Source organism: Pezoporus wallicus, unplaced genomic scaffold (assembly GCF_028554395.1).
Source record: "Pezoporus wallicus isolate ANWC-B61680 ecotype Strahan unplaced genomic scaffold, APGP_CSIRO_Pwel_v1 contig_7835, whole genome shotgun sequence".
In the NCBI taxonomy this organism is placed as follows: Eukaryota; Metazoa; Chordata; class Aves; order Psittaciformes; family Psittacidae; genus Pezoporus; species Pezoporus wallicus.
The window spans coordinates 412,299-556,477 of NW_026636866.1; positions in this window are offsets into that span (position 1 = coordinate 412,299).

The window sequence follows — 144,179 nt, forward strand, 5'->3', positions numbered from 1 at the left end:
TTGAGAAAAATTAGTGGGTAAGCCAATTTTCCCAGAAATCTCCAGAGACTAGTTTTAGGAATGATTCCATTCTACTTAACAGTCCATGGCACATTTTCACAAAGCTTTCCAGCCATTTCAACGTCCAGCTTTAATGGGTGGCATTTCTTATTTTGACTGGTACAAAGCTCATCTATATATCTGTTAATGTGTGCAAAAGGTCTTTTGCCAAAACCTTCTTTTCTCTCTTCAGGAGGTTTAAAGGTTAGAAGGAATGTCCTTGCTCCCATGTCATGATCCATATGCCACCTTTGCATATGCCATTTTTTCAGTGCTTTGTGTGTTTCTTTTGTAAAGCTGCATCCCGACTAAATTAAAGCAAGGCAGTGAACCACTGGCATTTCAGTTTGTGGTTCAAACACCTGAGTTCTTAGCAGAAAAAAAGAAGCCCAGTCCCTAAGGAACAGGATTGGTCTTAATGTAGCTGAGTTCCAAGAAAAACTTGAAGTGTGGTCTTTCTGTAGAGAAACCTTCTAAAATTATTGCCTCTGAGTCTGGTTAGGGGGAAATTTAGAGCTGCCATAAAATACGCCTGTGCTGGTTGGAATATTTTGTTCTTCCAGCATGTCTTGCAGATGGGACAAGTCCAGAGATGTCCCTTATGTTTATCAAAATCAGCCTTTCTTAAAGAAGAAGAATCTTTTTCTTGGTTGGACAATTGGGTGACGTTGTCTAGTGTGAGGCATCCCTGCTCATGGCAGGGGGGTTGGAATTAGGTGATCTTAAGGTCCTTTCCAACCCTAACTATACTATGACTCCCTGATCTTGGTGAGTTTTTGGCTGTGTAGAGTTTCTTTAAACTCTCCCTCCTGTTTGCTGTGGTGTGGGATGCTTGCGAGCTGCAGCTGTTTGTGCCTTTTGTGGCCCTCTGACACTTTCTTATCCGAGAAGATGGACTATCCTAAGCAGATGCACACTGTCAAGAAGAATGACAACTCTGTGGCAGAAGACCAACAGCCCTGGGCTGAGAAGCAATGGCCTCGCTGTTTATTTGATTCTGGCATGTCAATGAAGACGTATCAGATTTTGCTCCTACCCATTGTTTTCTCCCTGGCCTTGGGAGTGAGAGCTTGCATGTATTGTATATGATGGCCCAAGCTAGGAGGTTTCAGGGAAGTTCACCGCATGCCTCCTCAACTCACAGAGATCCTCAGTTGCTTCTGAAGTCCTTGTGAAGTTGTGATGTTAACCTCAATGTCCTGGCCAAATTCCAATGTAAGTAATTACAAGCTGCCTATCTTATTTCAGCCTCCTATGTCAACTACATGGAGTGTACTTTGGCTCTGACATTTTTCTCCATTTTTCTCTCCAAAACAGTTGCACAGCACTGCTTTGTGGAATTACTCTTCTTCCTCCTATGATGGCTGTCCAGTTTGTGATGTAAACTTTGCCCTACAAAGAAACAAAGAACAACTAAGTCTCCCCAAATTCTCACCATATGTAATGCTCTTTAGACAGTGGAAACATGACTTCTTCACTAGTGCCTTGTAACAGAGGATGGATGGGACGGGAAGTTAGCTGCCCTGTTCCAACTATTTTCAGTTGATGGATGGCTCTGCAACACTGTTAGCAAAAGCCATCGTTCAGAGCCCTCCCAAAAGTACATTAGAGCACATAGCTGGGGACCTGCAACCAGCCTTCTGCCACCAGATAACTTGCGCAAGATAAAATCTCTTCCCTACTCAGTGGTGAATCACGGTGTTTGTGATGACCATCACAAATAGGCTATGTGTTTTATTTCCAGCTGGTGCTTTTTGCTGTACACAGCAATGCACTGCAACGTGGCAAAGAGGTAAGCTGTCTTCCAAAAATTTAAATAAACATTGCTTCTTGCTAACAAAGAAACTTTCTGCAACTTTTTCTGCTCTGCCAAGCTAACCTTGTCTTCCCTGCCACAAACCAGACCATCAATCTGCCTTATCACAACCTGATCATGCAGTGCTCTCAACTCCAGATTTCCCCCAGGTCTTAACATCTCTGACCCTTGGCCAGACAGTACAGGAAACACATAATAAAAAGTTACTAGACCCACTCAGCACAGTAAATGCAGGGACATTTGGGCACCCTGAGAAAAACCACAGGCACAGCTGCCTAAAGCCAAGACATTTACTCTCTTTCTGATATTTATTATTCCTTTCTTCCAACCTGCTTCCTAGCTGCCATCTGTCTCCGAAGCAGGAGGAGTGCATTCCAGATTATCCCTGATGCTTAAAATGTGGAAAGACAGTGACACAAATGGCAAACTGTGTGCTCAGAGGTCATGGACTTTTCTGTTCCTCTCTGGTGGTGGCCTAACTGTCCCCCACCCACTCCTGATTTTGCAGCATTTCCTAAGGTTTCTTTAAAAATAAGGAGATGCTTCTACAGTCCCATCTCTAGTAAAAAAAAACCACCATCTTTATGTTATTATGTCAGGAGAACTGAAAGTGGGTGATGTGGCAGGATTCAGTGCTGCTTGGGGATTTGGTGCCTCTGTCCTGTTGTGACAACCTATATCCAAGTACATTGAAGTCCTCAAGGGGTTTCTGTGATCATAGATCTTGTTTCTACTTCATCCACTTCTTCCCAACCCTTTTTTTCTGATTGATGTGAATTAGATCACTTGATACAGTGTTAGTGGGTCATGAGAGTTGGTTGCAGAAGGGATAAATTTCCACTTCCAGTTTGGTCTCATTCAGAAAACCCAGCTTGAGCAATTGCAGTTGCACAGTTGAACATACCTAATTCGGGTGTGAAATAAGGTAGACACACATGAACAAATAAATGAATGAATAAATAGCTTTCCTGCTAGGGCAGTCAGCTGTAGCTTTTTGTGGAATAGAAGTTTTCCTCTGCTTCATTTTGACTCAGAGTACCTTGGAAGTGTGGCATTGGTGGGAGATACCATAGGCAGAGCTGGCTAACGTGTTAAATGTCTCTAAAGCTTCAGTGTTGGAAATACAAATTTTCCAAGCATGGCCTTTAATGTGATTGTATATTATTGCCATGTAAGGCAGTGCTCGGACTAGTAAGTGACTGTGTTTTGTTACAGAGGAAATAAGGAGTCTGAATCTTTCCTCTCCCACATCCAGGCACCCCCACCCCATCTCCCCATTACGCTGGAGAGGCACTAAAGGCCATACACATGAAATCTTACACTGAACCTGCTTCCTTTTTCCACCACCATGTAATTTGCCACATCAATGCAGCTCCCACCCTAGGATCTGGAAATTCTGTATCCCTTTTCAGAGATGGCCCTTTGATTTTTCTTGGACCCGGCTGTGTTTTTAAGCCTTTCTAAGATAGCTGCACAGGAGCAGGAAATTCTGTAGACCCCACTCTGTCTCAGGAAGAGGAGATGGAGCCAAACTCCTATTAGCTCTTCCTTTTCACTTGCAGCCGTTTGGAAGAAAGAAAGGAATAATTAGACACAAAAGAATGTCAGCAACAGGCATTTTCATTTAACTTCTTTACTCCTTTTCCATGTTCAGCACAAAATGTTTCCACACATGATCCTTGCCCAGGCTGACAGCCGCTGGTAGGAAGGCGGAGGGTATCTCTCTGCAGAGCAGTGTGTGGGAAAGCAGAGTGATTGTTAGTTCTAGATAAGTTTTCAGCTTCAGTGCATGAATCAAATACCTGAATCAAATTATTATATGCAGCTGTGAAAATTGTGATCTTGAAATCTGATTACAATTCTCCCTCCCCGCCTCCCTCCGAAGGTCAGTGACAATAAACAAAAGACCTTCGCTTCTCCAATGTAAATATTTCATGAAACAAAGATTACTTTCTCCATAGGCTCCGTGTTTCTCAGGGAAGGAGGCTGGACAGTGCCAGCAGAGATCAGAGCTCACGGGAGGTCAGGACAGAGACGTGCTGTTCTCTTGGCGATTGGTCATTGATTTTTGGAGGCGTTTCTTTCCCTTGACTGCTTGTCTCTCTCACCTCACTAACCACCGCAAGACAACGGGTGCTAATCCGTAAAGGACTGTGTTTTGTTTTGTTTTGTAGCAAATAAACTTTTAATTTGACCATGACCCTCTCTGTATCCATTTACAGTGCAGTGAAAGTCACGTAACTTTCTACCGTCAGAGTTTCATTTGTGTGTAAACAAGCACCATCCTTTCCCTAGACAAGGTGTGTTTTAGTGACCTATATACAAAACACAGAGACCTCCTGCTCATTGTTGAACAACCGTGCATACTTCAGCAGCATAGCGCAGGTTAAATTTTAGTACTCCAGCCAACAACCCATTACAGAGGATGCAATCTGAAACAGATGGGCCCAGGTCATAATACTTAAGGTCCCTCACAGTGAGATCCAACCTTAGTTTGCATCTGAAGTCTTACTTATCCATTTACTGGAGTGAATGGATCTACTTGTTGGAGTAGAAGTGATTCACACAAGTAAAGTATTACAGAATTAGCCTTTAAAACATGTGCAGAGCTATAAACTGCCCTAGATGCAAATGCTTTCCGTATGCAGAACATCTGCTACCGCTGGGCTTTCCAGGCGGTCTCTGCTGACAAAATGTCAGCTTGGTCTTCTGGTCCTGCTGCTCTACCGGGAAGCTGGAGACCTGAGTTCAACCCTTTGCATGGCACAGAGTTCTTGGGTGCTTTGGGGAGCAGTAGTCAGTAAAGACATGTTTGGAAGATGGAAATTATGGTAGGGCGTGACTTGCTGAGGAATACACAGGGATGTGTTGTCCTTGATCAGAGGGAGCACAGCCTTCCTTTGTCACATCTGCCCAGTGGCTGCCACCAGATGTGGGAGTGGTGGGACACAATGGGAATGTAGAGAAAGCCAGCACAACATAGCTTAGATGGGCATCTGCAGGACCTTAATCTGTAAACTCTGATGGCACACAGAGACCAGCCATGGAATACATAGGTAGTAAAACAGCCTGATTTAACAGGGAGGAGAGGTACCACCTCCACTGCCCTCAGGGTTTTCTTGTTACAGGATGAAAGCCTCAAAGCTGCTTGTGAACTTGGGCCTTTGGATTGGCAATTTGCTGGGCTCTCTGCCAAGCCACGAGGCCAGATGTTCCTGACGTCGTTTGAAAACCACTGTCTCAGTCAGTAAACATCACATCAGTCCAAGCTCAAACCTGATTAAAGGAAACTTTGGATTTTCCACTTAATGAAGAAGGGGTGAAAGGTAGGAATGTACGAGAGATTGCTCTTAGCCAAGAACGAATCAAGAAAGTCAGTGTCTTTATTTGCCTGAGTACAACTACTGTATAAGTTCAGACTTGGTGCAACTTCAGTGTAATGTGGTCACCAGCAAGTCTAAGAAATGCTGGGTTTCAGAGGATCCTCCTGGAGTTCATCTGGTTCCTGAGGCTTATAAAAACTCACATTTCTTAAGTTAAGAAACCTGGGCTGGAAAATTGCATCAGAATAAGCTGCCTGTGGGAAATTCCTGCTCCTTATAGCTTCCATTCCTGATGCTACAAAGATAACTGCTTTCTTCACTGTTGTGTGACGTCTACTTGAGTCTTAAAGCATGCCGAAGAAAGATGTCCAAGCATTTTAGAATGACAGAAGGATTAAGTGCTGCTTCTCTTTTGAAAACCTAAATAAACCTATAGGTAGCTTTGCTCAGTTTTTCCTTCCTGGAACTCTTCATCCTCTGCCTGTATCAGAATGGCAGGGGCTGGAAATCCATTTGTGACAGCATTGTTTTAAAATGATGTTGTTGAGGAAGGCTTCAATTGTGTCTTTTCTCCTATTATGACACAAAGTCTTCTGAAGATGCTGCCTGTGAGGACATACATGTATGCATATTCATGTAACAGTCCCAGCAGCAGTAAATGAGAGTGTTTGCAAATAGTATAGGTTCAGGCTAATCTGAGACATTTTCTGCAATGTTATTGCAACCGTTCAGTTCCTAAAAGGCATTTTTTGGTGTTGTTTTAAAGTGTATTTACAAATATATCCTAAACCTAGCAATTCAGAAATAAAAGTCTATTTCTGAAAGACCATTGAAAGACCATTGAGAAAGCTTTCCAGCTTGTTACTGGGATGACAGCAAGTGGAGGGGAAGTGGACTGTTAATACCACACTGACGGTCTGGATGGATTTACTGTGTTGTAAGATGTAGGGCTTGGATGCAGATTTATGATATCTGATCCCAGAGCTTGAACTGGGTCCAGTATGCCCAGCAAATCTCATACATGTCACACCCAGAGATCTACAAAAGTAGCTAAGAGTAGGGAAGCTTACATGTCAGCCCAGTATCGTTGCACTTCCTACCCTCCTAGCAGCACTTTGCCTTTTGATTTTGTTGGAGGTTAAACTTAGAAGCCTGAAAAGTTTTTATCCAGTACAAAGTGCCCAGAATATAATGTAAAAACAGAGTTATCTGAATTTTCATTTGTGCTCAGCCCAGCTTGCACACTCAGGTGAGATTTCAGTGCAGGCTTGGTTACAACAGCTGTTTGATGACAGGAAGATATGTTTTACTATGAGAAATATGAAGAAACTAAGAAGAAATTCTTTCCTGTGAGGGTGCTGAGGCACTGGCACAGGATGCCCAGAGAAGCTGTGGCTGCCCCATCCCTGGCAGTGTTCAAGGCCAGGTTGGACAGGGGCTGGAATAACCTGCTCTAGTGGAAGGTGTCCCTGCTCATGGCAGGGGGTTGGAACTGGATGAGCTTTAAGGTCCTTTCCAACCCAAATCATTACAGATTCTATGATTCTATGACAGCTTAGACCATATCAAAAGAATTTCAGTATCTGATGGGCAAAGTCTTCAAGAAGCAAATAGCTGGGAAGGGCATTGTTTCCATTTACTGTGCACTCAGCTGAACTACTCTTTCCTGATTTTCCCTTATCCATGAGCAATGAGACATAACATGGTGATTAACTGGCTTTTAATGCATGCCTCAGGTGCAAAGGAGAATGATTGCCACCACCCCAGAAGTGTGTTAATGCCTGGTAATAAACTGATAGAGAACCTCTCCCACAGGAGGTCCGAGAGAGATTGAGAAAGGGGGAAGTATCATTGCTAAGTGATGCAGGGGCTCAGGGTCCTGCCTGGAGCTGAGGAGCCCTATGCAAAGCACTCATTTTCGACCAAGCTGCTATGGGTCAGAGAGGCTGCTGGGGCACAAAAGGAAGGCAGACCATGGGGTCCTTCCCACCTCACTGTACAAAATCAAAGGGGGTATGAAGCTCAGAAGCCCCTGGTGCGAAGCCCCAGTTTCAAGTTGTGACAGCCAAGGATGTGGCTCTCAGCTGAAAGGGCATATGGTTGTATACGTGTGCTAGAAATAGGTCTTCGAAGAGTTGACTTGGCAGAAAGGCAAGGAATAGGAGCAGAGGGAGGGATGACTTGGCAAGGGCTTGGGAAGAGCAAGCAAAAAGACTCGTCCTTACCACAGGGGAAATCCAACATCTGACAACAGGTTGTGTGTGAAAAAGCAGCTAATATCACATCTGAATATGGACTTAAAGAGCTAAAAAATGCAAGCAATTTTCAACCATTTTCAAGGCTGGTGAGATGGTCATGCACATGTGGCTCTGTCTGCACAGCCATGCAGGCTGAGTTAGTTATTGTTATGGGGAAAAATGCAGTATCTTATTATTTTTACTTTTGTTTTTTTTTTTTTTTAGATTTTCTTGCAATGGAGTACAACTCCTCCAATACAAGAAATCCATAAATGGAGATATTAGGTAAACTACTGAGTGTAAAAGTGAGCTTTTATGTTTTATACTTTAACAAATCTCATGGAAACTGTAGGCAATTCCAAGGTGAGAATTTACATACCTAATGTCAGCTAGACCAGTAAGATATGTGAGCCTGTGCTGATATGTATTAACTACTTTAACAGTAGAGCAGGGACATAATTTATCTCACTTTCATTTTACTGTATGTGATGTGAAAAATTTGGGTCCTAAATGAAGTAGTAAAGCAGATGAAATCAGAGCAACTACTTGGTGAGAGTTAAAAATGACTGTAGGAACACTCAGAGGCATTCAATAAACCATTATATGCTTTTGTTCCTGGCAGTCCGTAATGGCCAACCCGATAGTAGAGGAGTAATTTATTGAACTACTCTGTCCTCCACATGCATATGTGTGATATAAACAGAGAGATAATAAACAGCAGCTGGGAATCCCTTTTTCATGCAAAAGAGGACTTGTTTGAAATTTTTCTTGCTCCCAACTGTAAAAATGTTTACTTTTTTTCCGGACGGGACAATAGCCTTCGTATCGCAAAACAACGTTAATCATCCTGAGTGACGGCACTGAGACAGAGAGATGAAAAAAGGGTGGAAGCTTGAGCCATTTGAGATGGTTTAAACCAATCACTTGAAATCAGACAATGTCAGTTCAGTTTACTACACATTTTTATGTAAGTAGTCAACACTGCTATTAACAGCTGGACTTCAAAGTTCAGATGGAGCAGGAGTCTTGAGGTCTGCGCAGTGTTACTCTTTTCCCCCTCCCATCCATGTAGTCATTAACAAGAGTTGGTTTACATGAACATCAAGTGCTGATAAGGATGTCTGAGTATTGACACAGAAATTGCTCAGTAAAGAGAGCAATTTATAGGAAAGCCAAGTGTAAGACATTAGTCATGCACTATTAGGGGACAGCTAAGTTTTACAGAAGGATCTTTTGAACTCACTTGGACTTGAACTTAATAAAAGCAAATTCCAAAGAGAGGTTTGCTTTATGTTGGCCAAACATAGCAAACCAACATTGGTCTGAAGGTAATAATAGCAATTCAATTAGCCTAATTCTACCTTCACTGGAAATAAAATTATTCTGAACGATCAAAATTTAATTGCAAGATTATAACTATTAAAGAATGTTGAAGGCTGAAAAAGTGTTACTCTCTAATAATTTATCTGATGATAAATGAAAAATTGCAAAAAGATTGCTGCTATTGCAGTGAAATAAGTGTAATAGTATTTATAATGATAAAAAAAGTAAAAAAGTAATAGTATTTATAATATGACAGAATTTAATAAAAATAATAATATAGAAATAGAACTCATGTAATAATAAAAGTATATTTAATTGGCATCTTAAGGCAGAGGAGCCAATCCTAAGAACTCTGACTGTCTGACACTATCTATCTGATTTCTCTGGTGTTGGAAATCCTGTGGAAAATTTATTTAAAAATTATTTTCTACTGAGAAAAAAAGCAAAACACAATTAAGGTCACATTTAGTATTGAGATTTAAACCAAGCTGGAGTACTTTTCACAGAACACGCTATCAGCTTGTAGAACTCATTGCCACAGGATTTTATGGACACCAGAAGTAAAAATTAATTTAAAACTAAGAAAAAACGTGCATCAATGACTATTAAAGTCCAGATACAGATTCCAGAGCAGGAAACCCCATACCTGCTGGCTGCCAGAAGTTGAGAAAGTCCAGAAGGGAAAAATCATTTAATATATCCTGCCCATTGCCATTTTTTTTCTGAAGGTATCTGCTGGTCGTCCCTGGTAGAACTGGGTCCCTAACAAACACATTTATTCTGCCTCAGAAAGACAAGTTACAATTTTCTACCAATGGATGAGCATTAGATTTGCTTCTTCCAAGCTGTGAATAACAAATGTGGAGTTTGTACGTTAAATAAGTGCAAGGAGGCTTCCCAGCATCCTGTACTGCAGGCTGGACCCGTTTCTGTGATGACATTTATTCATGCAAACACCAAAATCATCAGTGAAGGGTTAAAAGGAAAAAAACCTCCTTGGGTCCAAGCATGGATTTGGGAGCAAGGGTGAGTTTTGGAATACAAGGGACCTCATGTTGGGTACCACAGCGCTGGGATGCTTCTCTCTCGATGCTGCTCTGTGCGGATGCTACCCAGGGATTGCTTCATATCCTAAAGGTACACCCTCACATGCTGACTTGGATTTTCAGTGTGACAGCACCTGTTAATTGTCCAGTTAGGTATTACCTATTAAACATTTACTGCCTATTTCCTGTACATGTCTGGTGAGGCTAGCAGGAAATTTAGAACAAATTAAGCAGCAGCGTAATCCCTCACACTTCCAATGGCCACCGATATTATAAAATATCAGGAATGGATGTCACAAGCAGCAGACACTTTTAAAGCAGTAAAACTCCACTGTGTCCCCAGCCTGGTCGGTACAAGAGGTTAAATTACTCAGCTGGTATCTCTCCGCTTACGCTCCCTGTCTCTCCACCCACACTTTTTGGTATGTTTGATGGGGCTCTTTCATCCCCCCCACTGTTCCCACACAATTTCACATGTGGTCTGAGTGGGGCACTTCCTGCCGTTAAAAAAAGCAAAACCAAGACCCCTGCAGAAACAGCCTGCATGCAGAACACCCAAGTTGACAGAGTGTGAGAGAGAAGGACTAATCCATACCAGATGAGCAACAGCAATAGCCCTACTGAGCCAGGCCAAACACAGAGCAGAAGACAGAACAATCCTTTTCTTCCCCCTCTCTCCCTGCTCCCTCTTCAAGTGGACACTTCAAAACACTAGGAAAATATTCCAAGGAGCATGCCCCTAACTTTAAACCGATATTGTTTGGGTTAAGTTGCCTACCATGCAATGTTCTTTCTTCACTTTCAAAATAAACCGTAGGAAGCATTAATGCAAATACTATATAAACACATTCATTCCTACATTTTAAAATCTGCCCCAGCGCTCAGGCTTTAGTTGCTGTTTAATTTGATGCGAGAACCAGATGTATCTTGAAATTGCAGATCTTCACAACCTTCTTACATGTAAACAGGAGGAAATCTGATCCGTATCTGAGACAGCCTCCAGAAAGCAGGCTATCGAACCCAGCTCTTTTGCATGTGCTTTTGGATATGCTTATCATCACTTTTATTTCATTCTAATTTTGAATTATTAAACTGAAGAAAGGAAGTGCACAGCAGTCACATTGTTTTGGACAAAGCTCAGTAACAGCTTTCAGATTGTTTTTCCTGATAGTAGGTAATTAGTTGGAACCTGTTAAGTATTTTTTTTCATATCAGAAAATGAGAATTATACAGTTAACCCATGTGCTCAGTAAAAGACGATAAAAAGAGCAACCTGAAATTTAAAACAAGTGATATGTTCTTTAAATAATATTAAACGTTTTGAATAAATAAAAATGAACAAAATTAATACATTTATTGACAGATATAATTATTCTAATATCAAGTTAATCTTTCAAGTGTCTTTCTAAAGAACATTGTTCAACCCAAAGTAATTTTTAATTCACTGAAAACAGATATTCTGCCTTTGTCAAAACATTCTGGTTTTTAAAAATTTAACTTTTTTATCTAATATCTTCAAAACTGGACTATTTTTTGCAGCCCCAAACTGTCACGTTTTTAGTATAAGCCTTTATGACAAAAAATTCACAAATGCAGTAGAAAGTGATCAACGGAATTTTTTTGGGAAAGTCATTTTTTAATTGAACTAAACCTCTTGAAACAAAACCCACCACGTTCCCACAATATGTTATAAATTAGGTGCTTAGTTGGGGATTTGAAAATTTTTTTGCTTGCAGATTGAGGTGTAGTTTCAAAGCAAGTTTTCCTTGTTCCTCCCCACAGGCACAATGGATGAGCTCTAGCATCCCTCCTGGGTGCTGGTGCCTTGGCCTTTGGCCACCTGGGGCTCCCCAGAACCTCAGAGGAGCATCTCAGTGGCTCACCTGGGCCCTGTTGTGGATATGAAGGAGCTGCTAAGTAGCAACGTGGACCTCCACCAACGTGGAACACCACCCTGTGTAAAGAAAATTCAGGTCTCTGCATCCTAACCCACAATGTAGAGAGTGTTGTGAAGGATGCACCATCCCATTATTTTGCTACGTTGAGAACTGAATCAAAATCCTGACCTGCTTTGAAGAAAATGAGTCCCCAGTTTCTGTAGTAGCTCAGGATTTCACCTCCCCTTTGGGCAAAACCCTAGCCTCCAGATGAGGCACTTATCTCTTCATCCCTCATAGGTTTTTACTTTTAGGAGGTTGAATCTATTCTGATTACTCTTGGCTATGCCAAAAGTAATGCCTTCTCACAGTCACCAAAAAGCGCTAAATAAAGCCTACTGGGTCACATATCCACTTCTATAAGAAGTGTCTGAATATATATTTACACAATACTACACCCGATGACAGCTCCAGAGCTATTACACTCTAACAAGCAAACACTTCACATTAGAGCTCAGCTTCACTGTATGTTCACCACAACAGACACAGTAATGATCAAAAATCCGCTTTCCCTTTCACATTCCTTTTGTACTTATGGCCAAAAGGAGTATGAAAATTCCCTAAAGGAAGATCAGAAGTAGAAGGAAACCATGTGTAACAATGCCTGGGAGACGATGTCAGCATGCTCTCTCTTCCTTGCTCCCTACCATCTGATGAGGATGAGGATGGGGATACAAATCAATCTCTTTGCTGCCTGTAGTAGCAATGCTCATGGCAGAGTAGCCATGAGCTATTCTTGCTGTCTCATTGCTGGCATCTTGTGACTTTGCAGAGCAACATTATGTCATCTCTCCTTTTCTTTGGACCTCTCTTCTCTCCTTTGGACCCCCCTTTGGATGTAGGTTTTCACGCCTGACTGTGGGAATGGCAGCTACAGGAATGTACTCGCTGAACCTGCTTAAAGGCCCATCGAAGTCATGCCTATTGAACAGCAGAGGTTAACAACCTCTGTCCAAAACAAGTGGCCTGTTTGGGTGACTTGCTCATCCAATTGTGCCTCATCTAGGGTCTGGAAGTAAGAGCAACAGCTGGCGTGGGGAGATTAAACAGAACAATTGGAGAAGATGAGACTGGTCCGTGCATGAAGGGAAACAATACATGTTCACTGATATCAATTTTATACCCACAAATGAACATTTTGATTTATTTATTTATTTCCCCGTCACCATGATGCAATAGGAACCATGCTCTTAACGCTGAAGCACTGCTTAAAAAAATGCTGGATTAAAAAGTATAGGTATGCAGACATTAGCCTAATATTACTTCCCTGTGTAAACGTTGCCCCAAGGAAAGTGCCTTGGTCTGGGAGAAAGAGGAGACGGTCCTGTACATATGCTCCTTACAGGACTGGTCTACATGGGGGAAAACCTGTAAAATCTGGGTGTTTCTTGGTTGAGTGAATAATGTCCCACAAGTAACAATAGCCAGAAGGCTGAAATCTCCAGGCAGGCATCATCACTGAAATTTTTCCACTTGTTAATGAAGACAGCTTTTTTTCTGTATCTTCTCTTTCTCATCTCATTTCCCCAAATGCAAGCATTCTCTTTTTCCTGAAAGCCCTGAAGACACCACTGTGATTACCGTTGTGCTTCAGTATATGACTCACCAATACAGGAGGCATACTTACGGTCGGATCTTTCATTATAGATTTTGATGTACGAAGGTTTAATCTCCAAGTTTTGAGATTATTTGAGTATATAAATCACTCGCATAAATGAGAGCAGATTTGTACCTCAAAACCAAGGCACTAAAACCCTAGCCAGCTAAATGTTACATATGTGCATACATACCTTGGGTCCCACTTCTCTTACCATTGTTTATTGTGCTATCCTACTTTTATGTAAAGAAGGAAAAAGTTCACTGGCAGTTGCTCTCCCCTATGAACAAAACCCCTATTCTACATTTTTAAAGCCTGCAGCTGAATAAACGAGAGAACCTGGCCTTTCTTTACAGGCAGGGGCTGTCAATATTATATGATGTTGGAGAAACACAGGGAGAAGTGAGGCAAGGAATGAAACACCAAGATTTTCTGTTTCAAATACCAAATGTCTGAAGCCAGTGTTAGGCTGTGCCAACACACTGAGGAATGAGTGAAATGTGAAACATGATCTCCCTAAGATGCTGGAAGACATAGAGGCTGGATTCTCAGAGTGTTGCTATTAAAAGCCCATTTGAAACGCAGTGTTCTCCTTTGGGAGGCTAACAAGCAAAAAGAGTTTGCTGGTAAAGATTACATTTAATTCCATGTTTAGGATGCCTGGGCAGAATATCAGAAGCAACAATATATTCTTGGTGTTTCTGCCTCATTGGGCTTGCTGCAAGATACTGTTGTTGTTATTGGTTCTTGGGGCAGGGGGTTGCCTTTCTCCCTTGGGTGCATGAATGGCTGAAACGTCATTAGTTGCAATAATTAATCTTTGCTTCTGTGCAGTTTCGAGAAGCAGTGGCTTTATTGAATAGCCTTCTATTTAAATGTAAGCCAGATGCCGTTCTCGTAGCCATCACAAACACAAACTATTAGTTTTAGTTCAGGTCACGGCCAGTTTAGTTATTTGAACTTCTCTAAATGGTTGTGCCTCCCAGCCCTCTTGCTCAGCGAGGCTGAGGCACCGAGCCTAAATAAGGCAGAAGATGATTGTTTTTTAAACCAAACTTTTTAAAACCTGAAGAGAGCCACATTATTAAGACCAAGCAAAAGAGATGAATTTTTCAACCAAATTGTACCAAGATACTAACCTTCTTTTCTGTCTTCTCATGTTTTCTCTCAGCACCAGTATTTGCAGTACATTTGCACAGGTGGAACTTGTCTTTTTGTTACACATATTCCCTCTGAAGACAGAGCAGCATTTTTTGGTGAGCCGGCTTACCCTACATGAGCAAAGCCCACTCAGCTGAGGACCATACAGATACTTTACTGTATTTACACTCACATATTACATAGACACTGCTTGAATCCTTCTTATGGCTCTGTATCTGACATGCACATACCTGATGCTAGTCAATAAAAACACTTCTGTTGGTCAGTGATGTGCTCCAGCAGCTCTGGATAGAGCTTGGTTGGTGGGGTGAAGACACCCAGGCTCTGCCATTCCTCTGAGACCTTCAGTGAGAGGCAAACTTGGTCTGCAAAGAGCATCAGCTCCAGCCAGATCCAGACAAGTGGTGGACGATATGTGCAGGACAACTGCTGTGCAGTTGAGATGTGCTCTGTGATGGTGGTATCCACAAAAAGGTCAGGGTCTGCTGGGCAGCGGACTAGTGCAGCAACTCAGATTTAATGAAGCAGAGGCCTTGTGTCACTCTATCCACAAGCTTTTCTTCATGTATCTGGATATTGTCATCTAAGGAATGACATAAAGGAGCTCCTTCCTTGCATTTTGCCAATACAGGCTTGCAGTGAAGCAGCATGCACAGAGGATCTGGCTCTGGAATCGGCAGAGCTCTAAGCATGTACAATATGTTCTAATTTCCTGATGGGCTCCATGTACAGCAAAGAGAGTTTAACTTTTTAACTAGATCATTAAAAGTGTTGGCAAGACGGTGTTGGTTATGTCACAGAGCTGGTTGCTGCATCACTGTAATTGCTATTAATCAATAGCATCTTGGAGCTGTTTTGCTCAGCTAACAGGTTCCAAGTGGCTTGCTGCTGAAGTGAAAACAAAGAGACTTTTTTTTCTGTGCATCTTCTTTTCACTCTTTGTACTGCATATTAAAAATCTACTTTCTGGATCCTGATATCAGATAATCTGGGTATAATTAATGCCTGAGAACATTTGTTCCCTGCCTTACTTTTACAAGAAGGAAATGTGATATTCAGGTTTTCTTTCATTAGAATAAAAAGAGAAAATATATTAGATTTTAATGTCAATAATTGGTGGAGTAGTAGCTACATGGGTGTCTAACTCTGCGAAGAATGGAAAGAAAAAGAAGCCTGGGGACTTTATCCCAAAAGCAGATCAAAATCCAAGTGTTCAAACAGTAACTTAATTGCTGTAACCCATTATTGAGATGAAGTGATTTCATTTTTGCTGTCCCATGAAACAAGACTCCCAGCTACTGCATGGGGAAGAACAGATGGAGGGGTGTCAAGAATGATAAAAAGCTCCCAAGTAACAAATAGGTTAACAGAAAAGAATGGCGCCATGCATATCATAAAAACCCTGCTAGGCTTCTCATGTTCAGATAAATCTTAATTTTGTAATAGGATAACATCGGAGCCCCCTGCTTTGGGTTTCACAAGTGATTAAATCACTGATGTATGGGGCAGCGAATGTGAGAAGTGGTGATGGGACATCACTGGAAGGCCTTAAATGACCTCTTCTACCATCTTTTTGATATAGTGAGAAAAACCTAGCTAGATGGTGCGGGATTGTTATTATTTTACTGTTAATTTAGTGGTGGCCTTGTTCCAAGATGAGTTTAACTGAAAACAAACTTGCTGAAGTCTATGCAAGGAGACCTGATGGAAGGCCTGGAGGGATGAGCAGCCCATCAGGATTCTGGAGCAGCAGCTCTTGTTTGATGTTTCCCCAAAACTGTGCTGTCCACCTCCAGGCATGGCAGGGTGAGGGAAGGACTTTGGCAGACCCAACTTGGGAGAGATGTTAAAAGTTAAAAAGACCAACTAGTGTGGCTGAACCCCAGAATGATTTCCCCATCATTCCTGAGCAGGAAAAACAGCATCTTCCTGCTTCTATCGGAGGGAGTATTATGCTGATTTCAGCATTTGCAGTACCTTTCATTAATTTTTACATCCCACTTTCATCCCATTGCAAGAGCAAAGCCTTTTCTCAAACGAAAAATCCTCTCAAGATGGTGATATATAAACAAGGGAGGCCTCCCTTTAACAAGTGACAAAAACATTGGGCTTCATTTTGGGCAAGGCACCCACCTATTCATCTTTCTTCGTGCTGTTCCTTTTAACACTGAAAATACCCCCAAGCTCTTGAAATCCTCAAGGTATATTGGCAACGCAGAGGTCAGTAACTTGATCTTAGCGCTAAAAAGACACTAACAGATCTTGAGGGTAAAGGAAAGCTCGTTAATGATTTTAGCAGATGAACCAGAGGAGGGGGGAAGGGTCAGCTGGTAAATCCCATACTACCCTACAAAAGATAACCTTTGACTTCTCCTGACTCTCTGAACTGCACTGCCAGCAAACCCCTGCATCCTTGTGGGACCAATAAATCCTTGGGTGTTCATATCAGAGATCCTATATCCCGGCTGTAAAACATGAGAATCCCAAAACAGCCCAGTAGTTAAAAGTCATTGCTGATAAACCCAGTGGGCTTCATTTTCCAGCAGGCTGAGATGTGACACTGAATTCCTTTTATTCAGAGAGGAAAAAATCCATTTTTGAACTGGAATTGCAAAATAACCAAAACAACACATCTGTAGGCCAAGAGCTGCCCTCAGATATGTGCCGGCAGCTTGTGAAGTCAATGAGCATCGGGAGTGTTTATCTGAGGGCAGGGTTTGGCAGTGAGCCCCCTCCCTCCATTTATTCAGGCACAGAGCACACTTCTGAAGGCAACTGGCCCCATCCATGCCTGAGCGTCCCTCAGAAAATGAATTCTATTTAAAAGAAAATAAAGACTTGAAGCAAGTGGTGTTTGGGTTAGGAAAATCTAAAGATACTGCTATTTTTACTTTGAGGAGCAGGCAGCATCCGTAGGGAGCATGGGATGTTGCTGTGTGGAAATCTGTTTAAAATGTGTTTCCCTTCCCAGAATGAAGCTGTGATGTGATGAAACTGTTCCGACCGGGAATGCTTTCACGCCAACAGCACAATCTTTCTTTTACAGGATGGTGAAAGTCCTTCTTCAGCCTCTGGATGGCTTTTGCCAGGAGCTGAAAAGTGAGTCTGAGACAGGGACCTTCCTCTTAGTCCTGGTTGCTCTCCTCCCAGTCTGCCCATGACTTCGAGGGGTGAACTGCTCTGCCTTAGCTGACCTCTCCTTAAAACAAACCTCATAATCCCCTCTCTTTCTGAACTGCAAGCATCCATTCTCTGGGGTTTGGTGGACAATATGTAAAAAAATGCATGGGCATTTCCACATTCATGTCTGTGGTGAATGTTCGGTTCATGACCGCTGACCAGATGTGCCCAGAGGAGCAGGGAATGTGGATTCAAACCCTAAGTGGTTTCTAGATGGAGCTCGACAAGACTGATGTGGGAAGCTTTGATAGCAGGCGGTTAGACTTAGCAGTCAGAAGGTCTCTTCAGCCTTGAGTCCTCTACTTCCATTTGGGTTTTTACACTCATTTAGTTGGATTGAAAACACACACACACAAACCCAGGTATGTACATGGAAGAAAGAGAGTGGGATGTGTCTTGCAGTTAATGTTGCATGATTATGAGGTAATATTTCTCTCTTTCCTTATATAAATACATGAACATAACAGTGAAATCATCACTGCTGTGGAGAGCAATCCTATTCACTAGGTAGCTCTTTTATGTCACCTTTGCCAATGTATATACCTACTTCAGTCAACTGACTTTCTTTTTGTTTTTTTTTTCCAATTAGAAATTTTAGAGTACAAAAAAAAAGTTTGACAGAGGAAAATAAGAGGTAATAACTGGTAATTTCAAATGTCTTAGTTGGTTTCTACCATGTCTTTTCTTACAGCTATTTCTGGCTTGGAAGATCATCTCAGTTTCACCAAATTAGCCTTACCAGATCACCAGTGGTACTGCTTGTGGAACAGGGAAAACAAAAATTTTATTCAGCATGACACTGTTCAGTAATGATGGTCATGAAGAATCATGCTTTATATCATATAAACATACCAGATTCTTGTCCATCTAATACTTTCCAATCATTTTTCTTTCCGTTTTCCTGATGATGATCAATGTATGAACTAAAATGAAATGAAGACATTACAGGAAAGAATAAGTATGAAGTTCAAGGGTCATGAGTATTTGCTCTTGGACTGAACCTGAAAGGAAATCTTCCATAAAGAAGTTTTTCCTGAAAGGCCAGTAGGAAGCTAACAGAAGCATTAAGATGGAAGATAGGATACCTATAAAAGTTATGTTTCAAAAGAAGGATGTGGGAAGAAGGGGAAGTAGGGAAGGAAATGGTATTTTAAACCATATTAAAGTGAGAAGCAAGTTTCCTAATTCTGAAAGCCTTAATTAGTCCCCTTTTAAAAGCTAAGCAAAATAGATTAATCCCAAAACATTGCATTAAATTTGCCACAGTTTTTGCCCTACTATTTGTGTGGGTAGGAGTTTCACAAAAGACCTCAGTAATAATAATCGTTAAACAAGGACAGCAGCCCTATGCAGTGAAAAACCCATCAGTAATAAACTGGAGTGTGTAGCTTAGAGCAACACTCCAATAACAAATTAGTTAGTGTGCATGGCCCAGCGCCGAAGGACAACCCAACAATAACAAACCAGTGTGTGCAACCCAAAGCACTCAAGAGCAACCCAACAATAACAAACCAGTTTGCATGCCTGATGGGAGAAAAGAAATTCAGCAAGGAAACAGATTTCAGTCTGAATTTTCCAAGGGGTTATTATTATTAACAACAGAGACTTCAGCCATTAATGTTTAAATTAAGAATAATACCTTCTGGAGCACAATCCTGCTCCCATTGACTTTAATGGGACTAGGAATGGACCCAAAGTACCCTTAAGGGGTTTAAGGCAGTGAGGAGAGCAAAATTTCACCTGTAACTAATGAGCCCACCATGGCAAATGGAATTTTTGTTCATCTCCGCTGGATAATGTGAACTGGTCTTTGTGGGGAAATGGAAACTGTAAGTCCTGGCACCATGACTGTGCTTGTGGTAACCTGCTCTCAGATGCTACTGGGCTGGACCAGGGTTAGATCACCTAAAGCAAGGATGCCTTTTCACCTCACTGTTTTTCTACCATGATGAAATTCCCAGACGGGTAGAAGGCTACATCCTCTACTCAGACAACATAAATCATGCCTTATTACACGAACCCCCTTCCAGCATTCCTTCGCAAACACACACACATCCCATTATATACATTATGGTGTAAATATGTTATGGTTACTTTTTCAAGTCCAAATCCATCATCTGGGCCTCCTTGTGCAGAAACGTTCTGTGTCAAAGCTAGCTCCCCCACACTCCGCTGAGCAGTATCTGCCTCCTGAGGTCCTGAGCACAGCCCCAAAAGCTCAGACCCAGCCAGACTCTTCGAACATCACAGCTTGAGTTCATCTCTGACACAGTTTATACCTCCCAGATGCAAGCTTATGGAAACAGAAGACATTTATCAGAACTGTTCTTTAGCAGAAGGCACGGTTACTTGGAGACAGGGTGAAATCCAGCCTGAAATATGTTCTTTAATAAGTGAAGATATTATTTATTCCCTTGCTGTCTTTCTTTTTTTTTTGGTGAGAATAAGACTAGCTCCATCTTTTTCCCTAGGAGCATGTCTCAAAAATAGCTCCTATTGTCAGTCTGGGGTCCATGGGTAACAGGCTGGACAGAGTCACTTAGAGAGACAGGAGCAGATCCAGGATCCCGTGGCTGTGCTCCATCAAACACAGCTATTTTCCTGTCTTGGTGTCTTCTATCCAAGGGAGCTGGGAAAGCACCTTCATAAAGAAGATGTTCTGCTGATGAGAAAGACAGGAAGAGATATTAGTAAGGCAAGGCAAATGCTATAGAGATTATCTGAGAGCTTTCTTTTTCCCCTTGAAAGACATAATCCTTAATGTTATAAACTGTGGTTTGGCTCCCACGTCAATTTTGCCCACTGATTACTGCAGAGTGAGTCTTGATTCGAACCAGTTTAACTTAAATCAGAATGCAGCTGAAGGTGCTTGGAAATGACTTTCAATCATCAGCACTCCAGAGACCTGGCTGGGAATGTAGCAAATAGATCAAGGAAATTAAAAGGAACATTGGGGTCACTACTAGAGGTCAGGAGAGAAAAAGAAGAGTTGACCCTGATTAATCAGAAACACGATGCTGTTGAGAAGAGAAAATATTTTGGGGGTTAGACTGCTGGCAAACAACAGCAAAATACCAACAAATGCCATTGGCTGGATTTTTCCCTTCCAACCAAACCAGAGGAAATTCCTGAACTGACAATGAACACGAACAATGAGTGAGTCAGTACCCTCAATGCCAGAAATTCTCTGGATTTCCTAGCCAGACTGATGTCTTTGGAAGGTCATAGTGATACAGAGATACATTTCTGTAAAACTTAGGGGTTGAAGATAAGCCAAGCCAAGGCACAGATAACGAACACAGAAATATTCCAACTACTCATAAAACCTCACATCTTTGGTGAGAGGAAAGACACATTTTCTCCCTCATTCTTTCCTAAATTGATTGCTCATGTATAGTAATTACCTTGCTATTAGTTTTATATAAAAGGTGCTCAGATCCTGTCTCTGGTGGTGAACCTGTAAACCACCTAAAAAGAGTAGTGGGAGGATAATGTAAATAAATCCCGACTGTTAATGCTTTTAACCTATCTACTCTGATTCCAAGATTTTTTTTTTATTTTGTAAAATAGGGTCCTGGCAATCCTTGACACCAAAAATGTGCTTTTTGTCAAGAATGCATATGCCCTGCTGTGCTATGTCCTGGGTTCATTCACTCTTACCTCTAATAATCATCAACATGATTGTAGATAGCGTGTCGGAGCATAGAGCTATTCTCAAAAGCAAACCAAGTACAATCACGTATAAAAATAAGTCTAATCTGTACAACTGGCATAAGGGCACAAAATTCAGTTGCTTCTGTTGAGTTTGGGCAGACCAGTTTACCTTCTGGACCTGAGAATGGCATGGGTAGGTGTTGAAATACTGTCACCAGCTCACTGAGTGCTCTGTAAGTGATGTAAGCCCAGGAAGTGAGGCAGAAGCAGGCAACCAGAGGAGAATGTGATCTTTAAATCCTAATGGGAGTCTGTCCTCAGGGCAAAACATTACTTTTTTATCATATGTTACTCATCAGTTTACTTGCTATTAATTTAAATAGAAAACTTTTAATGCTATCCATGGGACATTTTTTTTTCCCCTGGTAGCCATAAGTCCCTAAAATCCAAGCTCCCAGTTCTGATCTCACACTGTTAATACCATTAGTAAACACACATGGTAGGTAAAGGCTTTGGAGATATCCAGACACAAAAAGCATGTACAAAATGTGACATTATTGCTACAAATCTCACTGCTTTCATCAAGTATCAATGGAGAAATGACCTCCTTGCAATGCAAACACAGCCAGAAACCACAGTCTCAAGGCCCTCTTTCAAACTGAAATTTCCTAATCTCACACTACTGTACCAAACACACAAATATGCAACAATGGATGGAAAGAAAATGAAGCTTCTCTGTATGACCATTGGATTAGAAAGGAATGGTCGGAAAACCTAAATTATAGTAGAAGAACATTCCAGCTTAGGGAGTTGATGACACTGGAGCTGGGCTTTGCTCCTGCGGTTTACAGTACCACCAGACTGGATAACCTTGCACTGAAACAGCTTCATCCGCATTATCTGCCTGTTATTTTCCTCCACCATAATCAGAGCAGCTACTGTTGTTGTTAGATAAAGATGAAAAGTTAACCTGGGAAAAACAAGGTAGTTTTATTTTTATTGTTTGTTTATATCTAAAATTTCAAAGGGTACAGTGGGAGCAGAAGATATCCTCTGGAACATGCTGTCAGGAACTGAGAGTTGATACAGATGTATTGATTTAATCAGCCTGTATGACACCATTTATTTATGCAAAACATCTGTGACAAAAATGTGGTACTTTGAAGGCACAGTGACATGCGCCTGGTCTCGTCTTGCACGTGAAAATGTGTGATAAGAGCGTCCATGTAGCTTGGAATGGTCAATTTTAGGGTGTTTTTGCTTTACATACCACCTAATTCATGTTATGCAGGGTAGCTCAATGCCCAGAGAGACTATAAAACCTTTTTCAAGGACTACAATAAATTTTAGATGTTAATTTGAAGTTGCAATCCAGCGCACCAGATTGCAATGGGCAAAGAAACAGGAAAGCACAAATGTTAACAGAAAATGAAAAAAAACAAAGAATGTATTTTTTTTTCTGGTATGTATTAGATACAAATTAAAGAGTTTTTTAATCCATGGGAAGGCAAAGCTTGTCTGCAAATTTAAGAGATTGCATGATTGAAAAGAATACGGATTTGTCATCTCTTAAACACAGCATGAGAAAATATTTGGAGTTCATATGTTCACTAGCAAAAGTTTACATGATAAATCAGTAGCTTGAGTGCTTCCAGAATACTAGTACATATGAATGTGTTGAAACTATTGTTTCTGTTGTCTTTTTAATGCTACTGGGAAGCTTTTTGTGGTAAAGCAATAGCTATTGCCAGCTACATTATTACAGTCTCAGTCTAACATCTGCAATTACTATGGAGTAAACGGTTCGCATCCCATATGAAATATAAAAAAAATGAGGAACAGATTTCACTATTATTCTCTCTCTCTGCGAATTCTGTGACATTTTTTACTGTTTAATCGTGCCTGGGCAGTTTAAAGGTCTGGGAGAAAAAGAAGCCAAAGTGCTCATTTGCAATTAGTGATGGCTAAACATCAAAAAAAAAAAGAGAAGAATTTGGTGGTTCAGAAAAATGTCAGAAGGGTGCAGACGATTATCAGAAATCCACGGAAACTCTCTCTAGAAATCAGATTTTATTGGATTCCCCTTCTCTATCCTGTTCAGTCCAAGGTGCTGATTCTCCCTTTCCATGCACTTCACAGCCTGGCACTCTTGTGTTTCAATATCCCATGACCATGCCACTACAGCCACCCACCCTTAACAGCATCATCCATCACCACACTACTTACATTTTCTTTCTCACACCCTGTTCCTCAGAGCTGGGAGGACATCCTACCATAAATACCCGTCCAGCTAACTTATTTCCTTGCTTCAAAGCTCTCCTTTAAGATTTTTTTCTGCCACAGTGCCTAGAAAGAACAATAAAATCCATAAAAAATTGGGCTTCCTGGAGGGAGGAAATAATTTTGCCAATATTTCTGACTAATACTGACTTGCCTCTTAGTCTGTGCAGGCTGTCTTAGAAGGAAGGCCTTCAGTGTGGCTGCTCAGACAGCAAAAGGCATTAAGTACACTAAAAATTAATCTTTCATTGTATTTTAAGTGTCTTTAGGATTGGCTCTGTTGCAGAAGGTGGACCTTGTGATGAAGACCTGATCCTGAGTGGGTTGGCTTGGGCCATCCAGTGAGAGTCATGGTGCTTGCACTCACTTCTTCTGGCACAGCGTGGCTTTGAGGCAAGGCTTAATTTGTGGGAAAGCCCAAGCCAGGGGTGGATTCCAGCCTTTAAAAACATATATGAAAAGCCTGCTTTTATGGAGGTGCCAGTTTGTGTGTTTCTTCTGCATTGCCATCACAACCCTGGATAGACATTAGACAGCAAGCCCTCGATGTGATGCAGTAAACCCCAATTCCATACTGGATATTTCTAATGCCAAAAACTACTCTAGAAGTAGCCAGTGCAGGCCTTAAAAGGCACAGTATTTCCAAAATGCTTTCACATCTTCAAAGCACTATGCAAACAGGAGCTAATTAAACTTTAATTAATGTCTTGACAGGTAAAAGGTTTTCATTTTGCTTTTAGCTAATGCTCGTTCATCGCCAATGGAAATCACCTAAGACCCCAACCAAAACACTCTCAGGGTAAACAGGTTCTGCTTTTCTGCTTATATTTAGCTAAAAGCCGAGTGAACACATTTTTTGCAAATGTATTTACTTATCGTTTTTTTTTTAAATATTATTTCCTTTTTCTTTCACTGCACAGAGATAAATAAATAGCAAGCTGGAATGAAATGACAGAATATATGTAAAACAGAGGGGAAAGGTTAAACACCAAAGTGAAACTGGGCACTAAAACAAAAGTGCATTCTCAGGGTGTAAACAAAGTGTCCAATCCTTTCATCAAAAGTGTTTACAGCTTATTTTTGTAACATGAGACTAAGTGGATAATGCAGCACACAGCATGGGTCGATGCATAAATACGTTCCTGTTTGTGATTTTAAAAATCATAACATTCTTTGAAATATGAAAATCCTGAGTCTTGATACAATCCATATTATTGAACTGATGCCAGCTACCTATATGTATTTGATTAGCTTACAGCAATCTAAGGATGTGATAAAGACCTGTCTTAAGAACACTGTAAGGTGATAATGAAATGACACAAACTGTGCAGTGATTCAAAAAGGTGCTGAGTGTTTCCTCATTCCGCCCTCAAACTTCAGTAGAAATGCTCAGTCTTCAGGTTTTTTAGAAAATTAGGCTATTTAAGAGCAAGGAGGAGATGATTTTCAGAAGCAAACAGTGACTTAGAAACTTAAGGATCTTGAAATAAGATCTTGATCATGCTGACAATCGCTAGGAAAAGTCCTGGTGCTTGGAGGAGCTCCAAAGCCTCATCTGCCAATCTGCTTTTTTTATCCAGCATTTCAGCGCTGAGAACCTTCTATCAGTTGTTTACAGCCAAAATCAAATAGTAGCACAACAGGTTTGCTGATGGCCTCTTCTTAAACCTGCTGCACAGCTTCTGTTGGAATAGAAACCCCCAAGGACACCTCAATTAAATGGTCTTATGCCCTGCAAGAAACACAGCACACTGTGGCCTGTGCTGTAGAAGTACTTGCTCTCTGATTCCTGCAATGGAAGCGGTTTTGTGGCAGAAACATGGGCACAAATGCCAGGTAGAAAGTCCATGTTACATTGCCTCCTGCCAGCTTGAAACAGCTTCCAATAAGAGAGTAAGGCCACGTGGTCGTGTGGACATACCCCAGTACATATAGATTCCACCTGTGGTTTGGGTGTACCACAAAGACAACATGGGAATTGGTGCCTACATTTGAGCACCTTGCTGGGATTTCTGGTCAGCAACCACTTCAAGAAGACTGGAGCTGGACCAGCTTGTCCTATATCACCTTATGTTTGTGCTGGCTATGTAAATGATGCTTCTTCCGTCTTTTGTTGCACTTGTGTTCTCCCAAGTACAGCACATCGGTGCTGTGTTCTGGCAGGGATTCCTGAGAAGTATTCTGAAATCCTTCAAGGAGGGAGGGTGCAGCCTTAAGCTCTCAGAAACCCACATTCATTTGTGGCTGAGAGCTTTCTGGATACACTCTCTACATTTTTAATAGCAGGACTATTGGCAGAGCCTTCTGAAATTGCTGGTCTCCTGCACTAGAAAACAAAGAAAGCCAAACCCTTTCCACTGATTTTGCTGTCGATTGTTCTTCCTTCACTTTGCCACAGGAAGCATTAGAAGCCAATGTCTTTAACAGCTGGGATCCAAGCAGCTTTCTCACATCTCCTCGATGTTTTCTTCAGACCAATTTATACAGAAAGTTTTGCAAATTCTGATCAAGTTTACCATTAGGAACAATTCCTGGGTTTTATTCAACATTTTCCATTCTTTAATTTAATCTGATGTCTCCTAAATTTCTTGTTATGCAAATCAGAAAATGTCTTTCTTTTCCTAGTGGTTTACAGCCCTCGTATACATGCAGACAGTTATCATAACCTCTTTTAGTCATAATTTGGCCAACTTACACATATTTAGACCTTCTAATCTTTTCTCATAAGCCAGTCCCCTTTGGCTCTCCATCATTTTTATTAGGTTTTTTTGTGTTTTCTTTCTCCATTTCCCCTTCTCCAAGCTCTCTCTGTATTGTTGATGTCTTGCTGACATTTCCTGAATCGAATAGCATTCAAGAAACTAGACAATCACTGTTTCTACATTTTGGAATACTTTTATCTCTTATGCTGATTAAGCTTCATCTGTCTCTTTATGGAGCCCCCGTAGCTGACAAGTTTTTCATTGCCATTTCATGGCAGAGATCAAATGTGTTGCCCACTTGGTAGTCACATACAGGTACCCCTACATGCATGTAGTCTCTTTCTGGTGGACATGACTTAGCCTGAGTTACTGGGGAATTAATTCAGCTCCAGTGTCATTCACAAGTGTTCCTTATCTATCTGCATTGCTGTGTCTTCCAGTTTATTAATGAAGAAATTATTTAAGTTATTTTCCTCTCCAGCCATAACATCATTCATGTCCTCAAACCCAACATGTTGAAATTTATCTTAGTTTCTAGTATTTCAGCCAATGCAGAGACCACAGGCAAGTACTTACATCCAGGCAAGACTGAGTCAATCTTTCAATTAAGATTTTATGAGACTATCAAATGCTTCACTAAAATACATCTTTATTTTCCCAGAACCCAAAATAACTATTTTAAAATTCCTGGCGAGGCAATTGGAAGTTGGAGTAGCTGGTCACAAGAGTGTCAATACCTCTTACGGAGGTCTTCTGCTAGTTTAGAGCCAAAAGTAATGCTTTTAAGCTAGCTTTCCTCCCTGCTAAAACACTCTGAGCTCCAACTGCTGTGTTAGCACATCAAAGTTTAGTCATAGAAGAAAATCTGGGCATATCTCCTTGACAGGACAGATGCACCATTGCTCCTGTGATACACAGATGTAAAGCCAAAGTGAGCCTAGACGCCACACTAATCTTGTTTGCCTCCTGCTGTGCATTATCTAAGTCAGCTTGTCTCTTGGCTGCTCTGCTACAGGTACCTGCTTTCAAGACACAGAAGGAGTTGATGTCCACCCGTGTGGATATGCCCCTAAAGCACCTGTGGGTTGCTTGGGGTCATCTTAGCCCAGTACGAAGGAAAATAGGAACTGGAAAAGGAGAACTCCAAGACCTGAAGCTACTACACACTGACTTGTCATCACCTGACTTAATAGTTAACATTATTGTTGGATTTAAGAGAGAACATAAGGAATGTATTTGTCTGGAATTACTTATCACTTTGAAGCTGAGGCTCACAAGAAGATATGAACAACTTTAACAGGTCTGACTAGAAGTTGATGCCAAATAACCTCCTATCTGCAACAGTAGCGAGAGCTCAGGAAAGAGTACAAATGTAGGTCAGCTCTACAGTGATGCTTCCCTAAAATGCTTGCCCAACCTACAGTGGTTTCTGGCTCAGGCACTTTCTGAACCAGACATGGAGCCTTTCTGTTTAATACAAAACCCAGATGGATTTTAAAAACCTCCAATGAGTTTTTCTTTCATGAATGTATCCAGTAAACTTTTAGCACTCCCTGTATCCTGTGGCAAGGAGTTCCACAAGATGACTAAGCATGGTGTCAAGAAGGATTGCTCCTTTTTGGTTTAAACTGCCAGCTACCAGCTTCATTTCATGCTTCTGAGTTTTGTATTAGAAGGAAAAAACAGTGAACAGCTGCTTGCTATTCTATCCTTGTCATTCATAATTCCTGAGAACTCCATCATATCCTCTCAGTCATCATCTTTTCTGGCTGAAGAAACCTAGTCTATTTAATTGTTCTCACACTGAAGCCTTAGTCTTTAATTATCCTTGATGCCATCCTCTAAGACTCTTCCAGTTTGACTAGTTCCTTCAGGAGCTGGAAGATTTCAGGCATTTCAGGTGGAGATGCACCGAAGATTTATCAAATAACACCACTTTTTTTTTTGTTTTTTAATACTCTTAATTTTTTCATTGTAATTTCTAACATTTACTTTGCTTTATGAGAGCTACAACTTGAATCTATTTCACAGTACAAAAACTTTTGTGCGTTTCTCTGTTATAGCTTTAAATCTCCTCTACGATTAGAGTTAGTTTAGACTATAACAGAGTTAAAGTTTCGTTTAGACGATTTCCAGGACCCTCCTCCCACATGTACATCCCTTGACATTTATCTACCCTGAATTTTACCTGATGTTTTATCACTCAACCATGTACTTGCAGATGGATTTTTGGCATCTCATCACAGCCAGCCTTCATCTTCAGCTCCTGAATAATTTGGTATTACCAGCAGTGTGTTCTCACCAGTCTGGCTCCATTCTCATATTATGACTTCTTTTCTATTTTTTCTAGGATTGATAATAGATCCCAATCTATCTGTCAAGTGGAGTGACCCATACAGATCTATAGAATTACTGACTGCTGAAATGCCTTGGAAAGGATCTTTCCCTGCTAGGATGAATGATGTGGGAAGACCAGCAGAAAGAAATTTCCTCTTATTCCTGGAAATAAATGACAATTGTTCTTAAAGTCTGCAGACGTCTGGCTATTACATCATCTGAGCCTCTGGTGTTTCTAGCTAACAATCACTAACAAAGGAGATGCATTTCCTTCAAGGAATTTCACCAATTACACATCTGATTTTAATTCTTGTTGGGTCAAACAAGAATAGGAATAAGTGACATTTTCGGTTTATGTTTACTTTTTCCCAGACCACAAAACCTCCATTGACTATGAAACTTAAATTTACTGCATAACAAATGCCTACTTTCGTCATAAGTTAATAAAGTTGTTTCATAAATAACAGCACGAGAAGCTACAGATGCCAGCTTAAGAAAAAGAAAATACAAGCAGCATCCAGTTTTAATCTGATTCTTTATTAAATATTTACCACAGTATCTGAGAACTGAAGAAATTTGCTTCTCCCCAGTTGATCATTCTGAGATGTTGAAGGTGGCAGAGATGTCAAGAGGGATATCTTGTGCCGCCTGGGAGTCGTAAATTCCATGTTGAGACTGCAATTTGGTTCTTTGCTCCTATTTCCCAATCCCCAAGACAGGGAGGATGTTTCTTTGCTCACTTACATGGGAGAAAGTGTTAATTTAGAAAGTGTAGTGGGAAACACAGAAACCCAGCTCAACCGTAGCTTTATCCCGGCTTGGTGGCTATAAATAAAATGAGCCAGGAGAAAATCCTTGGCCCTGGGTGGCCGGCTGCAGCCCCACAGCATCTGAGCCACTGGGGTGGTTCCTGAAATCCAGGCACTGCTCAGACTCATGTTTCCACTCACCCCACCCTGCGCATCAATCACGGTAGGTTTTCTTGACGGGCAGAAACCGTGGCTGAGCAAATACGCACGTTGGGCCAGGAAAGGGAATAAAATGCAATGTTGATTACTATCTAAATATTACCCCCTTTGAAGTGAGCAGGTCTGTGTTTGGGGAGGATTGAATACTCTTTTCTCACAGTTTGAGGCACATCATGAGTTATTTTGTGTTCTTGCTGCTGTGAACATTATTTCATTGCAGCCTATCGCAAAGGGCTAAATAAGGTGAAGGGCAGGGGAAGGTGTTAGGATACAGACGCCCTATGGTCAGCAGCTTGCTGTCCAGTTGAAACATGCCTATGCTAGAGTACAACACGGCCATCAGCTGTCTTCCAGTACAGCTGCTTGGTGTGGAGGGCAGGAAGGGCAGGCTGCCTCACTGTCCCATTCTGCACTGCCCCTGTCCAGGCAGCACCAAGGGGGTCATAGAATCATAGACTAGGGTGGGATAACTGTTCAGAGAAAATCTGTCTGCAGGCACCATGCTCCCTTGCTCCTTTATTGAGTTTGAGGAGCTGAGATCTGAGCTTTATTCCAGACTGAGAAGGCTTTATTCCTTCCCTTTCTCCTTACTCTCCATTGGACACAGAGTAAAGTAATAAAGGACCACACAACGAATCTGGCCAATGTTGTATTCAGTCTCTGTTGCACAATGCACTGTGTCCTGTATTTAAAGGGTGCATTTTGGAGATAAACTGCCCCTTTTTGACCGTTTACCCGAATTGTCTTCCTTTTGCCTAAGCATCTGTTAGAGGGTAAAGTCAGTGGGTGTTGGTGCCATTCAGGATCAGGCCGGGACAAGCAGGGAACTCCTATGTCAGTGCTTTTCAGGGTTTTACCACATTTGGAGGCAGTGTAGAATGAGAGATCTGGGATGAATTGTTCTTTCACATCTTCTTTTTGTGCCACTAAGATATAAATGAGAAAGCATCAGCTTGCAGTACCTTCACAGATGTGTTAAGTAATACACAATACAGGTCCTTTCAGCAAACTGTCAGAAGGAAAAGACTGCACTGGGAGCAGGAAAGGATAGGCTGCCTCTCTCCTGAATTTGGTAGATTGGGTTTTACATCTGGTCCCCAGCCTATTACAACCTCATTTATCTGCTTCATCCCCATTTCCTGTCCTTACTTTGCTGCAAACAGTGACTGTGATAAGGCACACATAAGCATAAGGGTCTTCAGCCTCTCCTGGGGCACTGAAACTGCAATAATGCTAGTGCTGAGGAAAGTTTCTGAGAGTTTAAGGGTTCTGGCAGGGACTGTAACAGAAAGGAGAGAAGCTTTCAGCTCATGAAGGGACCATTTTCTTAACCACAGATAAACCACATATTTGGCATTTTCAGAGTTGCCACCCTTTAGAGAGAAGAACATATGACTGGCTGTGTCATGATCAAGTGTAATGGGGAGCAAAGGGAAGAGAAAGGACGTATTTATGGCTCTAAGCCTGCAGTAAGCGTTTCCATGCCATGCTGAAGACTTGGGCTGCTATGCCCTCAGGAGAGCTAAGAAAGATATGTTTTTTATGGCCTGAGATAATTTTCTTCTGAATATGAAAATCCAGAGATAAAAAGGTCTTTATTTCCAAGTGTTGGAGCAGACAGGATGCAAACAGTCCCCAAGCAAGAAGAGATTTCTGTACTAGGGTGCGAGCTGAGTGGAAAGTCAGCGGTACTGGTTGTGTTATTGGGAATGGTCAACCACACCTTGCCCATGATGCTTCTGGCTTCTTCTGCACTCTTTGCCAATGTGAGCTTGGGAATTATGCTTGCATAAACCAATAGAAAGATCATAAATTAAGTAGAATCCTACTTTTCACCTATCCCGTACAAACTTGATCCTCAACCATCTCTTCAAAAGACTTTCTGGGGTGGCCCATACAACTTGGACAGTTATAGGGCACAGATTCAGTGATCAGGGAGAGGAGTGCTGCACTGTCAGCTCCCCGTGCACAAACAGTGGTAAGACACTCCGTGCTCTCTCAGCTGTTCAGGTTGGCAAAGGCTTGAAGCCTTCTGGGCTCATAAATGGTGTTATATCTATAGCATGTGCAAAGTGCACCCACTGATTCTGTTTTGGGGCATTTAAATAGAAGTAATGTTTTTAAAGCTTTCTCACAGAAAAATGATCTAAAGGAGGTTCCTTATACCAATGAAGCTTCATAACAGGAGCCTTCCTCAATTATTCCTACATACTGGGACAACAAATGTGTCTTGCTGGGAGCCTTGCCACTTCTTTCCATGTAGAAATAAGGGAAAGGTTGAGAACTGAGGTTGTGAATCCCTGCTGTACCCCTCTAAAGTAATAATAGCAGCATCAGTAATAGCTCTTAAATCAGGAGGACTTACTTCAGCTTGCTCCCATGGGGCTTGCATGACAGCATTTAGCGTTCACGGGAATGACATGTTCCCAGCAAGAGCATTCTCATTTGCATTACAGCAGGACTTGGAGACCTAAGTTAGATTTTAAGTGTTCGTCAAACCTGATGTGACAACATAGTCCTTGTTTCCATACTGTGTTTAGTCTAAACTAACCCTTTACAGAGCCTCCTCTCCGTTCCAAATAAGAAAAGTCATGTGCAACGCAACAGCGAGGCATAAAAGTCAAAAAGCACTTGAACCTTCATTGACTCTAGAATTCCTGTAAGCTCATAGACTTCTCTGCTTTCTAGTAAAGGTAATGAGATTTCAGGTTACTCTGTTAATCATCAGAATGTGGAGTTAACTTTCATATGAGTAACACATTGTCTGTTTTTGAAAAATAATAAAGTCTGAGTCAAGTTAAAAAATTGTTGTTTTTCCATGCAAACTCAAAGCCAAAGCACAGCGTTTTATTAACAAATGGGCGAGAAATAAGCTGACAAGTGCTATGTTAGCCACAAAGCCAGGGTAAGTCCAAAGTCTATGGAGGAAGATATCATTATTAAACCAAACTACACTCTCGAACTATAGTCTAAACTATTACATGGATAATTATTCCTGATTTTAGAAAATGATAAAATCCATATTCTCATGAAAGTACAGCCTCCAATTTGTAAGGAGTCCAGCATTCAGATCCAAATCCCTCTACAGCAGATAGAAATGACTCATAAACTTCATCTTGGCTTGGATCTGTCACCTATCTGGGAAACTCCTTAAAACAATGATGTGATTTTACACATGTACAATCTACAGAATTAATCTCAGTGTTTTATTTATATACACGGGTAGGTAAAAGTTGAAAAGTAAGTAAACTCATCTACTCCCAGGAGACAGAAAAATAAGGAGAAAGCTACATCCTAATAGAAAATAATTAACTCTCCTTGTGGGATGAATATTTTGAAACAGAGGACTGACTTAATGCACTTAATGATCTTAGGATCACAGATACCAAAAGAAATAACAGGACTTTACTTTTAATTTAGCTGTATACTTTTAAAAATTCTTTCCCTAATTATAAGGATGTTCTTAGGGGTGTGAAGTGTGCATATTAGTTATACATAGAGGAAAGATAATGTACTATATTCATTAAAACAACCAGAAAATATTATGCAGTTTGAAGAAATAATTCAATGTGTTTTCTTTGTGTTCATCTTGACGGTTACTAACAATCATTTAAACTACAGGTAATTATAAGTAGGATTATTTTTTCTAGGTCTTGTGGGTTTGTTTTGTTTTTTTTTTTAAATAAAATAGGAAATTAAGATACACATCTTTTACTGCAAGAATTATAATATTAAATATAATAATACTGTACACATTACAGACAACTAAAAGTAGGTTCATAATAAAATACAATGCAATAAGTTTCTGCTTTTCATAAATGTGATTTAACATAGAAAACTGTTTTCACTCTTAATGACTTTTTTAAAAGTATTATGTTGTGACTTTAAAATGGAACAGATATCTGCAACCTTGACAGTAATATAATTCCTTTACTAGTGTTTGCAACACTAAAACATACAGGCTGTTAACGTTATTTTGCCAAGAGAACATTTTCTAATGTTCAATTTCTGTATCGCAGCTGCTAATGTGTTCTATGATTTACGACAGATTTTGTTTTTCAGATCAGGAGTTCTGTGTTTCAGAGGAATATTTTGCAAACGATGTTATTCTGTTTTTAAATTCCAATTCAATGTTAATGTATTTTTAAGGAGTAAAGTTAAAGAAATGGAACATATTTTTAAAAAACTATACAGCCTTGTATAGTAGTTTTCATATACAGCCTAACATTCATCATCAACTCCCTGCTGTTTTATAACCACTAATGTTATTATTCCCTTCTTTTTTTTTTGCTAGGTAGAAATATTAATGAGATACCATTTCCCTGCTTTTGTAAAACTCTCCCTCATGTTGCTTGTTCAGTGCATAAAAACGCAAAAGTCAGTGAGTGCGAGACCACCACTGAAACCCCACACTCTGCCTTTCGGCTCTGTAAACTCACAAACCAAGCTTCACATTTCACTCTTGTTCCCTGGTTTTCCTTTAAGATGCACTGAATTCGGAAGCAAAAATTCTCCCCATCCCTCACTTTCACCATCAAAGGATCCAACGTGTTACGACTGAGGCAGATCGCAGAAAACCCCACAAACAAACAACCGGGCAAACTAATTAAACACCGACAAAAAAAAGTTCTTAGACATCACATTTCCTGAGCTTTTTCCCCTCTCTCGCTGCACTACTTACTTGTAATTACGTCTGGGGCCATTCCTTCCTATTCCACAGGATAAACTGGAATATACTGCTCGACAGTTTTGTCTCTAGCTCTTTAAACACTAGAGACCTCATAAGCAAACAACCTTTTTTTATGCCTGTTATGAAATTTTAATGATCTTCCAAGGCTCTCAAAATCAAACCAACTTTCTTCCCTCCCCCTGCCCCAACAACTTGGCTTCTTTATACCTTTTGTTTCAGAACTGTGCCCAAACTAAATATACTAAACCAGGAGGGAACTACAGCTTTAAAATAGGGGTTAAAGCGGCCCTTGTTTTCGTGCGTCTCTTCCCATTCCTGGTAAACTCTGGGATTACCTTGGGGAGCGTTGGAAAAAGCAGGTTGGGGAGTGTAAACTGGAGCAGAGATGCGGTCTCTGGACAGAAAGTCCTCAAAAGGGGTTTCATGGAGGGGATGAGAGTGCCAGCGCTGGTGTACGCCAAACAGCTTTGTGATGGATGTGTTTATCCTTAAAACTAAGCTCCCATTCAACGCTGCAATAGCCGGGTTCAGGAAGGCGGATGGCAGGAGAAGTGCGCTGGGCAAAGACAGGGTGTGTGTTAAGGCGCCTTGTTTAAGCACTCCCTGATGTGCCAGAGCAACAGTTTATATTAAAGGTGATCTGTAGACCATAAGGACCATCGTAAGGGATCGCAAAAGGGCTGTATTTTGCTGGGAGAGAGGACAAATTCTCACTGCAGCCTTCCCCACCTCTGGGCACAGCTGGACTCAAAGGACCGCAATGTACTAACAGGGAAGGTATGAGGTGACGATAAATGCCGTAAAATAAGTAAAACGCCTGGTTAGTCCCTGGTGCTGGAATGTATTTTCCCAGCTCTGTACTTGCCTAGAGATCATGGGTAGCGCCCTGAACTCTGCCAAATGTATCTTTGCAGTTGTAGTCAATCCCCTTCACCCAAATACCTCCAATATACTCCTCTATAACACCTCCTGTTCCCAATCCTGCATTGCTCAGACGCAGATGGAAATTACAGCCTATCTGAACATTCCCTAACTTATGCCAAGTGCTTTTAGCCAGAGAAGCCATTTGAAGAACTGTCTGGGAATCCTTAAAACTCTGTTTTGTACCCCTGGGACACAGCAAACCGGTCATTACAAACAGGGTTAGCAGGTTGCAGACCAAATTGCTTCACTTCAAAATTTGTTGGCTGAAGAGCACCAGCACAAAACGTGACCTGGCTGGAGGCTGGAGATAAATGTCACTGCAACAACCCATGGAGCCCTTTCTACTTCCAAAGGCAGGTTTTGGAGAAGGGTGATGTGCCATATGGTGTGAATAATAGAGATGTGAGGAGTGTGGTAGGAATTTCACATCTTTCAAGAATGTTGTCTCAAAACAAGGAGATCTGACTTAACTGTGCTTGGTTCTAGAGCAAAAAGATGTTTGGTGGCTGACCTCTCTCAATTTTATTGTCCTCATCAGTCCATCAGTGTATGGATGGGGTAGAAGAGAAGAGGTAGCTATAAGAAAAGTCAAGGGAAAGCATTTGGGGTAATAAGGAGAGGAATTAAAAGTGATAGTGTAGGTCATGGGTTGGAGATTGGGAATTTGGGGGATGTTCAAGATGCTCCAGCACGTCCCTATTGACAACAGCTTAGTGAGAGCAAGTGCCACATCCCCATTCAGGGCAGAAGGGGCTGCACTTCCAAATTACCTTCAGTCCCCTTCATTTAGCATTTAACCCTCTGCAAGGAGATAGTGCAGAGCTGAGCACTGCCTAGGGCTGGCCTGGGAAAGGGGTCTGGGTTAGGATTCGCACACATCAGCAACTCACTCCCACGGCCCTGGGCAGCATTGTTCTCTACAAGCAGACATGTTTCCTTCCAAGTAGCAGACATGGAAAGAAAAACACACAAAAACAAATCATCTCGTCCTTCCTTCCCCGGATGGCGAGCAGCCCACTCCCGCTTGTCACTGAGGCTTGAGGTGGACGTGATCTCAGTCTGACAGAGAGATGGGGGAATGAAGAAGTCTCTTTTCCCTGGAAAATCCACTCCTGAGGATGGCTGACCCTACCAAACTCTCTCCTCACCCTCTCCTATGAGCATCTCCCTGCTACCAGCCTGTTTTAGCACATTTCAAAGGCAGGCATGGGATACTAGGGGGTTTTCCATGTGGCAAACTCCTTTTGCTCTGTCAGGAAGGAACTGAAATAGCTCATAGCTCTTCCAGGCTTCCCTAATATTCACCCAGTTCAGCTCTCTGTCTCTCTGTAAGGTCTGGAGCTTTCTTGATATCTTTTGGGGTTTAGGGGTTGCAAAGCTGTGGCTGGAATAAAATCACTGCAGAAAGAAGCAGAAACAGCCCTGGGCTATTGCTTCTCTCCTCTTGGGCTGCATCAAGTTCTTATGCTCTGGAGACATTGAGGCACTGGCTAAAGCTCTGAAGAGAAAAGGTCCTGGGCATTTTGAAGGGGTAAACTCCTCCTTTACAATAGGATCACCACTACTTGTCACCCTGGCTCTGTTATCTGTCCTCAATCGGCTATTTTTTTAAGCTTTCCGTCCTCTCAAAATAATCAGTAAATCATAACAGGCTAAAAACACGGCTGGGCATCTGTCCTGCCACTGGGGCTTTTGGCTGCTTTTAGATCATTAAATGGGCCTGGCTCTACACAACCTGACAAATATAAGGTGAACTTTACCCCAGGGTCTGCCACCTTCACACAACAAGGGCACATATTCCACAGCTGGGGAGCTGTTATTTGACTCGGACTGTACCACAGGTCAGAATTTATGACTTTGTTATTATTATGTTTGTGAGTTTTACAGCTACATGGGTCCCGCGGGAACCCACAGCACTTTCGCTTGGCCATGTCAGTCAGACATCCATAATGCACCGAAGAGGAAGCATTGAAAATGCTGGGAATATCCTGTCTAACACTGTCTCTCATCTCTCTGACCCTCAGGTAAGGGCCAGACTTTGTTTGCACCCAGCGTCGGAGGAAGCTGATAAAGGGCATAAGAGGAACATGGAGGGGGGAGTGAATGGCAATGAACACTCAGCAGCGTTAATGCCAGACACCTCTGCTGCCCTGTTTGTTCCCTCTAATGACACATGTCCCAAATTTCCTGATCATAACAGTCATTATGTTGCTCTTGGTGTTTTATTGCTCTCTGATGTTGAGCCAGGAGCTTCACAATGGGAGTTAACCTGACGTTAATGAGTTTAACCACTGCAGTTCATCTGCTGACTCTTCAGAGTGTTAATGGATTGGGGGGGGGGCACAGAGCAGTATTTTTATTCATGTACACTGTGTAAACACACCTCACTGCCCAGATTTCACTGTGAGACACTGATGGCAATGAAGACAACTCAATAGCCTTGATTTTTGTCTCCTGGATGCCCATGTTTTTTTAGGAATGGTAGTCACTGGTGGGGCAAAGTATCTCGAGTGGGGGCCTTTCCCTTTTATGTGTGATGGATGGATGCCAGTGAGCATCTGTCAGGCTTCCTTGTGGGAAATGTAGACTGAGCAATGATCTCTGTTGTAATGTAGGTTGTAAGGCTACTGACATGGTGGCATCTTTAGCTGGTACCCAGGATGAAAAAACCCACTGAGCAAGACCAAACTGTCCAGTGTTTGGCCTGCTATTCCCCCTGCAACAGCATGGCCCTTCTACATCAAGCTGCCTTAACCCTCAGAGGATCCTCACTCTTTAGAAAAGTCTAAAACTTCCCAAGTAGCAAATGCCATTATCCCAATGAATATCAGCATTTCCCACCATCCATAGCCAAGAGCTGAGAGCGGCTGTTTAATCATCTCCTTTGTTGGGGAAATTTGGACCATCTGATGGAGAAGTTGTAGGACAGGTCTGAAAGCTTTTCCTGAGCCACTGGCCTTTGAAGCCATAAAACACAAATGTCAAGCTATCCTGAGCATTTCCCCCTCTTTTCCTCCTTCCTTGCTCCCTCTTTTATCCTCTCCCAGGGAGGACAGCAAGACCCAGACCTCTAGGAGCCACATCTCTAAACAGGCATCATACTAAAGGCAACAATGGCACTGTATTTTACAAGACCCAGGGTTTCACATTCCTCACATTTGGATGCAGAAAATATTCAAACAATGTCATCCTTTCATTGCCTGTGTCTATCCTGGACAAAGAAGGGTGTGCCGATATGTGTAATTACCATGCGGATTCATATACCTCTGATTTGGGAACACACCAGCACAAGCTAACCTTACAATTATACATCAAACTTAGAAAACAGGCATAATAATAAACGTACAACTCCCTGTTATCCAACAATGTGCATAAGGAGAAACTTTCCAAACACTTTTTTTTTTTTTTTTTCCTTCCTGCCTGAAGAAACGATTCCCTTCTCCACCTGTCCACAGAATATATCATCTTAATTCAGCATACCTCAGCTCCTGCTGGGCCTGCGGAACTGGATACCCACAAGCAAAAGCCAAACCAGGGGTTCTTTGACCTAATAAGGCAGGCAACGCTACAAAGGCATCTACAATTCCTCTCTTTTTTTCTCTGGGGAGGCAGGTGCTTTCTATCCTTGAGAAGCCCAAATATTTGACGTGGCCATGACTTTGTGTTGTGCTTTTCCTTTGCTGCTGTACATTTTTGCACTGTGGTACTTGCTGGCTTTCACCCAGAGATGCTGAGGTCTTTGGCAGCAATTACCCAAGCACCTAAGATGCTTGGGGTAAGGCAGCCACCACCACTTGCTTCCTGTCTGCAAATCCTTGACTTGGCCACCTGTGCAGAGGTTGACCCTACAAGACTTCTGCTTGATGATCGGCCAAGCTGCATGTACCAAAAGTGATGTGGAGCCGTAAAGAGCTGGGACTGGTTCTCTTGTCTCATGTCACCACCTGCAAGTCCCCATCAGCACATGGGATCATGAGAGGGAGAGGAGCACCAAGGATGGAACAGTGCTGCTGCTAAACTGTCAGTGGGAAGGATTTGCCAAGGAACTGAGGCAGTCATGGTGGGAGAACAGAAGAGATGCAGCATCCCCAGAGCCTGCGTGGTCTCCCACATGTGCCAGCAATTCACACTCAGGCTTTTACGAGGTGAGAGGAGCTGCTGGAAGGCGTTTTCCCCAGCTTCTTGGGGGGGCTTATGCAAAGCCCCCCATGTGAAGACAGGCTCTGTAGCCCCAGGTGTGAGGGACAGTGGTCAGCAATGTTCCTGGAGTCTTCCCCCTGTCAGCCTGGAGAATGAGCACGGGAAAAAGGTCAGATGCTTTTGTAAGGAATGTAACATCTGCTTTATTAAGGAGAAGAAAAAAGATCAGCCCTCTGCTCCATACATAAACACTTCTCTACACTTAGAGAATTTCTTTCTGTCAGGAGCTTCTGAATAAGGGAGCCAAGGATCTAAAAGAAAGAGAAGGAAGATAGAGATAAACTTCAGCTTCGATGCTGCAGGCAGCGATCGAGTGAATGTAATCTGCTTTTCTGGCACTCAGCAGAAAGAAAGTCAGAACAGAGCAGGAAGAAAAGAGGATCTGATTTCACATGTTTCATCTTAATGAGCCAAATATCACACGTGCCTTTTGCAACAAGAAAATGCTCCGTAGGCCCTCAAGTGTCCGCATATGGATTTGTGTATACGTGTGATATACTGAAGCACTTCAGGGTAGAGCCTCATTGTTCAAGCATAGCTCCCCACTTGAGCAAGTAAATTAATCCTTGTGGGCACTTGGATTTGCACTTCACACTCTCAGCGAAATGTTATACATTTGTGTGCTGCATGAGAGGGGGGAAAAGGCAGTGGGTTGCCTGGCAGTTTTGGGGTGACCTGGTGTTATTTCTGTTCTGGCACCCCATAGACCCACTTGCATTTTTTCATTCCTCATTACATCCTGCGCAAATTCCTTCTGGTCTGAGAGTTTCCATTCTTGATCCCTGTCCAAAGGTGAGCGCTCGCTGCTGAAAGTTTGTTCTAAATTGATTTAAGTATTTTTAAAAGTTACTCATTGTTGAATAAATATATCTTTCCCCCTGAAAATGTATTTCCCTGATTTTCTCCTCCAAAGGGAGCAGAAGGGATATAGTAAAACATTTTAGAAAGAATAGTCTGGTTGATACCAAGGGAGTTAAATGAAAGAGAAACAAAGAAAGCAAACAGGATATTTATGGCAACTCTAGAGAGCTCTCTATATGTAGCCATTAAAAATAGCCCTCAAATGAACAATATTGGCTTTCTACTCTATCCTGAAATACAGAGGACAACCTTTGAAAGGCTCTTACACACATCCAAGGCTTGTGTGGGTAACTGTGGATTGGCAGGTGAAAAGAAATAATTCTGAGCACGTTCTTAACCCGCGTAAAAAAGCAGTTTGACTTGTGCACACACTGGGTAACACACGCTGTTTTGTTTTTATATGTAGCTTAATCATTCACTACACATTTCGTTGGAGAAAGCTTGCAGATCTTCAGAGGAAAGAAAAACGTAGCAAGATTAGGTGGATCCTATGCCTTGTCCTTCTTCAAATTTTGAGTTGCTATCCTTCCTTTTGAAGAAACGAGTAAATAAAATAATCCCACAAGAAAAAAAAACACTTTAGTTTTATTTTGTAGATAAATGCAAGAGACAAAACAGACTATATTTATGCAGTTCGAAGTGTCTCTTAAAAACAACAAAAAAATCACAATATTTTCCCAGTTTAGGCATAACTAATTGCAGCGAATAGGTCTTGCTGCATTAGCAATTTTCATCTCCAGTAAATGTCTCCAAAAGGATCTTACGCTGCCCAAATGTTCATTTTTATGCCAAAAAAGTAAACTGCTGTTTCCCCTTTTTGTGCAAGATTTTGTCACTGATACAACTTAAGGTCTTCCTCTGTTGGTCAGAAACATGCTGAAGGAAAGTATTGCCCGAGATATATCTTCCCTCAGACAGCTTTGTCCTTTCTGTTCTTTTCTCCAGCAAACATATCAAATACTGCTTTAGAAAGCTGGTTTGAACAAGTAACCCAGTGTTCCAGCATTCATTCTATTTTTCCAGCTGAATTTAAATTTTTTTTAAAAAACATAAATGGCTTCATTAACATCAATTTGCGGATCTGTTAAGATGTAGGTGGTCCAATGCCTTAAATATGACTGTACATTTGTTCCACTCCACCACTCTGAAAAGTGCTTCAGCGGGATACAACGTAAGGGATTACCATCCAACTTGTTTTCTTTCACCTTCTGTTTTCAAAAACAGCTGTGTCACAGATAGCCCTCCCCTCCCTTTGCTCCTCTGACCTCTTATTCTGCAATCCTCTTGGATTTCCTCCAGGGAGGGCAAATATTCCCTCCACCTTCCCCCCAGAATTGTGTGTTCTTTTAACCTTGGAACAATCTTTGGCCACTAAAAATAGGCTCCCAACTCCAAACTTTGCCGTCTCTTCTCATGCCACAACTGCATTTTGACATTCTATTCTCCTCAGTGGATCACATGCATGGTCCCTGCCTCCTTGCTGAGGCTGACAAAAGCACAGTATGTCACCAAAATCTCACACAGGAATTCCAATGACCAGACAAGTTGTTGTTTTTTTTTTTTGACAAAATAAACCAAAACGGCATGTAGGGAAGATTTTTCATACGAAGAGCAACAGAGGAAAAAAAGTCACAGAATTACCGACTCGTGGCAAATAGAACTGGAAAATTGATTGGGTCAGCCAGGCTATTTCTTTGCCAACTGAGGATAATCCCGTATGGCTGGTTTTAAACCTATGGCTGGTTTAAAAGCCCTAAATGAGAGACGTCTTACCAGTATCTGAGAAGATTATTCACAGCCCAAGTCTTTCCATCCCATCTTCATGAAAGGACTTGAGGTATTGAGACTTTCTCCATAAGAAATTTTTTGTTTGTTTGATTTTGTACTATTTTTTCTTTTTCCTATGAACATTTATAGAGTAATATCTGCCTTGTGTTTTATCAAAAATGAGTTAATTAGGATATATTATCTTTCAGCTTCTCAGTTTTCCATGGGTTTTGACTGTTCTTTATTCTGGTGATTTCTTTGAATATCCCCAAATCAGTCAACATTTTCCAGGTAACAAGGGACAGCAAGTAGTGTGGTGTGAACTGACCACAGAAGAGCGCTTACCTTCTTGATGGCATCCTCCACATACATCACAGTAGTCGATTTTCCCCAGTATTAACTTAAGCTTGCAAAAAATTACTGGCTTGTTGTTTGTCAGTATTTTTGTCAGTGTTAGTCTTTTTAGTTTTTTTTCCCCCTCTCATTGAATATTTGTCCTTTTGACTATCCTTTGCTGATAGTTTGTTTGTTAATTTTTGTGAGTTGTATTTGTTATTTTCTTGTCACTTTCCTAATTACTTAGATCAATAGAACAAGATAATAAGAACACCAGGTATGATATGGGACCTCAGTTCTTGTACTGTGAGACATGGGAGAATGTGAGGCATGGGAGACCTCTGTCCTTCATTGACTCATCTGTGACTGCAGAGCAGAGAATTTGTCTTATCCTTCTAACATCATAGAATTATAGAATCATAGAATAGTCAGGGTTGGAAATGACCTTAAGATCATCAAGTTCCAACCACCCTGCCATAGACAGGGACACATCAGTTGAGATGTGTGGCTGAAAAATGCTGTAAGTGTAAATCTTTTGCAATAAATCTATTATTTGAACATTTCTTTATTTCTTCCAAAGGTAGCTCCCAAACATGTGTGGCACTCCTGAACTTTCTTGTCTCCATGTCCTCTGTTCAATCCCTGCTCTGCTTCAGTGTGGTGTTTTGCAGAAACCCAGTCCCCATCACACACCCTGCCAAAGGACCTGCTAAATGGTCTCTGTGATGACTGTGCTTAAGTCTGTGTATATGGCACTCCCATTTCATTGTACTGCTCTGAGGGCTGTCCCATAGGCCACTTGTGAGCATAATCTTTTGCAGGACTCACAAATTATCCTTCAACCAAGACACACAGGAGCAAAGATGTTTATCTGTCTGAGGAGAAACTGATTTAATTGTTGCACTGTCTTAAGGTATCTATAAAGAGTATACATACAAAGGAATAACTACACAGAAAATAAGCAATGCAGGGATGACCCTCTGGATTTTCCAGACTTGAAGCATGGACAGAAGGTGAAATTGAGTTTCCAAGGTTTTCCCTTTGCATCACTGTTATTGTACCTTATTTACGCCATCTCTCCTTGAAATTAGTCATTCTGAGTTCATCAACTGCTTGCATTTTGGAGAGGTAAAACACTTGTGTTATTCAGGAGCACCACAGTGAAAAAGAGAGTGGAGAAAAGCAGCTCTGAAAATGCAGAGCTCTGACAGGTTGGTGGTCTGGTGTGGTTAAGTGTTCTCTTTCTGAGTTTCCTTGCTGCTGGAAGAAAATCCGTGGGGCCAATGGCCCACAGCTCCAAGCAAAACCATTTGTATCAGAATCCCGGTAACACCATTTATCACTTTCATTTGAGAACTGTCCTCACAATCCTTGCTTGTTCCCGATCAATACTTCACTATGAATAAAAGTGAACAGAACAAATGGGAAAGATTTATTAACCCTACTGATATGTTAAAAGCATTCTGTCAAAGAATTTGAAAAATGCTTCTCATATTTAGTGCTCAGAGACAGAAAATCCCTTTTGAGAAAGGAAAGGTATGTAAAATACATCAATACCTCAGTGTGGAAATCCAGACCTGGCTCACTATATACATTACCGATGAATAGGTATTATTGAAAACTGCATGTGGTTCTTAGCAGGGAGAGCAGCTCCACATAAGAATGAGAAAGCAATTGTCAGCACTCGAGGAGAAACACTGGTCACATCTTTAAGGGAGTTGAGAGAATGGGAGGCTTTAAGATGGTAAAACACAAGATTAATGGAATTGGGAGAAGCTGTTGACAGAATTTCTTGAGGGGAATGAAATTGGAAAGTGATACTTGTTGGGACGTGACCCTTGGAAATTTGCAGCAGTCTAAAGCTATATACAGATCTACTCACTGTAATAAAAGTATGGTCTGAAAAGAAATGAGTATTTGAACCGCATGTCAGAAAGTCACTGCTGGAGTGTGATTCCAAAAAGCACGTTGCAATGCAGTGAATGAATCACAGACCACAGGGTACATACGCTAAATGAATCCAACATGATGCACTGCACTACAGGGCAATCATCACCTTCAGCATTGTCATGAGAAAGCAATAACCAAATTCCATGTGCCACCTTCTTCCAAAGCATTTTTCAAAGGCTAGGCCAACATGCAGTGCAATTAGGGGTGTTTGCAGAGGAAAGAATAACATCTCTAGCCAAATCACTTTCCAGTTTGTGCTTTTGGAGTTTACTGGACTCGCATTAAAAAAGAGAGGTAGCCTGCAGCCCAGGTCAGACTAATGTGCCGCTACTGGGGTTGGGGAAGAAACAAGAAATACATCAAAGAACATACCAGTTTTGCATGCAGATGATATTCTGGTAATTACTTAACAATGTTTGCAGCACAAAGGAAAGGAGAAAGGCAGTGTTAAAACATGAAGCAAGCTCATGGCCAGGAGTTTGAAGACAGGTCTTTTTTCTTCTGTGTCTGGCAAAGAAGCAAGGAGTTTCATTGGAAACAGACATAGTTTCCACTCTTTTGTCAACCCCAAATTAGAATGTTCTTCTGGAGAACATCTTTAATCAACTGGAACCTGATCAACCCACTTCATGGGTTGGGTTTGTCACTGGAACAATATAGTAACACCAGAGGCTTGTGAGCTGTGCTCCAGTTGGAGTCCTGACATTTAAATTTCTAGATGGATTAAGCAATGCAGGCTTTTTCTGGGGGGTTTCTTTTTGGGTTTGGTGTTTGTTTTGTTTTAATATAATTTCTGAATAAAGGGAAATGATTCAGGCTTTCTCCACAAAGAACCTTCACCTTTGGAAACAGCTGTCCATCCTCTGGATGGAAACACCCTCAGCTGTTGAGAGGATATTGGAGTAACAGGCACAATGCTCACATAAAGCCATTTGGTGAATGAATGGTCAAGATCTTGAGAGTGCCCAAGGAAAGCAGAGCCTTCTAAGAGCAGATCCCTCTCCAGGGACACTGATGCAATACCTACTCGAAGTTAAGAAGCTATTTTGTAACTGAAGGGGCAGCATTCACCATTGATTGTAGGAGGTCTTCCCTGTGAGGTCTTCCAAACCCCTCGTGGCCATGTTGAACATACCCAGACTGTGAAAGCCAAAACCATTTCAGGCAAATCGAGTACAGCAGTAGGAAAGTCAGCTGGAAACATACTTTTAACAGATTTCACAACATCAAGTGAATGAAGTTTGGTCATTTCTTCCAAAGCACTAGCCTGGAATTATCAAAAATTATAGCTAGATGAAACATGTAAGGCATTTTACTGTATTTTTACATATTTTTGTCCTCTTTGGGGAGTTTGACCGGAGGATTATGGAGAACATAGAAAAGATGTGACTGCAAAATAGTCTGCTTTCTTACAATGTCCTGCTTGGTTTCCTAAACATAGTGGCACTTGAACACTTCACACTAAATGGCATTTTCTGCTTCTTTTTTTCATGTCAAACCCACAAGAATGTCTTTCCTGTCTGTTGCACTATAATCCAGCACCTAGGAATACTCAGCCAGCTGGATCATTTGTTGGGCATCTTGTTCCAGTAAGTCCTTCAGAAAACAGATGTCAGGTCAGGCACTGGAAAGGCTAGTGAAGACCTCCCAACCACCACAGTTAGAAGAGGTTGTTTAGAGCAAAATAGAACAAAGCAAAGGTAGGATTTTGAGTGTGTATATTGTTTTTTGCTCGATTTTAAACTTAAAGTTAAAATAGGGTTTGGAAAAGGAGGGGGATGAAGAAGCAACTGATGATTTGGACAGGTGAGTCTGAATCTTGCAACAGATATTACATGTGGTCTCTAACTCTCAGTATAGACTAGAAAAGATGAAAGAAGAAGCATCTGTATCGTTTGAAGAACAGAGATGTGTTTTCTTGAAGAAGCTCAAGCTTCATTTTTGTGAGGGAAATAAGTGAAGGAGTAAAATGGTTAAGAGACATAAATTGTCAATGGAGTATTAGATTTTTCAAGTGACTCTTCAATCTCCTATCACAACTCCTCATCGCTGAGGCAAAACAACTTAATATCAGCTTTCAAGGTCTTTCCTGAGAGAAGGGTGGGCTAATTTCACACGGTAAGTTGTCAAAGTTGTAGTGCAAACCTTCTTCCATCTGCTCTCCCCAGTTGCTGGGGGCTGCTATGGTTCCACACAAGGAAATGTTAATTACACAATCACACTGTGTTTTTTCCATACAATTCCCTACTTCATTCAAAGCCTTGTATGGAAAGTACAGCAGGAATGAATCCAGGCTGTACATCAAAAGGGACTAGTTTTTTGCAGGTCTTGCCTCATTTTTTTCTTTTTTTCCCAGTAGTTGGAAGGGGCATGAACTTGTAGCAATCAGATATTTAAAGGCTTCATAGAATGGGGCCAATTTAAGGTTGCTTGGGTATTCGGGATCCAAGCACTTCCTAATCTTCTCAGAGCCTGACTTTACAATTTAAACATTCCTTAAACGCTGATTTTAGATGTGTTGCAGAGTTAAAACAAGGCTGGCACTGTAGAAAATTGCAATTTTTATTGTATAAAAAACGACACAGAAAAGGAGCAGTTATTTAGGATAATCTACAGCGATTATGCTGAGCAGTGGAAGTTAAGACTAACTGTAGTACTTAGCTGCTACCTTAAGACTTACAATGGAGTATTTATATAAAGTAGATGGGACAAAGAACCTGGAAAATTTTAATTTTATGAAACAGTTCTACAATGATATTATTACATGACAAGAAGATGTGCCATATCTTCGTTTCCCTCCTTGGATAGGGGTGTGTATATACTGCTTTGATCCCTTTGCTCCTTCTGACTTCCACATAAAAAGTGCCTTTCAAACCCTGGGCACCGAAAGTCCTACCCCATTCAGAGCCTGAAAAGACATCAGGATCAGGGTCTATAAGATTTATGGGAGCAATTAATCAATCACCTCTACACTCTCAGTGAGCTGGGCTTGCATCAGCATTGCCTGCCAGGTTCAGCCAAACAAGTATTTGATCTGAATATGCTGCAGCAAAACCCAACATTTGTGTATGATTACCCAAATTACAAAGCCATTTTGTAATATGCCCATAACGAATTAAATGAAAAAATATGTACAATAATGAGGTCTTTATTTTCCAACTTTAATTTTCTATAGCAAATGAATGAATTGAATTATTTGGGTACCAAACCCTCCAGTCCACCTTGCCCTAAACAAACTATGGAGTGACTGCAGAAATGAAGAGGTAATTAACTGGGAGTTAGCTCAACCAGCTGCTCTATGTATTACTGAGGCACACGAAGCCTTTGGCAACTTGATTTGGTAACACCCCTCAGCAATTTTCAGCATGTCTTTTCTCAGAGTCTTTAATGTAGCCAAAACCCCAGGAATCCACAGGTTTTTAAATGATCAAATCCACAATTTTGCCTGCCTGTCATGTTCATGCTGCAGACTTAGCGGATCTCTTAGAATAAGGTTTACAGCACGTCTTCTGGATTTGATTAGAAGAAAATCTGTACTTCATCTTAACTCCTCCACTTTTTCTGCCCTAGACCTGAGGAATGCAATATTGGCTTCCCCCTCAGCAACTCCCACATTTGTAGCAAATATTACTGAGCTGAGTTTCTATCTAAAGTGCATTATTTTAAAATGTTCTTATTCCCACCTGAGCACCATGGCATCTGTAGCGTTAAAAATTTCTATTAATTCATATATATTACTCTTAATGATATATATGTTTCATAGTTTGCCTAAAGCTTGGGAACTTATCATGCTGAAAACTCCATTGCCTTCCAGGATGCATTTATCAAATTTATTTTGCACACTGAATAAAGAAGTGCTGATGGCAACTGCCCTCCCTCCACTCAGAATATAAAATATGTATGATTAAGTAAAAAAGCTGTACTCATTTCAGTTTATTTCTAGAGATTACTCAAGAGCTTTCCAATTTGTTTAGATATGCAATACAACAGAATACATTCACTTTTATTACTTTTTTTATGGCACACATATAATGTAATAAAAAAATACAAAACAAATAGATTTGGAACTCCAAATCAATGGCAAGTTTTTCCAGCCCTCTGGATTTTTTGTTTTTACTGTATTCCATGAAGACTTTAGCCAAGAGCATCAATGCTCCGACAAATACTTGCATACAGCTTTCAACTAATGTTAAACCTCCTCTCAGCAAGTCAAAGCAAAGTGTTTCTTGATTTCTGTGGCAATATATTTTGGTGACTGTCATGTAATCAGAGTTTCAAGAACTTGTGTCATCCTCCATCCTAATATTTTACCTCTTACGTGATTGATCTTAATTAAACTTCAATAGTGAATCCCCTTATCATCAGTCGTGTAAATCATGTCTTATGTGCACAAAGAGCATGGGTGAGAAAACTTCCCACACAAAAGTTGCAGACACGTTGGTTGGGAAGGATTTCTTTGCTGTCTGCTGATAATAGCCACTGGAAGTGAGCGGAAGGGGTTGAGAGGTGATATTAGCAAAATGCAAACAGATAAGGGAAGAAAAATGGGATATGTTTATCATTCCTGGCAGGGATTCAGTGTTCTGTGCTGTATGAGATGGTTCAGATTCCAGGGAAACTACTGCATAGGTGTAGACTGGCCTGAAAAACAGACTTGGCATCTTTGATTTCAGTTTGCAGTGTATCCAGAATATCCACTATTTTTTCTTGCTGCAGATGAACTATCCAATGTGGGGTCCTGAAGTTGGTTGAGGCTTTAGTAGCTCATCACTCAAATTATGATTGCAAGACTATGGGCACTGAAAAAAGATCTGAACACATTTGCAACTGAACTGAGACTGAAAATGGCTTTTATTCTATTTTTCAGTTATTTTTATGTACCTATATCATGGTTTAAGCCCAGCTGGTAACTCAGAACCATGCAGCCTCTCTCTCACTCCCCTCTTCCCTCCCCCCACCGCTCCCAGACGGATGGGGAGGAGAATCGAAAGAATGTAACTCCCATGGGTTGAGATAAGAACAGTCCAGTAACTAAGGTATAACACAAACCACTGCTGCTACCACCAATAATAATAATGGTAAGGGAAATAACAAGGGAAAAGAATACAACCGTTCACCACCCGCTGACCGATACCCAGCCTGACCAAGCAGTGATCTAGCCCTTCCAAGTAACTGCCCCAGTTTCTATACTGGGCATAATGTGCTGTGGTATGGAATACCTCTTTGGCTAGTTTGGGTCAGGTGTCCTGTCTCTGCTTCCTCCTGGCCTCCCCTCCTCCCTGGCAGAGCATGAGACTCAGAAAGTCCTTGGTCAGAGCAAATACTACTGAGCAGCAACTAAAAACATTGGTGTTATCAGTACTATTCTCAGGCCAAAAGTCAAAAACACCGCACTGCACCAGCTACTAAGAAGGAGAAAAATAACTGCTACTGCTGAACCCAGGACAACCTGATTCATCTTGCTTAATTCTTATGGGTCCTACTCATAGATCAGGAATTTAGCAGTAGAGATGGTGTTAACACGCAGCACAAAAAGGTGGCTCTCAGGGAGTTTTCTGAAGCTACTAGCATGATTAAGAAAGGGTAGACTTACCCATTCCTTCTTCCTCTAAACTTGAAGGTGGCTTAAGCTATGCTGACTTTCAACAAATAACTACTGTTCACTGAAATATATTGACAAACTTTTTTCACAGTTGGAAGGATCAGATATAGAGTAATTATTTTAGAAGATAGCCAGCATGATTTATTTATGATTATTACATCAGGACTCAGGTTGATATGATGGTGAATGTTCAGGGTAAGCTCCAATTCCCAATCATATCAATGGCAAAACTGATCAGCTCGATGCAACCACAATTTAACTTCTGTGCAACTTGATTTTTTTGTGTCAATTAGCCAGAAAGGTCTTTTGCCTAAATCTCAGTTTGGTTTTGGTGTAAATGCTACAGAACTTGGGATTTCAGGTTTGTCAGCAAAACCGAAAGTGAAACTCAGCTGAGTCAACATGATTTCCTACGATATTGTTATCCAGGTCCAGTCTCCAACAAGCCTGGGACAGTTAGTTGGAAACTCAAAAAACATTCTAATGAACCTTGTTTGACTTTTCAGTTTCAAAAAAAAAGCCCAGATCAGGGCAATTTTTACCTGGTTTCCAGTTTCATAGGTACAGCTGGTTGAAATTTTTCAAATAAAACAAAGCGTGAACACTTGGCCTTTCTCCAAGCATTCGTATTTTTTAATAAAAAAAAAAAAAGGAAAGAGAAAAAAATGACTGTCCTCACTACATTCTTTGAAAAAAAAAATGAAAAATAAATCTTCGATATCAAAAGGGGGGGGATAAATAAAAACCTTCTCGGTGGCCTACAGCATACATCTTTTATTTACTTATAGGCATTTTTTGGTTTTGTTTGGACAGCCACAGCAATTGTTTTGACTGGTTGCCTCAGATTGTTGTGTGCTTTAAGTTTCCTTCCATTCATAGCTGAAACACTTTGGGTCTGATTTTCCAACGACAAAGCCAAAAATATTCTACTTCTGGTCATCATCTCCCAGGTTTTCTGGGGCAATAAAAAATGATTTATCATAAACCAAAGCAGGCTGAAAAATGTTATCACACTTGTAAATGTCCAAGTAAATCTTTAAGCCCTGCTTTTCCTCTGTTTTTTTAGAAAAGGTTTTTTAGGTATCAGTCAGGAATCTCACAGCATATCATCTTATGTAGCTTAGGCAAAGATTAGCTTCTATTTCTTGAAGAGTTTATGTTAGGTTTTGTAACAGATGCTGCTGGAAATCCAAAAGGTGCAATAAATCCCCTGATCCAACCTTGAGAGAAAATAAGCTGAGTGATGGCAGACGGTGGAGTGAAAGGTCCCTGTGTGGCACGGCACGACTCGAGCCTTGCGATGGCTGGACATTGTCAGGAACAACCTCTCCTTCCATTAAACTATTCCTCCTCTTCCTCCTTCTACAAAGACTTCAATCTGCACATTTTACAAGTGCCTGGACCCCCTCTCCCCAGCACAGGGACTTGTTCTGTCCTTTATGGTCCAGTTATAATATTTTTCAATTACTGGGTACTCTGTAGACAGTTGACACCTCGGTGAGCATGTCCTTTTGAGCTGCTTTTAGCCAGAGACATGCAGCTTAAGCTTTTCAACAGCTGCTTTATCTCTGCTTCTCACCCCTACCCCCACCCCAATTTAAGTTTAAGATGAGCCTCCACCCCCGAAGCCCATGGTATCTCACTCCAAAGTCCTGTCAGAGCCACAACCAAGGCCATAAATTTCCCAGCTGGGTCACAGTACTCCCTATTCATTTACTGAAACATTATAAATGTGTCCAGGCTCCGAGTGAAACCTAATCCCAACATTCCCCGCATGGCTATTCCTGCAACTGATGGCAGGGTCATCTGGAATTACCATTGCCTTATCTGATTGGAAACTCATCACCTGGGTTTCAACACTGAGGACTTGGTAATGCCTCATAAAATTGAGCCGTCTGCTATTTCAGCTCTGCTGCTTTGGTACAGAACAGGCATCAGCCATTCCAAGTCTCATAGAGTGCTTGGTCCTTCCTAGAGAGGGAGATGCAGAGAGGAGCTGACCAAAAGTAATGTCTCAAATGTGTTTGGCTCATAAGGGGGGAAAGAATGGAAAATGTCACCCCAAGAAAAAAGAATGGTTGTGGTTGGAAGCTTGGCCACACCAAGAGCTCTTGAGGAAGGGAACAACATGCAGCTGTTGTGAAGCAGTATCATTTCACTAAGTCTTATAATTTATGTTCTATTTTAGTTCATGTGGGACACTCACCGTGTCGTATCTGGACATCTTCTGGTAGCGGTTACATGACATCCTATGTCTTGTTTTTCTCTCTTCCCGTCCTCGAGAGAAACTGAATCTGAAGTGCAATGGTTTGGTTTGGTTGGGTTATTTTTTGGTTTGACAGGAGAAAGGTTCAGATATGGTTGGTTTTTGTTTTTTTTGGGGGGGTTTTACTTCCAATTCACTACAGGAAAATGAAAAATCCATAAGGAATCACACCTTAGACTTCACAGTCTGAGTACAAAGACCTGCAGGGCAGCCACGTTTTGGACTGTTCAACATCACCCCACAGTTAAACGCTTTAAATGTTTTAAACAACACCTGAGGCATTGTGCAGGTGCAGAAATTAACTCCAGGTAACAGCAGATCAAGCTGCAACTGTTCCATCTTCCAGTGCCATGCTATCTGTGTTGCTTCCATTCCTTGATATGAAACAGCAAATGCCTCCAAGCTATATGCTAAATAAACACAGCCCAGGAAAAGCTCTAACCCAAAAGCATCACTTCAAGCCAACATTCCTTCCCTGTGCCAGCCATTCATTCCTGTAATATTTAGTGGATTGCAAAGAGAGTTTGGATTTCCTGTCAGGTTTCTGTCCTTCAGGGAGTTAATTATGACTTGGGACTCAAGGAATAGTCTCTGCTGCAGTGCCACACTCATGTATGTGTTGCTGATCTGATTTATCATTGTGCCCTTGCTTTCATAAAAGATCCTGTTCAAGTCTCTGAAGAAAAGGCAGTGAATTTGCTGAGCTTGACTGATTGACTGGGAGATGGGAGGGAACAGGAGATTTGATAACTTGGTCTGGAGTGGTGGATAGTTCTTACACATCTACAGGGTAAAAAGAGGAAAGAATGCAAACCCAAGGGATTTTAGTGCTTCTACCTCTTGTACTGCTTCCACCACATAATTGAGTGTTCCTGGCCAGCAAGACCCTACCCACTGAGCAGGGACCAGACAGGAGCAGGCTTCAGCCAGCACCAGCCTTGGGAATACAGGTCACCTCCCAGCATTGCTCCAGACTCACTGCATCACCTTGTGTGAGTCATTCAAACCATTTCTACCCTGCAGGGAGTCCAAGTAGATGCACTTAAGCCTGTTTTTAATGAATTAGCGCAGGTACTCCTGGCATTGACCACTGAGCTACTTGCCCAAGTATTTACCCAGCTTCTCAGGTGGGTTTTTCAGCCATGCTGAATTCCGTTCTACTCAGTGACTGCCGTGAATACATACACTTAAGTCTGTCTGTAAGTTCCCCAGCTGTAAAATAGGGACAGTGTATCTCTATGTTGCTGGGGAGAAAGGAAAATAAATATGCTAAAGCTTCTAAGCAGTTGAAGTATTAAGAAAATGAGATACATCTGTGGCTAAAATCTATAGATAGACTGTTTGGATACAATCGGATTAGATTTATCCCCTAGTAAAGCATTATAATTTCTGTAAGTTTGAGACTGTTACTTCTGTGCCAGTGAAGCAAATATTCCTGCCAGTTCCTAGGCTTAGCCTATGCCAACTCCTGGGTAAATATCTGAATGAAGCAGCAAATCTTGGGAGCCTCATGCACTTGTTTTTCACCCATCCTCAGCTGAAGGAGCGACTTCCCATGTGCCGGATGCTGATGCTCACCATGGGTCTACAAGCAATGAATGCTGTCTGAGGTCAGGTGTGGATTCACTGCAGCTCCTGTCTGATTTCCCAGTTTATACTGGATCAGTGCTTTGTGGAGTATGACTGTGGCTTTATTGGTCTGATACAAAAACATAAAGAAGACAGAAAACCACCTTTTGCTGCGTTGGAGAACCTAAGCTGACATTGCAAGGCCTGGAAAAAAATGTGGCATTTAACAGAGGCTGTCTAATAGCACAGGGTTATTCCAGCACGTAGAGGGGACCTGAGGGAGCCAGACCTTCAGATAAAATTTATTGTCAAGGCAGTCTTTCTGAAAATACCACTATACACCACAGAAACGACCAATTCCCAGTGTTAGATTTTTCCTGGGTTTACTGCACAGTTAGCCAAAGTCATGCCACAAACTAAACGAATTTCCATCAGCCAGAACACTGGCAAACGTTTTCATCTCCCTCTTTTGCTGGTCACTGCACTCTGCTTTACCGTGGCCTTGCACCGTGGTGGCATCACTGAATCCTTGCTCCCACCAGCCACCCTCCTCACCATCAATTTGATGTTAAGCTTCACGTTTGAGAAACAATAAACAATTAAAAAGAAAAGAAACAACACTGAGGGCGCCACAATCATTTCGCATCTTGGTGCGTCCTTGGCTGTCTTTACACCTCCAAACTTTCTCTTCCACTTCTCAGCACATGCAGAGCCACCTTTTGTCGTCTTCTCCACAGCAGTATCCCATACCAGTCATGCCACGATTATTGGCTGCTTAACTGCCTTGTGACCATTTACTGAACCCCTATAGGAGGCATCAGACTGATGCATAGTGAATCTGTCTGCAGCTAAGGAGGTATTTCATGCAAAACATCGCAGCTGACTAAATCTGTTGGCCATCTCCAGCAGACTGCTGTTTCCTTACGTATGATCATTTTTATTAGCACTCAAAGAGCACTTCCTAAAGTACTTCTGTCATCTAAAGGCTTTGACCTAGTTGAAAAGTTTATTGTGAACATTATTTTCAGACCATTAACAGAGGAATCATTGTCTGTTTGGGGAAAGCAAGGTGCAATAAAGCAAGAAACAGCCAGGGCCTCTGAGAGACTCATTGTCAACACTGAGATAAAACTTCTAAAGTTGAAGACCACCTCTTTTCATGAGGCCATGTAAAAATATAGTAATAGATTTTGGCTGGATATGGGTTTGTAAGCAGAGGCTGTGCCTTTTCTTAGACAAGCTGTGTGCCCTTGGATCATCACAACCATGGCAAAAAAACCCTCTAGAGAGCTAAACTTTGGCAGCAGTAGTAGAAGGTTTAAGCAGTATGTGGGTAATCAACCTCAACTACAAAAATAGAACAGCTTACAGGATTAGTCCTTAATTGCTTTACTCTCAAAAAATACCAAAGAATGCCATTGTCTCAGCCAATCTCAGGCTAATTTGTTATTATCATTATTATTATCATTAAGTTAAACATGAAATTATTGGTTTTGCCCAGAAATTATCTTGAAATTTCTTGCTTAATAACCAGGGATCTGGCCTGGCTGATGTATTGCCTTTTCCAGCTACGTCAGCCTGATTAAGAAATATATTGCCTATAGCTAAAACCTTGTCTTTCAACCAATCAAAACTTGGTGCATCACAAAATAAGGTCATAATCCATCTCCTCTGAAACACTCTGCTTGAGGAGGTGTTTGAGCAGCTGTAAGAAGGGTCTACTGATCTTCAGGCATACCTGATACACCCAGGAGGTGTGCAGCTACCTGCAAAACCAGCAGAAATAACCATTTTCCATGAAACTCCACAAATAGAGCTGTTTTGCCAGTTCATTTTTTCACCTTCCCATCCGCACTAAGGCCAGACACACATCTTCACTGGCAGCTGTCCTTGGGAGCATCACACGTGGCTCTGTCATTCCGTTACCTTCAGACACATTCAATTCATTCGGATGACAGCAAGGAAAACCTTTCCCCAGAGAGGTCCAAAGGACTCTTTTAGGTTTTCTCAGCACCAAAGGCTTCACTGAACTCCCACAGAGTTGAGCACAGTGTAATGAAGGAATTTTTAGCAACACTACATATAAAATTGGAGCAGGTGCTCTCAATAAAGAAAATTCTTAACCCTGCTCATATTTATTTCAGTTCCTCTCTGTCTGGGCATAAAGCCACCATTTCAGTTTCAAGCTTTCCTGACTTGCTGGAAAGGGTGAAGGATAACCTTTTTTCCCCCTTTTTTTACCTTCTCCCCCACAAGAAAATGTGGAAACAGATTTTAACGTCAACCCTGGAAGAAGGGTAGGTGATTTGCCAGCAGTACCTCTGAAATGAGCTGCCAGGGCACCTAATTAAGCAAACTCTTCCAACATTTTTCAAGCTCCTCTCTCGCTGAGTGCACAGAAGGTTGATTTTGTCCCTTCGGAGGGTGGCAAAAAGAAAGGAACTCAAACAGATTCTGGTTGTCTTCCAGATACGGATTTATTTCAGAGATGAATACTACCTGAAGAAATTAACCCTGGATCCAGACTCTGACTGCAGGATCCAGACGCTGCATGTTTGAGCATACCCAGAAGTGGAGCTGGAGGCACTGGTGATGGAGAGAGCTTTTGCATTTGGGTTATATTGAGAAATGTGTATTTAAATTTGACCAATTATTTTCCTTGTTTAAGCATGTGAGGTGCCCAGAGTGATGGGTCTGAGAATAAAAACAGTTCCTTGTTCTCTACCTTTTTCACAAGCAAGAACTTTAGCAGTGAGAGAAAACCCAACCCAACAAAGTGCCAGCACGCAGAGTACAAGTCGGCAAAACCATATTCACATTTTCATAATTCATGTGAGCTACCATATCTGCTAAACTGCTTTGGGCCACTGGACAAGTGTGGGGTGAAAAAAGAATCAGAGAGGGAGACAAACAAGCCATTCATAAGGGCATCACTGCAGCACTTTATGGCATTTCATGCTCACAGAGAGGAATCACTGGGAACACCGGAAGGAGGCTCAACGTTAACTATTGCACAGGTCTTGAACTCTCCTGCTGTTTAAAAGTAGATGTGTTCTGACACCCCATGGCTGGTCTGTTAAGGGGGACCTCACCTAGAGATGGGTTATGTAGGCATCAAAAAGGGAAGCTTTGCTTTTCCCACTTTGCTGAGGTGCACAGGGCATGTTTGGTGTTAAACCGTGAGCTGCTGTTTTTATTGTTTCTCACTCATTAGAGAGGGAAAAAAAAAAACAAAAGGGACAAAAAGAAAATAACTTGATTTGTGGCACTGTGCATGAGCACTGAACTTCTTTAGTGTAGTTAGTTTTGACAGTAACCAGATTGAGTGACTTGAAGGAAAATATTTCATGCTTGACATTACTATTTGAAAGATTTCACAGGAATCTTTCTTTTCTCCCCCGGAATGGATGGGCAAATAACCAAAACAGCACTATCAGCTGGGAAAGAGATGAATATCATTTTAGTCAAATCATTTTGTAAGAGACGCATTGTAGAATCTGCCAAAAGCATTGTCCTATGAATTTATTCAACAGACTTCAATCACTGGTGGATCTGGTGGCAATCAAAAAACTGCAATACTTTTTTCTGCCAGTAAAGCACATTTTTGAAACAGTTGGTTATATGCTACTGAAAAATCAGAAATTGCTTCTCTGCATACTTGAAATGTACCACTTGTAGAAGAAGTATCTTACTGCTTAAAAGCCCCCCCACAAGACTTAAATATTGCTGAAGGAATTTAATAAAAGAACTAAGTACTCCCTCCTGAAAAAAACGATTGCAACCTTACACAATTAGATGCAAGACTAAAGCAAAAGCAGAATCAGGAGTACAGCCTGTGTCTCTGAGCTCCATCTTCTGTGTATTTCACTGTATTCAGGCTTACAGATAAGGTGCATTTTCTTTTCTTTATTTTCAGTATGTGAATTAAATATAAGAAGGTCTCAATTATCTGGAAAATGGAGGAAACATCAAGTAAAGATATAGAAGTTTAGGTAAGAGTCGACTAAGTCCGGAACTTTGAGAAAAACATTATTAGAGAAATTAAAATATTCAGTGGTTTTGGGAGTTTTTATCCCACTAACAGCACTGAAATGCAATACTGAACATAGATTTTTTATTTTTACTTGTTTTCTTTGATCAGGTTGATCAACTACAGATAGAGAATCTATTTTATCTTTTTCTTTAATTTATATTTTCTTCTGGGAATTAATCCCCAGTGATACTGCACTTTATTGAAGTGACATTTAACTTTGTTATTTCAAACAAGGATTAGCTCCAAGGTCTAATACCCATAGTATCTGACACGTTTTCAAGGTATCCAATATTTGCCATTCCTTTCTCTGGAGAAAAAGAATCAAGCACACTAAATCCATAAACATACAATACCCAATCCGGCCAATTTAGGGAAAAAAAGATAACTCCCTAAACATAACTAAGAGTTTCAAAGTATTTGTACCCATAGTTAGGCTTCTTCAGATTCCTCATTAGTCAAAGTCTGTGAAATTCTGTCATTTTTGGTAACAGCTACAGTCCTGTGCTTAAGGAAAATAATGCCTCAGATTATTACCCATATTACTGAAAACTCAATATACTATTCGAATTTCACAGCTGAACCCTTAATAACAGCTGAAACCCCATTCCTACTAAGTGCTACAGAACTTGTCTGATTTCATGGTGGGGGCAGCCTGGTCATCTATTTATAGCATTGAGATGAACGTTTGCTGACATACACATGGAAACAATTGGGAATGCAAAGTGGCTCATGCTGGGTCACAGACTGACACACATTTGTTAATCCCCAGTTTTGCCTTCACCTGAAATTGGAAAGAAATGGTGATCACACTTTAGGCTAAACATCTCCAGTGAACGTTTCAATTAGAGCTGATAAGACACTTGGCATGTTTCAGTTAAATAGTGAAGGCACTGTGAAAAAAACTAATTAAGTTTAATTGTTGCGCAGTGGTTTAATCAATGTGGTTTGTAATTAAGTGCAAATTATGCACATAATATATTACAGATGTGGAGCCTTACTTTTGAAACATAGAGCTATTATGGGGTGTAGGAGAGGTTGTAAGGAGGGGAAGAAATTTGTTGTTAAAGTTGCATTGGAGACTTTGGTTACCCAAGGGTGAGGTTATATATCTGTGTGTGTCACAGTAGCTTTAACATTGCAGCTTATTCTATCAAGAACCTTCTTTGTTGTTGGGCTTTAAACCAGCAGAAAATTTAGACAACTCAAGCCCTAAAATATGGGATGTTGGTGAGATTTGTGATGGTTATTAGTTTCCTCAGAACTTGAGTAATACCGTAAACACAATAAACTTGAGTTGAAAGACTCATTCCATTCTAACCCACTGTTTTTATATCTTCCCACATAGCTTTCTCAAAAAAAATTTCCTTTCTGGCTACAATTTCTCATGTTTAGTCTGAACTCAGAGGTGACTTTTGTTTCTTTCAAGGCTGAAATAAAATTAGCTGCTTGGCTACTATAAGGTTAAAGACATGAGGAAGAAGATTGTTGGGATGAACTACCTTGCTTTATATATGCTGCACCATATAAATAAATAAATAAATAGGATATTTAAAAAGGGTTTGTTAATTTTTCCTTTTGAATTCAGCCTGGAAAGAGTAAAAAACTTCTTGGTGATGGGGTTTGTTACAGCAAGGAAGAGGTTTTTAAATTCTCTGAAGAAATTTGGTTAAAATTGAATGATTTCAGAAGTCTGGCTTTGACTCTGCGTCAAACATAACCCCAAAGAGAGTCATAGGACTGTATGGATGTGCACAGACCACGCTTTGAATCAGCTGCTTCTGTTTTATTTTCAGCACTTGTGAATGTAGTGCCATCCATCATTCGCTAAGGGAAATACTCTGAGTAGCAGTAAGGTAGTAAGCTGAAAAGATAATCCTTTTAACAGAAACAACTGATTTTCAATTTATTTGAAGAAAAATGCAGTCAACTGTTACATTTGATCATCTGAGGTATACCACTGACTATATGTTCACCACTCTTTGAGAAAGAGAAGTTCAATAAATCCCATTTTATAAATGGGGAAACTGAGGCACAGTGGGGAAAAAATGGGTCGATTATGGTTTCTCAGGAGGTGCATGACAGTATCAGCCTGACTCACCAAACTTCTGACATCTGCTTATCTTCTACACTTTCCCCTCTTTTTTACCTAAGCTAAGTAAACCAAGCAGTATACATATATAATACTAATTCTGTCCTTGAGCAGACTCATAATTTTAAGCCTTCTGTCAAGCTCTATAAGATTTTTTTATCTAGAATATGAGGTGTGAATAAAAAGAATTGCTAAAACAATTGGGGTCAGAACCTGCCCGTTGGATACGAGAACTCCTGCGGACTTTAATGGGATTATTTGTGTGAATAAAAAGAGCAGGGATACCCCATGGCTTCCTCATTTATTTCCAGAAAATGGAAACCTGGTGTTATATGACCAGAAGAAAATGAAAAAGAAGTGGTTGGAGTGTGGTAGTTCTCCAGTGATTTTTGTAAGCAACTGAAAAACCCTGAATTTCCAAAGAAACGTTCTTGTTTACTGCCAAAACCTCCAAACCTAACACTTTTCCAACTTTTAACAACTGTTCTTCAGTTACTTCCTGGTTTCTGAAAATTAAAACATCTTCAGATATATCCATATTTTTCTCTCTTTTGGTTTTCAACCACTCCTTCCTTGCAGAATACAGTAACTAAATCATCTTAGCAGAAACGTAAAATTTAGCCAAAAAATTCAGTTAGAAGAAAAATCCCTTTTTTTGTTCCAAATAAACCCTGGAAGGCAGCTTAACTTGCAATAATAATTATAATATCAGACAAAGGTTCAAGATGAAATGTTGCAGCAGCCCAGCCCAGGTAGAGCTGTGCAGATCCTGTCAATAATGTATCCCAGCCTGCATAGGGAAAGGTCAATGGGAAAGGTATCCCCATGCCCTCTTCGCTCCTTAGGACAATGAAGTCCATATGTTGCATGTGCTCCTGAGACCATTGTGACTGGAAGAAGGTCAGCAATGCAGAATTATGGGGAGGAAAGTGAAAAAGTGAGAAGAGGTTTACAAAGGCCAAAAAGCAAGTCTTTCATTTTATATTTAATTTATCTTTTCGCCTCTGAAAAGGGCACAGAGGTTGGAAATTATGATTGAATTTTTTAATTTTATTAATGGCAGGCTTTGTGGTTGCTAGGGGAATTTGACCCAACCAGGGGAAAGAAAAAAATCACCCAACTCAGTATTATCAGGATTAATCTCCTGCCTTGAAATAGTTGGATCTCTCTCCATTGGCCTCACAAGTCCTTCCTGCTCTGCTTCTATCTCCACGACCACCTTGTTGACATGAGCCTACCGCTTAATCCTTGGAAGGAAACCTAACCCTTGGCCTCAGAGAGATGTCCCTGAGAGAGGGTAACCAGAGTGCAGCCGTGCAGGAGGTGAACCCCACTGGAGCTGGCGTTCAAACCTCCAGGCAGTTGCTCCCATCAGACAATAAAGCAGCGAGCACAAGCGAGACGCTAATTTAACGGGGGGCTTGATTACACTGCGATAGGGCCCTGCTGGTCGTTTCCAACAGACCCCTTTATAGCATTAGTATTTATTACACCCCATATTATAAGGCATGGGGATTTGCTTCTGTAGGGCAGCTTGGCTGAGCAATGAAACATAATGTTTCTTTTATTGCTCAATAAACACTGTTCTCTCTTTCACTGCCTCTCCAGCCCAGCCTTTTCAAGCCCGTTAAGCCTCTAACAGAATAATCTTAGAGCCCAGCAATGAGAGATTGAAGCTTCTAACCATTTTTGGTTAATTCTGAGGCCTCCTAGAGGTGAGATTTGTGGATAATTCAGTCTCCGGGATTTTTGCAATCCCTACCTAAGGGTTTTTTTGGAAGTTGGGGTTTTTTTGGAAGTTGAGGTTTTTTTGAAAGGCTTTAGTCTGCTGGATGGTGAGGTTCAGTGGGTTCTCCTCACTACCCACAAAGAGAGAAGAAACCCAGTGTTGAACTGAAGAACATGTCTGTAGAGCATCTGGTATTTTGTTTTCCCGTCCGTGTATATCCACGTGTGGGTTTGCATCCCATGATTTAACGTGCCTGGTTGGAGCCAGGTGAAGTGCTGACAAGAAACCTACAGGCATCTTCCACACTTCTCTGCCAACAAACCCAAATCTTTTCCTGTGACATGCCAGCCTCAGAGCCGTTTCCAGCTTGGCCTTCTCCTCTGAGGAGACCAGTGTCTGTAGCATATTAATTGATAGTGTTATGAAGTGTTCAGCTATCCCACCACAGTCAAGAACAAGATTTTCCAGTGTCGACTTCCCTTCTGCATTAGTTAATGTTTGGAAACTTAGTACATCAACATGCCGGACTTCTGCACCAGCCTCTCATCACCTTGTAGGGCTCCTAATGTGCCAGGCCATTATCCCTCATGCTGTAACGGGATACAGCGATCACAAATACACCTCCTTGCAATAATATTGCGAATGGGTAGTATTTACAGCAGGGAAATTGAACCATTTTAGACATTGGTTGTGTAGGGCAAATGATTAAGGACTTAAAAAAAACACTATACAACCTTCAAGGGCATGACCAAACGTTACAGAGAAGTATGATGGTGATTACTGAAACTTTTGCAGGTTATGTTTTTAATTTCAGTTTCATTTTTTACACTTAAACTAAAGTTAAACTTCTTCTTTCTTTTCTAATTTTCAAAGAGTGACAAATCTTTGGGTTAGATTGTGCCAAAATCTTGCACAGGATTTGTGTTTTGTGTGATTTATTATGAATGGTGACAGCAGTGTGTGTGCCATTGGAAACACTCTTTCAAGCAAGTGGCTCTTTCTCTGAAGTTCTCCTTGAAACATAACCTTTGATTTTTCCTTCACAGTGAGCAATTTCGATTTGCTCTCTCCCTCTTTATTTTTATCATCTTAAATAATTACTCCTGAACACTCTTTTTCACATATTTGTAGATCACTTTAATGTCCCCATAGGTCAATGTCAAGTATGACTACAGCTACTGATTTTCTCTTTTTTTCAGTCCATGGAGCAATCCCAGCAGGAATCTTATCTGTATGATTTTGTTTTATGATGCTGTCCCCCTCTTCTCCTAAGTGATAAGGTTTTTGTTTTAATTAAATGACAAAAGTATAATAATAGAATTATTGTGCTGTCTTCAATGAACATCATGGCCATTTTCATACATGTCATGATGCAAATTTCTTGTTCTTCCCTAGAGATTTTCAGGGTACTGAATTTCTCTTTAAATGCACATACATGCATATTTGTAGAAAACTCTACTGTCATATTTAGCTGTTTAAAATTATTTCTACATTTTTCTAGATTTTAAAAAGGTTATATTGAGGGGAAATGTATACAATCAATGTTAGTACAATTGAGGAAGAAAAGAGAATCATAGAATAGTTAGAATAGTTAGGGTTTTAAAGGACCTTAAGATCATCAATTTCCAACCCCAATAGAGAAGTTTCCAGTTACATGTTTTCTGACAAAGGTAGCCTGGTTTTAATTGAAAAATATTACTCAGAAATTAAGAAATGTTAGTTATTGTAGCAGCAGCTTCTCTTCTCGCTTCTAAGATGATTTAGTCCTGTGTAGGAAATTTTATCTTCAAACTGTGTAGATAGCCCTTCTTCTTTGATTGCTAAATATTCAAATGCCTCTTCACAAAGATGTTTGTTCTCATTTATTCCTCTCTGTAACTAGAAACAGTGATTAGAATCTCGCTATGCATCCAATTAAAAACCTACAGAAGTCTGCTGGAAGATGTGCATTGATTTCCCTGGGTTTGAGTGTGTCCACATTACCCTTGAGTTCTTTTAGTTTACAGGCAAGTGTAACATCCTTAGTCCAAGCCTCCAACCACTTCTATACAACAATGCAACCTCCTGCAGCCCTGCAAACACTCCTATCCTGACCTCTTCCCCCTTCAAAGAATCACACATCTCTATTAAACGCTTTGTCCTGCCAGCAAAGGGTTAAAAAATACAAATTCTGAAAATAATCCCTTTGAATCATGGCATGAGAAGGAGCTCAAATATTTCCTCAATGGAGAGTTAGTGGAATTTTCTATAGATCTGGGGTGAAAGAAAAATCTTCAGAAAGTCTCAGAAGAAAGATCCTTTGAAATGTCCCGACTTCTGTTATGATAAGTAGTTCGATAAGCCCACCCATGGTAAAGTTATTAGGAATTCATATCATATGGATCCCATTAACCTAAACGTTTGCTTTTAAAGTAAACTTCTCGGTACATGACTACCACTAAGTCCAAGCACTTCAGGTTTGAGGACTATGTTTTTACAAATGAATCTAGGGTTATCCAATCAATTAGCTGAATTCCCTGTGTAATTGTGCTTTAAATGAATCACCTGGTACTAATGAGGCTGCTTACCCATTAAAATTGAAAAGGAAAAAAAAAATTATCACTGCCTTTAATGAAAATACTTTAAAATCTGTGGAAAACAATATCATGCAATATGTAGTTAATCTTTGGCACTCACTGCTTTGGGATATAACCACGGCAGGTAGATTTGAAAGATTAGGCAGAAGGATTTGGGTCCTATGGCAGTCAAAATGTCACTCAAGCAATTTTGAATTAATTATTACAGGACCATCTGAAATCATTATTGAGATCAAAGCACATTATTTAGGTGATAATAAAAACAGCCCAACAATAAGGTTGTAGGTTATTCTTCACAGGCAGGAAGCAGAGTAATGCCATCGAGGTGACAGATAGAAGAGGAGGAAGGAACTGAGGCTCACTGAGACTGAATGACTAGTGCCGGTTACACAGAAATTCAGCTTTAGAGCTTGGAAGAAAACCCTGTTATTTTAATCACCCTGCCTGCTACACTCTGCTGCATTTTGGAAAGGTTTAATACATAAGCTTTAAACATGAAATAATTTATCTCTGTGCCGTATTATTGCACAATTTAGACATATTATAGGCGTTATAGAAGCATAAAGGATTCCAGACTAAATGGGCTATTTGTCTATCCCAGTCAGGCAACACTTAGCTATCAGTGGTTTAGTGAAGGATTTTATCATTAACTTATATCGTGCTTCTAAATGAATTCAGTTGAGCAAAAAGAAAAAGAGGAGGAAAAAAAGCAATTAATGCCTTGCTATAACCAGCGGAGTCCACAGGCAGGAGGCTGCAGTGAATTGCATGGAGCATACTTCTCGCAACCACAACTTGATTGAAACAATTTACTGGATGTGTGCACTGAATAGCAGTGGATCTGAATGACTGATGGGGGAGCACCATCAGCTTTCCTCCCTCCCACCCAGGAAAAACTTGGTTCTCCTGTTTGGGAAAGGGTCAACAGTCTGTCTCACTCCACTTTGTCCTGGTGCGAAGTGATGTAGCACATAGGATAGAAAGGGGCTTCCAAATCAGATATTAATCATATCGTTGAAATTATTGCATGGGCTATTTTTGGTTCATTCAGAGGTCACCACCCTTCCATGAACATGGAGTTATTAGATATTCCCCTGGACACGCAAAGAGATAATCACTCAGCAAAACAAAAGAAGGCATTTAGAAACTGGCAAACCAGAAAATAATTTTGTTATATTTTCTAGAAGGTTCTGATACCTAGAGCTGGGATTTCTGGCATGTAAAAGGAGTCTGATTGAACATCTACCCAACTGTTTTCAGTGAAGTGGAAAAAAATGAGAAACATGCAAGTACCTACTTTTGATCACCACAGTATTTTGATGTCATAAATTCTGTCTGAAATTAGGCATGGACTGGAAAATGTGACTGTGTTTTCTCTTGGTCTGGGAGCTTCTTGTTTTAAGAGAAGGAGCACTGTTTCTCTACCTTCACCAAATACCTGTTTTATTTTTTCCACCTCTTCTTTCTAACAAGTAGGTTTCTCTTGCCATTTGTCAGACGTGTCATGAGTATAGGATGAAGAAGCATTGGATACTGCTCTTTCTTTCTTCTCTGGGACTCCCTCAGTCTAAAACCCAAGCTTAGATCCAAAGAGACCTGCAAATGTTCCAGTCTAAGGTGCAGGTTGACCTACAACCTAATCTCATCCCAACTGTCATAACACTATGTTAGCCATGCACAGCTAATAAATCATAATAATGCTAGCTTAATGGACTAGGCTTTGACAGTGCCAGGATTAGAAGGGCATACAATAAACAAAGAGTGTCTGAGTAGAGAGGTACAGTAGAGCAGTGAAAAATCACCAAACGATGCCACAAATCTTCTGCTGGTATTTCCATGGGCCTCTGCTATAGGCGGTGCTGGGGGGACCTCAGCTCCCCCCTGCTGTCCCTCTCCTGCTCCTCTTTTAGTGGACCCTAAGACAAGGCATAAGAAGAAGAGGTTTGCTGTAGTAGCTCAACCTGGTGTGACGTGCAGCTGAAGAGACAGGATGGGCTGTGGAAGTGTGTGAGAGAAGGGTGGTGGATTATCTTGCCTAAAGCAGTGGTTTCCTCCTCTAGCAGTAGGATTGCTCACAAAGCAAGGCTGGCAGTTTGTAACAGGGAGCACAGTCCATCTGTCTGAGATGAAGCATTGCCTTAAGCGTGCCACCAAGTTCAATTTAAACAGAGATAATGAATAAAGAGAGAAAATCATATCAGAAAAAGTTGTGCATTTGTTGCATATTTCAGAATGTTCTACAGAATAGGCACATGCCCAAAGAAATTTTCCTGTAACTTCTACAACTTCTGAAGCAAACGTGCATAGGTAGAAAAGCTGTGGAGATGCTTATTATCTTTTTATTAGGATGGTTTTGGCATCCCTTGGATCCTGAAATAGATTTTGTCATTGTTTTTTTAACCCTGTCATGGGAAAGAGGGTGGGTTTTTTCAACCTTTGTTAATGATGGACAAGCCTGAAGACTTTTGATAATTTACTTCACAATGGGTAAATAGCCAAAGTAACCTTATCTGAACTAGCCAGGATCATTTGGCCTGAATAAAGAAGCTGAAAGCCTCATGAGAATGGGACTTCTTACAAGATTTCCCATTATTTCCTCTTTCCAGTAGGAAAAGTGACATAAAGAGGATATCCTATCTTTCTGTATTTCAGCACCTCTGTTTCTCCTCAGAGCTGGAACCAAGAAACTGCAAAGTCATGTGAAACTAGAGACTGGGAATCATTTAACTGACCTTTTGAAGAGATTAAATGCGGCTGTAGGTTTATCTGCGTAGTGATAGAGAAACAACATTTCTTTGGTGCATTTCTTCTGTTAAGCCTACTGATTCCAGTGGTGTTACTTCTTCACTTACACATTTTGTTAAGAGATGAATCAGAACACCCTTTATCCCTTATTCTTTAGCAATATTTTTTTTCTGGTAGAACTGGGGCTCTTTTAACAGATGAAAAATCTTAATTCACCTTGTAGGCACCCAGGGAGGTGAAAGAAGTTGAAAGAGTAAATCATCAACACAGAAGCACTATAAGCCTGAGTAAGCAAAGTGTGGTTTAGCTTTCAAATGTGAACTTTTAGAATTGCTAGAAACACCCCTTTCCTGCGATCTCTTGGATTTCCAAGACAAAATAATTAAAGCAGTACAAAAGGTCTGGCTGACCTGACCACTAGTATGGGAACACACCATTTGTAAGAGTTCTGAGCTAGAAAAATAGGGAACCTGACATTAGTAACAGTTTGCACCTCCAGACACTAATGGGACCTTATGCTTTAAATTATGTGTATTCAAAAAAAAAAAAAAAAAAGAAAAAAAAGGGGGAAAAAAAGAAGGAAAAAACCCCCAAAACAAAGGAAAAGAAGGGCCATGATCCATGCTTATGCCTGCATTTTTGTTATCAGCCATAGCCCAGTCCCAGCCAAGAACATATCACATACAGAAATCAAAACTAACCATTGAACAATGCACTGAGGAGGTGGGGGGGGCAAAATCTCCATGCTTGGGTTTGCTCCAAAATGAGCAGAACAGTGTGATCTGGATCCACTCACACTTCAGCAAGCTCCAACAAAATCTGTTCACTGGGCTTTTGATAATGGTAAATGCCAATGAGACCCAAATCTCTTTGAAATAAGCAACCATCAATGACTTCCTTAGTCTTTGGCTCTTTTGAGAATATATTTGACCTGTAAGAAAAGTGGGTATGTCCCCCAGTTCATGCAAGGAGTCACAAGTAATGCAATGGCTGCAAAGATTATAAACTTCTCTGTTTCAACAAATTGGTAAATGTCTCTTGTTAGCCAATTCTTCACTTTTATTTTTTCTTAATATGTGTAACTGTTGGAGGCTTGGGATGCTTCAGTATGGCTATGATCCTGTAACATGCATTTCTTCCTAGGTCAAAACAGACATACAGTCAACTCTCGAACATTTGTGGGTGCTTTATTTTTTTGCATACTAACTTTAGTATGGGTGCAGAAAAGCCTCAGTCACCTCCATGCTGATCCAGATGTACTCCAGCTAGGCTTATTAACCCAGCACAGCTCTGCCTCTACCCAGAGACAATCAAGGCTCAGGCTGAACACCTGTTAGTAAATCCCAAAGGCTTGAGCCCTTGCTGATGGGTATCTGCCCATCTCCTGGTGGTGCCTTCTCTCATTCATCCAATATTTGAGAACCTGATGAGTTCATTGCCCATTTTATGAACTATCAAGTGGGATGAACATACGCCTTAACTGTATTGAGTTGTAACTGTTAGAAAAATATTTCATTTCAATTTGGGTACTAAGTTTATTGGTTTCTCAAGTTTTATCAGGATTTTTTGTGTGCTTATACTATGTAGTTCTGATGACTATGAAGTGGGAGAGAACACTGAACTGGGAAGCATAAAGAGGAGGAAATGTGAAAAAGTGATGTTCTCTCCTTCCATAAGTAAATATTTATGATTTCACCAATAGGTTATCTTGCTTCAGCCTTGTACTAGTGCTATCTTCAGCAGAGGTATTCTTGATTTTAAGCAATGTGCCCTCAGATACAGAGTCTGGGTCTCCATTGCCTGGAATAGGGATTAGTACAACTCAGCTGCTCACAACTTTAAACCTTTGGTGATTAAAATATGTGTCCGTGTACTTTCTAGGCAACTGGGAAACTACTTTATGCAGATCCATTTACACAATACGCCCTGAAACTTTTCAATGTTAGTCTTTGCAATTGCTGTCATTGAAAATTTATCTGAGCTATTAAATGAATTGCTGCAATGTTGCTCAAATTCCTTGACTTTTGTTCCCTCAACACATGCTTGCCTTTAAGAGATCCTGTCCCTTCAGGCTGTCCTTCTTCTTTCCTTATGATGCTTCAAACCAAACTGAAACGAAGACTATCCTGCTGTTGACATTCTGATTTTGGTTGTGAAGAAGGATGTTTTTTCTGTGAGAGCTGGAGTTTCCGCAAGCAGCTAGCTGAGTTTGTTTACTCCCCGAGCATTTCAAAGCCTGCACTGTCCTGTGGCTCCACGTCATTAGTGCAGCTTTAATGCCTGACAAAAGTGCAGGGGAAAACCCCCTTGAGCACTAGATGTTACAACCTTCTGCAGAGGAGTGGCCAACTTCAGCCCCTCAACGCATGCCTGCCAAACCACGCAAGGCTAAGATGCTAAAATATGTTCTTTCCTGGCAGCACTCAAGAATGGCCAATTTAGTGGGAGAAGGAAGTTGGCAGAATTCTGTCTGTGGAAGACTTTGAAATATTATGATTTTTATCATAAATGACAACAACAAAAAGAGCATGGGCCAAGTGTGCTCCAAAAGCTATGCTTGTCTGCTGCCTCCCTCTACTCTCACCAACGTCACGGAGAAAATCTCCTTAGGTTTTCTCCAGGACACAAGTAAGACTCTGTATAGAAGAGTTTGAGTAAGTTACTGCAAATGTCTTGGGTCCTTATGTTTCCAAGGGACAATGGGTGTTTTGAATATATTATTGACAAAGCAAAAGTGTGACTCTTCTTGAGGTCGTTTAAGTGTATGAGGCTACATTCTTTCTTGCAGAGCTGGTGAAAGTAAACAACATTATTATAGATTTTGGTCATGCCCTGGCATCAGTAAGTATAGTTTCTGTGTTTGCCATATGCTCGCATTGAACTGGAACAGCAATGCGTACACAGGGAAATTGTTTAAAGAGCCCGTTCAACCTCAGCACTCTCTGTCAAAATTATGATGTACACAATTCATTTTGCTAACCACAAAAGAGGTTTTGTTTGTCAAGTGAAATAATGTGTAATTTGGTATATCATTTAGGAAAGCTTTTTTTCCTTTTTGTCAGTATCCCACCGCAGGCCTGGAGACTGCAGCATTGGATTAGTGGATAGCATCCTGCAGATCCCTGGGACATCAGCGACTCAACGAGAGATGGGAGACAGAAGAGGCATAAGCCAAGACTTTAAACTGTGATTGCAGAAGGCGGCTTGCTGAGACAAATAAAGAGAAGAGGGAAAATTGACACCCCACAAGACATGGACAATTGTTGCCACTGCTGGGAGGCCTTAAATTGCAAATCCATTTTGTATATCCAAAAGCTTACACTTTCTATTTATATATCCCACTTCTGTGCACCAAAAGTTGGATTTGGCAAATGCAGCTATTCCCTGCAGGCATATGGGTGAGGTCTTCTGCGGAGAAAATAAACTTGATTGTTGAAAACCTGTGTTTGCAATTAATCTGAGTTTCAATATTCTGAGGTCAAAATAGATCCTTTAGAAATCATAATGCTTTGAAACAGATTCATTTTCTTTTTGAAATGGTTATTGGATTAAAAAGAAATATTGAATCATTTTTGGTAAGCAAGTCATAACAAAATGTTTCAATAAAAATTGTGAAAATATGGAAAGAAGGAAAGGAGGAAAGAAGAAAGGAAAAGGAAAGGGGGGAAGAAAGGGGGAAGGGGATGGGAGGGGAGGGGAGGGAAGGGAAGGGAAGGGAAGGGAAGGGAAGGGAAGGGAAGGGAAGGGAAAAAGGCGAGGGGAGGTGAGGCAAGGCAAGGCAAGGCAAGGAAAGGAACGGGGGGGGGAGGGAAGGGGAGGGGAGGGAAGGGAGGGAGGGAGGAAGGAAGAAAGGAAGGAAAAGAAGAAGAAGAAGAAGAAGAAAAAGAAAAAGGAAAGGAAAAAAAAAGAAAAACAAAAAGAAAAAGAAAAAGAGAGAAAAAAAAGAAAAAGAAAAAGAAAAAGAAAAAGAAAAAGAAAAAGAAAAAGAAAAAGAAAAAGAAAAAGAAGAAGAAGAAGAAAAAGAAAAAAAAGAAAAAGAGAAAAGGGAAAGGGAAAAAAAGAAAGAAAGGAAGGAAGGAAGGAAGGAAGGAAGAAATAAATAAATAAATAAAGAAAGAAAGAAAGAAAGAAAGAAAGAAAGAAAGAAAGAAAGAAAGAAAGAAAGAAAGAAAGAAAGAAAGAAAGAAAGAAAGAAAGAAAGAAAGAAAGAGAGAAAGAAAGGAAGGAAGGAAGAAGGAAAGAAAGAAAGGAAGGAAGGAAGGAAGGAAGGAAGGAAGGAAGGAAGGAAGGAAGGAAGGAAGGAAGGAAGGAAGGAAGGAAGGAAGGAAGGAAGGAAGGAAGGAAGGAAGGAAGGAAGGAAGGAAAAGAAAGAAAGAAAGAAAGAAAGAAAGAAAGAAAGAAAGAAAGAAAGAAAGAAAGAAAGAAAGAAAGAAAGAAAGAAAGAAAGAAAGAAAGAAAGAAAGAAAGAAAGAAAGAAAGAAAGAAAGAAAGAAAGAGAAAGAAAGAGAGAAAGAAAGAGAAAGAGAGAGAGAAAGAGAGAAAGAGAGAAAGAAAGAGAAAGAAAGAGAGAAAAAGAGAGAAAAAGAGAAAGAAAGAAAAAGAAAAAGAGAAAGAAAGAAAGAAAGAGAAAGAAAGAGAGAAAGAAAGAAAGAAAGAGAAAGAGAGAGAGAAAGAGAGAAAGAGAGAAAGAAAAAGAGAAAGAAAGAGAGAAAAAGAGAAAGAAAGAAAAAGAAAAAGAAAGAAAGAAAGGAAGGAAGGAAGGAAGGAAGGAAGGAAGGAAGGAAGGAAGAAAGAAAGAAAGAAAGAAAGAAAGAAAGAAAGAAAGAAAGAAAGAAAGAAAGAAAGAAAGAAAGAGAAAGAAAGAAAGAAAGAAAGAAAGAAAGAGAAAGAAAGAAATAAAGAAAGAAAGAAAGAAAAAGAAAGAAAGAAAGAAAGAAAGAAAGAAAGAGAAAGAGAGAAAGAAAGAGAGAAAGAGAGAAAAAGAGAAAGAAAGAAAAAGAAAAAGAGAAAGAAAGGAAGGAAGGAAGGAAGAAAGGAAGGGAGGGAGGGAGGGAGGAAGGAAGGAAGGAAGGAAGGAAGGAAGGAAGGAAGGAAGAAAGAAAGAAAGAAAGAAAGAAAGAAAGAAAGAAAGAAAGAAAGAAAGAAAGAAAGAAAGAAAGAAAGAAAGAAAGAAAGAAAGAAAGAAAGAAAGAAAGAAAGAAAGAAAGAAAGAAAGAAAGAAAGAAAGAAAGAGAAAGAAAGAAAAAGAAAGAAAGAGAAAGAAAGAGAGAAAGAAAGAAAGAAAGAGAAAGAGAGAAAGAAAGAGAGAAAGAGAGAAAAAGAGAAAGAAAGAAAAAGAAAAAGAGAAAGAAAGGAAGGAAGGAAGGAAGAAAGGAAGGGAGGGAGGGAGGGAGGAAGGAAGGAAGGAAGGAAGGTAGGAAGGAAGGAAGGAAGGAAGGAAGGAAGGAAGGAAGGAAGGAAGGAAGGAAGGAAGGAAGGAAGGAAGGAAGGAAGGAAGGAAGGAAGAAAGGAAGGAAGGAAGGAAGGAAGGAAGGAAGGAGGGATGGAGGGAGGAAGGAAGGAAGGGAGGGAGGGAGGGAGGGAGGGAGGGAGGAAGGAAGGAAGGAAGAAAGGAGGAAGGAAGGAAGGAAGGAAGGAAGGAAGGAAGGAAGGAAGGAAGGAAGGAAGGAAGGAAGGAAGGAAGGAAGGAAGGAAGGAAGGAAGGAAGGAAGGAAGGAAGGAAGGAAGGAAGGAAGGAAGGAGAAAGAAAGAAGGAAAGAAAGAAAGAAAGAAAAAGAAAGAAAAGAAAGAAAGGAAAGAAAGAAAATGCAAAGTCAAGAAGTCAAGAGTTTTTTGTGATTAAAGACCATTTCTGCTAAAACTCATTAGTTCTAAAAATGACAACCAGCTACATTAATCCGTTCAGCCACATTGAATAGGCCAAACCAGGTTTCCAATATACCTTTTGGGAGATTATTCTATGGTCTGAGAGATCTTTGCTGGCAAAGAAGCAGGTATAAATGGTAAGAAACAATTTCTGCAAGGATTTTGGTAGACTGGATGAGAATCTTAGTTCATAAATATTGTCACAGAAAACTGCACAACTGTCTTTGGACAAAATGCCAGATTTTCAGGTCCTTTAAGAAGCCTCAATTTCCTTAGGAGTGAAGAAGACAGGCTGGCCTTTAAACATAAATAAAAGGTCCCAGCAAGGACTGAGCCAAGGAGGTCCCAGAAACCAGGAATAACACTTAAATTCTAAAGCAGCCATTTAAGGGGACAAGCTATTTTCAATGGTCAGTTTGCTCTATATATTTCAATGACATCTCCAGAGCATTTCAGCACAGCTTCTAGCTTGGATGACAAGCTCGAAGTGGCTTTTTGTCTTTCCAGCAATGGAGAAAGAGTAAGAAATCAGAACTTCAGTAGCAGGAATAAAAAGATCCAGAAAAAAACCCTCACAAGTAATTATTTAGGTCCTTGAGGCATACCAATGCAGTGCAAAAGAGCTTCAATAGGACTAAAAGCCAGAGCCTTTCTCCTCCACCTCGAACGAGAGCTACATCTGGCATTTCACCCTTGTAAGAAAACAGTGAGGGGCTTGTTCCAGAGAAGGTGCAAGGAGGGTAGTGAGAGCCTGCTCTGCATGCTTTTTGCCTTGAAATATTCCTTCACTGCACGCCCACTTGAAGGCCCCTTTATGCTAAGGAAACTTAGTGTAAATAGGAATCAGGCTCAAAGAGCCTGGAAAGCCATAGTATGAGAGTTTAAACCTTTTCAATTCAAACTCTCTCAGATCAGAGCAGTCTTAAACCTCCAACTAGATTTCACCTCACTGTACAAAGCTGCCACCATGTGCTCATTAGGTCTGGCTGATCAGGTCTCCTAATTACCTTATGCTTGGGGCTGCCACGCTGTGGATAACAAGAAAACTAAGAGTATGTTTTTGGAGAAGAGGAGGGGGTGCCTCTTAGTTCTCGTCAATTTCTTGAAAAGAAATAGTGCTTTTTTTTCTTCTCCTTTTTTTTTTTTAACCTTAAAGTGTTACTTGTAAATGGAGGCCAGAATTTAATTTCAGATAGTGTTACTCCACTTTGTGCAAGTGATTTCTCTTGACACTGCACTGACTACCCGTGCACAAAAAGCCCTTTATGACTTACATGCCAAAGAGCCTGAAGTATTTTTTGCCTCTCCGAAAATGACATTTCATTCCCCCCTCCCCTTCTTTTTTTTTTTTATCACCTGAACACTGGTCTTAAAACCACAGCACGCAAAGGCCCCATGTGAAGTAGGGAAAGGCATTCAGCATCTGCTTATATCCCCAAACTGAAGCACTAGTGTGCCTAAAAAAGCTTGTATTTAAAGGCATTGCAGCTGCATCAGCTCATATTTCATCCAGCCACCAATTTCCTTTTCCCCCTGACAAACAGGCCTCAGAAAGAACCCAGGCCAGAAATTCTCCACGTTAGCGAAACATTTCCTCTTTCCCGTTCTCCCTTCCATTAACATTATTACGCTGCTCCTGGGAAAAGATGACTTTTCCAATCCAGGCAGCATATTTCTCTCTCTTTTCTGTCTGTTTTCTCCTTCTCCAGGCTAGTGGTAAGGAAAGAATTAGGGTGGAGATAACAGGAGAAGAAGGAATATGGGGGTAAAAGAAAGGAGACTTTAAAATCTGCTTCCCTTTTTCATGTGAATGCAGAGGGGTGGCAACTCTGGGCTCTTCCCTCTGCTGGCTGTGGGATACAAAGTGGGAGAAAACCCACAATGTCAGTGACAGCATTCATCAGGGATCAGGTGCTCCTTGATCCATCAGGGATCAAGAAATGTTTAAAGCCCATTTGACTGAGCCACGGGCTAAATTCATCCCGGACCTGATTGCAGCCAAATCTACAAACAGCTTGTTAATAAGTCAATGCTTGCAACCCTCAGCATATTACTTTTTTTTTCTAGATGTCCAACAGCCTTCATGATTTGTACAATAACACTTGGGTATGTCCCACCTCCGCGAAAGGTCTCCATCCTCCCACCTTGCAGGACCAGTCCTATGGCAGCTTTAACTCCCGCATCTTTACTGCTTGACATATATCAGGACCGTAGCAAATGCGTTCAACCTACGCGAGACCAAAACCAGATCTGATACAAAAATGACTGATTACACTGAGTATCAGGAGAGTTGCACTCACATCAAGTCTGATTTTACCATGTGCATGTTCACTCCAGCCTGCTTTTATTTTATTTCTCCTTCAAGAACTGGAAGGCAAAGTCCCAGAGGACCGAAAACATCTCACTGAAATTAGTGGCAGAGGAGAGCCAGGTCATAATTCCTTGCTGCTGAGCAAGCATGTCGTGACTGATCCATAAACTTTCTGTTATGCCTGTAAAAAAGGTGAACAGCAGCATCTCCTCACTCGAAATACGCTGGCACTATTTAAAACTCACTTTAACTTATTCTAAGGTAACTAAATCAGGAAATCCGTTCTGGATGTGATTCTTATAAGTTCTAATAGGCAATTGTTTCTTCTTTATAATTTTGCCTAAAAGTCCTAAAATATTTTGGGTTTATTATATTTGTTTTTTTGAGGAGTCGACACAAAGAGCAGGTAGCTTTTCTGAAATAGTGTATAATAAAAGGGAGTGATTTCCCAGTGAAGAATAGGCTTGACAGAAAATTTCCTACAGGTACTAGTTGCTTAATCATGTACTAGCGCCTGAATCAGATATTTTTGATCAATTAGATTTTACACAGTGTTATAGCTGTTATTGTCAATAAGTATAAAGCAGCCTTCAAAAATGGGTGAAAAATAAAAAAACCTGAAAGTCCAAGAATGGTTCATTTCAAGAGATCAGACTGATCAAATTTGTGTTGTTCTATTCCGCTTTGACTTTGTAATTTTTTAATAAAAATTAATTTCTGCATAAATTGCAATTTATAGTGAGAAAGGCAAAAATCACATCAAGCTAGACCCCTGAACTTTTACCTCTAGGAACAGCGGAAAGGGGCAGTTTTGCTAACTGCTCTCTACCCCCCTCCTTCTCTTTTTCTTACTTGCTTCTCTGTTTTTGCTTTTCACTCTGAGTTGGAAGCTTTGTTCAGACAGACTTTCCCTTGTGAATGGTTTCAGTTTCAGCAAATTGCCATTCTGTGACATCCCGCCAAATAAGTACCTTGGAAAATTCCCAACCATCTTTAGTCTGTACACTGGAGCACATTTAATTTCCAAATCCTCGGCTAGCTACCCATCCCTGGGCATAGCTCCCTTGGCTCCAGGGCATCTCCTCTGCAAGGCAGCTTGGCCCCACAGTACGGTGAGGGAGTTTGTATCAGAGGAGAGCAATCATTTTGGAGGTGAGGTACAGTCTCCATTTAAAGCTGGGGAGGGTAGTATTCAGCAATTTTGACAAGAGCAGGGTAATGATATTGTGTCTCGTTTTGATTTAAAGCTAGTTGCAATGCTCCATTTAAAAAATTAAAATTATTCTTATTTTATAGGAAAAGATTAATTTTTTATTTTTGAAGATTAAGTGCGGGCAATCCTCTCAACTTTATGGCTCTATGATCTTCACATGGAGAATCTTGCTGTATTTAACAGGGTTTGCAAAAATACAAAGTCATTACAAAATTTTAAGAAGAAAAATATAAATATTGGCAATGCCAACTTCTTGTAAAAAATGTCATTTTCCAGAAAGGATTGACAAACATCTATTTTTTCACTAAGCATAATAATAAATCTATAAAGTGAAGAAGATACATATTGAAAAGCAAAAGCATTAGGTTCTGACGGACTTGGTTAGACAACCCAGGTTGATTCTTCAGTTGCACATTATGAACTTCTTGATGACTGATTCTACTCAGATCCCCCTGAATGTGATCTTGACTTAACTCTTTCTCTTTAAATTTACACTGGAACAGCTTACACAAAAGTTCTGAACCATGTTTTGACTGATTTTTTCTTCATCTTACCTCACGTGGTTTCTATGACCTATAGGACTAACAAAAATAATAAAAACAATGTTAAAGCTATGCCTGCAGAAGCTTTACTTCAGTCCACCAATGTCAAAATACCATTCTTAGCAGTCCTCATTCCCTCTCACGTGGTTAAAGATTTTTGCTTCATGCCTTTCTGGTTAGAGATGTCTTGTTCGAGAACTTTATTTTGTGCATGTCATAGAGCAAATATGTTTTTTATGACATTTATGAATGTGACCAGTCTGGGAATATGCTGTCTGTCTGATCGGGCTTAAGCCAAAATTTAAGTCATTGTAACTAGAATTTCCAATTCTGGTGAGAGCTGATACATCAGCTGGGGTCAATAAATTGGCAGTCATCTTTTATAGTATGAAAAGGTAACTTTCTGCCTTATAGGAATTGTCAGGACAAGGTTTTAATTATCTGAGATATTAATCAGAAGGACTCCTTCTACTTTCCTCTGCCTTTTCTTTTCATTAAGCTAGTCCTATAAAATTTATATTACCTGTAATATTACAGCAAAAAAAAAATCTAGTTTTTGAATGCCTGTCACAGAAATCGTTTTTGTCCTGAAGTGCAAAAATGAAGCGTGTAGCATCAAAACATCAAAGAATTACAGTTTTATGATGTATTAAGACTGCCTGTCTTATTTCAGCTATTCTAGCACTCTGAAATACGTGATTGAGAGCTGTTAACTCCCAATGATATGCTCTTGGCAAGCAGACTTGAGGTTTTTTAATATTTTATTTTAATTATTTTTAGTTTATAGCTCAGCAACTCGACTGACCCAGGGGAACACTTAAACTAAATTTGATAGATGTCAAGTTAAAAAAAATAAAGACAGCAGTGTTCTTTCTCCCTGCAATTACAAATGTTTGCTGGAGACTTTTCTGACAGTATTAAGCATAGCAGAGACCTGGGGAGAGCAGAGAGGGACGTCGTACCCCTTCTCTAAGGTCAGTTTGGTTGATGTTCTCCAGAACCTGTAAGGGGAGGACTAGAACACCTACCAGTAGCAGTTGCTAGTAACTCCAAATAGAATGGGTTTTCTTTTTTCTTTGTCTTTTGCCTGAGTCCTGATGTGTCTTGCATCAACCACTAAAAAGAGAGTGCTTGTTTTTTCAGCTGACATTTGGAGCTGCAGAGACCTGTGAGATGCCCCATAGATGGGCTGATAAAGTCCCCCCCCCCCCCCAAAAAAAAGAACAAAAATAATGTGGAGCTTAATGAGCTGCAAAGAAATGAGAAAACGCTCCAGGAAACTATGCAAAAGCTTGCTTGTGACAGCATACCCAAAAAACATATATCAGAAACAGCCAACAACAACAAAAAAAGTAGATTGACTGTTTTCTAGTCCATTTTCCCCCTTGTAAACCGAAAATATGAAGATGCTGTAAAATACAGTGATGAAATCAGTGAGAAAGAGAGAAAAACTAGTCTTTACAAAGTTCTATAAGTATTATTCAGAGGGGAAAAATGTTGCATATCTCCAGTATAATATACTGGCTAGCTGCATCAGGGAAAAGGAATGGGCTTTCCAGTCTTCTATCATTAGATCACTGGCTTAAATCCGTTCTAGGGATTTCATCCAAAACTCCATGAAATCAATGGGAGACTCATTACTCTGAATCAATACACAGGTACACAATAAGAAAGGACTAATAGAAATTATTAGGAGGAAAAAGAAAAAGAATTTTTATATGTTATTTTGATAATGTTTAGAGTTTTCTTTCAAGTGGAATAAGGGGAAAAAATTCATAATGGTCTGATATTTGCATATTTCTTTTTAGTATTTGTTTTGGGTGATCTCTGCTCCTGTAGTTTTACTTCTTACATTTTGTCACTGGAAAAGAAGTGGAGGCATGGGCTCGTATCTAAAAAAACTCAACTTTCACCTGAAGGTTGGAAACCATCTTTATTTCTGCTTTTCTTTTTATAATGAAAAAAATCTGAATTGGATCTATGGGAGTGAATCATTTTTCCTACTGAAAGAAAAGGCTAAATAAGAAATGTTGCACAAATTGATATCATATGAAGCTGTTTCATGGTTCATGAGAATTTACCTGATGCTGGCCCAATTTAGTGAATTGAGTGAGACAGGATTGCCAGAGGGGTGCCCACAGCACAAAGCTCAGCATCTAAAATGCCCTGAATCCTACATCTTTCTAAGGATAAAGCCTGAACTACATTTTCCTGCTGGAGATGTCATGTCCATTGTGGGAACAAAAGGTGATACTACACTTGCTCATGATTTGAAGTGTTTTCATTATCTGTTTTCCAGATTTAAAAATTTATTTATTTATTTACTTTATTTTTAAATTAATTTTAAAATAAACCCTTTACTGAATGGACACTTATTTTTATAACACATTGAAGAACATATACTTAAAACAAAATGCAAACTGATTTATTTCTATAACCATAGAGGGCAAGAGTATTCCCTCTGTATTTTTCTTCCCAGCTTTCAGACAAATAAATCAACACAAGTGTGTGTGTATATATATTTACAATAGTTGGTAAGAAAAAAAAAGTTGAGGTCATCTGAATTATTTCATAATCAGGCAGGTAAAGTGGCTTAGCAGATTATGAAACCACGTCGCCGCCAAATTGTTCCATGATGATAATTATTTGCTTCTGTTCTTTAATTCTGGGTGGGCAACACTGCTTTTCCTCTGTCCATTGGAAAAAAAAGCAGGATGGCTCTCCCTATGGTTTTTGGCTTAACTGCACACATCTGGGTTTCGTATCAAAAGAAATAAATATCAGACCTAATTAATCCTCTGAGCCTGCTGGGTACTGACTCCTGAGCAACACAGACTTTAATTGCAGCTTCAACCAGGCATAGTGATGGAGTCAGTTGTAGAAGGCTGACTGCTGATTTAATGCAGTATATCATGTCTAAAAGTATCTGGAACAACACTGATTTACATCAGCTGAATATCTGGCTCATTTGAGACTCTCTTGGGAAGGAGAGGGGGGATGCCTATATACATACATTTACCCTAATATGTTCCGATGCAGTATGCAGCAGAATGTATTGCAAAATGGTTACGAAATCCAGGGAATATTTATAAACACGGTTTGCTGAGATTAAAATGTTGAAATTGCTTAACTGGAAAAAAAAATGTGATTATACGTTCTTTCAAGAAATGCAAACTACTTACTTGATTTACTAGTTCTTCATAAAAGTTTATTTATAATTGATAGCATATACAATGATTCTACCAGAAGATAAAGTTCCTGTATTTCAGACAATGATGGCAGTATTCTGATTAAATTTACATCTTTTCTAATTCAGATAATTTAGAGATAGACTTGAGGGATTTAGTTGAACAGCAATAAAACTTCCAGGTATGGGGCCTGAAACGTTTTATAATTCAAAAGCTGTCTGTCTATCCCACTTTACTCCCTTTCTTTCTTTCTCTTTCTTTCTTTCTCTTTCTTACTTTATTTCTCTTTCTTTCTTTTCCTCTTTCTTTCTTTCTTTCTCTTTCTTAATTTCTTTCTCTTTCTTTCTTTCTTTCTTTCTTTCTTTCTTTCTTTCTTTCTTTCTTTCTTTCTTTCTTTCTTTCTTTCTTTCTTTCTTTCTCTCTCTCTCTTTCTTTCTTTCTCTCTCTCTCTCTCTCTTTCTTTCTTTCTTTCTTTCTATCTTTCTTTCTTTCTTTCTTTCTTTCTTTCTTTCTTTCTTTCTTTCTCTCTCTCTCTCTCTCTTTCTTTCTCTCTCTCTCTCTCTCTCTCTCTCTTTCTTTCTTTCTTTCTTTCTTTCTTTCTTTCTTTCTTTCTTTCTGTTTCTTTCTCTCTCTCTCTCTCTCTCTCTTTCTTTCTTTCTTTCTTTCTTTCTTTCTTTCTTTCTTTCTTTCTTTCTTTCTTTCTTTCTTTTCTTTCTTTCTTTCTTTCTTTACTTTTAAACCATTTAGATTGCAAATATATGAATGAATTCAGAGCAAATGAAAGTAAAAAGACTGTTAACACTGGCCTTGGTACAGCCAGGCTTTCTGCAAACTTCTCCCTGTCAACATACCTCAGGTCTAGCTTGCAGTAAACCTTGTTTTTCTAGTCCAGGATTTATCTAGCAAAGAGCTGCTGATGGTACCAAATCATGTGGTCAGTTTTTGTAATGAGGACTAATGAGACCACCATACTTATTTGGCCTCCCAACTAGAGCCTGAACTGGAGCCAGCATCCCTAGAGGTTCAAACCTGGGGTCTTTATCCCCTGCAAAAGTCCTCCTGCCTCCCCACTATGCCATCTGAATTCATACCCATGAATCCAGGCTGTTTTTTTTTGTGCTAGGCAGAGGTGTGTTTACATGGCCATCCATCTATTGCAGGATATTGTTTTTCCAGCAGAGAATATATCAGATATTTCCAATGAAGATTTTTTTTCCTGTTTTTTTTTATTAGTATCATAAAAAATAAAAAAGGAAAGAATATCTATAGTAAAGTAAGAAAAGCAGAGAAAATTAAGAATTTTAAGATGAAGCTGATGCTGATAATTGCTCCACTACATGATGGCCATGGCCATGGTTGATGCACAGATCCTAGTCAAAAATCTTACATTACATACAACATTTTCCATAATTCCTTGTATGTGTCTCAATTTCACACTTTTACATGCATATGCCATGTGAAGACAAAGCAAGAGAATCCTCAAAAGGGATAATTAAAATAATTACAATTAACATTGGTGTACAATCTTATTTTCTGAAAATATATCATAAACACTAAGGGACAGATTCATAGGTGCAGCATCAGGAAATCAACAGCATAAAGAAGCAATTCAATTGTATAAATCTTCCAGAATCACTGCTTTCTTGTACCTGGTCTGTATCTGTGTTACGTATGGACACTCCAAGATCTGCCATTAACTCTGTTTTCAGTTTTTAAAATCCTTTGATAAAAGGAAGAAGCAAAATCACAGTTATCTAAACAATAGTTCCCATTGTTGTTAGGCTACCAAAGACTGTGTGAAAGAAAAGTCAATGGCTGCAGAAAGGTCATTACCAAGAAGCACTTCAGCATCATCAATCCTGCTGTATCAGTCCTCCCCAGCTGATAAGATCCTCTTTAGAAACTTAGGTCAAGTTCTTCTTACTGTGGTATCTTCAGGCGGTCACTGACATGCTTCTGTTCTTCATGTCTGTCTGTAGAGTTGTTTTTCTCTCCTATTTTTTTCTTTTACTTTAGTAAGTCTAAAGACAGGAGAATGTGGCCTCATTGGCTGTGCTTTTCTCCATGAAGAATGAATCTTCTACCAAGAAACACCAAGGGCAACTTTTTAATATGAACGTGCAACACGCATATTTGTACTTGAATGTTTATTCTACTTTTATCAGCAATACATGTGTCTGGTTTTGGTACATACAGAAAATATGAAATTATCTCCTGACCACTTTCTTCCATGAATGGCACCATTATTCTTTTAAAAACTTTATTCACACATAAAAACACACTGGTACAAATGTGTGCTTGGGAACTAGAGCAAAAGGTACCCAAGACTGCAGCACTTAATTTTTCTTCTTGTTTACTTATTTCTCCAGCTATTTATGGGGTCATGCAACCCACGATCATAGAATCATAGAATCAGGTAGGTTGGAAAAGACCTTTAAAATCAGCAAGTCTAACCATTACCCCAGGACTGCCAAGACCACCACATGATAAAAATGTCAGTAATATGGGTTCTGCAGTAGGTCATTCCACCTACTCTTTGTCGTTCTGAGCTAAATAAAAACCTGTCATACTAATGAATAACTCTTTGGATTCCCATTACAACAATATCTGTTTACCTTATTGCTTCTGCACAGGTATTTGCCTGATGAGAGAGATGAAACGACCCTATTTTACAAGTGGAGAACTGGGAGAGTAGAAGCTAACAGAAAGGCAGTTTAACTCAAATATATATTTGTAAATGAACTACCAAAATACAACTGCTTGTGAAAGCACAACCTAATGTAATCTGGGGACATTCCAGCTGGGCACTAGAAGGCAATTTTTCACAGTGAGAACTATCAGCCACTGAAATAATCACCCCAGGGAAGCAATGGGCTCCCCAGCACCGGATACTTTTAAGATTCAGCTGGACAGGGTGCTGGGACATCTTGTCTACACTGTGCTTTTGCCAGGAAAGGTTGGACCAGATGATCCTTGAGGTCTCTTCCAACCTGGTGTTCTATGACTCTCTGATTCTCCTCCCTCTTATCCAACATGCCATTTCAAGAACTATTCCATATGGTTTAGAGGTTGGTGTGCAGGGAGGGATAAGTGGTATGAATGAAGGCTCAGAATCTTGTTCATGAGCCCAGCTGTCTTCAAAATTAATTTTGATTACTCTCTGTTTTTGTTTTCTCTTTAAAAACAGCACTGAAAGGAGAAGGCAAGGTTTTGATCAACTTCACGTAATAGAGGAGCAATGCAGGTTTGACTTACATTGGGAAAAGTTATGTTTAGTGAAGTAAAATATTCATAAGAGACTTTGCATTTCTCAGAGCTGCTTAAATAGCTCAGAAAACCCATCTGATTAGGCATTTTGCTAATAAAAGATTACTGTTTGTTTAAATAGCTTTTAAATGTCAAATCAAGAATTTATGAATTCAGAATTGAACGTAAATAAATAGTTGGCTGAGTAATTGGAACAAATTCTTTTTTATTGTGCAATTAATATTGCTGAGATTGCTATTTAAAATGTGAATGAATTTGTCTTTCTGGTTTGCATATTATTGGTAACGATGGTGAGGACAGAACTGAAAACACTTGCTGAGATGTAATTTTGGCAGAGGGTGAAAGCTGGGATGCAAGAGGCTGGTTGAACACCCTGTGCCCTTGGAACCAGTCTTACTGCACTGAAAAGCACTCTATTCTTCCAGCAGACATGACCATCGGCCCAATTTCATCCTGCTTATTCAGCTAGGAAATATGTAGCTCAGGTGGGACTGACTGTGATCTAATTCTTCTGAGAGTCTTGCGAAACTATTGCCAAAAGAAGCAACAAGAGGCATTATTACCATTAAGAGCTGGTAAATCCTTTGTTGGTTGTACAGTGATTATCTTCTTGAGTAAACATACAAAACAGGTGGATGCTTCCTTCAAGGTCCCTTTTTGACAACACTCAGACACATACCTGAGGCTTAAAGGTATGTTCAATCATTTGCAGTTAAACACGTGCTTAAATAATCTTCTGCCTGAAGATCGCTTGCTGAATTGGAGGTCAAAAAAGGTCAGGCTGCTCTTCTAGTGTGGTTCTGGAGAAACAGAGACAGATTATGCAGGAAATTAATTGATAACTATTTCATAAGATGTAGTCAGGATTGCAAGTGATATAAATCAGCATTGCTCAATTGGTTTTGGGGATGGATGAGTTGGCTCAGTCTTTCAACTAGTTTATCCACCAGGGATAATTAAGAATAAAATGGCAAAGCTGTTGGGACTCTCATGTGTGAACATGCAGTTGCTTTAGATTATGTCTTTTTATGTTATAACACATTTGCAAAATAAAGTTTAGAACAAGTACAGTCTTTAACATTTTCATTGTATTATCTACACAGAGAGTTGTCTCCACCAGATGTAATTTAGAAAGTGGAGGAGGGTTTCATGGTTATCCACTTGAGAAACAGTTTGTGAACTTCAGAGTTTGGCACAGATTTGGAAAATTTCATATCCCTTTGGCAGAGGAAGCTGATTAGAAATGCTCAGTGATCAGATTTTCAAAGACGTTGAACCTCTACAGCACGTTTCCATAGCTGTGCTCCAGGGTTTAACATGGTCGAGAATCTGTTCATTATCATCTATGTGTTTCTTTTATGTTTCCCTTGGTAAAAATGAATATCTGTAAAATGCATCTTCCAGAGAAGAAAGTCTGTCCAACTTTGCCTGTGCCCTTTAGCAGTACACACATCTTAAATCTATCCTCATTCCAGCCTACACCTACTGCCAGCCCCAAAATTCACAGCCTCTACCAGTCAGAAACTTACAGGTCTGTCTACACTTTTGTTTATGGTGCTGTTTTTTGAGCATGAATTTTTATGAGAAAAATTAAAGATTTGTGCTGTGAGCTTAATTTTTTTGCCCTGTGGACAAGACATTGACATCCACTGAGCTTTAGCTTTAAAGAGGACTTTAATCCAAATACCTGCCTCTATCGTTATGAAACATGTAGGAAGTTAGTATTTTAGGATACTTCAGCTCGTTGATCAAATTTGACAGATGGATACACAGATACAACGCACAAAATGATTGCACAAGCCTTAAATCCCTAAGGAGACCAGCTAAAAAACACTTTGAAAGGAACAGACTCACTTACAAGCAGTTGTATAATTGAAGGTGGGATTTCAGATGGACTGTGTAGTTTTGGGTTCAGCCAGGAGTGGTTTGCCTGTATATATGAATGCCAAAATAGACTTTAAAAAGGTGTGAAATGGAAAAATCAGAGCTTTCAGTAGTATATAATTAGGCTAGAAGAGATAATTATACATATCTAATCGGCCTGCTCAGTATGCTACATGCTCTATTTGTCTGGGCATATGTTTTGAAAAAATACGCCCAATCATACTTGCAAATATCCACTGATAACTTTGACTTTTTTTATTTATTTTTTTTTAATTTTTCATCATAATAATTTCTTTCTTTTCTATTATGTCTTGATTATAAATATGGCATTCTGGCGATAGGTGACAGAACCATTCTGGGCCAGATGTGTTGGCTGCCTATGAAGGGCTTGGCCATAGGATGTTAGTGGTTTAGAGTAACAGGAAACCTGAGGAATATCATAAATCAAGCTTTTCTGACTAGGTTTTTGTACAGAGTATAACAAAATGTATTGAATAACTTAAGTATGTGTGAGCCTCCTGCCTACCAAATTACTGGGGTCTGCCAGTGGAAAGCACACTAATTTGATGTTGGCCTCAAACAGAAAATTGTTAAACGAAAATTAGTTTTCAGCATTTAAACAAAAAATCAACATAGAGTTCAGTGTTAACAGGAGCCTAAGGATTTAACTAACTGTAATGAAAATAAAGAGAGACAAAATTCTTGACTTTCTAAGCCCTAGTATTGAGAAAAGATTTCTACTTCTGGATCTCAACACAGCATGAGGGACGAAGAATGTACCAAAGGGTGGGTTTTCTTTCTTTTCTCTCTACTGTCACACATTTCATAAGGTCATAGGTTGACATTTTGTACTTTTCCACGCTTCTATTGACTTTTATTAAGAATAACAGAAGATTCTGGGCCAAAGTTATCTAATCCATGACAGGGTTTTAAAATATTAAGCCTCCTGCATGTAAGGACATCAAAAGGGGCTCAGCTCAAAAGTCCTCTCACCTGGTCTGCTGGCTCTGCCCTGGACAGTGCAGGACACATAAGGAGAAGTATGAGAACCACATCTGAGCTATTCCCCATCTGGGAGTTGTTTCCAACCCTGGCTGATGTAAGCAATTGCATTTCAGTGATGCCCTCGGAGATAAACTTGTCTATGGCAGTGCAGCTCCCGGTCTAACCAGCTGAAATTAGTTATTGCTAATTGATTCACCTATGGCTTTAATTAAAAGATTATCTATTCTCATTATGCAGTTAAAGGTCCTAAAAGGCTGTCTGTCTTTCTCCCAGCTCTTCTCTACTCTACTTACTTACATAAAGGAAGTGCAAGAAGGTGACTGCTTTCTTTTTTCACCTCTTAACAGTTTGGTTTTTTGGGAAGCACTAATTCTAAACTTCCTTCAGTCTCCTCCTTTTGACCATTTTGTGGAGACAGTCATGACATGCTGATGTCCTCTTGTTCCATGAAGTATGGATCCTGCATCAGTGCCTCAGCATCTACACCTTCTCAGATGCCCGTCTTCCTTTTCAGGAACCACTGCAAAGTCACTTTTAGACTTATTAAGTTAATAGACATACAGTGCATTGGCCCAAGTTTTACCATTTCCTCCATAATGGAGATGGGCTTTGGTCAGTCTGACACACTCTGTTTCCTGCCCTTTCTCCATGGTGTCGATATATGTTATACGTGTACATGGACCTCCTCCTATACCAGCTTCTTACGGCTGTGAGAGCAGTTAATACATTAAATGTTAGAGAGAATTCCTACTTGAAATGTACCCACAAGCCTTAGTCCTGGGCCATATTTCTTATACTTCTTTTTAAATTCATATATTGGTTTCTGGCAGAGATACAGGGAGCGAGTGTGGCGTGCAGCATGCAGCGTTTACCAGACTGTATAGCTTGGCACCAGAAAATAATATCTCTAGAGTTCAAAACCTGTCAGGATGCTCTCTCAAAATTGCTCTACATTTAAGACGTGTAATGCTAAAATGTCACTTTTGGAGCCCGAACCAGAGTACCTTCAGCTTTCTGATTGGCAGAAAACTGACTCCTAAGCTACAGGGAATTTCTACTACATCTGTAAACTTTCAAAAGTACTTTGCTCCTGCAAAAAGCTATAGAGTGTGCTTTAAATTAACAATATGCCCTCTTCATACCTCATCACTAGGAAGAACACGCTTTCAACTTCAGCATGAAAAACTGGTGGTTTGATTTCTAATAGTTTTTCATCCCCCACAGAACAGGTTAAGCGGTCTAGCTCTGTTTCTACCTGTCACACAAAAAGGACGATAATCTAGACGTTTCGGGAAGAGGAAGAGGTGGTACGGATGCTTGTGTATATGCTTGGATCCTGTTCTCTTAGCAATCCATGCAGGGCAGATTTAACTTCCTTGTGTGCATCACAGAAGACTAGATTGTGGTCCTATTCCATCCTGGGACCTCAGAGAAAGCCAAGTCTCTAGCTAATATGTTTATGTGACATTCTAAGCTTGGCTCTCCTCTGTCCTTGTGGGCCAAATCCTAATATGACCCAGCGCTCTCGCACATCAACTGGAGTTTTGCCTGAATAAAGTATAATTTAAAACCAAGCAATGCCTCCAGGTTTCAGGCCAGTGATTCCATGTCACAAAACCTCTTTGTATTATGAGAAGATATATCAGCTCCAGCCCACTGCAGGAGGGTTGTTTCTTGGGGTTTTTGTTTGGTGTTGGGGTTTTTTGCTTGTTTTGTTTCTAAATGATTATTCAAAATCTTAAATAGAAGCACGCAGGTCTTCTCTTCCTGCTCCTGGGGCTATACCCTTCCCTGAAGAAACCTACACTCACTAAGGCCTGAATCCTTCCTGAGCCAGTCACCTCCAGAGGATCAGAGCTGGTTGGCACCCTGCCTTATTGCACTCAATAGAAACATGTCTCTGAGGTTGCCAGAGGCTGTGTCAGGTTCTGTTTACTTATAAACAAACCCAAGCTTTTATTCCAGTCTTATTCTCTCTCTGCACTCCATTCAAACCCAAGGAATGACTAATGGTTTTATATGAACTATCCTGACAAGCAACATAGAAAGAGCTAAACAGTCTTGGAAAAGGAGATGACAGCTCTCCAGCAGAAGAAAGGCTACTGGAAAATGGGCAGGCTCAGGGAAAAGCCTCAAGCATGGGTTCTCAGTGTTTTGTATGCCTTGGGTAGGCTCCATGGTGCCCACACTTCTACAGCCAGTTTCTGGCTCTATACCTTATGATTCCTAGTGTTGAGGCCAGGGCTTCTGTGGGACATTTGGGTTGTCCTTTGCAGGGAACTGTAAGGAAACTTGCTGGGGGACTCTCTGCCCCTTGCACGATGCATCAATCCCAATCCAAAGTAGCAGAGACCCCAAGCTGGAACCCGTTGGCTAGATGAACTGGTTTTGGTTGTAAGGGGTAACAGCTTCAACTGGCATAATCTCTGGATGAACCATGGGTCTGTAAGCCAGGAAACATTGTGTGCATGGAGATATCCCTGACATCTTGGATGTAGTCTGGCTATATGTCCTCTGTGTGGGGAGATGTGCCCCCTTGCATGGGGGTCTGCTTCCCTTGAGGTTGGATGGGGCAAAGCTTTGCCAGTTTTTGAGCTCTCTTGCCAGCAACATTTGAAATAATTATGGGCCCAATGAAGACAAGAAACCAGCTAAATTAATCTTTGATGTCAATCTCTCATACATATATTTTGGAGGTGCCGTTGAGTCTCTAATCACAGTGCTTTAATTGTGCCTTTTGCTTTTAAAACACATTACAGCCAAATGACTGAGTAATCATCACAATCCCATGAATGAACCGGATAAGTAAGATTGTGCATGGAGAAACTGAGCGAGGAAGAGAGACCACACAGCAAGTAGTTCGAGCCTTGGGATTAGAAATTGGGATTTCTTTTTCTCTATGCACAATCCACAAGGCCAAGCTACCCTGTATGATCTCACGAAAGAAGTATATTTTCCATCTGCAAGGAACTCCAAACAGTATCAGCTAAGTGCAAATTAGGATGATCATTAGCCACTTTCTGAATGAGACTGCTGCCAGAAAGCCTGTGTGTATGTTTGAGGAAGAATTCCTAATGTCTGTGTGTCTGGAGGAGTATAAATTCCTCTGTTCCCCTTCAGTAGCCTAATTAGATTTTACTCTGTTTATTAGAAGAGTTCAGTTGCTAGCTTAACATGAAATAAAATCTGCATGATTAAGAAGTCATGAACAGTAAAGCTTACAGTATGTTGTTAGAAATTTTCCTGTCATATCAGCAACGAAGAAATCCTCCAGTGTTAAATAAAGTGTGTTTAGATCCAAGAGCTATGATCAAAACAGTGTCAAAGATGGAGGGAGGGTGGGAAAAGAGTACAATACCATACAAAAGGTGCCTGAAATAAGGGAATTACTGGAAAAGTTGCATTTTTGACCACTTAGCAGGCTAGAGAAACATCCTTCTTTATGGATCCTCACCATAAAACAAGGATAAGAAAGATGTTCTTCCATGTGAATGTATGTTCTTTTGCTCTCCTTACCACCTTCTGTAGACACAGCAGTATATCATGAGCCAAGTGTCATAAGAAGGTGGAGTAATATATAGATCTAAGTTTATTTGAACATCCTCAATAGCTGTCCAAATCTACACCCTTCAGGGGTTTATGGCTTTAGTGATATGAAATAGCTCCCATGAGTAACTATACCCATTAGATATTGAAGTGATGCCTGGTCTTGACCTTGGAATAAAAATCCACTGAAGGCAACAAAATGTTTGGGGTTAGGATCAGATCCTTGGATGAAGAATGCATGATAAACAGCTAACAGCCACTAGGATTTCTGATGTGCGGAGTTTTCTTCCCAGTTTCCAGATGTGAGGCAGCACTGAAACCCAAGCATGCATCCCTCAAAACCTCCATGTAATATTTTAGGTCCTGAAGGCTGGGTTACCAGAAGATACGCTGTTTCCACTGACTTTGTTGGGAACAGCTGGCAGTGTGTCACATGCAAAGTCATTAGCAACCTGCAATAAGGAATTTTCCAAATGGACTTTGAGTTGATGACCCCAAAATCCTACCCAAAAAATGACTCCATATTCACTTACCTGTGGAAAGAAAAATATGGACTCTTTCTTTGTTCTCTTAATAATGTGAGAAAGCAGCCCTTAATTGCAAGGTAAGTTATTCTTCTAGAGGACCTTCATTACAAAGAGCAGCTGTGTCTAAAGTAGGTTCACACCAATGCTGGGCTGCACCCACAACCTCTGAGTCCAGGCTAGCGCACTGGTAGTGGTAATCTGGTCTATAGCCACAGGCATGATGAAGTCCTACTTCTTGTACATCATTTAGAAAAACATTAGGATTTAGAGTCTGGGTGCGAATCTGAGGACAAGTTAGGAAGCCTGGTGTAGAAAGTAAGTTCTGGAGCCTGAAAGGGAAAAGAGCAAGCCTAGAGGAGCCAGTTAGGAGTCAAGGGAAGGAGACTTGAAACCTAAAGCCTTCCCCAAAAAAGCAAAGGGATTTGTGTAACCCAAGGGACTAAAAGTACATTTTGGCCCACGGTCTGGTTTTCCTCAGCACGTGCCCAGCCACAAGAGTCCATGTGGTTCTTCTGTTTTCCCAAGTCTTTTGAAATATAGATGCAAGAGTCTCGAATCTCTGCACTTCCCCGCATTCCTCAAGATATTGGCCCACCAAGCAGTTGTAATTCAGGATACCACCATACACCCACGTGCAAGATTCCTTAACAACTATGCACATTTTTAGTCTCAAATATTTTAGAATTGTTTTCACTGTGCCTGAGCTGTAATTGGCTCAGCTTCCCAAGCGCTGGATCATCTAACTAGAGTGATTTTTGACTCAGAGCCCAGGCACCATATCAAAACATTTATCAATTAATCATAAAATGTAACTAACATTGTTGTCCACCCAAGAAAAACTGTCACTTACAGACTCATGTATGTTATTCCTTATGAAAGAGCTGCTATATAGAAGTTGATTTCCTGCACAGACCAGGTGGAAAATCTGCTAAAGGCAGAGGTCAAATCTAGTTTAATTTTATACCCTTTGTTAAGAATGTTCTCCCTCTCTCTCTCTAAAAAAAATCCCAACCTAAGAAAAAAAAAACACCCCTGTGTTTCTTTCCAAGTTTTCTAAAGTTAATTCATGTGGAAGAAAAAAAGATTAGGATAAAATTTCAAATATTAAATTCAAATGCAGGATTAATGAGTTTTATTTCAAAGCCCCAGAGGTTGTCTGGAATTTAGGACATTTTTTTAGTAGCAGACATGAGACATAGCCAGATGCAGTCGTGTTTTGGACCAGCTCAGCACAAATTTAGCACCTTGAAGGAGAAACTTTATGTCTGTTTTGTAAAGCAAACATTTCAACTTTTCCAAAATCCGTTGTCCAGAAGATATTACTGCTGCATTGGATGAAAGAATGGATTTGAAATAATGCTGATGTGTTGCTCTAGTGCTTAATAATTGCCACCCAGCTCACCATCACTGTAGGTGATGTAGGTCCTCTGCCTCATGCAACACAAACGTGTGATTATTGGGGTTTTTTAATAGTGTAAAGCAATCCAGATTAAAAAAAAAATGAATAAAACCTTTTCCTGAAGCCAAATTCAAGACAGTCCTTGCAACACTCTGCAGGAAAGATCTTTTTGCAAGTTGGTTTCTTAAAGACCAGCAGGGAATAGCTTGGCAGAGGTACAAACACAACTCTTCTCACGCCCTTACAGATAGTATGGCAAACCCATGGGTGATGAGCTACTTCACTTCACACCCAGTCCCTGAGGCAAAGGAGGTGTAGGTGAAACCAGTCTCTTCATTAAGAGATATTTTTTTATCCTCAAAAAAAATATCATTATTCAACTTGCTTCTAAACAGGCTTGCACCAAAGAAGCACTAAATGACAATTGTGTTTCAGGTCAACACTGTTATCTTGTTCAACCAAGAAAGAGAACTTCTCTTTTCAGTCAAGGTTACACTTTACTGATGACTCAGGAAAGGCCAGTACTACCTGCAAAGCACAGCCTGCAGATCCAGAGAAGGATATCTGGACCACAGCATCTTTTGGACAGCCAGAAGAGTTTAGCATTCGCCTGACTGTGCTTTGCCTGGAATCAAAGTATAGAATCCCAATTGAGCTCAATAGGAGAAGGAGACAGCCAACATCGAATTTAATGCTTTGTACATCAGCATTGAAACTTCATGGGAAAGGACCAAACTTTGCAGTGAACACCTTCAAACATTGGAATCTTGTATTGAAAGATTCCAATTATAGTGAGAAGAAAACACTGGCGTTTCAGTTTCAGATTCTGGCTTTTCTTCAAATTGACATACCACAGTCTGTAAATAGAACCAAAACTGAAAAATCGTTCTGTTTAAATTCCTTCATTGCTTTAGAAGTCCACCTCATCTATAGAGAATCAATGTAATTAGCTGTAATACGAACAGGTAATTAGGATCTGGTGACTGGCAAGCTTTGATAAACTATTCCATTTATAAAAGCACACACTTTCTTTTTTTCTGATGTCTTTTTGAGCTGGAAAACCTACAGAAACAGATTTTCTTTTCTCTCCCTTACTTTCCCCAGTACAGAACAAAAATAGTCCATGGAAATAGCCTTGTCTCACTGTATGCCTGTTTATGGTCCCCGTCAAAATCAATAAATGTGATGGCACACAAAAAATATTATGCAAAGCAACAAAGGTACGTAAAGCTCTTAAAAAGTTTTGTTGGAATTGCAACTAAATTTTGTGGTCAACCACAATTTTATCCCATTCAATTGCTCAGAATCACATCCCAGCTCTAACCCTTTTAAACAGTGATGGAAGTTTGGATTTGAAGCTTCACTTTCAAATCGGTTTATTTCATCGATCTGATTTTGGTCAGGATGAGAGAAGATGGGTGCATTTGTCAGGAATTTTAGATTAAAACTACCTTGAGCTATTCTGAATGTGATGCTGAGCCATCACCAAAGGAAAGGAAAGCTGTACAAGGCAATGGCATCTGCACTCACTTCAACCAGATTTCACCCACATGAAGATAATGCCCTTTTTTGGACTTTCTCGTCTCTGAACTCCAACCCTGATGTTTTAAGCTGAAAAATTAATTGAAAATCAAAAATTTCCCCAAAATTTGGTGAAGACTTGGTGTCTTGCCTAATTTAACAGGGAAAGCCTTGCTGTGTGGTACCAGTGGCACAAGCCTATGTTTCACTTTGGGTACACCAAGAAATATTTTATTCTTAAACACTTTTGCTCATATATAATCAATATCAATACTGTACAGTTTGACCCAAAACACTCATGTGCAAAAGTCCCCCCACAGATAAATCACTGTAACTTATTGTCCAGGGGCATCTAAACTGGAGACTCAGCTAAGGGACATGCTATCCAAAGGGAAACGGCAATAGCTGGAACATATCCGATGCTCTAACAGGATGTGAACCCTACACAACATCTTCCTTTCTGAGAATATATACTCTTAGCACAATAAAAATATTGGGCTCTGCTCCCACCTGGAGTGTGTGAGTGCCTCATGAGGCTGCTTAGCTGAATAGATCTGATGGCTTTCCATTCTTGGCCTGGACTTCAGTATGAGATATTCCCACGGTCAGATGCTCATTTACACAGTGAACAAAGAGTGGAGCACCCCAGTGACCAGAAAATAGACATATGTGAGCCAAATCTTGGACTAGGTGGAAGCCTGCTCGGTGACCATTTGCTCCACACCTGACTCAGGGCTTGGGGATTTCGTACATGATGCCCTGAGGTTTTATGGGTACTCTATCCATCATTGCGTTGAGAAGAAAAAAAAAAAAGAGAAAAAAAACAGCAAAAAGAGTAAAATGAAGGTTTTTATGGGCCTAGGAGGAGCTAACCTGGAAATATCATTGGCACAAATAGAGCTGTTCAGCAGACAATAGCACTCTGGTATTGCCGAAACTTTGTTTACTCAAACGTGGCCATCCTCATTGTGTAGCCCCTGTTCTGGTCCCCAGCCTGGTGAGTGTCCCCACCATCCTGTGGCTGGTGGAACACAATCACCACTGATTGCCATGCTGACAGCTTTATTGCCTCCCTGACCTTGCTATTTTTAAAGAAATAGGTTATCTCGGTGATGTAAACAGGTCTTCCTCATGCAGTTATGTCATCCCCACTGCAGGGAGCTAGAGCCTTTAGTCTGCACTCACTTGTACTGTCAAGTCAGCTGTTTCAGGTGCTGGGAGCTTATGGCATTGGTTTTACCAAAAGCTGCCTAAGCAATTTTGTTTTCCCAAATTACTCAGAACATGCAGCTTTAGATCTCTTCTCCGAGTCTAGTTAACCAAAATTGCTAGAAAGGTTTAAACTACCCAGATTCTGAGAACCAATGCTTAAAAGCACATCAGTGCAACCTGGCTGGGAGATGAGGGAGAAATCCTTATATGAGATGCTGGATTGAGCAGGTAGCAGTAAAACGTGTACTCTCTTTGCAAGTGAGAAAATGCAAGTACAAGTTTTAGTGGATAAATGATTCTTTGGTATAAGAGCAGTAAGTAGGTAAATGACAACTATGGCATTGTGAAAAATGGCATTGCCCTCTTGCTTTGAAAGGTGCTCATTGCAAAACAAGAGGAGGCAGCATGGACGGACCCTTAGCTAGGGAAAATAAAATATTTCAGCTGAGTGTTAGAAATTTACTAAAAACTTAGTGTCTAGATTATCTTTTCTAAGGGAGAGATGGACATAGTTAAGGAAAATGTTAAAATTTTGGATTAAATTAAAAAAGGACTTGATGATTTCATAACAGATTTTTCCAAGATTCTCTGTCTATAAACAATATGCTTAGAATGATAATGAGTAAAACGGAAAATGTCATAGTCTCTCTCCAATTCTAAAATTCCTACCTCCAGTCTTTATTCCCTAAGCAAAGAAGAGCCCACAGCAAAGGTTAAACCAGCTCTGTCATGACGTCTTTCTTCAGCTCACAGTAAACAGACCATCTTTTTCACTATTAGCTGGAGTGAAGAAAACTAAAAAATAAAAGTCTTCTTGAGCTAATGCAGTCCAAACATGGCCAGAGGTACCCAAGCTGTTCCAGATCATTTCACCAGCCTCTGTTCTTGTTGATCCCAGTGTCAAGTAGGTTGTGAGACCCTATCACAAAACTGCCTGAAACACTTCGTTGGTGTCTCTAAGCCTGCAGGCAAACTTGGAGGGGCATACATTAAAGGAAGTGGTGTCCTTTCCTTCACAATTGCTATTGCTTAGCCCTTAGGAATGGAAAGACAGGCTTAATGGTCACTAAACACCTCCATTCCCTTGAGGGGTGATGGAGAAAGGTGCATCTGAGGCCTCCAGGGAGTAGCCATTGGGTGTAAACTGCACAGTGACACAGTTCCCATAACGTCATAGCAGGAAGAGGTGAGTTGGTTGGAGTGAAAATGCAATGCAGTTGCTCACCAGTCACCCTGTTATTTTGGAGGACTTCAGATAAGCAAATTGAAAATGATGTCATGGTTCCCATAGGACTCTGCAATACTTTGCCAATTGTCCAGCCAGAGTACAGCTCTTATTAGTATGATATAACACAGTAGTTGGGAACTCAATAGAAAAAACAAGGTTGGAATTTCATAAAAACCCTATAGCTTTTAACTCATTGCCCTTAACACACAGAGCTACTGTAAGTGAGCGCCTTAACATGAAAACTCTGAAGACTAAAGAATGAAAGTAAAGGCAATCAGCAGATTACTAAATACCAATGGGAAATTTAGAGCTATAGAGCAAAATCCCAGAGCATTAAAGGATTTACCACTTGGCATTGACGAGAAGCAAATCTTTGGGTTTCCAATTCTGCCCTTAATTAGTATCTTAGGTTTATTTTAGTCAAAACCTAGTCACAAAAGATAACACACCCTGAAAGAAAATAGAAAGCAATGCAATAAACTTATAAAATCTTATTAAAAATAAGATAAAAAAAGAATAGATTCAAATGGAAAATCAATTTCCAGCACTTCCATTTCCTTTTGTTTTCTTGTCTACCCACCCATACTCAGCTCTTTTCTAATAACATTCAGCTCTTTGCTAGAGAGTTTTCGGAGGGTGGTAACAAAGATAGCATTTTAAACTGAAAAGGGAGGCTCCCTTTTAGAAAGGACATTTTAGGAGTGTTCTTGCTCCTTCACAGCTTGGGTTTTGAAAGCCTGCTGTCTCCCTGCCCAGTTCCCAGGGCCCCTCAGTGGAAGTAGAACCAAAAAGGGATGATCTGTGCCTCAATGTGGCTCTCAGCCCTGTGAAAAACAGCTGTGTCAAATGGAGTATTTTTTACATAGATGCTTTGGAACAGGGGAAAGATAAGGTTAATGAAGAGATCCCTAGCTTGCTTATCTCATGTCCTGATCTGCCGCTACCAGTGATGTGCTCCCAGGAGATGGAGAATCAGGAGCACCCTGGTTTGCCAGCCACAGCTTGGCTGGTCTGGAGCGTGCCCAGCTGCCAAGGCGCACCAGGGATTTGGTGTCTGATTTGCTGAACTGTGATACCGACTCACGCTGTAGCATTTCCAGCACAGCTTTTGCTGTGGCTTCAAGTAAAGCTGTGAAATATAAGCAGCTTGCTCAGAACAGGAAAAGAAAAAGAGCCTGTAAGTTAAATCTGAAGAAATACATAATAAAGAGCCCAGTCTCAAACAAACCACATGCTTCAGTGAGAAAGAAGCTGAAATGCCATCTTCCTGCTCTTAATCACTCTCTGATTTCCGGCCTTCCCCAGTGAACCCAAGGATACATTTGGTCCCTGTAAACATTTATTACAGAGAGGTCTGCACGAGTTTCCTGGGCTAAGATCAAAAAGCGATGCCCGGGCATGATGGAGTAATGAAAGAGTGGTATGCTAGTGAGGCCAAGACAGGGAAAGTAGACCCGTTTAAGGTGAAAGACTTTAGGAAGTATCCCTGTCTGTGTAGATGTGGGCTCAGTGTGTGCCTCGGGTACCAAGACCTCAGCAAGACATGTGAGGTGCAGGTTTCTTTGTCTTCCCTGGTCATAGGAAAGCAGGACATAGGACTGGAAGGGAATACTGGAATCATTCAATACACAGTCTTCTCTGGCAGGTGTTGAGTGAAATAATTCCCACCATAAAATCACTAAACTCCTATTAAAAAAGAAAAGAATTTAAATTATTTGCACTGTCTTTCCCTACTGCAGTTGCTCCAGCGCCTCATTTCAACATCTTCTACTGATTTCTACCCACTTAGGGAGATGGTTAGGAAAGCTGATAGAGACATGAGGGAATCTTAAATGAAAGGATTAAATACTTTCAGTACAAAAGCCAAGGTCAGCAGGCTATGTCCAAGAGTTATAATACTCATAACAGGTTTATATGTGCAACAACATAACCTCTTGATTTATCTGTTTAGATTGGGATGCATCATGCTGAATGCCAGTAGGTTCTCTTCTGTGCTAAGCCCAGTAGATAAAAGATTATCTCCTGCAGGAACCATGACTCCAAGGTCCAGATCTACAAATCTGTCCCTCCAGCAGCACAGTTACATGTTGCTTCATTGTCAGGGCTTCAAGTCAAATCCAGCCCCAGCATCAAATAGGTCCTCTAAGCTTATGAATCAACTAATGAATAAAACCTCATTGGGTACAGCCAACTCCAGAAGTTTCAAAACTGGTATTTAGGGCTGAGAAACAGTTCTATGACCTTAAAAAATAGTTAGAAAAAAGCTACTTTGAATTAATTTTGTCTTGTAGTTTCCATTTCTTTGGCTTGAAAACTGGGCACTAGATGCACGTTGTCAAAGTTTTCATTACAAGCGACAAAAATTAGAGATATGAATCTGAAAATGAACACTAAGTATAGTCATACGACTGCAGGAGCTGACACCTTTAAGATAAATAGTCAAATACCATGAAAAGTCAAACCAGAAGCAAGCTCCCTTTCAACTAGTTCATGAAAAAAAAATAGGAAAACAAAATCAAACCAAACCAAAACACAGACAAACACGCAACCCCCCCACAACTTGTTTAATGAATCACTTAACAAGCGGTGATATTTCAGTTTATGGTTATTCACTGGATCCTTACTCTCGTGGTGAATTGTGGTGTATTCGTTTCAAGGCATTGATGGATATCTGCCCATCTGACTTAGCAGTCCTCTTTATCCCAGTGCTTGAGAAGCTCACAGTCTTTAATGTATCTTGTTTTTTGTGACACCTCTGTTATCACTTGGAGGAAGACCGCAGCAGGGGAATGTGATGGGGGAGTGTGGCAGAGCCATGAACTGGGACTATATCTCCCATCTTACAGGGTGCCCTGTGCTAGATCAGAGAGAACAGAGAAAGCAACTCCCTCCCTTGCTTTTTTAATTTGCTAAAATAACAGCTCCATATTCCCAGGGGCAAATGTCAGGAATAATTGCATGCAAATTACACCAAAGTCTTGCCAACCTACCCGTTGCCACCCAAGGGCTCCTGAAGAGTTAATATTGAGGGCTTGCTGGAGTTCAGTTAATTTACAACTGGAGACCTTTATCATCTCACACTGACATTGAGAGCTCACATTTCGCACTTAATTACTTGTTCAGCAATCACGCCTGGAAGAGATAGATGTGTTTCTGTGTTTAGCCCATGCAGCTGTGAATTGTTTATTTACTTATCGTCAGGCCGGGAATGGCTGTAATTTAAAGGTTCAGATCTCTGCTACCCTGAGCAGCGCAGGTCTTCCTTTAAACACTTCCATATTGCCGTGGTGGAATTTTGCTGGAGATGCCCGCCTTCTCCTCCTGTTCCCAGTAATGGGCCAGCAGGTGTTCCTGGTTATCGGTGACTGTGATTATTTACGCTAAACAACTGCTGCCAAGTTCACAATCATAACGAAGGACCTACGGAGATAAGTTTTGGAAGGTAAAAAGCAGGCCAAAGGGATGAAATGAGATGAACTCAGCTTCTGGGGAATGACTCGATCCCTATCTCGGCCCTGGAGTAGCTGAATCACGGCAGCTTCAAACAGTGGCTCATGGCAATTCATAGGCCAAATGGTGTAATTACAATTTAAGCTGTCAAATGGTGACCAGATGGCTTTATCTTTCACACCAGAGGCCTAAGAAGTTGGTAGGTGTGACCTTTCCACATACCAATCCACCTGCACAGCACATGAGGTCTGCAAAAGCACACATTCCCAGCACACCCGGCTGTGTGTGCTGACGCTCATCCTTGGCTTAGATACCATTTGAGCAGAGCTTTGTAAAATCAAGCGCACCAGTTTTCACAGGGCTCCCAGGTTGCAATACCCTTAAATGCCAAGACACAGCTACCAGCCACATCACTGGGTTGCTTCGCCACACATGGATGCTGAGGGCTACTGGAATATAAAGAAGGGGAAATGGTCCTCGCTGTTCTCTTGGGGCTCTATTATCTCCCACATATGAAGGATAGCTAGATAACAAAACATGTCTCATAAGGAAAACTGGTGAAAAATCCCTTCCAAGAGGGACATTGGATAACCAGCCTAGGGATATCCTCATTAACCTTATCTTTCCCCTGTCCCAAAGCATCTATATAGAAAATACTCCATTTGACACAGTTGTTTTTTATAGAGCTGGAAGACATGTTGAGGCACACATCATGCATTTTTGGTTCTACTTCCAGTGAGGGGCCCCCTCCTCATGTCCAAGAGGACAGGCTTCACCAGCCTGTGTGTAGGCAGAGCTGCAATACAAGAATGCTGTATTGCAGCTGTCTTTGTAGGGTGTGTGATGGAGGAGAGGTTGGTGGTGAAAGGCTGGGCACACCACCTAAAAAAGATAGTTCCAGGCAAAGCCCAGTCCAATTTCCCAGCAGAGACCAGCTCCTGAGGTTAGGTGCTTCGGAGAAGGTACTTCAGGACCTGTCCCATGGCAGAGACAGCTTCCTTCAGCCTCCAGGAAAACCCAGCCTGGTCCTGCACCGACCAGACCCTGCAGGAAAGCACACAGCTTTGCAGCAGGTCTCAGATTAGAGCAGTATTAAAATGAAGGACTTTGGGTTAGATATTAACCCCAGAGAATTATGCCTCTGGGCAGATGGAAGAGCTGACATATACCATCTGCAGCAGAGTTTCTGCCTTAAGACTTGCAGAAGCCAACTGTTTTCGATTTCAAGAAAAGGCTTTCCTGTCCCGCGCTCCTATGAGAAACACACATTTCTCCCAGTCCCAAGGTTATTTCTATCTCCCAGATGAGGAGAAGGTGACGAGGGCTGACAGGGAACATGGCAAGGAAGGCTAATGCAAAGAGGTAGTGTTTCCTAATACTTTTTTCCATTATCCTCAGCACTGCTGCTGTAACAAGTTACTGATCTCCGAAGAAGGAACATCATGTAAGTTGTTTAAAAAGGATATGCAACAAACTCTTTGGCTTTGAAGAAGTGTAAGAGATATTATTGGGCATGCACAACACAGAAGGTTCCATGGTGATTTGAATTTTCTGAGAAACAGATGAACAATTTTTGTGTCATTTCAGTAAAGCCAAAGAAAGAAGAAAAGAACCTAGACAGGTATAACTGAATTACACAAAATCCTGGAATTTGATCAGAGATAAAGTCACCACTAATTCTCTTTTAAAAACAAAAACAAGAAAGTCACAAAAAAAAAAAAAGAAATTAAAACGTCAGAAGAACACAGTGAACTGCTTGATTGAACATTCAGGTTTTGGGTGCGTTCACAGTTGCGTTGGCAGCGCATCCATGTACACACTGAAGTAAAAACACCTCAAAATGGAAAAAAAACCCAACCTCCTAAACAGCAACTTTTACAAAGGACTGAAAGGAACAGCTCAGAAATGCTGCAGGATTTACAAAAGAGCATTGCAAGGCAGAAACGACTACAAGCAAACTCTGAGCCAGTAACAGTCCTTTATGTTCAGGTATGCTGGCGATGAGAAGAGCTCTGTGGGTTGAGTTGGTGCGGGTGGCATGACAGAGTCGGACCCAGGGTGACCACCACAAAGACCTACTGACATAGAAAATGAAAAGAAATACTTGTTTCTTTCAGTATTTTGCTATTTTTCCTCATTTTTAATTTTTTGCTTCTGCTGGCTCTGGACTGATTCTTAGCAGCAGCACGGGTGCTTGGGGTCGCAGCCTCAGCTTAGGCAAATGGGGCTTTTCAGTGAACTATGAAAGCTTAACTCATATGAATCTTGCCACGATTTAACAGATCCAAAATGACAGGAGGTCATTTGCTATATATAAGCTTCCCAGGCCACCATAGGAATTATTGCTGAGCTGCAAGTAACCTTTGAGTACAGAGATTAAAAGCAATGGGTGCAAAAAGCCACTTTGAAGGCAAGCGTAGAGGGGAAAGGGAGAGCATCCCTTCTGCTGGCTCCCCAGCACTGCCTCTTTGGATGGGCTTCTCCTACACTTTATGGGAAGCAAAAATGTTCACCAGGAGACTAAGGGTATCTGAAGAGGCAAGGTGGGATGTGAAGGATGTGCCCAGGGTCCTGCAGGGGTGAAAGACGTGCCAGGGTCCTTTAGGGTGCTCTAGGATGCTGTCTCAGACCTAAAAACAGGGAGAAAAGGAGGACCCACATTGGTGTGCCCCAACCCACATGGCACTAGTTATTGCAATTCAATGGCTGTGTAATATTGTCCTCAAGTGTATTTCTCACACAGGCCATTTGTAGTGGAGCACTGGAGAAGATGTACTTCTGCAGGCAATACCTCTTCAGCCCTGGAACCTGAAGGGCAGAGGGGGGATCATGTACTCTGACAGTTGCTCTTCACCACCCCACATTTCAAAGAGATTTTATCTGCCCAGCATAGAAGATTTCCCAAACTGTTTATATTAAGAACAGCTTTTGATGCCAGCAATGAATATTACTGTATTACTGAAAGGAATCAAAAGCTAAAGTGCCTGCGTGTACAGTTAATCTATCCAAACACAAAATGTTTCTTAAAAAATTACGGCACTATTTTTATAACAAACCTCAGCCAAACTTAAAACTGAATAAATATAATATGTTCTTTTAAAAAACATTTTTTTTTTTTAATCATGGGCAAAAATACTTTCGTTGCTTTCATTCATCAGCTAATACCTCACCCCCTGCCCCATAATCGAGCCCGGAGCTTTGCCTGTGACGGGATTTCTGCTTCAGAGGCATTCGGATTGAAACACCTCCTGAGGCCGGTGGGAAGGCTGATGCGAGCACATTAAGTTAGCATCATGGCCAGTCTGTGGTTTCTATCTGTTTTTCAAAAAATAAAACAAGAATAAGACAAGAAAATGCCTCAAAAGAACCAGTGGTGATGGGAAAGGCAGCCACCCTAGAGCCCTAATCCACCAAGAGCCTAAATAAAGGCAGAACCATATGTATTTTTATAGGATTATGCAAGGGCATCTATTTCTACTGGCATGTTGTTAAGGCAAGAATACAAAGTTGTGTCTCCATGTTCTTGAAAACTGGCCTGTATAGTCATTACCACAATGTAATTTTTCATTAGGGTTGATTATAGCAGTTTGGCCCTCCCATTTTAATTTTCTTAATGTATTATTATTACCACTATTTTAACTAGAAGGACTGTGCAGAACTTTTCCTGGAGTTTTTAAGCATTTATTTAGACTTGCATCATTGCCCAAGACCACAATTTGAATCTGTCAAGCCTCATCCCACAATCTTTTACTCCCCTAAACGCTGCTTATATTTGATTCTGTCCTGAGAAGGAGTCTAACCAAACAATTTTCAGCATGCAAGTACCCTAAAATGTAGTTAAACATTACTAGAGGAGACGGCACTGGGTGATGAATAGGCAAGCAGGGTAACCTGACCCCTGAGAGCTTACACATCCCCTTTTTGTTTGTTTGTTTGTTCTGCTGAACTTTCCAGGAGTTTCAGCTGCAGGAAAACCCTGGGCCTTATTGTGCTAGAAAAAGTCATGAAAATGCTTTCATTCCTATCACCACTTTGATCATTTGTGCATGTATTTTCTGACAAGAGATTATTCTAGCTGCAAGCTGTCATAGAGAAAATACATTCAAGTTTCTTCCATCTGATTTTCTTCCATGAAAGAGAAATTGTGTTTGGGTGTCGTGTCGTTCCCCCTGCTTTTGCTCACTGCTTATCCTGCCTCTCTGATAAAGGTCAAAAGCAGGTAATATATGTTGAAATTTCCACAGAGCGGGGTAAGCTCTGAGGTTGTTGACTTTGATATCAGTTTTCTTCCACCTGGAGGGGGGGGGGGAATCACTCCAGCTTCACATTGATTTTTCATGGAAATTCACCGATTTCTCCTAGTTTAAGAACTGGTCTCTGATTTCTTCCTGATTATCATATCCCGCTGCCCCCCACATGAAGTACTGCTTTGTTTCAGGTCAGGGTGATGATATCCTTGTTACTGCACTGAGCACGGGGCAAAACCCTCAATTTTCTAGAATACTGGTGCTGAATGACAGAGGTTACTTCAGGAAAAAGACAAAACACCAACCCCTAACAAACACACCTTAATAAGAAGGGAAAATAATGAAAGGCAAAGTTGCATAAAGCTTGAAATGAGAATGCAATGTGCCTGTGCCTTCGTGCAGAAGGTGCTAATAAGCTTGGGGTTGCAGAATTAACCACTGTCAGGACTTTAAATACTCCTTTTACAAATCACCCTTTCCTCTGCCTGTGCTGTTCTGTTTGAGCTTTCTCTTTCTTCCCTAGCTTCAGCCCTTCTGCTTTTAGCTGCAAACTAATACAAGAGAACAAAACTTGTTTGCATTCCTGCAACTTTGGATAACACAACATGAAGTGATGGAATGAGCCACATAATTTTATGGTCCCCCCGACACTGCAAGGGGCAAAAATAGCTTTTAAACAAACAAATTTGTGGTCGTCAACATGCTTAATTATTGCAGAATTGGATTAGGATGGTTCCATTGGGCTCCCAAGAGTTAAAGTCACTTTTCTTCAGGTATATTGATGTAGGTGTTGGTATTAATTCACCCTTTTGGGCTCTTGCAGATGCTATGGTGAAAGTATTTAAAACTTATGCCTTAAAATGTTTCTGGGACATGAACTCTTAATTTATTATTGTGGGAGTCTAGAAATCTAAAGGAATTAATTAAAATCTTATTAATTATCATTTACTCACATATTCAAGTAGAAGTGTTGATATGTGATCATTACATTTAAGAAAAAAAAAAGAAGAAAAAAAGGCTTTGAAAACTTCAGTTGTAAAAATAGGTAGAATATTCACTCCCATGAGAGCACAGGAAAGCAGTTGGGTTATTAAAAGAAATCCAACAAACCAGACTAAACCAGCTAATTAAACCAGAGAAAGAAAGCTACAGTAAAAAGAAGAAAAAAGTGTGTATGTGGGGGGGGAAATGTGCTGTAAGAAGTTTTCATAGAAATTTTCTAGAAAATTTATTTCTAGATAAAACAAATGATTTAAAATCTATTTAGCCAATAGTATGAGAAAATATTTCATCATAAGATAGACATAATTTTTATAGATATTTCATCAAGCTAACATTTCTAAGACTGTTTACCAGTCACAACTTTGACAAATACACAATTCATCCTTTGTGAATGTTTTAAACCCAATCAAGCGAGGTCTATGTTTAAATACTGATGAAAATACAGATTTAATTCTTTAGAGCATTTTTCCCAAATGAATATAAATGTGAAGTTTGCCCTTTAAATTAAATGACAGCAAGAAGTCAGGGGAAAATAAAACAAAACAAACAGTTTGGGACTGATTCAGCTCTTGCTAACCTCATTATAAATAAGAGACTGTCTCTAATTTAGGTAATAAGATTTCACCAGTGTAAATTGAATTAGACTAATTATTTTATGATTAAAATGATCCCTATCTTTGCAAACAAAATAAAGGGTTTGTTTTTAACAATTGCAGGATTTTTCAAATTGAAAAAAAAAAGAAAGTTGACATGAGATGTAAAAGCATAACTCCCACGGACAGAGTGTTACTGTGAGAAAAAAAATATTTTTCTTAATTGGTTTATATTTAAATCTTTATTTTCAGAATTTTAATTAATTTCTAAAATGCCCTCTATAATCTCTCACATCAAAACCAATTTGGGCTATATATATTAAAAAAGTGTTTATTTCTTATTGTCATCATTCCTTTGCGCAGCACAGAACATATCCACAGTTTGCAAGTGTGTAAAATTAATTTGCCAACGTGTGAAACTATCCCAAAAGATAAGGGATGAATTATCAGGTGTTTGAACCTTTAGAAAACAGGAAAGGGTCGTGTTTAATCTGTTATACATTATGTTTGTTATGTTTTTTAAGTGTTCTGTAGTAACCAATTATTTTTATAATGCCTCTAATTGCATAAAAAGCAGATATGATATGCACGGTTCAGGGCAAGAAAGCATTGATTTTCATTCTCGATACAGAAACTCACCCGATAAACTTATTAAGCTGTGCGTTGATGAAGCAAATTGTACTATAAGTACATAACAAGTGCTGAAAAGATAAATACGCTTTCAATTGCAACGCAAATACACGTCCCTGCTGCAGTAGTTGACCAGTACATGCAGCCGCTTCTCCCTGCACGGCCAAACTAGCAATGCCACCTAACGGGGAGCCAGCACCTCGCACAACATGAGCAGTCATTTGCCTTGATAGCAATCTTCGTTTTGCTTTAACAGCTTTGAAAAAAAGCTTTACAAAGCAATAGTTTCAGTGGAAGAATAACATAATGCTGTAGCAAAGGCTGGACAAATATTTTGATGGTCTTGCTAGATGTCAACACTTGAAATGAGTAGCGTTGTCTCAACCCATCCCTGTCTCATGGGCAGGCAGATACACGTGGCCCCTAAAGTACAAGTCTTGGTTTTATATGGGGTGTACAGCTTATATTTATTATCTTCATCGAAATACCCCATTCCTATTAGGCAAAAACCTTGTAGATGTGACCTGGTTGCAAAGCAATAGTACACTTGGATGCATTAATGAAAATACACATGGATGCACTAATCCCTGCTCTCTGACGCATGGTCATGACACGCTTTCATCTTCCCCGTCACTCTCCCCTCCATGCTCCATCTCACGCATCCCAACATGCACAGGCACAAGCATACACGGCTGCTCACACATGTCCGTTTGCAACCAGATGCACAGACAAGAACTGAGGGGTGCAGAGACAGAGGATAAATATGGCCTTGTCTTAAGATGGTCTTTGCACATTGTATCTGCTTTCTGCAGCATTAGAACGATGTGTGCATGCACCTCCCCAGGGATGCTTTTATGTATATACCCATTGGCAGGCATGCATCACTAACACATGCATGGTTACCTATACACCCATATACGTATATAGGGGTGAACTTTGTTGTGTTTTCACTGCTGCAGCAAATGAAGTTTGACCAGCTTTTGGGAATGACTCCCAAACCAGGTCCTAATTTGAAGATGATTTAAGATTTCCACCCTACTTAAATACCCTTGGATGTAAGACTATTAGAAAGCAGTTTGGATTTTGCTCTCCCCTTTCCTCACTGTAGCTGAACAAAGCACCGTTCTCTCTGACTCGTCTGTATTTTCCTTTACAATGTACCCAGGATTTTCCCCTAATTTATTTCTGTAGGGCCTGATCCAAAGCTCCCGCTGATTTCAGGAGGTTTGGGATAGGGCCCTGCTCTTCTTCAGCTCTTGACCTGCTGCAGCCAGTCTGAAGTCAGTGCTAATTTGAATGATAAACATCAGGCCACACACATAAAAAATACTTTAAAGGAAGGCTTTTGGGGGAAAAATTTCTATAATATTTTAATAGAATGTGTTCTGCATATTGCCAAGGTTTGCATCCCACACACTGCTATTTCAAGCATATTTTAGTATGTTAAAGTTAGGGGTAAAAGTCAACTATAAGGTACAGTTTTAAAAGCAGCAGGATTAAATGCAGCAGTTAGAGACAGTGGAGCTGAAAAAAACCCCAATAACTGTGCAAAGAGTAATTTTGCTGACCAAAAAAAAAAAAAAAAGGAGAGAAAAGAAATCGAAATAATAGCAAAATTAACTCAAACGAGCCCAACAACAGAAAACCCGAGGCAAATAAAAGCGAGCGGAACAGATTTCCGTGTTTGCTTTTCTTTCTGCACTTGGATCTCTTGTCGTAGCCGCAAGGACTGCAAGGATAGAACACGGAATAGGAATTAAAAGGAAAAGAGGGGGAAAAAAAGTTTGTTGTTTTGTTTTGTTTTGTTTGTTTTTTTGCCTTTTGTTTGTTTGTTTGTTTTGTTCTTTAAAAGGGGCAATTTAAGGCAAAGGACGCAAAAGTGAAGGCTGCAGCCCGGGGGAGCCCCGCTCAGAGCAGCGCTGCCGCTTCCCCTTGCCCAGGCTCGGTCCCAGGAGCCGGAGGGATTTTGCTAGGCAGAAAGCTGGGAGCGAGGAAGGGGATGGCGCAAATCACGGGCTCGGAGGGGAGGAAGAGGAAGAGGAGGAGGGTTTGGGGACGGGGAGAGGGAAGAGAAAAGGTCCAGTACATACAGCTCGATGAGTCCACCAGCCCCCAGCCTCCGCTTGTCTCCCTCTCTCTGCCTCTTAAGTCAAAAAGGAAATGCGGTTCTCTCTCTTTTTTTTTTTTTTTGCAGAATCAGAAAACGAACCGTCAGGAAGTTGGCAAAATCTCTAACTAAACAATCAATCGAGGAAACGCAACAACTCCGCGCGGGCCGTGAGCTTTTGGCAGGGAGGGCAGCGGGGCCGGCGCGCAGCTCCGCGCAGCGCAAGCAGCGCTCCCATACGCAATACCCGCTCATTCCTGTGTTTTTACCCGACAGAAACTCATCGTCAGGGACCGGTTACGCGCCCGCGGACCCCCAGCATCTCCTGCCGCACAGTTTGGGTACGGCAAAGTGCACGGTAGGGGCGGGGGTTGCCGGACAGATGTACCCCCTCCCTTCCCCTCTTCCCTGGGGCTGCCTGCCCGCAGAAACACCGACATCAGCCCGTCTGTCCCCAAAATGAGCTGACAGACACACCCGCGCAATTATCCGCGGCGTTATCGTCCCTTCTCACGGGCTGCCACAAGCAGAATGGAGAAAGGAGCGAGCTCCGTGCTGGTGTTCCTTCTAAGTGCGTTTCGCGCAAGGATGAGTGCAGCAAAGGGAGGTTTGGGTTTGGTTTGGGTTCGTTTTTCACAGCTATCGCCCCTACTTTCCCCAGGTTTTCCCTATTTCACCCGTTCCTTCCCCTTCCCGTTTCGAAATGCCGGTCTTTGCTTGCTGACCAGACCGAAGGGCTCCCTCCTCCTTAGGCGAACGCAACAAATACATGAATAAACAAGCTACAGGAGCGGAGCAGCATCCCTGGGAGGAAAGTTACTTTCCTTGGGCGACAGTAACCCACTAAAGCCCTGCAAGGGATCTTCTCCGGGGGGAAGGGGGGGGGGTCATCCAGATGCTGCTGAAAGCGGCTGGAGACCCCCTCCTTGCCCTTCTGCTGTTGCCCCCCGAGGAATGAGGGGCTGGGACTGGGACACCCCTGGGGACAAGGGGGGTTGCCCTCCCCTAGAACTGCGGGACACGCTCCTGGGTCATTGCTAAAAGCAACACAACTCCGTATTTTTTAATAAAGAGCGTTCTCTTGCGAGCTGGCCGCCTTCCACCCGCCCCACGGATGAGCTGGCTCTGTAAACACGGAATAGCAGATTAACGCTGCTGTTCTAACCTCGGGACGGGGACGGGACAGGGACCCGTGCCATGCGAAAGCTTTTACGGCCGCTGATCTATGGGCTCCATAATAGCCCTTTTGTTTGGAGGGGGACAACAGCGCAGAGTCCTGCTGCCACCCCCCCACCCCGAGCTTGGCTCGGCCCGGCCCGGCCCCTCTCCATCCTCCATCTCCATCCTCTCCGTCCCCATCCCTCCCCAGCCCGTGGCTGGCCGCGGCTCCGGGTATTATCCGCAGCACCACCGGTTGCAAAAAATCGTGCATAAGGAGGCTTTTTCTTTAAATTTTATATTTTTAAAGTATTTTTTTAATGGGTGATGGCTTTCATTTGGCAGCTCAGAAGAACCCGTGGAAAGTGGCAAAGTGAGCTGCCAGTAAGGGGGGCTGCTCTTTTACCAGCTGGAGGGAAACAGGGTGGGGGGAACAGGGTACAGAATGAAGGGGAAATAAGGGAAACAAGTACTGGAAGAAGAGCCCGGGGGGAATGGGGGGGGGGGGAGCTGAGCACTGCAGCCATCCCGCAGCCTCCCCGCAGCCTCCCCTCAGCCGTCACAGCCACCCGCCTGCAACCCAGCCCAGCCTCCAGAAAGAGTGGTTTGTTGGCAGAAAAGGAGTTGAAATAAGAACAAGAGGAGGGGGGGAGGAAAAAAAGGAAAAGAAAAAAAAATATTTTAAAGAAAAAAAAAGAAAAAACCTAAAAAAAAAAACAGAAAGAAAAGAGAAATAAAGGAAAAAATAAGATAGAAAAAAAAAGAAAAAAGAAAAGAAAAAAGAAAAGAAAAAAGAAAAGAAAAAAGAAAAGAAAAGCAAAAAAGGAAAAAAAAAGAAAAAGGGGGGGGAATAGCAAAAAAATGTTTCCCCCCTCGGAAAAAACAAAACCAAAAAAACCACCTTTAAATTGTGAAATATTTCCCTGAGTAAGGATTTTCCCCCATATCGTTTTACTCTCTCAATCCCTTTTGGTAAATCCCTTCCATGCACGATACATTTGGGGTTTTCCCCTGTGTTTGCCCTTTCTGTGTAACACGGGCATGATCTCGCTTAATGGTTTGACTTGATTTGGCACATCCCCTATGACAGCGAGACGGGGGCATTTAAAAACTATATAAAATCGGAATAAAACAGCAGATGGAAGTTGGAGTACCCGGAAAACCTCTAGACAGAGCACACTGTAGCCAGAATGGGCTTTACCTTTATGAGACGCTAAAAAATGCTGCTATGGACGCTTTGGAGACCTTTGAAATCCCTTCATTTGCTATTTGATGCATTTGACATCCGAGCTCATTGTACCCCCGAGGCGTCCAAAACCTTGAAAATCGGGTTTTATTAACCTAATAAAATGCAAGCACGCAAAATTCGGAGGGAAATATAAGAATCAAAAAAAAAAAAAAAAAGGAAAACAAACAAAACAACCCTAAAACACACACCCTCCCAAACAACCCTCTGACGAGTTTCTGGAACTATTTCAAGGTTGGATTAAATGTGGAGGAGGTGAACCATTTTTTTTTTTGGTCAGAATAGGATTTTCCGTTTTATTTATTTATTTATTACAGAGACGATTAGTTTTATAGCAGAATCGCTTTATAGAAGAAATCTAGCATCCCTTTACATTTACAACTGACAAGCTGTCTTCCTTTCCATCTTTATGATATATTTCCCCTCTTCCTTGATTCCTGCATTGCACAATAACTCAGCCATTTTTATGAACAAAGGGGAAATATAATGAGAACCATTACAGCAGCAGTGTGCATTTTCTGCTCCACTAGCAGAGGGGTTTGCATGCAATATATTTTGTTTCAAGCCCAAACTAGCGATCTTAACGTTTTACATGATGGGAAAGGATGTATTTACAGTGTGGCCGTTGTTCTCTGGGACATTGGGATTTTACGGTGCCATAATCATCACCTGGCTGGAGGTACCACCTCCACTTCCCTCCCCTTGATAGACAGCATCCTTCCTCCTGCAGCATCAGGGAGAAGGGAGCCAGATGTTCCCCCCCGGCTCTTCTTTTCCGTAACGAGAACTGTTAACGAAAAACAGAATTAATAATGAATAAGAAGGAAACAATAATAAAAAGCCACCTCTGTAACCGCTATGACTCCCAAAATGTAAATAAGTTCCAAGTTTCCCCGAACGCAGCTGGAATTCCACTGCAGCAGCCTCAGGCTCTTAATGCCCTGGGCACATGTTGCTGGCTTAAAGCAGCGTCTGGTGTTAGAAGAAACCCCACCTTTTTCTATCAGATTCCGCTCTAAAGTGCTTGTTTCCACCAAAAAAAGAGTGTGGTTTGGGGCTCTCTGGGGCATGGCTGTGCTCACGGGCACCTGCCACAGATAGCCGGGGCTGTTCTCACTCTAATTGAGGCACAGGTGCCATAAACTCAGCAGCAATTAACAATTGGTAAATAAGTGTGCAGACTATAAAGCTAAGTGTTGCATCCTTCAGATAACGGCTTATCTATATAGCCATTACACCCACAGTTGCCTCTCTTCCGTGTAGAGAGGCTGGAGGTGTTGGCTTCTATAGGAAAATATTTATCCAGTCCCTTTGGGACAGGAGGTTTTAACCCAGTCTGACTTTATTTGCCAGGAGAAAGCCTTTTCTTGTTTTTATTTGGTGGGTTATCGTGCCATGGATTAAAATCCTTAAAAGCTTGTCGTTTGCCCACAAAACAGATAATCTGTGTGGAGCGACAGGAGTTTTAATCAAGTCTTCAGACAGGTATCTCTTCTGTCATTCCTTCTTGTTAAAGATCATCATTTGACCATATACACTCTTGGTAAAAACTTGGTGAAAGGCTCTTGGTAAAAACAAGCTTTATATATATTCTAGAAAAAGAAAAACAAGAAAGGAAAATAGGAGCCAACCCCTGAAGCACACTGGTCCATGTGGTCCAGCTAAGATAAAAGCAAAGCAAGCAGCAAGTCTCCCTTGGATCTGGGTACCACTCAGGGCCCTGGAGATGGGCACAGGAAGAGAAGATTCTCTGGAGAGAATCTCTCCACACTGGCATCAGTGTACACCACTTCTCTGATCCAGGGTGTTAGGCTGATTCATTAAATACTACGTGGACTAAGGAGATTTAACCAGATTTAGGTGCTGGTCCTTTATCCTCAGTCTTTCTACTTAGAGTTTTATCTACTTAAGAATGGTCTGATGCAGGACGGAGTGCAGGGCGCTAGAGACCTCAAATACCAGACTTGTATTAACGTTCCAACAGCAGCACAAACTAGGAAAATGTTCTGTTATTCTGTTATTTTTCTTGTAAATTTCAAGGTTTAATACAAAAAACAGTATTTGTATATTTTTTAATTTATTTTTATTTATTTTTGATAGATGAGGAAACTGAGGCACTAGTAAAAAAGCGCTATCCAAGGTGTGTTTTCAGTGGTAAAGGATCCCAACATAGGTTATTTGCATTCCAGCCTGGTGCGTTTATACCAAAGCTACTCTGACTTTCAGACAGGAGTCTTCACCTGGTTCTTACTGAAGTGGATGGACATTTTAGTACCGCTTTCAAAGAAGAGCTGAGGAGAGTGGTAAATGATCATTCCCTATTGATCCTTTCTAAACATCTCTCTGTTTCTTTTTTCCTCTTTTTTTCCTTCATGTAAGCAAATCTCCCAGCCCCGGAATTCAGAGTTGGGGGGGTCTGTAGAAAAATGGGAGCACTGGTATGCTTTGGTCCAGAGGAAAGCAAAATAATCAGTCTTCCAAGCAGCATTTTCAAGCAGGGGAAAGCTGCAACCTGAACCCTTTCTCTCAACTAAAACTGTCCATTTTTAGAAGGGTACCCTTTCTGATCCACCTATATAATCCTAAAACATGACAATTTTGCTGGCAGCAGAATGCATAAGAGCAGCAGAGTGAATTTCACATGTGAAAGCCAAGTCATAACTTTCCATGATACTGCACACACAAAACTCAGGGCTTACACGGGAGTAGAAATCTTACATGCTTTAACTTAATCCCAGTATAATGGAGCCACATTACAAGAAAGAAGGTTTTTCTCAGTAGCTTTGAGGATAAAGCTGTGGATTTCATCTCACTATCTTCCTATCCCCATAGATGAAACTAAAATCCAGAGCCCCAGAAGTAGGGGGAAATTTTGCCACTGAGTTAAGTGAGAATCATAGTGAAAAGAGATGAAATCTCTAGATAAAAAAAAAACCAACAAACAATACTCCATTGTAGTTGTTTTTGGCCAAATACTGTCCTGTGTTTGTAATCTGCTCTTCAGCAATGGTCATTTGGGTGCAGGAATCTTGTTAGTTTCACCAGCAAAGCCATGTAAGCCAGAATTGCAGCATCAGGGCACCGTCAGTCTTGGCTGTGAGATTTGAAGGCACTGAGTTCTCTGCAAGAGAAGCTTTTTTAGGCCAAACCTTCAAAAGTGTCCTCTGAGAGCTATGGGAAGTTAGACGCCCCAAGGAGCTGGCCACAGCCATGTGGGTCTGATCACCCCATGCCTACATTTGCAGGTTGTTGATGCTGTGCCTTCCATGGGGTCCCACTGGTGATCTCACCGTGTTTACCCAGCACTCTCATTGCAGTCAATTGGATGATTGACTGAAAGACTGAACTACAATAGGATTTTCTTGCCAAAAATGTTATTCCTGAGGGCCTCTGACAGCTCCCTTCTGTGATGCCATAAAACCCCTCCCTCCCTGTTCTGATCCTCTCCTGCATTTGGTCTTGGCAAACGTGCTAAAAGAGAAATGAATGGGCCCGTAAGTAGTTTATTACTGTCACTCATTTGGGATGCACAATGACCCTGAGTACCCCCTGCCTCGTAATCACATTAAATGGTGCTAGCCCTCAGCCTGCCACAGAAAGGTCTATTTCACATATTTCTGTGCTTTCACCAAAAAAAAAAGTGCCGAGGTAAGACCTGCCACTCAATATTTCAGGCTGTAATTGCTGACCTGTTGAGTGCAGCACAAGCCAGCAGTAATTCCAAAGGCTCCAGGTGTTTTTATGCCTTTTTTTTATTTTTCTTTTTTTCACCTGGTTTGCAACAAAAATGCTCAAAACTAAAACAAAGCTGGGCCTCCACAGCTGAGGTTTAAAAGACTAGGGAGTTTATAAGGAGCTGAAGGAATGAGCAGGAAGAAGAAATGAGCACAGCCAGAGGGAGTAGACTGTAGGGTTCTTGTAAACACCTTTCTTCCAGGAGTGTCTTATCAATATGAATCAAAGAGCAATTGAGCCCTTTATAATGATGCGGTTTTCATTTGGATAAACTTCCCAACTGGTCTTTTCCTTTCCCCCTGTTGCAGGTGGTTTCTGACCTGGACATGGGGCTCAAGTAGTAAAGGCTCCGTTTGTTCCACCTGCCAAGCCCGGCGCATCCCTCCTGGATGCAGCCGCCTCGCACTGGCTGCACATCTCCCGGCTGTACCCTCTAGTGGACTCTGTGTGCATTTTCTCTTGGAAAATGAGGAAAAGTGATTTAATGCAACTTCCATCTTCACCAAGCATACTGCTGAGAAGCTTCGCACCACCTCCCCTGCTGTGTTGGAGGGTATCCTCATTGTTCTGATACCTTACACACCCAATAGGCTCTATCCTGACCCTATTTTAAAAGGGATCTAAAAAACACAGAGCAAGAAAGAAGCCCCCCAAAGCAAACACTTTTTTCCCTCGTGGGAAGAAAGCTGAACATCTTTCTAATATTCCAGGCATGAAAGGGCAGATAATTCCAGCCTAAAGCAAAGGGCTTAAAGAAGTGTTAATATATTTTGATTACATTTTATAACTGTATGGATCTTATTAAAAGTAATCTTCCTAAAATAATTCCCAGGCTGAGTACTCATGGGGAAATATAAATTAGTCTTGTGAACAAAACCAGTTCTCTTCTTCAGGAGTATGAAATTTGAATGATGAATGAAAAAAAAGATGAAAAACTCTTCCAGTTTGCTCTTTATCATCATCACACTGACTTTTAAGCCAGGCACAGTTACAAAAGAAGTATATAAAGTTATGAAAATTCTATCCAGATTTAAAACAATGATAGTGACAGCACTTGGTTCTAAAAAGGAAATCCAGCTTTGAGGGAAATGTTTATATTATGTGTTAAAATTTCAAACAACTGCTTTTTTATCTAGGACTGCCTTGGGTTTTACTTCCCTTTAAATAGTGCAAGTTACACATATGACAAATATAGGGAAGAACAGTCCTGAGCACTTCATAGTCTACAGTGGGGAGAAGGAGAGAAGAAAAGAGTGATAAATTATATCCAGATTAAAAAAATCCTACAAACAAGAGTTATCACTTCTCAACCAGACAAATGCTGTAAATTCCTCATCTCTTGAGCACAATCAGGTAGCTCAGCTCTGCAGTCAGCCCAGACTGGTGACAGGTCAAGAAAATGTCATTGTTGGATTGCTCCAGGTCAGGAAAACCCAAGAAGATTCAAACCAGGTTGAGATGTTGATAATGATTTTCCTGCTTTTCCGTGCTTTGCAAGCACCAGGATCAGCTTGTGCCCATGTGTTGGTCTGGGATTGTTTTAGTTTTTTTTTGGTTTTGTTCTTTTTTTCCCTCTCTTTTTTTGACTTTCAATATCAAAAATGTGCTTAGTAAATAGGACACCACGTGTGCGTGGCCACGTGTGGCGGGTGGGACTCTGTCCATGGTATCACCCACAGGGCACCTCAACCACCGCTTCCCTCCATGAGCATATGGCCTTAATGCCACCCCCCCCAAGCCCACATGAGGCACCAGATTTCACATCTATTGCAGCTGTACTGGAGATATCCCCCTAAGAACCAGTGCAGGACAGACCATGTGCAATGATAGCCAAGAGCTGATAACTCAGCTCTCCTCCTGGCCATCTTTTTGACTTGCTGAGCTAGCAAAGGAAGGAGGCAACGCAGGGGCAGCTTGCCCTGATTCCCAGCTCCTCAGTGCTCCTGGCAGCTATAACTTGAGGGATGTTCTCAGAATAGTTAGATGCACCAAGCCTGGAAGTTGCATGGCAGTAGCAGCAGAAAAAAATCATATTATAACCACACCATCTTGTGTTTGCAAAGGTCTTCAGCCCAAAGCAGCTCTCCTGCAGGCTTTTGGCATTAAACATTCATATTAATTTTATGCTTTGTTTATTTAATTGTAGGAGGAGGAAACCAATGTGCTTCCCCATGGAAGGGACTCTTTACCAGGGACTGTAGTGACAGGGCAAGGGGTGATGAGTTCAAACTAAAATAGGCAGACTTCAGGTTAGATATAAGGAAGAAATTCTTTACTCTGAGGGTGGTGAGGCCTTGGCACAGATTGCTCAAAGAAGTGGTAAATGCTCCATCCCTTGCAGCTTTCAAGGCCAGGTTGGACAGGGCCTTGGGTGACATAGTCTAGGGTGAGGCATCCCTGCCCATGGCAGGGGGTTGGAACTAGATGATCATAAGGTCCTTTCCAACCCTGACTATTCTATCATTATCAGAGGAGAAGGAACAGTTGGAGGAAATCAGGTCAGTGAAATTACCCTGCTGTGCAGAGAAGGGGTTTTGTTCCTTAAAAATTTTCCACTGGAGAAAACAAGTATCTCATGCAGAAAAGCTGCCTCCTTTGTTTCATGTCAAGCTCCCTTCCCAGCTCTTTGCCATGGATCCAATTACCTTTCCCTGGGAACAAGATGTGGCACTAAATTAAATCAAACCAGTTATTTGTCTGGGGCAGCTTGGCTAAGATACACCATGTGGTTTTCAGAGTAGTTGCTGCTGTCTGAATGTATGTCTCTGCAGTTGTCACTCCTCATCAAGAAAAGAAGAGTCATGGGGTCCTCTGTCAGATTGGGATCCCTATTTGTGAGCCTTTTTCCCCTCAAGGGAAAGACCTAGGATGGGTCTTCTTTTCTTTATTGGTGCTACTTTCCTGTCTCCATTCACAATTTTTCTTTCTGAAAATATGTTTTTCTGTGCTGGAGACATGCAAATTTCAAGGTACCCCAAAACATCTTCTTTTCAAAGTTTGATTTCTTCCAGGTCTCTCAAAACAGACTCGATACATGTAAAGACCTATGAAGCGTGTTCTGGGGAAGAATCCTGTGAATATACCTGCCTTTTGTTCCAGGCTGAAAGGAAGGTGGGAGTTTTCTGTCCACTTTGAGACTGAAACAAGCCTCTCAGTGCCTGCGCCTGTCTAGCCTTTTTCCTGTAAGGAGATGCCCCCAAACCACATCAGAAGGCTGTTTTAGGACTTTAAAACTCCCACATTTTATTATACATGCTCCTTTTTTGATGGGAACTCATCCATAACAGTCTTTGGGACTGAAATGATGGTGTTCTCTCCCTGTTTACAGTTTAGAATGGGTTTTATGGTATATATATGTAAGACACTTGTGATAGTGGGCTGCTGAAACAGCCATAGTAGCCTATGGTCTTAGGGGCATACAAAGGAGCTCATCAGACCCTCCCAAGAACAACTCCTTAAAGAACAAGATGCAAGGAAATAATTCAGGTTTCTAGGGATGTGTTAGTAGACATAGGGCACTGCTTATGTCCAGTCTTATGTCTCACCAAACAAGCAATCACACATAGAGACCTTCAAAAGAATTTAAATCTTTGAACATTTCAGTGTTTCCCATGATCTGTTGAAAAAAACCAAGTGCCTCCAGGGCACATGGAGAAAGAAAGTCCAGACAGCAGCTTTCCAATAAGCTAGAACCATCCTGAAGGCAAACAGAAAAATCAGAAAAAGATGGGAGACCTACAGCCAAAAGGGCAGGCACTTTAGGAGGCAATTGACCTCCTGGGCACTAGGGAACATGTTGGCAGGAGATAACATCCAGTTTTGCATTTCCATCTGTGATTTTCCCTGTCCCTAATCCAGACTTCTGCAGACTTTCAGAAATGGTCCCCCAATGGGACCCTGTCCCTGCAGCGGGTCCTTGCCACAGCCGCTGCTTTACACACGATCCATTGTACCGCTGTAAACACAGAGAGGTGGTGAATTAGAGACATGTTTTGGGAACAGGCTTCTGCTTCTGTGTTAGGTTAATTAGTGGTTTGGTAGTATGTTAACTGCTCTGCACATTGACCTCAGGCTGGTTTGTCTGTAATGAACAAAAGCAGTTCTCCAGCAACAGGTAACCACCAATTTCTCAGGGACTATAACTTAACTAACAAGCATTGAGTTACTGAGTCTCCCATCTGGCCAAGAAGTGAGAAAATCCTTCTTAGGAAATTCACCGTCTCCATCCCTTAAGGAAAGAGGTTACTAGAATGATCTTGACTCTAATTTAAAACTCAAAGCCTGGGATAGTTTGAAACCTTCCTTGTTTCTTCTCAATAAATTCCCCCAAAGCTGAAATGACTTTTAGGGCCATGGTCTGATGACTGCCAATTTTGTTTCTATGGTAAAGTTCATCAAGAAAAAATTCGCTTTTTGTAGGAAACCCCATTTTGATCAGGAAATGTGTTTTTGCCAGTGTTAGGTGCAGCTAGACAGGCTCTTGTCAGGAAATAGGGTAGGGCAAGGCTGAAAATCCAAGACTTTTTCTCTTTGCTGTTAGGATATCCTTGCTTTGGCAGGTTATAAAGCTAAAACCTGCTCTGAAAAAAAACAACAAACCCAAACCATCAGCAATGAACAGAGATGGGTCTTGGGTGACCCAATAGCCTGGTTGCTGTTCTTTTTTTTCCATGGGATTTAGGAAGAATTGCAAATGCTGCAAGCCTTTGCAAAAGAAATGCTGCAAATTGCGAGCAATGTTGAGTGCATTGGCTGCCAGGAGTTTTGAGATGATCCCTGGAAACACATTTGGTTTTAATCAGGCCCCTGCACTGTGGAACATCCTGTTTGTCTACACTTATTATTACTGACAAATTATCCTCCTCCAAATCTCAGGGAGCATTCACTTTATCCTCACATTAAACCTGATTGGAAACAGTAGGTTTAATTTGACTCAGCATGAGGCCCAGTCGTAAACTGCACCAGTTCCCTTTTTTATTGTGGCATTCACTAGATGTGTGAAAATACTATATTTCATATACAGAACCCAATTTGCTACTGCAAAGGCTGTTAAAGACGATGCACAGATGCCCTGTGTTACATGAACAACCTCTGCCCACTCTCAGCATATGTAAGGCCAGGAAAACTTTGCCATTCTCAGCAGTCTGTGAACACAATATGTCGTTCCAGAGGAAAAGATCTGGCCCCAAAAACCTGAGAGTTGTCTTCCATCACTAACTGCACCCTGTGGTTTGCAGGACTGTAAGAGTCTGCTCTGCTTCAGCCGAAGTCCAGAGTTTGAGAGAGATGGAGAAGCCAGTGCAGGGTGTGAAGGCTTGTCTTCTCCTTGGTCTTGATGAGAAACACAAGCATCTTTTTTCCCCCCATTAGGTGAAGACTTTTTCCTAGGAAAAGCCTCTTGCAGTAAGCAAACCTGTGAGGTAAAATGTGCATGGCTTTAGTTTAATATACTGAAAGCTTGTGAGGATGTTTGATTACATGTGAGAAGAGCTGAAGCCCTTACCCCTGATGGAGCCCACTGGTTTTGGGCAGGCATGAGGGTAGGGTTACATGTTTGGCTAATGTTCTGAGACCTTTCCAACATCTCTGATTTTCCCTTGTTGGGGTTGACCACCCAGCAGTGGTGCCTCATCCAGGTGTGCATTGCAGGGAGAGCCAGGTGTTTCCACATCAGTGAGAAGTACAGTGAGGTGTCATGTAGTGGCAATCTTGGGTAGGAGCCCGGAAAGTGAGCTTGTGTCCCACGTTGTTGAGAGCTGCTGGCAGGAACTGAACTATTAAGTAACCTCTTTCCAATGTCCTGGCTGTAGAAAAGCATGAGACAGCATGATCTGTCTGGGTTTCAGAGGAAGAGGAATAAACAAACCAGCAGAAGACAAACAGAGAACCCAACCTCCTTGCTATTCGTGTTTACACAATTGGGAATTACTCATTAGGAGCTGAAGGTGGGAAGGCATGTGATCTGCTGAAATGAAGCTTTTAATGACAGTACGGTGTCTCCTAAGTGGGTAAAACAATACTATTCAAGGGATTATCCTATGCTGGATTTTATTTTTAACTGAATTTAAATAGCATTTCCATGTGCTCTGGAATCAAATCTAGAGTGCATTTGTTGTTCTCCCAGTTTGTAAGATGCTTCTTTCTGTGTTTTGCCAAAAAACCTCTTGGAGATCATAAAAGCTTCCCATGGGCTGTTGATTAAGGCTCCTTACTAGAAAAACAAATAGAAAAGGAATTGCAAAGGTAATGAGTATACAGAAGATGGAGACCTGTCCCAAGCTGTGTCAGAGCACAGCTTTCTCCAAACTGCATATGGCAAAATCTGAACCTCATGCTATCCATCTGGCTGATAGTGTCATCGTGATGCTCCTCGCAGTGACACAAAACCTTTAACCATCAATCTTAACATTTTAGTTTGCACTTTAAATTGCTTGCTTGATCAGCTGCTGGTTGCTTTCTGGAGACTTCTATTGATATATTTTTAGAGGAACTTTCAAAGAGGTCACAGGTGAAGGCTTTCTTCTAGGTGCCTGTGATACTGGGCATGTTCAGCGCATCTGAAAATGCTCATCTGCTCTGCTATTAAATATCAGCCCTGTAAAGGTATAGGTAGATGTGTCTTCCTGGAGTACTAAATCCTCAGTGCTTTCCTGAAGGCCTCATGAATGCAGTTCTGGAGATGATCCCTGCTGTCCCTCAGATCTACCGTCAGGGCAGGCAGGAGATGTGCAGCCAGGGTTATCCCCACACACATCCCACCAAAGTAGGGTCAGTAAATCAAACATGCTGCCTTTTCCTCCTTGTTCTTCTCCTAACCTGGAGTACAAATTTCTGCCACATAATTTTTGGGTGCTTTCTTCTTTCTGCACCTTCTTTTCTTTGGTTTAATTTCTGAGGTATGGACCCGGCATGTACTACTTTGAGGTACATTTTAAACAGACAAATCCACAAGTGAGCTAAGGCTGAGATACCAACACACATCACAGAGTCAAGGCACTAGCCTTGCATTGAAAATTGCTTATATCTTTCTTGATTCAGTATGTTTCCTGTATGATATTTTGAAAGAAAACACACTGCAGTGGTTAGAAGAGATGTGGAGCTTCTTACCAGATGGAGGTGGCCTGACAGCTTGTAAAAAACCCTTTGCAAACAGTTAGCAGTAACAACAACTGACCTCAATTACTGAAGCCTTTCATTTCTCCATCTGGGTAGTGCACTCAAGACTGCGCAATGCTGGGGTGATAAACAGGCTGGAAGGCATGCGGAAACAGTCTGTGTAAAACCATGGTGCTTTTGAAAACATATCCCACAAAACAAACCCTTTCTCATGCTGAATTTTCCCCCCAGTTCAGCTTTGGTACTGAACTTTCCATTTTCAACTGACCAACATAAATTAAAGCCAAACATTGGCATAGAGAGGAAAGATGGAGAAAGTTGACCATTTCCCTCAGGAGGTCAGCCACAAATTCCTGCTGTTGTCTGAGAAATGATGAGCTACTCTTTGGAGACATGACTTAGATCACTTAGTGTCACAGGGAAACTTTTCAGGCGTTTCAACAAGCGTTGAAATATGTCATGTTCCCTTCCCCCCTCCCCTTTTTAGAAATAGTTTTAGACTATGTGTGTTCTTTTTTTTTCTCTCTTATTTTAATATAGACTTCTATGCAAAGTCAGTTGTGCATGGTGCTATTTCCTTTGGGCGATCTTACAAGAAATGTTCCCAGCTTGCTTCATGCCGCTACAAATATCTCGTACCTCAGAGAAAAGGGCACATCACTCACTTTGCAGGCCTAAACAAATTTGACTGCTTAGAGCTCTAACAGCTCTGGGTGACAAAATACGTCAAGGAAAATATGCCATTCCCCCTTCATCATAATTCTCACTTTTGTTATTCCTAAATATAAGATATAAATCCACTGCCTCTAAAAGGGCTATCTGTCATGGGAGAAAAGCTAGCTGGCTATTGCCTCCCAGTCTACCCCTCTGAGTTCTGAGACAAATTTCCAATCAAATGGAAACTCAAAGTGCTAAGAGGGGAGGATTTAGAAGATCTTGTAGGTGACATTTCCAGACAGAAGGAAAACAAGCTTTCAATTTCACTTAAAATGATAAATAAGGAGAAATGGTTTCAAACCTTCAGCAGTGGCTTTTCTGGTTTTCACATTTACAGTGGCTCCTTGCTGACTGACTTAACAGATGCAACAACCCCTATTTAGCAGGGATGAGTAAAATGGTTCTAGATGCCATAAATGTTCATGAAAAACTCACATGAAGCCTGAAACGGGCTTTCTGCTGAGGTTCTCAAAACTAACTCTTTTTTAATTCCTCGTCATCACGTAACGGCTCTGGCCCCACTTTCATCCCTGGATTTCATCCAGGGAAAGAAGTCAAAGACATTTCTTCTGCTGAGATATTTATTACATTTGCTGTTCTAGGAAGTATTTGTAACTTGTTCAAAGTTCAAAAAATCACCTCAAATCTTGCAGACTGACCTATGAACCTGCTGCAGATTCATTTCTGAGGGTGTAAAATACAGGTTTGAAGCTTTTACAGTTTTTTGGGGGAGGGAAGAATGGTATAAAAAAATGCTCTTACTACTAATTCTAATTCTCTACAAATGCCTAAAACCAAATAAATTACTCCCCTGGGACATCACTCTTATTCTGGTCTTTTGCTAAATTAAAGAAAATCTTTCTTTTCACTGTCTCTTGTAATTACAATGGGCTTCTACTTGACACAAGGGATTCGAATGCCAGTTGGGGTCATCTTACTTTTCATCTGCTGGTGAACTGTTGTAAATGCCACTAGTAGGATGCTGGCGGATTAGCCAGCAATATCAGCATAGTTCTTATACCCTTGACTTAAATAATCATTTCCAAGGCAGGTGCTGTAGAGTTTTCTTTTTTTTGCATTTTTGCTGTTATGAATTTACACTTCACACCTCACTTTTTTAAATTACCCACAGCCAGTGTAATTTAGCGCTATGTAAATCCACCAGCAGTTTCAGAGCCTGCAGATCATTTAATTGAAAGAAGCATCTGGGGACAAGGGGAAAATTCCACCGTGAACTCCCCGGTCCTGCTTCCCGCTGTATCACATCCACTGAGACCCAGAAAAGAGGCGCTGAAACAAGGAAGAAAGTGTCAGGAGTAGGTCTGTGAGCACCGCACTGAGCAGACCACCCTGCCTGCATCCAGAGGTCAGTGATTCAGCCTAAAAACTGAAAGCAGAGCTGAGCACATTCCCAAGCAGTGAGCACCAGCAGGGGCTGTGTTTTACCTGATTAAGACCATCTCTGCAACATGCTTTTCTCCCTTCCTTTTTGGAAGAAAAAAGGGCCTTTCAATTGTATTTCAACTACAGGCATAGTGTTAGTAATGGTAACAGCAACAGCAGTGATAATTGTGGTTATGAATGACACTGGCTCGTGGCTTTCCCAGAAACCTGTTTATAGCAGGGGACTGGTACCCACCTATGATAGTAGGTTTGGAAATAAATATAGGCCATTGTCAGTGCAAGGAGATGAAAGGTATGCATCAAGGAATATGGGTATTTCTTGGAAAGATTTCCCCTCCATCCCTTCATTAATATTTCCAGTATATTTGCTTTAGAGATGAATGCAGCATCTTCTGCAAGTATCATTTCTAGGAATACTTTGTGATGGCTCATACCTGAGCGTCACTGAATAGACAGAATAAGGGAGATGGATGTTTCCTGTATCACTTGTGAAAAAATTATGGTTGCCCTGTCAGGATGTACCCTAGCACTGGAGGTGTGAAAGCTTCATCGTAATAAAAAGAATTAGCTGAATGAGGGTATTAACAAACAGCAGAGAGTGAGCCTGTGGTGGTAAACAGCAAAATCCTCAGATGTGGGACCTGTTTTTTGGTACAAGAGCACAAACTGTCTGCAAGAAAACTTCTTTTCAACATAACCCTTTAGCTATGAAAATATGGGTTCAATTTGTTTTAAAGGTGCATTATGGAGCTGGAGTTTGAAATTAGGCATTTACAGTTTCAAAGAAAAGACATCTTTGGGCAGGGAGGAACTTGTAATTTTGTCAAATTACACAGAATATGAAATTGGAGGAGCAATAAAGTGCCTGAAATGAGGTAGTGAAAAGTCCCACAATGAAAAACCCCTATGTGCTGCACATGCAAAACCCATGTCTCAGTCGCCTTTACTTAATTCTGCACATTTCTCCACAAGTAATAATGACATAGTCTTGCTTTCACTCTTAAATACATGGCTCTTTGTTTAACTGTTTTTATATTAAAATGGGAGGATAACCATTCTCAGTTGCATTTTGCCTTTCCCTCAACCTTAACTGTCCAGATTCAAACAACATAATTTGATTCAGACAGGTAAATAGTCCCTAATCTTATGGAGAAAAAAAAGGAAAAGAGAAATCAGCTGTCATGAATTAAAAACCGTTTTTCCCTAACCCCAAATAAACATTAGTCAGCCTGAATTTGATTGTAATAACACAGTTGTCATTTCAGATGTAGCATGTTGGAGTTTTTTTTCCTAAAGGCTTTATTGGAATTCCTTGGACTAAATTTGCTGTGGGTTTATGATGGCTTCATTAAAAATCAGAAACCAAACGGATGTGAAGGACTCCGAAGAGTTTGTAGTACAATCATGAAACAGAAATAGTTTGCAAGTTGTTTCATTTTGAAGCTGCTCCTGTTTCAGAGGCTCTTGAAATTTGTCACATAGTAGGAATTTGGGGCCAAATGTGAAGTGCTAAAACACTTACTGTATTTATTTTGGGTTGCCAGCTATAGTTGAAATTCATGTGCAATGTTGTTTCTCTCTTACTTACAGTAAATCCAGATTAAATCTGCTCAAATGCTAAAGTTTTCACTGATTTTTACGTCAATACAGTGAAGATCTCAGGGAAGATCAGAATGGAAATCCCACTCATTAAACAGTGACATACCTTCAGAAAAGAGTTCTCTTTCAATTAAACACAGCCTGTACTTAAAACTGTCCTGATGCAAAGTTATAGCCACTTTTGTGAAGTGGGATCTTTAGGTTCTTCCTTGTTTTAATTGCAAAGCAGAGGGGCAAAAACAGGCACAGAATCTGAAATTACAATATCTGGTTGCCTTTTTTCTGGTAACTGTGGAGCAAAAGCAAAAGTCAGGCTTTGACTTCACCCTGAATCTAGTTAAATCAGTAAAAGCTGTCCATTAATTATGATGGGACTGTAATCAGGCTATTTTCCATACTAATAGTGTTTTAAATCTGAGTACCTGAAAGCTGCTGCAGAGTGGATGGAGTGATATCTTCTCTCCATATTCTTGGGCTGATGGAACAAGAAGAAATAGGATTGTGTTACAGCAAGTAAGGCTTGAATTAAGAATTAAAAGAGCTTCCAAACAGTGAAGGTGACAAAACATAGTCCTGCATGGCTCAGGGAGGTGGGGTTCCATGATGGCTGCAGACCTTTGAGGAAATGCTGCATGTTTCTTCTGATCAGACAGTTTTATTTTGCCTTTTCTGGGTCACAACTTTTGGCTGTGACCATTTTTTGGGTCAGTTTGACCTTGTTTTCCCATTTTGCAATGAAGTGTCAAAGCAGTATCCAAATATACTCAATGACCAATGAGTAATAATGTGAGTTGTAACTCATTGAAGGTATTTAGATGGCAAATGGTCATGACATGAAGCTTTTAAAACATAATCAGTAGAGGTAAAAGGGAGCAGAAATGGAGCAGAAGTTAAACACGTAACCTTCTTCCTCAATTACCTCCCAGATCCATATGTCCGGTATTCACTAGCCCTCATTTACTCTAGAATAGACCCATTTTACTTTCCCTTTCATATTTTACCCTGCTGGAAGGTAGCCCACTCTCTTATGTCAGACCTGACAGGATGTGAATTATCTCCATCCAGCCTTGACATAACTTTGTGCACGGTGATGTAATGCTCCAAAAAGTCTGGTTACAAAAAAAAAGGAGACGGTACTTATTAACAGGAAAGGAAACAAGCCTCTGTTTGACAACCAGTGGCTGAATATCAAGGAGAGCTTTCTTAGGGGAAAAAGAGAAAAAATCATTTATGACCATATGAATTACTATTATTTATTCATAGGGAAGAAATGGCTATTGAATTTTTAACTGGAATCAGCTGGCTAAGCAACCTACAAGGACCAGGTATTTGGGCATGACTTCCAGGTACATTCAGACAGGAAAGGCTCAAGTCTGCTCCTTGTGCGATCAATAAGACTACCAAAACTCGAGTGTGAGCCGGAGCAAGCGTAGCCTGAAACAGTTTCCCTATGCTTTCCTTCCTCTCCCTCTGTGGGAATGTACCAGAATAGCATTACCCCACTCTAGCAGTCCCCTTTTCCTCCTTTTTTTCCCCATCTCCTGTGAGTGCAATACTCTCATGTGAAACCCCAGCTCTGCCACCCCCTCATCCCTTCTGCTCGGAGCCCTTGAAGCCAGGACTGCATTCCAGCGGTGCGATCTGAAACCGTATCCCTCTAAGTTCATGAAGTATTCAGCATGTGTGCGTGTGGACTTGTGAACTTTTACCTTTTACCTATCAGCAAGGCAGCTCGCTTCACCCTTTCCTTCCCTTGAACTTGCTGGAAGCAAGTGGTGGAGACCCGATCTGCACTGTGTCATGGAAAGGTCTCCAGCATAGCGTCTTGGCAAAGTAGCTCCCTATCTACATGATTTCCTTGCTGTGTTACTAACCCTGGGGTAACACTGGAAATATTGGAGAGTCTTGCAGGGAACTCAGATGGATTTGAAGATTAAAGCATATTTTGGCAGCCCCGGCAGGTGCCAGCTAACGCAACGTTGCTGCAGGTGATGGTATCAGGCAGAACAGGAGACCAGATACACCAAGAGTGGTTTGATATATCTATGATCAATAACTTTTGTGGCAGCCGGAGCTCAGGCTAAGCTTGCATGAGCAGTACCCCTGGTGCTGGGGGCAGCGAATTCAACATGGGGAGACATGGGGAGATGGAGGGAATCGATCTTTTTTTTCCTTTTCTGGGATAAATTACACTCTAGGTCTGAGTGCAATGTTTTGAGAAGAGGAAATTCTAGGGTGCCCTGACTCGCAGCCCTGCCTGTGTGAGACGCAAGACCCCTGTTTAGTGACAGTAACCCAGGGATGATAAAAACCCATTTTGTGTCAGCATTTTGCTCATGTTTCTTTTCTAACCAGCAGAGTGGTGCATGGGGACAGTGCATGGAGCAAGCTATGGAGTAGCAACAGGAGCTTGAAGCAGCTTCTTGAGCTGGCTTGTGCTTTTCCAAGCACGCTTTTATTTCCTTTCTGTTTAGTTCGCCTCACTGCAACCCACTGCTTAGTTAGTTGATGGCAGTGTACCATCAGCTGTGTGTCCCAGCTATGTTGTCCACACTGTGTCCACAGGTCCCAAGGGAGATCCCCACCATGAGGGCATGGTGGGATTGCAAACCACCAAATCAAGTACTGGGAGTTGAGGGACTCTCAGCAAGGCACTCAGGAGTAAGAAGGCCATGGAGGCGAGAATGAGAAATGCATTTTACCAATGAGAGACACATGTAAGATACAGATAAGTGCTGCTGTGCATTGCTGCAACCCATCTTGAGCTATATTAAAGGCCTCAGATGCAAGAAAGTAATGCAGTAATGAATGTTTCTGTCCATGTCTTTAATGAAATGGTCTTCAGGTCAGGTTTTTCAAGCCTTTCAGCTGACATTATAATTATTCAAGAAAGGAAGCAAAGAACTTGAACACTCTTTCTAATCTACCTATATCACTTCTATTTTTGCGAACCATGTTGATGTTTATACATGTGTGGTTTCTGTGAAACAGACGGCATGCATGTCTATATATACCAATATATGATTGCATGTTGGACTGTTTGTTAGCTGCAAACTTAGATGCCAGTTTACTTTTACTATCCCCTGCTTAATTACAAGATGAATTTGGTTGCTGGAGAGGTCAGTCTGACTGCAATGGTTATAGCCAGACATATCGCAATGTCAAGCTTTCCCACGCAGAGCTCTGCCAATGTCTCCCAGCCTTGGCCTTGAAACACCCTCTGCCATTCCAAACCCTCAGTGAAAGCTGAAAAATGTGCTGACACTGAAATCCCTGCTGGGGATGTGCAATATCTGGGGACGTTGCAGAACTATCACATGTTCTGCAAACCTGCTCCTAGGCTCAAGGCGCTGGGTGAGAGCTGAGTGCTGTGATAACTCTGTCAATTATACACTAATGACACTTAAATCCAACTGAGCCCTATTTATCTCTATTATAATCTAAAGTGGGCCGGTTAAATCTCAGGTCCTTAATTCCAGTTCTTTGTTATTCATGGAGAAGTAGAAGAGCTGCAAGTGTGCTCTGACTCCAGGGTGACTCTGGTGATTTGGGAACCTGGGTTGTTATCTCTTGTCAGTCTTCCACAAATGCATTTGCAATCTCAGGGTCCAACTGGAAACTTTTGTCAGTGCCCCTTACATAATACTGGGTTTTGTGGAAAAATTGAACCCTCCAGTACATGCAGAGGAAATTCCAGAGTGAGCTTACTGACAGACACGTCTTGGAAGTTGGTTGGTTATTTTGGCAGAGACCCAGCACTTTTCTTCCTTCTTCCCCACCACCCTTACAACAAAAAAGGAGGATATAATCTCTTTGGAGCAGAGGGTCTTGAAACCCAGGAAACCCCTCTGGTGCTTCACTTTCAACTCTCTTGAGAATATTTGGTGCGAGTCAAGATGGTGCTTGCAGAAAAACAAAAGCCATTTGTGAGAAAGCAAGCTGTCAGTAGGAGAAACCTCTAGAAGGCTGGCTTTTTGGTGTTTAATGCATGAAAATTCTGTGGCTTCTTTGATTGAATTTAATAGTTACTGAAATACTGGAATCTGGCTGATAAGTCCTCTGCAGAAGTGGGCTACAGAAGATTAGTGTGTGTTTTAAGCAAGACAGAGATCTGATTTTGCTGTGCAAGAGCAGGAGCCTGTGACCAAAAGGCTCTCACCTGATGTGTAACCCAGAAACTGAATTGACACAGGAATAAAGTGCCAAGACCACTGGGAAACTGAGTCAGCAACAGCTACAGGTAGATAGAATCCCTGTGGGTGGGTGTCCAGCAGGGCTGTGAACTAAAACAGAAAAAGAAATAGTTGTTAGTGTGAAGTGACAGAGTGCTGTGCCTGTGCTAAGGCTGTAAATGCACGAAAAGTGCATTTGCTCAGATGTTTTGGAGAATAACCTAAATGCATTTATCTGTAGGAGTCTTTGAAGGTGATGTCCCTAAAAATCTGGTTTAAAAGAGCCTTTTGATAAAATTCCCATGGACTTTGATATAGCACCCAGCTGCCCTGTAAACAGGAATGAGTCTTGCTTTGCAGCCCCACTATCCCAAAACACTCACTCATTCAGGTTTCCTCATCTTTCAGGTCAGGGAAGTGTGTGCCTGAAGGCTGAATACACTGTAGGTACTTGCAGCAGAAATGGACATTTCAATCCTTCCCTGTTCACGCCATGCTCCTCACCTTAACCAGGAAGGGTGAAGGCAGCTTTGTGTCCCTCCTCTACCCCTTGACAATGCCTGAAGTGACACTGCTGTGACTGGCGCCCACTCCTGGCTCTTACAAGGGACCGAGTGTTGGAGAAAGTGCATAAGGCTTTTTTCAGAGCTTTCTTGCTCCTCCACTCTGCTCCTGGTCTGTGGCTTTTCTGAGTCATCTTGTAAACATCAGTCTCTGCAGCAAGCAGGAGCAACGAAAAAGAAAGAGGAAAGGAAAAAAAACCCAACAAAAATACGAGAGAAATGGAGAAAATCGAACCCCTCCTCCTGCTTCCCACCAACGCCCCTCACATTTGTTATTGCATAGGATCTTCCTGGCCAGACTTGACCTGCAAACAGTGGTCACCAGTGAACCATCAAAGGCCTTTCACATCTCCAGCAGCTGCAGGGAGGGTTCCTGTAAGCGCTCCTATCACTTTGACACCTCCAAAGCCGACAACGCCAATTGTACACTGTCATGGGCTGTGTTTCAGGGACCACCTTCAATGCTTTGGCTCCAAAGAGCTGCTTTTTTTCCAATCCATTGACACAGGGGGATATATATCTAAAAACTTGGCCGCAGCAGTGAGTGCATGCCTTGAGGATTACATAGCAAGTGAACTTTGTCAGTGTAAGCCCTAGTCAATAGGAGGAATTAAGTAGAAAGACCTCTATTGTTCCAGCCAGCCTTCTGAAGGCACTGATTGGCAGTAAAATGTCTTAAGTGACAGATGTAAAGTAAATATTACCTATGCCAAGTCTCTATATTACTTTGATTACCCACCATCAATCAATTTGTTCTTTGCCTTGTAACAATAGCAGCTGCTGTTATACTTTAGAGCCCTCTGATGAAGCTCAAAGTATAATTGATTAACAAACTGAAAAGAAAGGTTACACAAATGACAGCAAAATATATATCAGAAGAAAAAGGACAGTATTGTCTCCTTGCACATGTGTGTGCCTTAAGTACCTTACCTAGTGGAAACTGAATGATATATCTTCAACAAAATACATATATGTACATATACACACACATGCATACACAGACACATGCACACGCATATATCCCTTTAAGCCAGCCAACTCCCTCGTTAAATGTAAGGTCAATATTTGTAATATCCCCATGAATTTTGCAATGGCAAAATGTCAGGAAGGAAAACTGCAGTACTGAGGTTGTCTTGTGAATGAAAGCAAAACTGGAGGTGAAGATGCTGTACATGCAGGAGATAGGTACCTGGTGCATTTGATGTACAGCACAGTTACAAGCATTAATACAGTTTGTTGCTTCCAGGGGTTATTTGGGGTTCACTGCAGCATCCCTTTCCCCCTTCATTCGTTTTAAAATTAACTGGTGTTCACAGCATTGAAGGTCCTTTTGTGTTTCTTACATGATAGGGAATAGCAAAGAATTTTCAACTCCCTCAAGGTGAAAAAACCACAAGTTTCTGGAAGTGAAGAGTGCAAACTTGCATGGGGGTTTCCCAAGGTGGCCCAGGTTTGGCCATGCCAAGATAGAGTGAGAAATACTCTGCACACACACTGTCTTAACAGAAGTCCCCCAATGCCCTCAATCTTCTTCCCACTAGTTATGACAGCAAATTTAAGACTCAAAGCATTTGTCTGTGTGCAACGATGGGAGATTGGCCACACAGGATCATGTTTCCTTCTGACAGGACCCATAACAGGCACTAAGAGGAATACCACAATAAAAATATAAAAACTAAGAGTAGTGTCTTCAATATTCTCCCAGTTTATGGCTGGTGCCGGTACAGGGATATCCTCATCTGGAGGCTGCATGTGTATCCTTGCTGTTCATGGTCACTGATGGATAGGTCCCATGGGGATTCCCCTAAACTCTTTTTCAAGCCATGTCTGATACCCTGAGTCAATGGGTAGCACAGGCTTTGCACAGAACAACACTTCCTGGATTTATGCTTAAGCCCTGCTCTCTGCTAATGTTACCACATGCCCTAAGGTCAGCATGAGCCCATGGGGTTCCCGTCCCCCTCCAAGGGTAGGCACAGCTCCTCCAGTGACCCGGGGGTGGGCCAGCAGCCTTGTCCTCAGGGCACAAAGGGTTCTGAGACACCATTTGGACTACCAATAGAAGTATGTGACAGAGAACGGCGACTTTGAAATGTAAGGAAAGTAGAAGCAGCTGTTTCAAAGGGCTGCTCCATCCCAGGAACCTCTCTGCAATGAGAGAAAGCCCACCATGCCCTGTTAATAGCTGGTACTGGCTAGTTTTTGACTCCAAATTTGTGTTTAAGGTGTGTTGCAGCATTTTATTATCCTGAGTCATGACAGTCAAGCACCTTGGTTAATAATACTGAAAATTAAGTATAGTACAGGATTCACTTCACATGGTCCTTCTCATGAGTTGGTTTGGGATGAGCCTTTACAGACAGTGAAACCAAATCTATGTAGCAGTAATTTTATACCTTTTCTCAGCTCTAGCAGCCTCCCTTCAGCATGTGCCAAAGTAATAGAGATAAACTCTTTCATATTTCCAGGTGTTTTTGTATTTTTCTCAGTTACTGTGTCTGTGGGGTTCATACAATTGTCTTTTGATAGATCGGTTTCCTTATTTTCCTTCATATGTCAGGGGCACGCCAGTGACAGGCTGAGAATGTAACATGGTAAGAGGGAGAGTTAAATTTGGGAATACTAAAAGATCAAAGAGGGGGGGGAAAGTAGGCATGGGAGAGCCATTTGGAAACAGGATTAGATGCTCTCCTAAAAGTTGTGCTCACCCTTTGTGTGTTGGTCCCCATGGGGACTTCCCACAGCTGTTGTTAGTAATATGGATCTTCACGGTCACTTCTGTCCTTGAAGTCTGTGAACCTCAGAATTTTCTATAAAGCTTCAAAGCTTCAGGAGAGCTATAAACCAAAATAATCTCTGCATTGCAATATCATCCATGCAATCATGGGGGGGAGCATATACTGTGGGGGAAAGGACTCCAGATAAAATCCTATGAACCTACAGCACATTCTGTCTCCTTGGCTTTTTGTCTGAGAGGAGGTGATGTTGGAAATGGCATAAAAAATCAAGCTTCCCGTGTGACTTTAAGCAAGGACATCACACTGGCATTCATGCCAAGACAGTTTTAGTAGCTTTAATACTGCAGCTCTACCACTAATAACTGCCTGGTTACTATATTGGTTGATGCATGACAAATCTAGCTACAGAATTAGCTGGAGCCCCTGACATGTGTATTTTTAGAATTACTTTTATGGTAAAATCATTAAGGCCACCCACCAACCAACATATCATCTCCCTATTGGCTTGGCTTTGATTAGACATATTACCAGTAAGAAGCTAAACATTTTCCTGAAAATAGCTATTGTTCAATGGCCTTCAAGCAGCAGATGGCCACAGCAGCAAGCACTTATTTATGGTTGCTGTATGGTAGTTCTACTTAGTTAACTTGTTGAAAACCTATTTTCCAGCCAAACTGGGAGCCCAAATGGCTATAGAAATGGTTGATTAGGTGGTCCCAGCCTTGTTTGATGGCAAATGGCTTTACTGCTGCCTGGCTTGCATAGGTGGCAACCCAGAGAGGCGTGAAGTGCAAAAGAATAAATCCCTGAGCAGTTTCGTTGTTGGTGGATGGATTTCTTCTCACCATTTTGTGGGTGGCTGCATTTCTCATAGGCCCATATACCCAAGGCAAATTAGGAGAGGGAGGTGACATGACGGTTTTCATCAGAGTTTAGACAGATTTCCTCCTGAAACAGGCTCTCTAGGGGATGGCCCCGCACAGTGAAAAATGACTGCAAGTTCATATAAATAAAAAGGCAGCGTGCCAGAGCAAACAGGGTCACACAGCTCTGCTTGTGATGAGAAATTCTGCCCCCAGTTCGTGTTGCTCTCCTTCTTCTCTTTGCTGTAAAACGAAACAGCTCTCATGGTTTAGGTGTGGCTACTCATGTAGCATGGGACCATGGTGGTCATCCTTGGGTGGATTATGGCAGACACTCGTTATAGACCAAATGAGAATGAGAGTCACAGCAGCGATGGTAGATTCAGAATGAACTCATATACTAAAGACCTACTGCATCAAATAGAAACTTCCTTAATGTTTTTTCATATTCACAGATCTTCAGTAAAGTAGCAACCTTTATAGAGAGTCTAAACATTGGGACACCTGGCTGTCCAGCCATGGTAGGGTGACAGAAGAGCAGGCTTAGCACCACGTCCCTACCTGGCTCAATGAATGGTTTGGGGAGTGCTATTTCAAATCTTACTGCATCTACCAGGAAATAAGGAAGAGTTTTGTGAAAACGAGTTTAAAAAATTGCACATTTTGTAGCTGTTGGCAAATGAGCAGCCAGGTTTTGACTGTAACTCCATTACATTGTGGCATGTGTCATTTCTCAGCCTTCATTTTGCCAGATAGCAATCTGTTGATCTAATTTTATGTTATAACCCTTCGTTATACCTAAATATATCAAGAACATGGACCTCAGCATTCCAGAGTTGTAACTCATGTCAAGCTAACCAAAGTAAACACATTTAGCTTCTGATGGCCCACAATCTATCTCAAAGGTCACCACAATCTCCAGGGTCTGAGGAAACCCACAGTTGCTGCAATGTCTGTTTTCTTTGAAATACAGAAAAAAACCTCTTCTCCTGAAAAGTAAGTCTTTTTTTATAATCTCTTGTCCACCCCTCCCAACCCAGGTGATCTGTAATCCCATTTTTTGGGGGGAAAGACCAAACGGAAGAATAAGCATCAGATAAGTCAAGCAGCCCAGTCTTCATTAAGTGCATCAAGTTCTTTCGGTTGTATCTGCTCCATGAAGGGGTCTGAAATTCAGAACAGCAGAGTGGAAACGAAATGTGAGCTGTAAATTTACTCTTGGTGCCAATCAAGGAAATTAATACAACTTGGGTTGTCAGGGTTCTATGTGTCAAGGGCAACACGAAAATAAAAACGTGAGCGTGGACCAGAGACTGCTTGTTTTTTCTGAAAAAAATAAAAAGAAAGTCCTCAAAATATGGTGCTGATTAAAAGTTCGCATGTGAGCTCCTCAAGAGGGTGCGTAACCAGAAGGGTAAGGGGTGTTTGTGCTTCACAAGGAAAATATTTAGACCTTGTACATAACCATAGCTGAGAAAAATTATTCGAGGTCTAAATAGCGTGACTAAATGAATTAGACTGATGGCTGTTGTGGTGAGCAAAGGGGATATTTGGTGGAGCAAACCTAAGACTGCAGTGGATGCAGTACAGCAGCACAGAGTTCTGTAAAGCATGTGGCTTGGTAAAACAGACCTGCGCTAGGGCAAGGTGAGTATAAAACTTTGCTTTTATGGTAAAGCCATATGTCACTGGGGGTTGTCAGGTTTTTGTTGATTTTTATAGATAATTACAAAAATAGTTCTTCTCCCTTTTTCTGAGGTGTTTTTCTCTTCTCAGAAGAGGTTAGCAAGTGCTCAGATATTACTTTGCTTCTAGAAGAGCAGCTTCATTAAAGCTCTGTATCTAAAATGAAGATCTGTGGTAGAGTCAGTGATGCAAATTAAGTATTATGTGTAAATATAAAGAGGGAAGCATGTAAATATGTGAATGACTGAACAGCAGCATCATCTTCCTGAAACACTGCCTCTCTTCATTGTCTCTTTTGCATTGCTCCTCACTTTTGCTGGGCAGTGGCTGGGGAAGGTGAGAACCCCTCCACTGCAGAGGCAAAAAAAAAGAGGTTCTCAGGGGGAAAGATGAAGCAGAAGTCTCCCTGTTTGTTAAGCAAAATAAAAGTGGATATGAGCAAGGTGGGTTTCTGTGCAAATTATATCCCTGGCAAAAAAAGGATTGGCCCCTGGTTCTTGCAGAGGAGACTGTTCAGTTGTGTGGCCCTTCGTGATGCTGACATATCTATATGAAGGAGAATTGTAAATACACTGGGGACTCAGACAGCTTTTAAACACCAGCTCTTCAAGTCAGAGAATGATGGGGAGCTGAGATTTGTTCCCTGGCCCTGTGGCTGCATGACAGCACACACTTGGCCCTCACTGATACAGCTGGAGGAGTATTAATCACCACCACTTTGCACCAAGGACTAACCCAGAGGCATTACTCTTGAATCAACTGTTTTGGATGCTAATAAGCCTGCTGCACTTGCTAGTTCAATGGTAATCCTTGGCAGAAAGACAAAGGATACTGTAAGGGTCAGGGAGATCTCAGACAGCAAGAACTAAACTTGCCAGAACTCCTCCATAAAGTTTTTTCCAGTGGTGGTCACACAAGAATTCTTTGGTAGGGCTGTGACATGGGTCAGTCCCTGCCACTAGTTGAATAGCTAGCTGGGGTAGCTCAGTCTCCTTCAGCCCTGCACTGCTTGGTCACTGCTCTCCACTGTTCCCCCAGAGCAGATTCCTTCCTTCCACAGAGCCCATTTTTCTTGCGATTTCCTACCATAAACCAGTCAAACTTTGTTCTGTGTCAGGTTAAGCAAAGCAGCCACACTAAGCGTAAAAATGAGTGACACATTGCATATATATGAATGCATGCTATAAAAAGTCTCAAATGGACCAAGATTTTAATTAAATAAGAAAGTTGCAAAATTTAATGGCCTGGCAGCCTCCACCTGCTGCCTTGCTCTGTAAGTTGTACTTCAGAGGTTTAGTCATGGACAGAAGTATTACCAAGCAGGAATGAGGCAGAATCCAGCCTCTGCTACCCTTAGGTAAAAGGTTGTGTGCAGTTCAATTGCGAAGTATCGATGTCGTTGTTTCAAAAAGCTTCAGTCACCCACTGCTCCTTCCCATTTGCATTCTACAGGATGCCCTGTTGGAAGAGGTCCCTTTTCCTAAGCAGTAACGTCAGGCTTTAATCTTTTCCAGTCATGGTTGAAATAAGAAAGAGAAAAAAAAAACCCAACCCTGTTACAAGAGATTGGGAATAAGAAAAAGATACAGATGCCAAGACATGATGAAAAAATTCTGTTTCTTCTGCCCACTGCTTGTACTGAGACTCGTGTTTCTCCGAGAGTGGAACTGAAGATAATTAAAACAGGTTTCAAACACTGACTTCATAGCTAAGGCTTGCATGACAAGACATGAAGATAACATGAGGCGGAGCCTCTGTGGTAAGCATCACAGTCCACATTGAAGCTCATTTCCAGAGTAGTCTTGAGGAATCTTTGCATTGATAGGTGAGAGAACCTCATCGTAGGAAACTCAGCGTATATGTGTCATTCCCAGTGAGTGAGCACTCCTTGGGATCTCTGGCACCATGGTGAATGCAGGGATGACATCAAAAAGTGTGTTTCTGAGGCAGTAACTCGGGTGCTTGCACGAAGGACTTACTATGTGCTAATGTTCAGACTTGAGTGAAAGAACTCAGCAAGACTCCCCCCCGCCTCAAGTTCACTTTTCATATGGCCCAATTCTTGTCAGTTTGTCATCTTTGTTAAAAAAAAATACTTTCTTATCCTCGTAAAGACGCTCGAGTGAAGAGATCAACAGGAATCAAGGATTACAGAGACATCTGGCTTTAAAAAGTCCCAAACACTTCAACTTCAGCCTTGGCAGAAAGCTGAGGTCCACTTGGGAGGATAGTTTATACATTGATTGCAGAGCCTGGAGTCACAGCGCCAAGACCCGATGCTACAGCTTGGCTGTGTACAGAATATTGTACAAGTGTTTGAGCAATCAGGCAGTCAGCATACTTGTGTCCTGAACAAAACTATTCTCCTTCTTTGTCAGAAAGCTGCTATTTAATTACACACACGTGACAAAAAATTAAGTTTGCCAGAATGTTTTCCAATCTCCAGTGTGTTCCAAAGATGATGTTTGGGAGGCTTGTTTTACTCAGGGTTCTGTACCTGTTCCTTTGCTTCTCTGATGGGAAACAAAGAGAGTCTAAATGCTAAGGATGAAAGGCAAAGAGCAATCCCATTTAAATTTCTTTCAGTGTTGTTTTTCAACTTCCTGTGCTAGCTTAAACAGTTCCCATAAGAGCTATGTAAATGTAATGGCTAATTTGACAAGCTTGAATGAGTCATCTTTCAAAACCATTATCATCCAAAACGTAACATGGTTTGGAACTGTCTCCTGCCCATGTAAAGTGATATTGCTTCTTTTTGCCATTCTCTTGAATCAAAGGCAGATGCAGATGTCAATGTTTCTCTGCCTATACAAATGCACACATGCGAGAACAGTTCCTCATTACCCACTGGGATTAGCAGTTGGAGCTACAGACTCTTTACAGACAGTGATTCATAGGTAAAGATCCACTCAGGCTTCTCTTCCAAGGCCATCCTTTCAAGGAAATAACTGTAGAAGAAAAACACACAATTTATTTTTCAGTGTATTTTACCATTAGTACAAAAATAAATTGTGGTATATAAGTAGACCATGCTGGAGAACAGGTGGTGCTAAAGCAGCTGGTTAAACCTATTGAACACCAAGAGGTATTTCATTGCTACTAATCTATGGTGAGACCAATGCTACATTAGTGTTGTGTAGCTTTTGGACCTCCAAAAGGAAGTGTGTAGAAAATTCCTTGTAAGTTGAATGGAATAAGAGGGAAAAAGAGGAAGTGCTGTGTGTTTGGTAGAGGAACGTCACTTTTCCCAGGCATAAAAAGAGAAGTCAACAGGAGAAGTGGACTTGCACCTTTGCATTTCAAAGGCAGTGGGGCAGAGATATTTTACACTGAATATCTCAGCATAAATTAAAGTTCTGGCTTGCACGCTTGCGCATTGCCCCTGCCAGATGTTTAGCGCAGAAAGTCTAAGTTGGTACAGCAAGAACTATGAAATCACAGAGCCGCTTAAAAGGCAACCTTAAGGTTGCAGGTGCTGACAGAAGGGTTGCAAAGACAGAAGGAGAAGTGGAGCCCTGGGGAAATGGATTGAGAAAGAGGCGAGTTTTATTGTGTGGCATATGACCAAGACCTCGGGAGTGCTGGTTTGAAAAGGGCAAGTTGGACTTGATGATCGACTGCTAAATGGGAGGAACAAATAGAGAAGAAAAAGGACAAGAGCAGATTAGGATATTTGCCCACACAGGAAAACATGTGACCAGGCAGGATTTTCAGGCAGGAAGCATATGGAGAAAGAGGACACAAATTCCAAGGCCTTAGCAAACATTGTGATAAAGATGCTAAATAACTCATCTTAAAAATCCTGGGAGAACCAGAAAAGACTGAAGAATTGCCTAAGCAATTCCAAGAGAAACAAGCCAAAGTGGAGGTCAATAGTATGGAGGAAAGGAAGTGCCAGAGGTAGAAATGGCACAACAAGGAAACATCTCCATGTCCAAAGTTATTTCTGAGAAACCCAGAGTGAGAACAGAGCCAGGGCTGCAGAATAATTGCCTACAAAATATTAACCCTATGGGCAGTTACCACAAACACAGCAGCGAGGGTATCTGAGATACAAAAAAGTGTACTCAGTGGTCTTACGTCACCATGCCCTGCTGCCCAGCAAAGGGCAGTTTTCCACCCCAGGATGCCAGTTGGACCTGGTTGTTATTCCAGAAGATCTGCAAATCCCAAGGCATGGTACTTGAAGGGTTAATCCATCTTTCTTTTTTGAACTGGATTAGTCAGATCAGTTTAGCCTTGTCCCCCTACCTCCCCAGTGGTATTGTGTGTTTATAAAAATAGCAAACAAATCATTTGACAGCAAGGGTTGGAAGTAAAAATTAAAAAATGCCATACTTTCCCTGTTAAATTTTGATAGTCTCCCAAAGGCCTTCAACATATTGCACATGTCCAAGCTCTACCGCAGAATAATTGAATCATAAAGACTAATACCATGTGTCTTTTGAGCATGTAATGAGTCAGGGAATGCTGCAAGTGGGAGCAAGAGTACAGGAGGATACGGCATCGTTACCTTTGAATTTGTCCAAGTGGATGGGAAAGCAATACATGTCCTCTTGCAGTCAAAGGGGCATTTCCTCTCCAAGAAGGGAGCTTTGCTGTGGGTTCAACCATGTTTTAAAAACAGTGTTTTCTTTGCATGGCTCAGATATTAAAAAATTGCTCCTTGCAGGCTATTTTTGGGGGTACTGTCAGGTGAGGTGAGCTGGCATGGGGTAGGAGCACTACAACCACTGAAGAGAGGTGATAGGTCTACAAACTGCCCATGGCTGTCCTCCAGTGTTTTGGGTTTTGAGACACTGGTCTGAGCTGAGTTTCAGACTCTGGAAACTGGTATCTGACTGAGCTCAGTCAACAGACCCAAGTTCCCAGATCTGCAAGGAAAAGTTGGCTAGATTCAAGCATGTTTAGGCCTGTATTCCATGTATTCCCATTGAAAATAACAACGGCACATTTGTGAAAAGCTGCTGTAGTTATGTATAGCAATGCTGATGCCAGTGCAGTGACACCAGTGGGAAACCTGTGTGAGAGAGCCTTCCACAGGGATATTCCACTGACAAGCAGAGCTCACTCACAGCCTCTTGTTGGCTCTGTAAAGGATGATAAATGAGAGAAAATAAAAATAAGAAAACATTTAGCACTTACGTTACAGCCAATGAGATCATTTTCCCTAAGTCCAAGTTTTTTAGGTTCAAAACCAATGAGAGGAGTGGGACTTCCCTTCACTTAGACCCCTAATAAAGGAAAGTCCTGCAAACATATCCAGCTGATCCTGCTTCTGAACTGCTTTGGACTTTTCTTAAAGAAGGAGGGGGGCATCATTTTTTGCAGGCAATGTAAAAGCTCTTCACATTAGAAAGTCTGAGGGAAGCTTTGGCTTCAGTCTAAAAGCTTCGGTGCTTTATTCCAGAGATGACAACACCCAAATACAATGTGTTTGCAATAGCAACACTGCTGGTTAACGGGACAACTAAATTCTCTCTCTGGAGCTGACCTTTCTTCATTGATTTCACTGAGCTAAGAACATGGAACAACAAACAGATCTTTCTGAATGTCTCTTTCTTTAAAATGTACTTCTGAATAGGAAAAGCCTGGACTTGATCCAAAAACCTTGTAGATTTTTTTTAATGTGCCTTATGACTTTATGATCATTCAAATAAATTTCACCTGTAACCACTCACTGCCTGAGGCTGTGTTGGATGCTCCATTGTACACAGGGTTACGCTTTGTCTACTAAAGCGTCTAACTTGATCGGATGCTGAAATGTAACCTAGACACCATTAGTTTTCACAAAAGCATGGGTGCACTCATCTGATTTGGTTTCTGCGTTTGTTATCATGCAGTGTGAATAATTATAGCTTTGACCTTTTGGGTAGGGGCCAAGCTATAAGTGTAAGAGGTGAACACAATAAATAAATACATGTAAAATACAATCCCCCTGCTCTGAAAACAGTAAGCGTTTTCTGCTTTTCCAAACTAGTTGTGAGAGAGTTAGCTAAACACTCATGCACTTCATAGAGGCACTGGTTTTAGTTACTAGAATAATAATGCAGGGACTGTAAATAGGGTTTATGACTTTTTATGAGAAAGCCATGTGATGCTTTTACAACTCTCACAAGTAATAAATGTCTACATCAATTTGATTGTTTTATGTGGGTTTTCTTCTTGCTTTACACCATGGAATGGGTTGAACTTCACTGGAAGTCCATTTGAAATTCTGACATTTTAAAATTTGATTTAGAGCCAAATCAGAAAAAAAAAACCCAACCTTTTGAAAACCGTATTTTCTTTTCAACCACATTAAAAAAAATATTTGGGATGAATTAAAATAGCCTATTCTGAAAAAACTAAATCAGAACAAAATTTCTTCTTTTTCAACATATATTATTCAAAGCATAAAATTAAACCACTTTTGTTATGAAAAGGCACTTAGGACAAAAAACTCAAGTAATTTCTCTCCAACAAGGTCCAAAGACAATACTTAAACCTAGTCAAAACAATATTTTTTTAAAAACTGGAACAACACTTCATTGACAACAACCTATTCTGATCGGAAGTCTTGATTTCAACTGGATGGCATTTTCCATTGAGAAATTGCCAGGGAAAGGTTTTTTTCCTGCTAGCTCTAATCTGATATTATCATGTAAACACCACTTGGAGTTAAATATTACAGCACACTTTGAGGTCTCCCAGAACATATTTTCTTCGGCTCCAGCAGCACTGCTGGGCTTTGCCAGCTGTGAGGTAGAGCGCTAAGCAATGGAAACTATCTGTCAGCAGCCAAGGTGCTCTGACAGATGGCTAATTAATTGGTAAGCATCACAGAGCAGTGACATGAGGGTAGAAAGAAGCTTTCCAAGAGAGTCCATGCTTTGTTCCACAGGAGATAATCTGTGGATGCTCTCTTGAAACGCCCCTAATACGCAGCTCGCACTCCTTGCTGTCTTTTCCTGTGCTATGCCCCAGCAAACTCCCTGTAAATAAGTGGGAAATGGGAACACAGCCTCTGGAAAAACAGGGACACAGCTTCTCTCTTCCCTCCCACTTGGTGAAACCCACTAGATCTGCTAGCAATATGGCATTACATGCACGGGATGATGACAGATCCTAGAAAAGTTTACTATTCATTGCTAGAAACCATGCAATGGGCTTGCATCAGTGCTCTGCAGTTCTGAATAGGCTGACCATAAAGGCACTTCATCTTTAAATAGCAACTCATTAAAATTGGTGGGGAACATACAGTTGTGCAGATAGGGACATGTACAGAAAAGTTACCAGGGTCTGCATAGAGATTTCATTATGGTTATATCAGGGCAAAAGATATCAAAGTAGGGATTATATAGTGGACCAAGACCAGTAAGGTATTTGGTGGTCCTTAGCTCCTACAGACTTGTAACACCATATCACTCATCACTAGATATATCTGTCTCTGTCTGGAAGGAAGGCACAGCTGTTTTTATAAGCAAACTGTTGTAATGCTGAAGACAAGTCCAGGAGTTTGCAATCCTCTGCATAACTCTGAGTACTTGCAGCAAGCACTCTTGGCAGCATTGCTGCAGAGGCAGGTCTCGTTTCGCACATTAGTCTGAGTCCACACGATGCCAGGTTTGAGACAGGAGTTTACTATCACAACTTTAAGCCTTTTTGTATAGAAATTAAACTCATTCATGCACACAAGGAGCTGGAGTCGTTCTCTGCCTTTTGAGATCAGTTTTCTGTGCTAAGGGTGCTAGATGAGGTGACCTGGCTGTGTGCTGGCATAGCTCCCCTGGTCTCATGGTGAACCTGCTGCTCCATAACATCCTTCAGACTGCTCAAAGGCACAAGGGTACTTGGAGACACCACAACTGCTCCAGGTCACTTGATGGAACAGCTATCCAGAGAACATCCTTGGAAGAATGTGGTAGCCCCAGGTGACCTGTAGGATCACATACTTTCATTAATATCCCAGCTACTGCTCAAATCAGAACTTTAAAGAAGGTATGAAAGGCAGCAAAGGATCACAGGGAAAGATGAGCAGTGTAAGAGAGAAATAATCCCAACAAATGATAAAACCTGCCAAAACATTTGATGATAATTCAGCCAGGGTGGGAAGGATCAACTTACAGATAGTGTCTCTTTCTCTCCTCACTTTTCCTTACAAGAAAATAAACGATGAACTGAAAAGGCGAACAAGCAAGAGAGTAAGTTTTAGAGAGAGTAGCCAAGAGTTTTATTACAAGCCTGTTCCTCATTAAGGCCTTAGCAGCCTCACACACAAAAGCTAATTACTGTTTTTATGTCATGTTATTTTGATTCATATTTCCTGTCTGGAAAACAGACGGGAGTTTCAGGCAGCCAGCCAAGGCAAGGGCCACAGTATAGTGCAAGCGGGAACCTGCCCCGGCCGTGGAACAGAGGAGACAAGAGCCTTTTTTTTTGTTTTGTTTGATTTTTTTTTTTTTTTGTTGTTTTGAGGAGGAAATGGGAACTTTCCGTGTAGGCGTCGTTTGCTCCCAAAAAACTGTTGTTCTCCAGGGGTAGTGGAAAGAAAGAGATGTCCCACCATTTGTTTCTGGTCAGGAAGTGCCCCTGCAGGCAGGGACGTGTGGCTTTTCAGTCCTGGTTACCAATGCTTGCATAAAAGGGAAAGTGATAGCTTCACAACCAGTGCAGGTTTTAGGAAATAAATTAATTCTCTGAGGACTGAAATGCTATTCTTGTCCCTCTTATCGACACACAGATACCACGCGGTGCTCTCCACCAGCTCGCGTCTAAGTGCTGCGGCGGGGAAAAAACAAAACCAAATCACCACTGCTGATGCCCTGGGCTTCCATGAGGTGGCAGCAAGGAAAATAGAAAAGGCCCAGTGAATTACTTGCCCACAAGAAATTAATCCCAGGGAATTTTCTGCCTACATAAATAATTCACCCTTATTTATGCCATCATTTCAATCGCATCGAAGCACTTCAAAAGCAGACCCGAAGCCAACCTCTTTCTCTCTCTTCAGGGAGCAGAGTGGAGTTGATTTACAATCTGGGAGAGAAAGAACAGTTGAAGTGAATTGTCCAAGGCCACATAATTTTGTTTTCCACTTGGTCAATAAAAAGATAATCGTGCTTCAGCATCAGTGCATCTCTTCTTCTTCAATAAAGTATTCCAGACTCTCTGTAAATGCAAAGATATTGTGTGCATTTTTAGAGCTCCAAATTTTAGTTGAGAAATAGTGATGGCTAGGAAATTACGGGTCAGAGCTATTACAGGTATCTGCTATAAAAAGGTAATAATAAAAAAATCTTCTATGAAAAATTAAAAGACAATCTATAACCCATAATTAATCATTCAGTTTCTGAGTGTCACCTCCATTTCTGTTTGCTTATTTTCTGCATGCTTCTTGCTTATGCTAAATATTTAATTATTCTTTCTAAGTTAAAAAACAACAAAACAGTTTAAACATATTATTCAAAATTCATGGGGTTTTAACAGGACAAACAGATCACAGGACAGCTTTGATTTTTTCTGATGTGAG